The sequence below is a fragment of the Colossoma macropomum genome, unplaced genomic scaffold (assembly GCF_904425465.1).
Source record: "Colossoma macropomum unplaced genomic scaffold, Colossoma_macropomum, whole genome shotgun sequence".
Classification (NCBI taxonomy): Eukaryota; Metazoa; Chordata; class Actinopteri; order Characiformes; family Serrasalmidae; genus Colossoma; species Colossoma macropomum.
In genome coordinates this window covers 30,600,928-30,729,082 of record NW_023494792.1, presented here as the reverse complement: position 1 = coordinate 30,729,082, position 128,155 = coordinate 30,600,928, and the positions used below count along the sequence as shown (strand labels likewise).

Here is a 128,155-nt window from a genome sequence, read left to right as displayed (position 1 = left end):
TATTCTTTGCATCATTAAAGAGATCTTCAGATTGATGGAGAATGTGCTGTAGATGGTTCTTTTGCTACAATGTCAAACCTGTAAAAGAACCCCTTTTAGGGTTTTTTTATCATATGAAACACATTCATCATCAGTCTGAAGAACGCTTTCACAATGCAAAGAATTAAATTTAAATTAAATTAAATTTAAATTTAAATTTAATTAATTTTTTTTTAATTTCCATAATTAAAGAACCCTTTAATTATGGAAAAGGGTTCTTTGAGAGTTCATGGTTCTATGTAGAACCATTTTCTTTACTAAAGAACCCTTGAAGAACCATTGAACCCTTGAAGGTCAGCTCTGTTTATCACTGGTTTGGCTTCGCCCACCCTCACGGTCCTGCCCCCTTCCAGCATAGAGCTGCAACAGTGGAAGGCCACACTGGTGTGCTTGGCCAACAAGGGCTTCCCCTCAGACTGGAGGATGAGCTGGAAGGTGGACGGGAGCAGCTGGAGCTCAGGGGTTAGCCAGAGTCCTGGGCTTCTGCAGAAGGACGAGCACTCTGTGTGCTGCTCCTCTACAGATGGAGCAGCACTCTGACCCTCCAGGAGCAGCAGTGGCTAAAGAACCTAGTGACCTGTGGGGCCACCAAGGACTTCCAGTGTACCATCAGCAGGACACTGAGGAGAGAGCAGTGCACCAAGCAGTGAGAACCACACAGGAGTTTGGGCTGATAGAGCTTCTCTAGTTCTCAAATGTGCTCAAACAGGTTTAATGTGAAACAGCTGTTTTGGTTTGTCAAAAGAAAAAAGAATCTCAATCAAAAATATTGTAGTTTTCTTTTCATTAGACAAACGATAAATATCATCAGAATTGCATGCTGTTGAGACCATTTTTAAAACTATGTTTAAGGATGTCCAATGAAGTACAGCGTAGTCTGTGTGTGTGTGTGTGAGAGTTTGGACAACATGGACAGGCTGCTGACTGGCTACAGCTGCTAAAGGAGAACCCTACGCTGGACACGTGTGATATTTTAAGTATCTGGTGCTCTTATTAGCAGCGGATTTTGCAGCAATACTGCAACAAAAATACAGTACAATACAGTTGTCCTCAGATGTGTTTGCTCATTACAAGATCACATTTGGTCAAACAAGACTACAATAGTCTAAGCATAAACTAACTTAAATATTTTTTTAAATCTGGATAAAAAACACTTATTGAGCTTGCATTCCTGATATTCTTTGGTGCTTCTCAAGCCTTTAGGAGCTACATATAAAAAGGATCTTCACATGACGTAAGCACAACATTATAGTCAATGTGACACTTAATAGGAAGCCACCGTAAACTGAATAAGATGTGCAAGGGAGAAAATGCATACATGAGTGCCTGAAATCTCTGTAAAAAAGGCAAATCTACTCTACTTTAAAACAATAATCACATTAAAATAAAAATGTAAACTGACTGTTTTAATATTTCAGGTTCACTGAGTGTAACAGTGATGTAAGGAAATGTGCAGAGGACTTTAAGAATGGCATTATTGAAGAATCATCAATGGGTTTTTTTCCATTCTTTTTTTGGCTTTCTGTTACAGTGGTTTCTTCTTTTGTTTTTTTGTTTTTATATGGTTTAGTTCATTACACCCAGTCAGCAATGTTCAATCTTTATGTTAATTAAAAAGTAACTGTGCATTTTACAGGTTAATTAATAAAATATTGGTTGATGATCTGCCAGAATATACAGTTCTACAGTGAACTGCTCTGAGCCCCAGATCTTTACATGCCTAGCCAGCATATCTTCCCATTAGTACTACTACAGAGTGAAGAAGGAAAAGTGTTTCTCTGCTTGTAAATTTCCACCAGGTGCATGATGGGAAATGATCTCAAATATCTAGTTGCAGTTTTGAAAATAATGACCCAGCAATTCTAGTCTTTACAAAATCATAGTCTGTGAAAAAAAACTCTTTAGATGTGAGAGTGTCAGACTTTAGTCTTTCAAAAATCTTTTCACCCCCACCTCCAAACCCAAAATCAATGCAGTGCCCCTCCCATTTTTGAGCATTTTTCAAAGAGGAGCTAGAGGTGTAGTTACTCTATAAGGTAAGTCCTCTGTCATTTAAGTTAGAACAGTAAAAGTGAATGAGAATCTGGCGAATACGAAGCTAACTTCTGCCTTGTGAAACTAAAACTAAAATGCAACAAGGAGCCAGATAATATCCAACTTCTCCTTTTCAAATTGAAATTGATTTTTTTTATGGAAATACATGACCTTATACATTACCTGCTCTAAATTGGCTGGCATGGAATGACCCAACTACAGAACTGCCGTGATTCAGGAAAAAAATACATTTGTGGAATTATACATAATGATTTGAGTTATTTAAGTGAGAATTTCTGTCGCTACAATTGCTGCTGTGAAGTTAACCAGTAGCGGTCACAAACATTGGCAAACAAGACAAAAAAAACTGACCTGTTGGTTCTGTGAAACAGGAAAAAATAATGTTGCCCAGAAAGAGAGCAAACTCCTCATCTGTTTTCATACCTTTCAACTCTCTTGATGAGGCTGAAATCAGCTTCTTGTCCTAATTTTCCCATTCCACCTTGAATGGTGCAGCAGTCACATTTAGGTGCAGACGGTGGAACAGGAAAATGTCAATAGAAAGCCAACTACAGCCTCGTCAACTTCGAGGAAGATTCGGTGGAGGAATATTTGGAAGCTCGCTTTCACCTAAAAGTTTCCTACTGCACTGTGTATGTGCTATGTCGGTCATCACTGCCTTTGACTCTTGGGGAGGGCAAAACAAAACATGGGGAGGGCCAACGGTTTCGCAGGATGGGACTAACATGCGCATGAGGCCGGACCGGCTATGAAAACCAAAAACTAGCTAGAAGAAGCTAGAATTACAGCACACACAGAGCCAGAATGACTTCATGTTCTGCTTAGGATGCTATTATTCCACTAAAACTTTACATAGAAAATGGTTGTTTGCTGCTATAGTAATATTTACTATGCCATATGCAGAACCTTTAAACGAGTTTAAACCCTTTAATGTCAGTGTTCACTGAACAAAATCCATTGAAGCTGAAGCAGCTGCACAGATACAGCAGTTAGATATTATGTACTGAACTGACTGGGGAAGGTGGCTCATCTGAATGGCTACACATGCAGAGCATCTTCTCAAATAAGGGGTTAAAACATATGATGATGGAAACTCGACAATAAAGATGAGCAATCACTGAAAAAGAGCTTTTCTTTTATTGGGGTGTCTGCTAGTCAGTAGCTTCTTGCTAAACTTCTCTGTATCAGGGCATCATCACACACTAGAACTTAAGATTTGAATAAACAACTTTTAAATAAATTATTCAAGCAATAACACCTAGCACATAATTTACGTTAATGAACCAGACAGCAGATGCAGCATAAAAGATCTGTTTTATTGAAACAATAAAACTCCCAGAAACCTTTTCTACAAACTCTTTAAAGTGACAATCAACTGCAGTAGCAAGTTGACATAGAAAAAACTTAAAAAAAAAAAAAATCATAAACAGTGCTAATTTACAATGTCCGCTCCAAAACAAATACATGTATCAATGTCCAAATTAATTTGCAATGATTTCAGTATGATGTAACTGTATTGAATGAGCATATCTCACATCCTGAATTCGTCATTCAGAAAGAATTCAAGTTGACAGGAACATTTCTTCCTTTGGCACTGTTTTATATGTTCACATGGTTTTCTGGAGCATTGTACCATCTCAGAATTTTCCAAAAAACAAGAACTGAAAGAAAGGCACTTCACAAGTTTCAGTTCTTAAGGCAGAAAATCAGAGAGCTGGAAACTTTCACAGGCATTTCAAATACTGGGGAAACTGTATCAGTGCACCTCTTGTTCACTGAAAAACATACTGACATACTAGAAACATTTAACAGATTTTCTGCACGACTGTCATGTGATATTTTAATTAAAAGCCCTATGACACATAGGAGTAAAATTACATGCTCAGAGTGCCAGGAATCATAAATATGATTCATCACTTCTGAGGTTTAAACACTGTATAGACCTGCAGTGTTCAAAAATGTAGAAACCACTGTCTATTCAGCACAACCAAGTCAGTGTTTCAGGGTTTCCAACAATAATTAGAACATCTGATTTCTTCCTTTATCCTCTGCAAATGGTCTGCAGAGGTTACAGAGCTTTGAAGGTAAAGTTTAATTCCACAAGGTCTCAGTAATTTTAGTCTTGTGTAAATAGGGTTACTGAATACCACAGTTTTTAGGTTTCCAAGTCACTTCACTGGCAATAAAGTTAATTTGTATAAATACTTATATAAATACTAACATACATACATACATACATACATACATATTATTGCACAGTAAATAAGACAGAAATGCAAAAAAAAGACAAAAGGATCTTTGAATATCCAGCATTCACTTCACCTTGTCTTCATTTATATTCAGTTCAATAATTAAATACTTCTGTAGTAAAAAATAAATGTAAAAACTCCAAAGAGCACTGCATTTTTTAACGTTAATCTCTGACACATCTGTATCATACCGCCACAGACAAGAACACATACCCATGTATTTATTATTTTTAAATCCGGGCCAATATCACGTGGCCACACCAGCACCCCTCCTTTTTGGGGACTAAAGCTTTATTTTTCAAGCCTCATCCCTTTGGGCACAGCATATAAACAATCAAATAAATAACTAAATCTGCCTCACTCTGCTACAGAATGTTTTGGAGCCAGACAACATAAGGACTAATGTGTTATACTTTAAAGTAAAACATTGAGACAAACAGGATTACTATTTTTGCCTTCTAAAGCCGTGGACGGCATTTCGCGACAATAAAATTATCCGACTTGGCTGACAAGATCATTGTTAATTGGCTCAAGCTTAGCAGGAGCTTGTGTGAGATTTCCATGTTCACTTGGAACTCAATAGCAGTAGGCTAGCCATGTCAGAAGGTTGTTTACCACTATGCTGGTAACATGTTTCCACAAATTATTTTCCCTGAAAACCAGCCCAATCTCTGAAAGAACGCATTATAAAGACTACAGCCTAATTCACAAACTCAGCAACTGTCCAATGGCTTCCATTGCAGCTGCTTTATGTACTTATTCTAAGCAGGGGAAACACATTAAAATAGTATAAGTGGTACAATACAGATGCAGCAGAAAGACATTAGACTAAAAAACACTGCCTTGAAAGGGTAAACATTCAAATGAGCTCTCAAACAATTAGTCCTTAGATCCTAAACGAATGGTGCACGTTCCTCACTACTGGATCGCACTGGAGGAGGAGTTCTTCTTCTCTTCTTTTAAATACCTGAATGAACAAATAAAAATTAAGACAAACAATATAATATACAATGCTATTAACAACAGTTTGCATGCAGCAGAAGTCTAAAACTTCAGTGGTGCAAGTCTCAGTTTTCTTTAGACAGTAAAACATTTTCTTAATATTGAAGTCTTGTCAGTGAAATGGTCTGATATTTTGTCTGCTAGTTTTACCCATGTTCCGTCCCTGTGATTCTGAGGTGGACTGGCTGTTTTTAACAGATGGAAACTGAAACCCTGCTATTTATACAATCTGAAGAAAAAATTGTGATGCACTAGTTGTTAAGTGTTTATTTTGACACATGAAATTGTAGAATTACAATCCAGTAATCCCAACTGACCCAAACTGACCAATACTGTTACAACTATCACTCAATCCCTGGTGATGCTACAGCCATCCATGGCCGGGAGTCCAAGAAAGCACAATTGGCCTCGCTCTCTGGGTGGGTTGCGATGCAGGCGTCTGTTAGCTGACGCAACAGAACTGGGGGAGGCTCTTTCCTCCGAGTGTGTTTAACCTTCCACTGATGTTGCGTGAGCAGTAGTTCGAAAAGATGTGGTGACGCTTCACAGGACTCGGAGGAAGCCTGTGCTAGCCTTTGCCTTCCTAGCGCTGATGGTATCGTGTGACTGGGGGAGTCCTAACTAGTGGGTGGAATTGGAAAGTACTAAATTGGAAATGTGTTTTAAGAATGTAGCAGTATGTAAGAGTTACAACTGAATATCCTCTACAAAGCACGACAGAACTACTCCGATATGCTGCTCTGTGAAATGCAAGGGGACAGTTGCAGGTCCACGAAGTCCGAATAACTGTGTAAAAGTGTTTTTTAAAAGCTGCCCACAAATTTCTGACATAACGAAGGTGGGCTAGCCATTCACTCTTCATTTCTTAACATAAGAGAGTGACTTAATGCCTACATCTTTCAACAGTACCAACTCCAATCTTTCATTCTTCAAAAACATTGCACAGCTGACTTTGGACTAAATAACCCCTTATCAAAAAGTGTGGAGAGTGAAGAGTGTGGTCACTGACAGCATTTGTGCTGCAGAGCGATACAGCAATCAAGTTCCAGGGATCATTCACAATGCTCAATTAAAAAAAGCATGGTGCATTTGTTAACCTATAACAACTCCAAACATCTTGAGTTTGCATTTGGATTTCTGTTTATTTTCTTTTTAATTTAATTGCCTATTTCACTGTGTTTTTGCGTGTGGTGTGCAGTAATTAAAATTTACATACATACATACACACACACACACAGATATATATATATATATATATATATATATATATATATATATATATATATATATATATATATATAGACTCCTTGCCCCTATCCTCTAAATACCTCACAGTGTCTGGGCTGCTCTGCCCATGCAGCCTGTGTGAAAGCTCCGACCTGTTAACTTGTATGGGAGGCAAATCCAGCCAAAAAAGAAATTAAAATTAAAACAAAATGTAAATGCAAACCTCTTTTTGCCATTTCTTTCTCCAAACATCTGTGCAAATATCCTGCCAAAATTGAAAATAAAATGCAATTCCTACATCCTAGTGACAGATCCTCAGATCTCAGAGTCAGAACGGCATCATTCCTCAAGCTAAACGACCTTGAGTCTCGAGAAGAACCATCGTCATGTCTCAGATATGGTGCAAATCAGACCAAACGGCCTCAGAGAAGAGGTATCAGACCAAACGCAAGCCTGGTCGAGCATATACTGGTTCGTATAACTTAGAAAACTATTGTGTATCTCGATATAAATGCCAGTATAACGTTTTCACAGTTTTTTCAGAGGCCGTTTGGTCTGATGTTCAGTTTCACCAGATCTGAAACATGACTGTTTTTTCTTGAGACTCAAGGTCGTTTAGCTTGAGCAAGCTGTGAACAGAAGAGAAATCTCATCATATTTCAGTGAATATCAGATGCAGATCTGATAAATGCATCATAACCTACGTTACTTAACAGGGGGGAAAAAAACAAAAACAAACATATTTCTGACTTTATGTGCACCAATTCTGTACATTGAAATGCATAATAAGAGCACTGTAATAAAGTGTGCTGGTTTGCATGTTTTTTTAAGAAGGCAGTGTAATGATGTCAATTCAGTGTGCAATACAGCTACGTGCAGCAATTTTCATGTTAACTCTAACAACCTCATAATTCAGAGGATCCAGTGATACTAAGGTGAAGAATGTTCATAAAACAAAACTTATCAGCTTTGGAACATGTTTGATTACCACAGGATGCGACAAAGGCAATTTTCAAAAACACCATTCAGGAATGATGCTGTTCTGACTCTGAGGTCTGAAGATGTCCTAAAATGTACCCCGTAGCCCCGCCTAGTGCTAATCAACATATATTTGCATGTTGGTCAGTTTGAAAACGAAAAAGCAAAGTGGGAAATGTAAAAGTAAATCTCCAGCAGGTGGCGTCAATGTTCATTTGCATTTGCCTTTTTATTCTGACACAAAGCGCGTCCGCGGCGAAAACTGAATCACAGACTGACACTTTGCTGTTGATTTATCCAATTTTCATTTCCATTTTGTCAGATATGCAGCCGATTGCTATGAAAAAGAAATAAGAATGTGAGCATTTTGATTTGTTTTGACATTTGATTGTAGTATTCTGCATTTCATACAGAAAATCCAAAGCCAAAATGAAGCTTGGATTTTCTTTTCTCTATTAGCTTTTTCATTTTAGATTTGGCCATGAAATACCAGAAAAAGTATTAAGATGAAATGACAAATAGCTGTTTTAAATTTTATTTTTGTCACAAATGACTCGTGCTTATGTGAAAAATGAAATTGCAAATGTAGGTATTTCATTTCATTTTCAATTTTGGCAGGATATTTGCACAGATGTTTGGAAAAAGAAGGGACAAGAGGTTTGCGTTTACATTTTGTTTTAATCTTAATTTCTTTTTTGGCTGGATTTGTCTCCCGTAAACTTGAGCGCCGAAATGAAAAGCACGTTCTACGTGGCTCACACCACGCAGAGGTAGTATGTGTGAAACTGATCTGATAGTGTTGCAGTGTATTTGGTATGGCCATGTAGTTGCCTGGAAACATCAAACTTTACAAACATGATAAATACGCACCCACCTCACACCTATGATTCCAGAAATGAGGATGAGCAGCAGAAATGGTACCATTACCACACATATCCTTAAAACCAAGCCTACACAGAAAGAAGAGTTTCAGTCAGCAATGTTTTATGCATTTAGACATACAATAATAGAGAATAATAGCATCAAGACACAGAATAAATTAACCTTGAGTGCCTTTTGAAAATACAATGATAAATTTGTTGGTCTCGTTCAAACAGAATGTGTATTGTGTCACCCATGCCAGGAACATCAACTGTGACTCAAAGCCCATGAGGAAAAAACAGCCAAACAATTTAGTGTTGGTCTTTATATTTCTATGTGCTGTCCATTTGAGTATTAAAAGTAGAAAATTAAAGTTAAAATCTGAGGAGGAGACATTACCAACATGAATTTTTCCTCCTTGAAACATATTATGAATAAATACTAATTAATATTATTTTGACTGGCCTGCTGGTTCACGGTGACAAAAATGTGCCGAAAATCATAATCAGACATTGTTTAGTTTTCCAAGTACAATAGCTTCACTTCTCTGCCAAGTTGCTTTATGGTGCGCCTGTCTCTTTAGTGTTTAATTCACATAGCACTGTAATAAAGTGTGCTGGTTTCCATTTTTTTTTAAGAAGGCTGCCAGTGTAATGATGTCAATTCAGCATGCAGTAGCCATACCTTACATGCAGCTGCATGCAAATTTCATGTTAACTCTTTAACGACCCCATAATTCAGAGGATCCAGTGATACTAGAGTGAAGAATGTTCATAAAACAAAACTTATCAGCTTTGGAACATGTTTGATTACCACAGGATGCGACAAAGGCAATTTTCAAAACTCCATTTCATTTTTCTTAGAGTTCCTTATATGGGCTTAAAAGCATGGCACCAAACGACAACATGCCTTCACTGGTCTATAGGTTACTATGTAAGTGATTGGTATAGATGTCCTCTACTCATCTCATTCAGGAGCTGGAACTTTATGAAAGCTTTTGAGTACATCTACGATGTTTGTAACTCAGTTTGAGCCCCATTTTAGCTGCTTATCAACACTCTTAAAACAGAGGTGTTAAAAAATAACACTGTTTCTAACTAGACACATCAGTGTGTTCAGTCAGAGACGACACATTGTGTGTTACTTTTAACACAAAATGTGTTGAAATATTTCTATACCTTGTTATGGATAACATATTTTGGGTTATTTTAAGTACAGAACGTGTTAAATCAGAAAACAATATGACACAAAAAGTGTTAAAATGGGGAACATAAGTTAGTGTGTTATTTAACATCACTTTTTAGAGTGAAGATGCCAGCACTATCCATTTGAAAGCAGAAGGCAAACAAATCTGTCTGACATTTGTCAAAAAGACAAATAAGCGCAAATAAAATACTGATTTTTCGCCCGTTCTAAAACACATTAGGTGTGCAAGAGATCAGTTATACACTTGCTCCATTTAATTTACTGCCATCCAAAATAAAATCACTTGACTTGAGATGTCCAAGAACAGAAAACGAGCAACTTGCACTCTGTGCTGTATGTCTAGAGGTCTTTTCAAATAAGGCTTCGAAACCAAACAATTTATAGTCACTTGGAGGCTAAACAAATGTGCATCTAAACCTCCTCATCAAAGGCAGACTTCCTTTAGCAACTTTCATTGTTTTCAGTCCGAAACCCAGCAATTGACAGCTACAAATCTTCAACTAACTCATTTGGCAAGTGATTTTTTTTGTGTTTGTGTTGCAGTATATTATAAAAATCAAGCAGAAGTGAAAGGCTACATTTAGTGATATTATATTTGTTTGCACTTCAAATTATCTGGTCAGTAAAATCTTTTGGACCACAGAAGCTTCTGTGATTGGTTTTGTGGTCCACTGTGTGAGTCAGAAAACATTAGGAACCTCTGCTCTAGAACAATGTGCCACCTTGATACTGCTGCATACACAGCACACAATATTTAATATTTTCTAATGAATACCGTGGGGTCTAATAAAATCTGACATTAGTGATATAATTACTTTTTTTTTTTTAAAAATAGCATCCTTAAAAAGCCAAATACAAATCAGTATAGGTTTTAGAATAAGGAACTGTTTTGAAAAGATACAGGTCAATTATCATTAGTTATTGCTGTGAAAAAAGTAAACTAATATTGAGAAGATGTAAAAAGTTTTGAACTGCATACAAGACATTTATGCGGGGTAAACGAATTACAGGCCTAGAGCTGGGCGATATGGCCAAAATGTTATCACGATAAACAAATATTAATGTATCGATATCGAACAAATCATGATAAATGTCAAATCATAATTTCTTTCAAGTTTGAAGGCTGATTTTTGCTCCTGGGTGGTTAATTGCTGTTTTAAACTATCCTTTGTGGTCAGAACACGACAAATACTCAAACAGTGGAACATTTCACAAATCTGTCATGGGAGAGTGGGAGAAAGTTTCTGGTGAGCTGTTTTCATCAGCTGGAAAAGCACGGCCGCAGTTTTTGTAATAGTCAATTTAAGAAAGAACAGATTATTTTAGCTGTCTGGTGACAAGCGCTCAGCTATCCCATTATAAATGATAAACAAGTGGCCAACAACAGTCCTAAACTGTTTAGTTTCTCAACAACGTCAACTTAGTGCGAACAGCAAACATTAGCTGGTTCGGTAAGTCAGTGATGGATCACACCGCCTTACTGCCATCACTCCTACCACATCACAGTATTCAAACACCAGCTAGCAGATGACTGGATTTCTCGATAGTAATTTGAGGGGTAAACCGCAATCTCTCTCACACCAGGCAAATGGAGTCCTCCTTTTAGGTACGTTTAAACTGAAAGCGGTGCTTTCACGTTACAGACGTTACTAAAGACTCAGTTCACTCGTCGCTCACTCTGTAATCATGCCGCAAAACTCAGAAGTGCACCCTCTCCTGTCGACAGCAGAGTAGTGTCACTTTCCTTGCAATAGAAAACGCCACCAGGGCTTTCAATAGAATGTGGAAGTGTGAGAACGGTGTATTATACCGAACATTTATCAAACCTTTATCGCTCTATCGAGGAAAAGTTATATTGTGATAATAATCATTGTCGTTTTATCGCCCAGCCCTATACAGACCCCGCAAATATTGCCTGTATATATTGTATGTGTATTATGTATGTAGTGTGAGGGGTTAGCAATGTTTTTTCTGCATACACCCAATTCAGAACCTGCACTTAACCACTTAGCCCATATTTAACCACCTGCAGCATCTCTCAAACACCCCATGAAGAGCCTGTGCATTTTTACATAGTGTGCTAATAAAGCTGTAGGCTGAACAGTGGAAAGATCTTTTAAATGCAGTTAACAATCACATGGATGGTGGAGGTGTGTGAGACACTGGTTCACTTTCTGAAATGTTTTGAAAATCTGTGTACATTCAAGTGAATTGTTATGAACAAGTCATCTTATTTGTCGCAATGTTCAGTCTGTGGCAGGAGTAACGCCTTAAATTTTTAATTTTTAATGCTCATTTTATATAGTTTACACTTGTCTCAATTTCTTTTTTAGAATTTCCAGCTCCAACTTTATTTGCAGCTCTTTTCAGCAGACACATCTATTTAAAATCATGTGAACCCCTGCTTCCTCTTGCTGGTCCTGGAAGCTCCATTCTCAGAGGACAGTTAGAACTGCTGAATATTACAGGGTCTCTGGGGAACCCTGTCACAATCATATACCTTTTTTTGTAATTACAGCAAAGATAAATCGATGTAGAGACAGTTTGGGATTACCTCTACCTGGCTTTTCTTCTTTTCTTTGTTGTTCTTTACTAGAACCTGCATCTGTGCTTTGAGGCTCTAAAAACAATAAAACAAAGAGCAAAATTAGCAAATGCGTCTTTTTGAGCCAAAACTCATCATGCTTGCAAAGGACCATCAATAACAGTCCGGAAGAGCACAATTAAAATTGACATGCATATACACCGATGAGGCATAACATTCTGACCACCTCCTTGTTTCTATGCTCATTGTCCATTTTATCAGCTCCACTTACTATATAGGTGCACTTTGTAGTTCTACAGTTACAGACTGTAGTCCATCTGTTTCTCTACATACTTTGTTAGCCCCCTTTTACCCTGTTCTTCAGTGGTCAGGACCCCCATGGACCCTCACAGAGCAGGTACTATTTGTGTGGTGGATCATTCTCAGCCCTGCAGTAACACTGACGTGGTGGTGGTGGTGTGTTAGTGTGTGTTGTGCTGGTACGAGTGGATCAGTCACAGCCATGCTGCTGGAGTTTTTAAACACTGTGTCCACTCACTGTCCACTCAGACACTCCTACCTTGTCAGACCTCCTTGTAGATGTAAAGTCAGAGCCGATAGCTCATCTGCTGCTGCACAGTTTGTGTTGGTCATCCTCTAGTCCTTCATCAGTGGTCACAGGACGCGGCCCACAGGACGCTGTTGGCTGGTGGACTATTCTCAGTCCAGCAGTGACATTGAGGTGTTTAAAAACTCCAGCAGCACTGCTGTGTCTGATCCACTCAGACCAGCACAACACAATACATATGTATGTACGTCAATTTATACTGACTGCACGCTCCCGCATTATTGAAGAGTCCCTTGCCCTTTACCTTCTGAATGATTAAAGGTAAGCACGTGAAATTTATACCTTTAGGTAGGACGGACAGATATACTGTCTTGGTCAAAAGTTTATCCTTAACTTCTGCTCCATGCCAAAAGCTGAAGTTGTATCTGCCCGAATCGCTCAGTCTCACATCATCCACAATCAGTGAGAACTGTTCTGTTGTAAGGTTCAAATGTACACGATTCTTGTAGCTTTTGCCCAACGTCTCATTCTTCATTTCACCGGTACTTGACACCGCCATATAACTTCCATCGGGAAAGCTGATGTTCACATACACTTGATCACGAACGTTTTCAAGAGGTTCAGTGAAGTTGGAAGGGGACCCCTCTGCCACAGAAATGTTTTCTGAGCAGCCTAGATAAGAGTAGAACCACAAATACAATCATACCAGTGATAACATATGGATCATTATAAAATGCTAGTAAATGAACTTCCTACTCACCAAAAGGAACGATGAGCAAAAGCCAAAGTTTATGTAACCAGAGGACAAACCTGAGAAAAAGGTAGAAAATCAAAGGGGTATGAAAATTATAGAAGCAACACACCTACAGCAAAATAAACGCCATATCCGAGTCAAAAAGGTCAGGTTTTCACTACTGAGTACTGAAACATATTTCATTATTCTTTTCTTTCAAATTCCTTTTAATAAATTGGACTCCTACAGGCAGACAAATCCCCATGTACACGATCCCCTACAGAAATATTCAGCATGCATTTAAATCTTTACTGAAAAGGTCAGGTTAAATGTTACTGAAACATTACTGAAATGTTACTAAAAGGTTAAAATGAATATCTACTCATCAAATAAATGTCTAGTCATCACCTGTCTGTTTTAGCCACAGCAGCCATGATCTGCTCAGGATCTGGCTCTAAAAGCACTAACAAATTAGTGTTATACTAGCAGTGTTAACTGAAAGAAGAAAGACTCAGTTTCATTAAACACTGCTGTGTGTGACTGACATGATTTTACTTCCAACTCTATGTGAACAAAATGAAGGCCTTCATAAAATAATGAACATCCTATCCAAAAAACAGTAACCTCATTGCTGCGTCTCCGTATCACACCTAGTTGAGTTGTCAGTGTCCCAACGTTCCCGCTATTTCACTACATGGATGAGAGCAAGCATAAGTCAGTTCCCTGGCAAAAACAAACTGGTCAGAGCGCCAAACTGGAAAGACTAGTGGCACTATGCCCAAAAGCTACTGCACTGCATGTTGCTCATCCAACAATAAAGAAAAGGGGGGGGGGTTATCCTTCACTTTACTGCCCCAAGGAGCGAAGGACAGCAAGAGGAGAGATCCGTGGCTTCAAGCCATCCAAAGAAAGGATGAAAAAGGTATATTATAGGACCTGGCCTGTCAATACATCTACATCTGTGTCTTCTAGGGGAAAAAGATTAATCAATTTATATTGAAATCGCAATTTAAGAATGCTGCAGTTTGGAAATTGCACTATTTTTTAAATTATAGCTTATATTATTAAAAAATGTTGTCTTAGGTTTTAAGAGGGGAAATTTAACCTAATAAACACAGTTGTACGCTGCCTGTAGAGTTAGACCAATCAGATGAAGACAACCCTCCATGTGTTGTGACATCAAAACCACAAATTACTGGATTTATGGCACATTACATTCAGGGGTCATGCCTCAAGCCAGAAAAAAAGTGGATATTCTGGTCTTCTTCAAACACACAAACAAACAAACAAAACAGGTCTGAACCTCAATTTATAGAAAATAGTCGCAATTTAAATCACAGTCACAATATCAGCCAGAAAAATCACAATCAGATATCCCCCCCCCGATCGTTCAGCCCTAGTCTGTGGCAAACACAACATTACAGATAAATTTAATAATATTAAAGTCAATAGTTATAATGTTAAGTGTCAAAGAAGTGAACACTGATGCACTGAAAAGGCAGTACGTACTGTACGTAGAACATGGTGAAAAGCCAAAGAGATCCCAATTTAATGTTAGGCTGTACCAAAATGGATTCTGAAGGGTTAGCTTAACTAAGAGCAGACTCACTAGCACCGGCTGCAGCCAGCTGGCTTTTCCCCTGGTTTGTTGAAACATTGGCAGCAAGTGAAACAGCTTCACCTGCCTGTTCCCTGAAGTGATTGTCATGATTATCGTCATAAACCAAACTCAAAGTGTGTCTAAATGCTGCATTAATGACAAAACTACAGGGAATCGACATTAGAAATTGACACTAGAATTAGAGCCCAGTTTTGATTACTATATGTGAGAGTAAAGTCCCGTTTCTGCCTCCAAAAATAAATTTTGTGGAACTGGAAGTGTTCCTTTAAATAATTTATTTATTTATTTTTTTACACATTGCTGAAATAAAATTAAATGAAGTTAAAGTACCGCTACACTCATGACTTTTCATATGACTGTAAAGTCTCCTCTGGTGTTAGTGTGTTCATTATGAATGTATAGCAGATAATTATTTGTCTGAATAATTTGCACTTTGCAAATTTAAACTATACAGGTCTGTGTTTCTGAACGCAATATATATATATATATATATATATATATATATATATATATATATATATATATATATTCATAAAGTCTCTAATGATGTTCAAGGGTGTTCACTGTGAATCATGTCTTCCTCTGAATAGTTAGGATTTTCACGAATGAAATCCGATTGTAGCTTTGAGTGCTGTATTTGTTGTCTCCTTAGACGTCGAAGTATACACATCACGTCTTTCTCTTTGTTCAGACTTCATCCCAGGTTGGTCCCAATTTCTGTTTCCACCATAAAATGTCGTGAGACTGTAAGCATTCAAGTTAGATTTTTCCAAGCTCTGTGTGAAGAAATTAAATTAAAGCCCAGCTTTGTTCATCAGTGCTTCATAGGATGGTAAAGCTGGTTGGCTGAGCTAATTAACCACAAAGACATTTTTCATTACCTTGTTTTCCCCCCCATTTTCTCCCCCCAAGAGTGGCAGTAATAATGAAGCTGACTCTAGGTGTCAGGTTCGTGGATAGGGATTAGGCCTAGTCATCAACTAAACAGCATTCGGGTGGAAATTCCCCCTTGCAAGCTAATATCAGCTTACAATGTTACTTCAGGTAGAGCCAGTTTATGAGGAGCCTGGCCACTTCCTATCTCCCCCGTTATATCAAAAACAGGACCGCTGAACAGCAGAGGGCGCCCGCGAGCGAGTCCTCAATGAATGGGAGTGAATGGAGCTCAACGGCTACGAACGAACAGTTAAAATAGTTTTTAATCACTCGCCCAGAACTTTCCTTTAATTTTAGAAAGTAGAAGGATGGATTTCACTAAAAAGCAAAGAAAACTGACCAATACGTTTCCTTTTTCTACAGCAAACGGGTTCGGGGCAGCAGAAGGCGGGCATCACTGCTACAGCGTGATGACATCATGGATACCGAGTACTGGGCTTACAATTTTGCGCCTATCTAGCGTTAGCTGACTTAGCACACTCTGAGCTGATCTGTCACGTGCTAAGGCTAACGTTAGCTAGCTAACGCTACGTAGTTCACGCGATAATTTGGGGTTAGGAAAAGTAAAAACTTCAGTTACGGTGCTGGACACTGGTTAGCACAGTTCCGCGGTTTATCAAACCCTGATAAAATGGATGAAGTTGAGCTTGGTAAATGAACCCGGGTTCAAGCTATGTTAGGTAGCTAACGTTGGCTAACAGTTTGCCGGTTTACCCAAACAGTTCTAACGATATCTACGGAGTTACAGCGAACAAAATAAATATACAGGTGAACAGTTTTCGGACTGTGTACAGAGATCACTTTTGCCAACAAAAAGACAATCATTATTTCTCCTCTTACTCCGGGTTGTTTCTAAAGAGACGATGGCCTTCTCAGCTACCTCCGTTTTCACGTGTGTCGGTTCCCGAGTCTAAAGCGGAGCTGGCCCGAGTCAAGGTGAAACTGAAAACTTACATGTTCGTCGTTGCCGCAGATCTTCGCGTATGTCCGTCTCGCTGTTCTTCTTCCTAAATAAATAAATAAAAACTACGATTACCTAGTTAACTGCCGCACGTGCTACCACTAACGTTACTGCTGGTTTGCCGTCTAGTCGCACACCCTGAGCTGATCTGTCACTCATACTTGTACACAATCCGGTAGAGGGGGGGGGGAGCCTCCAGAGGAAAAGGTAGGCAGCCTATGACGCTACCTGCCTGACGTCTTGTGAACAGGTATGTTCGTATGAGTCCACTGTAACGGCCTACATGATCACGAGAACGAGGCAGCTCTGCAGGTGGCTACCTTTACTCACCTGTGGAGGGCTCTTCTTCACTGGCAGTCACTGTCAGCGGATGGTGCATCAACGCCTCCTAGGGGCAAGGATATATAGATATATATAGAGATATATATATATATATATATATATATATATATATATATATATGTGTGTGTGTGTGTGTGTGTGTGTGTGTGTGTGTGTATACATATATAAATAGATAGATAGATAGATAGATAGATAGATAGATAGATAGATACTGATCCCGAAGGAAATTTAGCAGCCAGTAGCAGTCACACAACACAGGACAGTTATAATAATAAGGGCGGTACAATGTAAAATAAGGGGAATATATACAAAAAATATCTATCTACAGGCATATATACAAATAGAAATCTACAAAAATATGCAATGAGATCTATCCTGAGATAAGAAAGGATGAATGTACAAGGAGGCGCAGGTAACAGCAAATAATGACAATACTGAATAAATATGTGTGTATATTTGCACTGTAGTACTTAAATATACTATATATATATATATATATATATATATATATAATATATATATATATACACACACACACATTAAACACACATTAATATACACCAGGGGAAATTTCCACGGATTCGATTCAAACTGTCTCCATCATTCACCCTTGAGATGTGAACATTCATTCAGAGCAGATGTGAAATTGTTTGCACTCTTCAAATGTCTGGTTCCCTGGTTCCTATCACAACCACTGTAACCAGTTCTGACTCTGTAAAGTTCTTTGGGACGGAGCATTTCACACCAAGCCACTCTGAATGACTATGTTCATGTAACCACATACTGAAATTTTTAAAAGTCAGTGGAATTCCCCTTACATAAAAATGAAGTGTAAGGGAGGTAACATGGATTTATTTAAAAAGAGCATATAGATGTTTTCACAACGAAGACCAACATGGTGTAATTCTGATCTGATTGATGCTCAAATGTGACCTCTAGCTGGGCAATATGATGATATTTATTATTATCTTCACAGTGTGCTTTTCTGAGTATATAGTGGATATCACTAGCACTTAAATAAAAGTGAACAGCATGTTTCATTACAATGAAAGCATTGTTAGTCCTGGTTCACTGGATTTAGTGTAGTGTAGGGTGTGAAATGTTAAGTACAAATCTTTGTAATCATAGTTTTTGGTACTTTTTTTTTAAATGTGGCACTATTGGTTCCTTTTTGTCTCTTCCAACTTATCAGATTTCTTGAAATATCATGATATTTAATTTTTAGGATATTGCCCACCTGTACTGGCTATTGAGAAAGTGTAGTTTATGGCACACTGTGAACTGCACATTTTGAAATTCTTGTATTTGTAGAAAGTGCTCTTTCTTAGTAAATCTGAATGCCTTTTTTGTCCTTTCATAACATGAGTCAGATCTGTCTGGATTTTTGATTCTGCATAGTCACACCTGCATCAGACAGATCCTATTGAAGAACTTTAAGTCAATTTACAGTGTTGGAGACACAAGAATTACCTCATTGCCAGGTCCTTCTTGAGTTGAAGTGTCTGTTAGAGCAAGGACAAACACTAAAAAGAACAGGGGCAGGCCTGCAGGACCAGAGTGGAGAACACGGTCATAAAGATTTCTAAATATGTATTCAGAAAACTGCATCTATAAGTCCATAATTAAAGCAGACTTCATAGCCTGCTGTATAATTAAAATCACATATTTTTGACTGCGAACACAGAAATCAAATGATCTTCTGAAAAAAAAAGGTTCCTTGGAACTGGAGATGACACTGAAGAGTTGGCGTTGAACTTGGCATTAGGGGGTAATTTATTGGGGCAATGGTATAAATGTACTATATGTGTTATGAGTGTGAGTATCTATGAGGGTGAAAAATAGTTTGTCACACATTTCTGCAGAATGGCCCTAACTAAAATATTGGTCCTGATTATGGCCCTGCACTCCAACCATGTCAAGTTACTAAGTAATCTCAAATAGACTTGCTGATGTTGTTTCTGTATAGTGCCATCATGTCATAATGAAGCCTCTTGTATTTGAAATGATAACTACATTACAAATAGAGGTGGAGGTCTTAATGTCAGTAAAGGAAACTTGAGATCTGGTCATTTCCAGTGTTAGAAATTTAATACCTGGTCATTTCCAGTGTTAGAAACTTAATACCTGGTCATTTCTAGTGTTAGAAATTTGAGACCTGGTCATTTCCAGTGTTAGCAATTTGAGACCTGGTCATTTCCAGTGTTAGAAACTTAATACCTGGTCATTTCGAGTGTTAGCAATTTAATACCTGGTCATTTCTAGTGTTAGCAATTTAATATCTGGTCATTTCCAGTGTTAGACATTTAATACCTGGTCATTTCCATTGTTAGAAATTTGAGACCTGGTCATTTCCAGTGTTAGCAATTTAATACCTGGTCATTTCCAGTGTTAGAAATTTGATATCTGGTCATTTCCAGTGTTAGCAATTTGATACCTGGTCATTTCTAGTGTTAGAAATTTAATACCTGGTCATTTCCAGTGTTAGCAATTTGAGACCTGGTCATTTCCCATGTTAGCAATTTAATATCTCATTATTTCCAGTGTTAGAAATTTGAGACCTGGTCATTTCCATTGTTAGAAATTTGATGTGTTATTTCCAGTGTTAGAAATTTGAGACCTGGTCATTTCCATTGTTAGAAATTTGATGTGTTATTTCCATTGTTAGAAATTTGAGACCTGGTCATTTCCAGTGTTAGCAATTTGATACCTGGTCATTTCCAGTGTTAGCAATTTAATACCTGGTCATTTCTAGTGTTAGCAATTTAATACCTGGTCATTTCCAGTGTTAGAAATGTAATACCTGGTCATTTCCAGTGTTAGAAATTTGATGTGTTATTTCCAGTGCCTGGAAATTTGAGACCTGGTCATTTCCAGTGTTAGCAATTTGATACCTGGTCATTTCCAGTGTTAGCAATTTAATACCTGGTCATTTCTAGTGTTAGCAATTTAATACCTGGTCATTTCCAGTGTTAGAAATGTAATACCTGGTCATTTCCAGTGTTAGCAATTTAATACCTGGTCATTTCTAGTGTTAGCAATTTGAGACCTGGTCGTTTCCAGTGTTAGACATTTAATACCTGGTCATTTCCAGTGTTAGCAATTTGAGACCTGGTCATTTCCAGTGTTAGACATTTGATACCTCATCATTTCCAGTGTTAGAAATTTGAGACCTGGTCATTTTCAGTGTTAGCATTTTAATACCTGGTCATTTCCAGTGTTAGCAATTTGATACCTGATCATTTCCAGTGTTAGCAATTTGAGACCTGGTCATTTCCAGTGTTAGCAATTTGAGACCTGGTCATTTCCATTGTTAGCAATTTAAATGCCTTTTCATTTCCAGTGTTAGACGTTTGATACATCATCATTTCCAGTGTTAGCAATTTGAGACCTGGTCATTTCCAGTGTTAGAAATTTGAGACCTGGTCCTTTCCAGTGTTAGAAATTGAGTACCTTGTCATTTCCTGCGTTAAACATCTGATACCCTGGTCATTTCCAGTGTCAGCAATTTAATAGCTGGTCATTTCCAGTGATTCCTGTGTTAACATGCTTGAAATGTATAGTTGAGTTATCCTCTTCAGGGATCTTGCGTAGGTGTTGGTGTTCTGAAACAATGGAGCACATGTGGTAAAGTGACAGACAGAAAGACAAACAGATACATACTTCATACGTATCCTGTAGCAGCGACTAATTAGCCAAAAGTTTGGACGTCAGGTTGGAGCCATGGGTCAGTCTACACACATTTTCATTTGGAAATCCCATTTTACGAATCATTACTTAAATGTGAATTGTGACGTACCACCATTTTAAGATTAAATCCGTGTGTACGAGTCATTTATAAATGAGGCCTGAGCTGCATTTTATTAGGTGACAGGCTGGGCTAATATATTCAGGCAAGTAAGATCTCGTCTACAGTTTACATTTCTCTACAAATTTAAGTTTTAAAATTTAAGGGAAGTTTGTCCCTCCTGAATAATCAGCCTCCTGTAACTCAACAGTGAGTTTTCATTTTCATACTATGGGAGGCAAATCTGGCCAAAAAAGAAATTAAAATTAAAACAATAAAATGTAAATGCAAACCTCTTTTTGCCATTTCTTTTTCCAGACGTCTGCACTAATATCCTGCCAAATTGAAAATGAAATGAAATGAAATTTCATTTTTCACCTAAGCACGAGTAATTCGTGAAAAAATAAAAATACATTTAAAACAGCTATTTGTCATTTCATTTTAATCATTATTCTGGTATTTCATGGTCATATTTCTTTTTCATAGCAATAGGCTGCATATCTGACAAAATGAAAATACAAAATGGATAAATCAGCCGCAAAATGACACTTTTCGTGGACACGCTTTGGTGATTTACTTTTCATTTCCTATTTCGCTTTTTCATTTTCAAGTTAACCAACATGCCGGTCTGACTCTGAGGTCTGAGGATGTCCTAAAATGTACCCTGTAACCCAGAGCCTGGCCCCACCTAGTGTTAATTAACATATATTTGCATGTTGGTCAACTTGAAAACAATAAAGCAAAGTGGCAAATGAAAACTGAACCTCCAGCAAGTGGCACTTGTGTTCGTTTGCATTTGCCTTTTCATTCTGAAACTTAAAGCGTGTCCACACTGAAAACTGAATCACAAACTGTCACTTTGCTGTGGGTTTATCCATTTTGCATTTTCATTTCGTCAGATATGCAGTCAATTGCTGTGAAAAAGAAATAACAATGTAAACATTGCATTTTGATTTTAGTTTTGACACATACAGTGGTGTGAAAAAGTGTTTGCCCCTTCCTGATTTCTTATTCTTTTGCATGTTTGTCACTATATTAAATGTTTCAGATCACCAAACAAATTTAAATATTAGACAAAGATAACACAAGTAAACATTAAATAAAATTAAGACTTTGCAGTGGCCACGTCAAAGTCCTGACCTGAATCCGATTGAGATGCTGTGGCATGACCTTAAAATGGCGGTTCATGCTCGGAAACCCTCCAATGTGGCTGAATTACAATTCTGCAAAGATGAGTGGGCCAAAGTTCCTCCACAGCGCTGTAAAAGACTTGTTGCCAGTTATCACAAACGCTTGATTGTAGTTGTTGCTGCTAAGGGTGGCCCAGCCTGTTATTAGGTTTAGGGGCAATCACTTTTTCACACAGGGCCCTGTAGGCTTTTTCCCTTAATAATAAAGATCTTCATTTATAAACTGCGTTTTGTGTTTACTTGTGTTATCTTTGTCTAATATTTAAATTTGTTTGGTGATCTGAAACATTTAATAGTGACAAACATGCAAAAGAATAAGAAATCAGGAAGGGGCAAACACTTTTTCACACCACTGTATTCTGCATTTCATGAAGAAAAGCCAAAGTGAAGCTTGGATTTTCTTCCCTCTATTAGCTTTTTAGATATAACCATGAAATACCAGAATAAGTACTAAGATGAAATGACAAATAGCTGTTTTATTTTATTTTTTTTGTCACAAATGACTCATTCTTATGTGAAAATTTAAATTGCAAATGTAGGTATTTCATTTCATTTTCAATTTTGGCAGGATATTTGCACAGATGTTCGGAAAAAGAAATGACAAAAAGAGGTTTGCATCTACGTTTTATTGTTTTAGTTTTAATTTCTTTTTTGGCCAGATTTGCCTTCATATCATAGACAAGTAAAGGAAAGCGCAGAAGACCACTTTTTATGCTGCTGCTGTTAATGCTTCCTTCCTGAATAGTCTATGCTGTACCACATCTACAACCCACATATGAGCTCAAATCTATGCAGATGTTAAGCATTAGCACAATGTTTTATTCACCACACATTTCCTTTTAAATAAACACACGCTAATCATTTTCTAAGTCCAGTTAGTTCAGATCTCTTTGAAATGTATCAAATATCATAGTTAAATACATTTTTCTCTGTTCATCTCTGTCACTTGGCTTGCAGTAGATGTGTTCTTTGAAAAGCAGCTGTGGGACAGGAGGGACTTTCTGTTGTGGTCTGTTCCTCTGTATGAGGTACATGTTGTGTCTATTTGTGCTAAGCAGGATGTCTCATTTCTGTCTGTGTCTGCTGTTTTGTATGATTTTGCAAATAATTCATAGCGGTAAGTGTTTCCTTTTTTCTCCTACAGTGTAAAACCTGATGAGTAAAGTAAACTGAAATGGTTTCAAGGAACCAAATTGCCTTAAAGCATTTATGTTTAAACAGCTATAATTGTATAAGACATTTGTACTGTTTGAAAACAATAACAATATTTCCAGAGACTACACTGAGATACACTCTTAAAAAAGATGATTCTCCAAGGGTTCTTTATTAAAGACAACAGAAAACCAATAAGACCACAATCAAGAACCATGAACACGCGAAGAACCATTTTCAGGCTTAAAGAGTTTTTTGCATAGTGAAATCTTTCTTCAGATTGATGGAGAACGTGTTGTATATGGTTCTATATATTTTTATGATATTTTATATTTCTTATAGACCCCTTTTATATTTCTTAAAGACCCCTATATTGTATTTTTTTAAAGGGTTCTATAGTGCACCAAAAGGGGTTCTTCTACTGTTAAGCTTGACATTGCAACAATAGCAGAACCCTTTTTGGTACTATATAGAACTCTTTTCAAAAAGAAAATATAATAAAGGGTTCTTTATATGACATATAAAATATAATTTATTTAAGAAGCCTTTAAACATGTGAATGGTTCTTTGAGTGTTCATGGTTCTATATACAACTGTTGCCTTTATTAAATACTTAATAATTAAGTCTTTCTGATACAAGTGTAATGTCCACAGCTACAGTGGAGCTTACAGTTCGACCAGAAGAAAACATTACATTGTCCTTCTGCAACATATCTACCAGCAGTGAAGTGGCATGGTACCGACAAAGCTCAGATAAGACCACACTTCTGATTCGTGCTGTGAGAGCTGAAATTGGGAAAAGCCTTTTGATGCAACATAATGAAGATAAGAATCGCTTCAAACTAACAGCAGACAGAGAGATCACCATGACCAACCTAACCATAATTGGGGTCAGAGAGGGCTGATTTGGGACTCTATTTTTGTGAGACCACAGCTGCTGGTCACAAATGCAGAGAGCCACCAGACTGCAATTTCAAAGTTAGTACCTCTTTTAGCATTTTGTTTTCTCTTGCTTTTCTATATCAAACTATACCATTATTTTAATAGTGTTAATAGAAAGGATTAAAAATTTGTCTCATGCATTGTGCATATTTACAGGTGAAAAGGGAAAAGATTACTTGGAAGAAGCATCGCAAAAAGAAGAAGAGAAGCACACTGGTAAATAATATATATATATATATATATATATATACACACACACATATATATATATATATATATATACACACACACATATATATATATATATATATACACCACACATATATATATATAATATATATATATATATAGATATATATATATATATATATATATATAATACATATATATGTATGTATATAAATATATGCACACACACAAACTCCAAATTTCTGGATATATTCATGCTAATAACCTGTAGTAAACTGAAAATGGTATAAAAGCACAATAGTTTTTTACCTTATGAAACTGATCCAGTTTTAAAAACTGAATTTTTTACATTCTTCTCTTATACAAGTAAAACATAGGGGCCTTGGTTTTCAATGTGAGATAGTTGTGGACTCTAGGCAGGCCAGTTTAGCACCTACCTCTCTGATTATGCGGCCATGCTGTTGTAACATGTGCAGAATGTTTCTTGTAGTTGTCATGTTGAAATAAGTGTCCCTGAATAAGATCATCAGCATCATAAAGGTATCATATGTTGCTCCAAATAGTGTTCAGCGTTATAGGCTCTTTCCCAGATGTGCAAGTTACCTGATAACATCCCCCCATATCACGACAGACGCTGGTAACAATCTGGATGGTCATTTTCTTCTTTGGCCCAGAGAACACAATGTCCATTATTTTCATAAACATCTGAATGGTAAAAGGTGGACTCATCAGACCACAATATGTATATGTTTCCACTGTGCATCAGTCCATTACAGATAAACTTGATCTCGCTTACTGAAGAACATTATTTTTTTTAACTGTTGGATTTTTTACTAATGCGGTTTTGGTAAAGTGGTACCAAAAATGCCGTGACTCATCCTTGCTCATGAAGGACTCGGCCATTCCTGGATGCTCTTTTTATACCCAAGCATTATTGAGTCACCTGTTCAAGATTTTTTTTTAACATTTCACACTGTTCCTAGTCTTAAATTATCCCTGTTCCGATTTTTTTGGAACTTGCTGCGAGTGTCAATTTCAGAATACATGTATATTTACAAAAAACAATGACATTTTAAAGGTAACACATGAAATATCTTGTCTTTGTACTGAATGCTTTTGCTTAAGTACAGGTCAAAGTATATTTATAAATCTCTACTTTCTGTTTTTATTTACTTTTTACTGACTGTCCCAAGTTTTTCGTTATAGGATTTACATATTTATATTGTCCAAAAAAGAACAATCTCCAAAACAGTAACTTTACAGGTGAAGGCAAAAACGTTCTTACCTTATAATGCAAGTTAATGTAAAACAATTTAATTCCAAGTAATTCTGAAGCATTTCTATTAGTTGAAGTTGAATTTGTCATCTCTTATTATACACAGTTACAGTACACAGTGAACATTAAATATATACTAACATGTCAGTGTTTAGTGCAGTTTAAGAAGTGCAAGACAAGTACAATTTATGAGACATGAGACATTTATGAGACAAGGCAGTGCAGGATAAACACATAATTACCATAATGTGCACACATTAACTGTGGGAATGTGAATCTCTTTATTGCATTAATTTGCTTTTTTTCAATCATATGAACCCAATATTGTTGCTGATACATATAATATAGTATAAAATAATCATAATTTGTAGGAAGCTGTAAAAATAAATGACGAATGTTTAAAGGGAAGGTGGAAGTATGGTATATAGTATTTTTTAAAACTATACCAAATGAGTAGGATAATACATTAAATAGCATCAAATACACCAATTAAGAAAGAGAGCCAATTGCTAGGACATTCATTCATAAATAAAGCAAGAAAACCACTACTTAAACACTACCAACCACCCAAAATAGCCAACAATTTATAAAAGTATAGATTCAATTGGTCCAGTAACTTGACGGAAGGCAGAAGCTGTTACAAAGGATTTATTTCTTTACTCTTTCACTAAGATCATTTAAAAGAATGAAAAACTAGAGAGAAAGTAGAAGAAAGAAGTAATAAACAACCATTAAAAATGTATATATTTGAGAAAAAAAGGAGACTTGAGAATCCCAGAGAGCAGTCCAGATTACACAGGGGGTGTTTGCGATCTTTCCATCCTCGGATCACTGCACGTGGGCATACACCTGTCCATGAGACAAGAAAAAGGCTATATATAAAAGACTAGTATATAATTCTTCAGCCTTTGAATTAACTCCAGCCAACAGTTTTGAAGCAGAAGCCAAAAGAATAAGATATCCCATTGGCTTAAATGTAGTTCTCATTCTAGTAACGGTAGCCTAAATGATGGTTCTTCAAGGGTTCTTTAGTAAAGAAAATGGTTCTATATAGCACCAAAAAGGTTTCCTTTATTGTTACGATGTCAGGCTTGTTATAATAAAAGAAGCTTTTTTGGTGCTGTAGAACCATTTTCAACAAGGATCGATACTGAAACATCTACAGCACATTCTCCATCAATCTGCAGAACCTTTTCATGATTCACGGAACCCTTCAAACATGGAAAAGGTTCTTTGAATGCTCAGGGTTCTATATAGAACTGTTTTCTTTACTAAAGCACCCTTGAAGAACCATCATTTTTAAGTGCGTAGCTTAACAGAGAGGGACCCAACATCTTCTACTCCACTGGTATTACACACCACCACGCGCAAAGAATCAAAGCCAGCTGCGTGTACTCAAGCCTGTCCAAGTAGTGATTGTAAACGGCACTCTGAGACTGTAGCAACTTGCCAGTGGTGTGTATCCTGGTCCTCGTTCCACTTTTCACTCAAATGACGCCATCTTTTGTACAAAAAAGATTATTATTTTGCATTATGTCTTCATGGCGGCACGGTGGTGCAGTGGGTAGCGCTGTCGCCTCACAGCAAAAATGGCCTAGGTTCGATTCCCAGCCGGGCGACCAGGGTCCTTTCTGTGTGGAGTTTGCATGTTCTCCCCGTGTCTGCGTGGGGGACTCCGGTTTCCTCCCACAGTCATGCTGTGGTTTTGACATGCTGAATTGCCCCTAGGTGTGAGAGTATCTGTCTGTCTGCCCTGCGATTGTCCAGGGTGTATCCTGCCTTCTGCCCAATGACAGCTGGGTTAGGCTCCAGCACCCCACCGTGACCCAGAAGGATAAGCGGTTTAGATGATGTATGTATATAGGTATTATGTCTTCATTCGTTTTAGTAAACCATAGATACTTTGAATAGACATACATGGTGTAGCACCACACAGGTAATGTAGGTTAACGAAGACACGTCATCCGTGCCTCTGATCGGAACTGACCACCATAAAAATAATATTTTTTACAGTTTGGAAAGATGTTCACATTTCAAGCAAGGCTCAGTATATTATTATTACAGAACAATGCGTTTAAGCTATTAATGAAAAAAGGGAGTAGTTAAGGATGATGAATGATGGAGCCAGGCCAAGCCACCAGATCCTTAAAGCCAGCTTCTTCCTGCTTCCTCCTGGAACCTTTTCTTTTTTAAATATTTTTCAGGAGATTACAAAGAACTCACTATTGGGAAAAGCATACAGTATATCACACATACAAAAACAAATGTCAGAAGCACTGGAGATTCTAGGATTTTTTTTTTAGGTGGGGTCATAATGGGGCCCGATTCCTGTTCAGGGGCCAGATAAATGCTTTCAAATTCTAAGAGCCCTATAACTCTAAGAGCTCCTTTGTGCTTGGACCCCCAGTGATTGCCACTTGCGATGTAATTTACAGACAATCGCTTAGCTCTAATAGAGAGAACATCCCACAGAAATCAACGTGTTATGCATCAATTTTAGATAAAAACGAAGTGATACCTGACTGTCTTGGTTGCAAACATTGGGCTTCATTCACCAATATCTTGCTAAGTTTTTTTTTAAAAACTGTGTAAATCTGTTTTAGGGTAAATTTCTTCTTAGTCCATCATGAATGCAAAGTCTGATGTTATTGGCAGCACATTTTCAATAAAGTTAGACAGTCACACACAAATAAACACCAAATAATGAGCCAAAATCACAAATGAAAAACACTTTTCCACAGCAAATCCACCACAAAATAACAGCACATTAATACAATCAATACCAAATCCACACGCATTTTTTTGAACACCAATGTATAGGAATAGCACTCTGTCTCTGACTCTCACTGTCTCTCTCTCTCTCTCTCTCTCTCTCTCTCTCTCTCTCTCTCTCTCCAGGCGGAGTGAGTGTGGTAGAGAGAGCGCTGATGTTTGGTGGGGTTGGTCTGGCTGCTCTGGTCTTTCTCCTGGCTACAGTGGCTGCATTTAGAGTGGTCTACAATCGAGCCTGGCAGTCAGGCTGGACAGCAGGGAGAGACTCAGCTCACCACTGATTAAAGGAGACGCTCCCTCTGCGCATATAAAACAGGGCTGAAGAAAAGATAATGCTTTGCTCCATATGTAATTGCTAAAATAGGTTAATTGTGTGTCTAGTGTCGTGTTAACAGAAATGTTTGCTCCATGTTGAATCTCTCTCTGTCTTAGTATGTCTGCTCCCATAGAAATACCACTTTGCTATCAAATTATCTGATGTTTTTTCCTACAGAATTGTATAACTTTTCACTTTGTTTATCTGCATCTTCATCTTTCACAACTGTTGTAATCTTGCTTGGTCTGACATTAATACAGTGTTTGTTATTGATGCTCACCTGTGTCATCAGCCTGATTTTCTCTCAGTGATGTGACAACGTTTGATCTAGGCATTCTTTGAATATTTCCAAAACTGATTTATTTCATTTGACATATTCTTTGTCTTAGCCTCTAACTGATCAACTGACCTTCTTTTGTCTTTATTATGTCACGTAACAATACCAACATCCAACAGCAAATTACAGCCTTGTGCACGCAATGCGACTATGAATATAAAACCTGTCTAATTTGTGTAAACATCTTTTTTGCTGACTCAATATACAGTTTGAAGAACTTCATATCCCCTAACTTGTAGGAAATGTTGAACCTAAATTTTATCCCCTGTGGAATCACAATCAGGCTTTGTAGGGAAGTATGTTTGCAAATACAAGGAATTTGTAGTGGGCTAATCAGTAGCAGACAACTAGAGCTGGGTGATGTGACAAAAATGTAATGTCATGATACTTCAAGTATTTCTCACGATACATGATATGTCACAATATTTTTCTCTGATATCTGATAAGTTGGAACAGACAGTGGTGCCACATTTAAAAAACACAATCAGAACTATGAACTCAATTATTTGTATTTCACATACTGTACTGCAGTAAAGCCAGTTAAATTGTACTCTTTTTGTAATTAAAGATGCAGTGTTTCTAAGTGCCGATGAAATCCACAATAAGAAAATAGATTTGTGACATAATTTATCATAATAACTATAAATGTTTTCAAATTGCCCAGCCTTACTGATAAAAGATTTTCCACACTTGTGCAGTCACATAGATAGCCATACCATCATTTAATTTAGTACATATTTAATGGAAATGTTCATGTGTTGTCACGTAAGTCTACTTCTGTATAGAAATAGATATATCCTCTCTCTAGCTGGCGCTTGGCATTGGACTCGTTTGGCTGCTCCAGAGCTTCCCGTTCTATTGTTCAGTGTTTTTCTGTGGAGATTATACAAGCTGTGTGTGCACAACTGAACACCTGGGTCAGCAATGGGTGACCTTAAAGGAGCTGAATTCACTAACTGGAAGAGCTGTCTGGATATTTGGACATGGTATAGTGTACCTTACATAGACAGAAGGCTGTTCACATTATGTAAACAATGGCCCATATTTATCAAGCATTTCAAAGTAAGAACACTGATCTAAAATCAAGTTTCAACAGTTAATATAATTCTATTCGGTGTCATATAAAAGCTGTAAGATGACCCCAGGTCAGCTTTGCAGGTCCATATTTTGTAAATCCAAGGACTTGAAAAGGAGTAGTAGTGTCCTTTCTGAAACAGCAGATGGAGCTATTCATCAAGAAATGCTGCCATGTCTGATGACCTAAAACTAAACTGGCAAAACTGACCTGTGCTCCAAGCTGTTGATGTTGTGTGTATAAGTGATGTGGATATTATAAGCCAGCCTCCAGAAGAAGATGTAGACCTGTTGTTCTGTTGCAGAGATGAATTTGTGCTGTTTCAAAACAGGTCATTTTTCCACTTATAAACATACACTGGTGAGCCAAAACGTTATGACCACCCACCTAATATGCTGCCAAAACAGCTCAGACCTGCCAAGGCATGGACTTCACAAGACCTCTTAAGGTATGTGGTACCAAGACATTAACAGCAGATCCTTTAAGTCCTGTAAGTCATGAGGTGGAGCCACTGTGGATCAGACTAGCTGTTCCAGCACATCCCACAGATGCTCAGTGGGATTGAGATCCGGGGAATTTGGATACCAGGACAACATCTTCAACTTATTGTCATCTTCCTCAAGACATTCTTGAACAATGTGTGCAGTGTGGCAGGGTGCATTACCCTGCTGAAAGAGGCCTCTGCCATCTGGGAAGGGGTGTACCCCACAACAATGTTTATGTAGGCTGCATGTGTCCAACTGATGTCCTCATAAATGCCTGGACCCAGGGTTTCCCAGCTGAACATTGCTCAGTTCTGGCAGAACATTGCACCAGTTTGTGGTTTGTCCCTCCTCTGACCACTTTTGGTAGGTATTTGCCACTGCTGGCTGGGAGGTCCCTACAAGCCTTGCCATTTCGGAGATGCTCCGACCCAGTCGTCTGGCCATTATGATTTGGCTCTGGTAAAAGTTACGCAAGTACTCACACCTGCCCATTTCTCCCACATCCAACATCTACCATCTAATATATACCAGACCCTAGCATGAACCCCTGTTACCAGATAATCAAGGTTGTCCACTTAATCTGTGAGTGGTCATGATGTTTTGCTCATCTGTGTATAGTTTTACACCCTCCTAGCCTCAGTGATCTAACAGGTCAGTTACTGATGTTTTCATCCTAAGGTATATTCTAATGTTCATTATTATGCTGATGTAATCCATATTGATCTCTAATTCTGCCTGCTGCCTGTTACAGTGACTGTTTAAATGACATAGGCCTCTTTGCATCCTTGTGTCCACTACCTGCCAGTTTTGGAGAAGCATGCTGTCTACAGTGAAGTAATAAAGCATAAAATAAAAGTTATAGTTACCCCTTATGGGTAAACTGCTTTGTGGTCCTCTCAGTAACTCTTACCCTGCTTATACTCAAATATTAATACAGGTTTTATCATAGTAAAAACATTAGGTCACTTAGTTAGAAACATGTAGGACTACTCTAGACTAACAAAACTATCCTTTCTCTTACTTTTTAACACTGCTTACACATTTTACAGCAAATCTTATTCAAACCACCAAAGTAATATTTGGGTTTTGGTGTCTTCTAATTAATAAATTAAGCTACTTTGAAGTGCACCTGTTGGTAATATAGGCTTTCAATGATGCACACACAACTTGCATAATCTCCTTAGAAAAGCACTGACCAATAGAATGAGACAAGCTGGATCAGACACACATTGTCACCATGCCCAGTGGCAAGCATCACCTAGAGGGGAATAAAGTCCCCAGTACTGGGCTGTGGAGCAGTGCAACTGTGTTCTCTGCAGTGATGAAAGCTCCATCCAATATCTTTGGGATGAGTTGAAGTGATCCAGAACTGATCATCCAACATCAGTACCTGACCTCACTAATGCTCGATCAAATCCTCACAGCAGTGTTCCAACATCTAGTGTAAAGTATGCCCAGAAGAGTAGAGGTTGTTACTGCAGCAAAGGAGGATAAACTCCCTATTAATAGCCTTGATTTCAGGAGAAACATGGGATGAGCAGGTGTCTACACACTTTTGGACATGTAATGTATTACTTTTAATACCACAACCATAGAAAATGACCTCAAAGACTGGCTATGAAATCTTCAAAAGGTCCAGTTTTATAAGAAGACAATTCAACCAGCCTTAAGCCACACAGCTGTCTATCTCCTCTTCCTTTAGGGGATGATCATCTGGACAAATAGTCCTTAATCAGGGATAATTATGGGCTTGAGGTTCAGATGTTAGTGACTCAACGTTAATAGGCTGTTGACTGAGCAAAGATCAGGGCTTATGTTCTCAAAGTGTCTCAGCCCAAAGACCATTGCAGGATCATGAAATATCACACCACGAATGATTTCTTTCAATTAAAGCGAAAGGCTATCCATATTATTCATGCTCATAATGAAGCTTTGAGGGACTTGATTTATAGACAGAGCTTCTGGTGTAGCGTGAGCAGACAAATCATTCGTTTACACTGTGAGCTAAGAGCAGAGTGTATGCCATTACAATGCAATGTTAAATGCATGAATTCGCTTAAGCTTAGCGATGTAATAGCTATGATAATGCACATTTCTGACAGTGACCCTGGTATTTTCACCACAGAGCACTATATGGCCAAAAGTTTGTGGACATCAGACCATAACATCTATGTGAATTAGATTAACACCAATGTCCAAAACTAACGGCATTAATATGGAGATTCTGCAGCTGTAACAGCCTCCGCTCTTCTGGGAAGCCTTTCCACAGGATTTTGGAGAGTGCCAGTATGAATTTTTGTACATTCAAACTAGCACTTAACCAGTTAACGTTAACACTGGCTCTGTTAAAATGCTATGTTGTTCATGTAATACAGTATTCTGTAGTGCAGCACTGCACACTTCAACCCCATTGGTTTGACAGATTCGCCATTTTTTGCAATTTTGTGTTAACATTTATAGATATTGTCCCACTACAATACCCAGCATGCATTGCACAAATGCATTAAACATCCATTGAGAATCTCTACACTCTTCAACAAGTCCTGACTGATAGCCTCTGACCTAGAGGCTAATAATCAGTGTTGCTCACTAGCATTAGTGGTGTAGCATTAACCTCAATGGTCGACAAACTTTTTCTTTGTTAACCTCTTAAAATCCCAGGCTTATTTCATACTAAGGCTTATTATTCAGTAACTACAGGGACTTCAGTGCAAACTGGTTGAGCTATTTCTAGGTTATTGAAGTGTGTAATAAAACTTGGGCCCACTGGTGGCCATTTAAGGGGTTAAGAGAACAATTCAGTTAAAGAATTGGCCAGCTGAAGAAAAAAAATCATGCAGCCCACCCCACCCTCCACCCTAAAGCACTTCAAAATTCATAACTTCAAGACACATCATCAAAGGGGGCATTTCCTAGACTTGAAAACAGGAGATCTCGGATGAAGACTACGGTGGAACTGCTGTAAGAGGCACGTTTACAACGGATTTAGCAGTGGTTAAACTTTTAATGTTTCCCATTTGAGTGTCCCTTCAACATGTATGACGTGTGTGTGAGCTTAAACAGAAAGTGTGCTGAATCCGTGCACTGTGTTAAAGTGTATTAAAAAGTCACCTCTTAAAAATCAAACTTTTGGTAACATTTGAACAGTGAAACATTTGAACAACGATTATTTCAATGTTTAAAAAGACAGCTGACGTTTTCAATTTCATCATGAATGGACCGATAGAAATGCTGATGAAATCCAAAAATGCTGATAAATCTTGTTAAATTGACTTCAATTCAAAGTTAAGAATGTTTGTTTTTTCCCTGTAAGGTTTTGGAGATATAAGGTTTTTCTGTCAGGGATGATATTTAAAAAAAGAAAAGCTCAAAGTGGACATGCGATACCTAAATCAGTATAGCAACTTTATGTTCCATATTTTTATCATAAAACACAGACTGACACTGGTAGTCATTTGAGAGATGAGGGTTATCTTTTGTGTAATTCCTAACTTTGTGTGTGACATTGTTAGACACCTTGTACCTCCCAGTCTCTGAATTGTTCCAGCTTTTAATTTTGACCTCTTAGTATCTCTGTAATATACTGCAGCAATTCAGTGGTGAACTATAACTATTACAGGTAGGTTTGGTTCTGTTCGGACCATGAATGTCAAAACGAGGACAAAACCCTGTTATGATAATGCTAATTTCTGCAAACTCTCTGTGGGATTCTAGTAGTATGTTAGCACAAAGCTAACAGCAAGTCACATGAACATTTCAAGCTTTTCTACATCAAACATGAACATCTGAATCTTCTTACAGACATATTGACCTATATTTTACCTGGTAGCAGCTTTGTTGACCCCTTCAGTCATCCTGACATAGAGCAGCTGCCACTGTTTTCCATTTCTAACAAACTCAGTCAGTGACTTATCTAGAACTTTCAGAAGGTCTAGAGTGATCTTCTAGATTTTCTCTAGTCCTTCCACTTATTGTAAATCAAAATGTGATTGGTTCATTCCACTGTCACGTTCCTACTTATATTAATGGTTAATCTGACATGTTAGGCCTTCAGTTCAGCTCCTGAAGTCCTAACCAATGGGAGAGCTCGCTGGGCTTTATCATCCTAATTGGATTATTTTCCATCACTCATTCAAGAATTTAACCCTTTTGGTGCCAAAATTGAACAGTGAAATGAGAATATTACTACAATACTTGGGGAGTTTAAATATAACTAACATGATGATTCTAATAATGTTAAAGGCCTAGGCTCATCGGCAAGCCCAAAGTTTTATTACACACTTCTATGATCTGAGAATAGCTCAGGCAGTTTGCACTGAAGTCCCTGTAGTTACTGAATGATAAGCCTTAGCATGTAATAAGTCTGAGATTAAAAATTACATTTTTTTTTTATTTCACAGGAATCATTAGGCCTACTCTGAAGGTCTAGAAGGCCCTGGGGGTTCCTCACTGCAGAAATCATCAAATACAATATGACAAATGAGAAATGGAAGAAAAGCACATGACCAGACTCGTCTTCCTACTTTCATTCAGCCTAATTGAGATGTCCAGTCTAATATGATCAAGTTAATTATTTGATTGGATTTCACTTCATCTCAAACTGCCATTTTGGCTAGAATGATCTGAGCGCTTATTTTAGGCCTATGTTTCCAAAATGATCCGCAGGGAAGGTGTACAGAAAGAGCGTTTTGGTTCTCATTGATTATTCACTGCAATCAAAGCGATCTGCAGGCTTTGCCTCTCTGTATTGACATAGTGTCAGCTTCTGGGTGAAAAACTGAATGAACACTGTGCTTCCTTTGTCTTCTATCATTACCTCTCCCCACTGAATGAGTGATGAAATAGATGGAAGATAGAGGCAATGTTTGTCCACTGTTCTCATGCTGAGCATATTGCCCATAGCTTCCTCTATATTTCAGACTATCAGCTAGTCAATGAATGTGGATTAATTCATCCAAAGACATCTTCATAAGAAGATTAGCCTCTGGAGTCATCACTAGTCATCAAGTCTCAATCATTAAAAAAAACAGAGGAAATGCAGAGATGGTGCTTGAATGAATTGTGTTATTACTCCCGTCATTCATCAACTATAATCAAAACCAAACATACTACATTTACAGTTATGCAGTTTGCACATTTGAATGCAGCTTTTGCTCATCAAATTGCTGAGAAATAACCATAACCCAATATTCAGTGGCCTTTTCTGCTTTGTTCAATAAAAGAGCATTTTCCTTGAGCAAAATATGACACCCCCTGGTTCTTCTTCTGTGTGGACATGAATGTTGCTCAAATACTTTAAAATAACTTTGGCAAAGAACAAAAATGTTATGTTGTATTCCGTTCTCCCCTGGCTGTATGGACGCAGCCCAAAAAGGAGATCTTACCAATATATTTCTGTTTTTATACAGAAAACAGGTTTTGGGCAGCAGGACGGTACAGTTTCTGTTATGAGTGCTGATTGGCTGGTGAGCTGATTACTCACTGGCTAAGTGAAGGTCTGTTCACATTACCACAGCAAAAGGTTTTGAATGTCTTGGGCAATTCTAGCACAGCGGGCAGGACATTACTAACCATTACTAGTACAGAGAGCAGGACATTACTAGTCAATCATAGTGCAGAGGGCAGGACATTAGTAACCAATACTAGTACAGAGGGCAGGACATTACTAGCCAATACTAGTACAGAGGGCAGGACATTACTAGTCAATCATAGTACAGAGGGCAGGACATCACTAACCAATACTAGTACGGAGGGCAGGACATTACTAGCCAATACTCGTACAGAGGGCAGGACATTACTAGCCAATACTAGTACAGAGGGCAGGACATTACTAGTCAATCACAGTGCAGAGGGGAGGACATCACTAACCAATACTAGTACGGAGGGCAGGACATTACTAACCAATACTAGTACAGAGGGCAGGACATTACTAGCCAATACAAGTACAGAGGGCAGGACATTACTAGCCAATACTAGTACGGAGGGCAGGACATTACTAACCAATACTAGTACAGAGGGCAGGACATTACTAGCCTAGTACAGAGGGCAGGACATTACTAGCCTAGTACGGAGGGCAGGACATTACTAACCAATACTAGCACAGAAGGCAGGACATTACTAGTCAATCATAGTGCGGAGGGCAGGACATTACTAACCAATACTAGTACAGAGGGCAGGACATTGCTAACCACTACTAGTACAGAGGGCAGGACATTACTAGCCAATTCTAGTGTAAAAGGGAGGATCTTACTTGCCAATTCTATTGAAGAGGGCAGGACATTATTAGCCAATCTCAGCGCAGGAGGAAAGGTAAGACACTACTGGCCAATCCAAGCGCAGTTGCCCTGAGACGGCCTGCCAATCTCAGCAAAGCAAACAGCTCAGCACTGGCCAATCATGCCACAAGAGGCGGGGTTTGTCGGAATACGGGTGGGAAATAAAATGAGGCGGATCCTGACGGTGGTGCTCTGAGACGGTCGGTCGCCATTGGCTGAGCGCCCTGAGAGCAAAAGGCCCAGCACAGCTTCCACTGCCACAGTCCCTTTAACCCAGCACTGAATCTGCACAGCAGCTCAGCCATACGGGGCACGAGAGGCGTCTGAAAAAGGTGAGCAAACTGGCTTTTCATCAGGGCTGCAGACTGAAATCCAGAATAAATCCGCATGTGAGTGAAGGAGGGAGGGAGGCGGACATTCAGACGGGGCGCCTTAAAGGACAGGCTGAGTGTTAATGTGATGGATGTGAATAATTTCTTGGGTGAATTAAACAAAACGCTTCATTCCGTTGCTGAATTCGTTCCAGTCGTGCCCTGCATCCCTGTGGATGCAGCCAGTGGGCGCTCCAGTAAGGGCACCATACTGAATGTGAAAATGAACGTTTTTGGGCACAATTAAGAAAGCAAGCGTGTCGTGACAGAGGAAACGTGTTTCAGATGTGCCTCAGATCTCATTCCCCTGTCTCTTTTCATCCCCTCATCAAAATGCAGGGATGTGTGACCGTGAGGCAGCATCAGCTTGTGCTTTAGATGGAGGTGTACAGGATTTTCTCCTTCCCCTTCACCCGGAGTGATACTGCGTTCAGTAATAATTAATGAGCAGGTGCACGTTAACCGTTTCAGGGACACGATGTTCCTCTAAAGGCTGTCAGTGAGGAGAAAATGAATCTTGGTTTAATGGGGGGCTGAGTGGGGGGGCTCACTGTGCGCGCGGGGGAAATAACTGAGCTTGATAAGATTTCCTTTTGATTGCATCTTTGTCCACCGTGGCTCTCTGGTGGCGATGGGTTGCCATTAACACGTCGTTGATGTAATGCAGTCCAGTGCAATGCAATGCAATGCAAGGCAGCGCATCAGCGCTAACAGCTGCTCTGTTCCAACCCAGAGGGGGCCAGGATGGACGTGTTCATGAAGGGGCTTTCCAAGGCGAAAGAAGGCATGGCGGTGGCCGCGGAGAAAACCAAGGAAGGCGTCGCGGTGGCAGCCGAGAAGACTAAGGAAGGCGTGATGTTCGTGGGTAAGGAGAAGGGGGGAGGTGGGGGGTGGGGGGAGATAAAGCTATAGGCTGCTCTAGAAGAGCGTGAGGATGAGGTGGGGGGGGGTGTCTATATGGGTTAAGACACGATTGTGTAATTACTCCATTGGCTGGCGGATGGGTGGGGCTCTCTCTCCTCCTGTCACGTTTTACAACCACCCACGACGTCATATTATATATCATGCACACATCAGAAAGCTGGTTCTTCAGGTGTGGATTGTTCTGTTTAGAACCATGAGTTCTATATAGAAGCGTTTCATTTCGCTTAAATGGTTTTCCGGATTAATGGAGAATGTGCTGTATATGGTTCTATACAGAACCTTTATGATATGGTTCTATATAGAGACAAAAAGGGCTCTTCTGTTGTTACAAGCTCGACATCTTAACAATAGCAGAACCCTTTTTGGTGCTGTGTAGAACCATTTTTCAAAAGGTTCTATGTAGAGCCGTATGCAACACATTCTCCACCAATCTGAAGAACCGTTTCACCATGCAGAGAACCATTTAAGAATTCATTTAAGCATTTACTAGTGAACCTTTGAAGAACCATCTTTTTTAAGAGGGTATATGAGCATGTTGGAAAGAACCAAGCATGAAGAGATACATCCAAAGAACCATTTTAGCATCAAATGGTTCTATGTAGAATTCATGGCTCTAAATAGAACCTTTGCCTTTACTGAAGAACCCTATAAGAAACATATGTTTCAAGCGTGTGTACATTTCAGGATACCATGCACTATGGTACATCATACATTATACCAGGATGATATATATATATATATATATCATGCAGGTATATTTGTAGAAAAGGGAGTGTACATTTCTTTAAGGCAACCGTTGATCAGTAACCAGTACACTGGAATGAAAATCTGTATCTGCAATCAGTCTCTCATCCATTAAGGTATTAAGCAAATGCGAGGCTTTTCCAAATGCATCAGTATATGTAGAAGTGGCATAAACCATGAGATAGCAATCATAATCTCTAAGCAATGAGCAGTCACAACATAATGTGCTCTGACATATATTGAATATTTCATATGAATGTAATGGAAGACTACAGTATATCAGTATGAGCAGTGAGCTGAGAAGGTGATTTAAAAAAAAAATCTGCATAACTCTGTCCTTGATATGCAAACAGAGTCATTCATTGGTGTGAAAATGATTCATAATAGAGAAACTTACCAAGTCAGAACCGTTCACAGTGGTGGTGATAGGAACCAGACGTCTGAAGAGTTTATTGCTCTAAAAGCTCCCTCATGGCAAGTTATTTAACAGAATGGTTGTCAGCATTTAACATGTTTTAAAAATGTTTTTTAAAGGTTGTGACCTATATATATATATATATATATATATATATATATAGGTCACAACCTTTAAAAAAACATTTTTAAAACATTTTAAATGCTCACAGCCATATATATAGTACGTAAAATGGCTATATTTGTGTTGTAGACATCACAACCTCTGGTTCCGATCACCACCACTGTAAAGAATGTCAGTAGGTTTATGTATAATGAACCATTTCAACCACTTTGAGCTTTGAATGACTTCACACTTGGACAATAGAAATATACAAAACATACAGGAATGATGAAAAATCTGTGAAATTCCCCTTTAAGTCACATACTTGATATCATGTCAGTGTATGCACACAGCACGCAGCATATACTTGTTTAAGATAAACAAGCCATAATACAAGCGTATAAGATAAGCTGTACTGTCGCAGTATATCTGTTTCTCCCGTTGTGCTGGAGTGAGAAGCATGAAAAGTGTCATTTGGACCTGCTCCAGCTTCTCTGTGATCTCCTGCCCAGGTTGGACAGGAGCCTCGCCGGCCACATGTCACACTATTCCATGAGCTCACAGAGTATCACTCTGTGCTTTCAGTACAGGCTCCTCCTTTAACTCAGCAGGGGCACGACAGCATGTATGCGCACTGAGAATCGACACTGTATCATGTATTTTATCCAGGACAGTATGTGGCTTTTTTGGCTGAATACAGTAGATGTGTAGTTATGGAAACATAGAAGGGGACCTGTCCCATATACTGTGTGTTTATGTGTGTGTGTGTGTGTGTGAAGCCATGTGTTTGCATGGTACAGTGACACATTGCTCAGCATGCGGAGCAGAGTGCAAATTAGTGTAAGTTGGCTTGGTTCTTGGTCCTGTTTCAACACAGTTGAGACCTGTTTGGATTTATATCTCTGAAAATGCAAGTAGAGCTATTTCATCATTCTTCTTGCCTCTATACTGTAGGCGTTCATAATATGAGACCTGATATTATTATTATTAAATGCCATAAAGTTGAAGCTCATTGTGACCATATCAGTGCTTCTCAGGACATCATCTTGCCCCTGTAGTGCAGAGGTACATAATATGAGACCTAGGAGCCAACAACCTGACCTTGAAGTGTAGGGGTACATAATATGAGACCTAGGAGCCAACAAACGGCCCTGTGGTGTAGGGGTACATAATATGAGACCTAGGAGCCAACAAACTGACCCTGTAGTGTAGGGGTACATAATATGAGACCTAGGAGCCAACAAACTGACCCTGTAGTGTAGGGGTACATAATATGAGACCTAAGGGCCAACAAACTGACCCTGTAGTGTAGGGGTACATAATATGAGACCTAAGGGCCAACAAACTGGCCCTGTAGTGTAGGGGTACATAATATGAGACCTAAGGGCCAACAAACTGGCCCTGTAGTGTAGGGGTACATAATATGAGGCCTAGCGTCCGACAACTTCATCCTGTAATGCAGGGGTACATCATATGAGGCCTAGGGGCCGACAACTTCATCCTGTAATGCAGGGGTACATCATATGAGGCCTAGGGGCCGACAACTTCATCCTGTAATGCAGGGGTACATCATATGAGGCCTAGAGTCCGACAACTTCATCCTGTAATGCAGGGGTACATCATATGAGGCCTAGGGTCCAACAACTTGCCCCAGTAGTGCAGGGGTACATAAAATAAAGCCTAGGGCCCAACAACCTGGCTCTGTACTGCAAGGGTACATAAAAGGAGGCCTAGAGGCCAACAACTTGGCCCTGTAGCGCAGGGGTACATAATACAAGTCAGATATGGTCCTTCAGTAACCTCCTTCTGGCCCATGAGTACAATAGTTTTTATAACAAGGCTCAAACTGAGGTAACACTGCTGCAAAAATGTCAAAGATTTAGAGTACAAAGGATTTGTGTGCTGTGTGGCTATTCGTCTTTATGGTTTTGGTGATGTGCATTGTGTATTTTGGACCTTCTGTGCAGGTGGTCTTTGTGGAGCTCTGAATTTGATTAGTTTATTTAATTAGTTTACTTAGAAACGATTCCCTTTGCTGAACAAAAAAGGTTTCTGTTGAAGACTCAACCATTCAGCCCTCTGAGTACAGAATGAAGCTTAAAGGACCACCTACAGTAGAGGAAAGAGCTCAGTGTGGCTGTACATCAAAAGACCAACCACAAATCAGCAGCATTTGGGCGTCAATGGTGGGCAGCGCAGTCAAAGCTCCTTATGCCTTTGGGTTTTATTGTCGTGTAGTGATATCAGCTGTGAATCAGTTGTGGAGGTTTGAATATGAATCATGTAGAACCACCTCCTACCATCTACGATACTACCTTACAGTCAGGATATGTCAAATATAGCATTGAGCACGGTAACATAGGCCTATATATAAAAGTGCATTAGATGGCATTAGCTCTTACACAACATATGTAGTGAAGGTGTAAAGAACACTGTATAGCATGCATTGCAGCCAGTTTAAGTACACAGTAGCTATGTTTCCATGAAGATTTTATGAAAAACTGTTTAATGCTTCACAGCATAGGAGGTCTTCAACACCCGTCCTGAAGGGCTGGTGTCCAGCACCGTTTGGTAATTGTTCCACTCATAAAACCCTGGTAATGAACAGATGAGTTGAATCAGTTGTTTTGAGCAAGAAAATCACCAAACTGTGGTGGATACCGATCCTCCAGGACCAGGGTTGAAGACCCCTGATGAAGGCTATGAAACCGTTAACATAACATATGGTATGTACAGGGGTCCAGCATAACCACATAAAGTTTAATCAAACAGCCCTACTTTCGAAGGAAACGTAAAGTTTGAACACTCTTGATGAAAATACATGTCTTGTTGATCCTTTAAGTGAAAATACCTTAATACAGAGAATACTTTAACACAGAGAACACGCTTAACTATGGCCTTTTCTGCTAAATTTAAATACACAACTTCTATTTATTTGCTAAGTTTAACATATTGGAAAAAAAAATAAAACAAACTTTTGCACAGGTCACATTTTATGTTTTATTCTCCCCCCAATATGTTAATTTATTTATTTATTGCAAGTTATTGTGCATTAAAATGTGCAGAAGTGTGTTCTCTGTAGAGGATGTATTCACTTAACTTCACTTGAAAAATCAACATATATAAGCACAGGTTATAGGTCATGTATTTGTGACTTTTGAAACAATTTCATATTCTTGGTAGACTCAAATATATTAGAACTAAATTCAGATATATCAGAGCTTGTAATGTAACAGACCATGCTATTTAAAACAGTGATGATATCATTATCCTTACAGCAGCAGCTCAGAGTATGAAGACAAATTCAGTTTGTATTACAGACTCAGATGCTTGAAATTCAGGTCCATTATCTACCAACCAAAAGTGCCTGTAGTGGCATAAACACCCATACATGAAAAATCAGGTGTCTGTCTTGGTCCAGAATTTCAATATCAGTCCATCCCTAATATTACATTGGTGCTTCTTGCTGTGTAGCACAAAAGGTGCAGAATCAGTATAATATTGTTTCATTAATTTGTGAGAATAGAGTCTTGGGTTTCTGTTTGACACAAATTGGATGTTGTTGTGTTCAAAAACACAGTGACAGTACAGTAGAAGGGCAGGGATATAAGCGCCAGCAGCCTTTTAGTGCTTTCTGAGTGCTGTCTGCTGCACTGTAGGGGGGATATGAGGCAGCAATGCTGCTATCAGTTTGAGGTTTTCTTCATATACTCGTGTACATTTGAGATATGCTGTATTGTTCTAGGTTCATATTTAGTTCTTTAGCATAGCTCTGCAGGGGAATCCATAATGGTTTCATAATAGAGCCCTGCGTGGCGTCTGGTATAACCGTTTTATAGTGCTGCTATATAGAATGGCTTTGTGTGGTTGTACTAAACGTTTTCTCTATATCTCAGCCCTAAAAGGAGAACCGATGTTCTCGTCACAAATTGGAGACTGTCTTATATAAGATCGCGACCACAGAGTACAGGGAAAAGACAAGGGTACAACATCCTCTATCCCTGTGACATTTTCTTTGGGGTTACAGGTCATATCAGAGCTGTCAGAATCCCTTTCTTTAAATTCAGTCCTACACTGTTGAATTGCTTTTATTTTACAGTTGTATCGACCCTTTAGACCAAAGAAGCACTGAGGAAAATGTTTTTGTTTGCCTGGTTTTACTACAGATAGACTCTTTACCTTTTTTGCTATTTGAATATCCACAATTTTAAAGTGAATATTACACAGTGGGGAACACTCAGGGTCTTCTAGGCCTTCAGCGGCCTAATGATTTCTGTGAAAGGAATAATTGCAAAGAAACATAATTAAAAGAATAATGAAATAATTAAAAGAATTAATAATTAATAATAAACAACAATAATATATTTTTTGTTAATAAATAACAATGTTGTTGTTATAAATAAAAAGAATAAAATCATTTTATTTCATTTTTATATAACAGAATCATCTTGCTTGTATTTAAACTCTGAAAGTAGAGTAGTAATACTCTTATTTTGGGGTTAATTTTTGAGTGGAAACTCTGTTGTATCTAGGTAGATACAGTCAAGCAAGCTTTTCCATTGGTTAGGACTTCAGGAGCTGAACTGAAGGCCTAAGGTGTCCGATTAGCCACTATCCTAATTAGGAACTGACACTGGATTCAACTGACAGTGTATTGATTTACAATAAATCGGACCAATGTTGTAAGAAAAAGCGTCACTCTAGGCCTTCTGGAAGTTTTACTTATGTCACTGACTGTGAATGTAAGCCATAACCAGGTCTCACTTAGTTGTTGGACTCTACTGAAAGTCACTGTAAAACTTCTATGTACAAAGTAAATATGTGTTAATATGTCTCTTACAAGCTTCAAATAAAAGATAAAATGTCTTTTGCATGCTTCAGATGTGGGTGTTTAGTCTACAACAGCCAATAAATGTTCACGTGAATTGCTGTTAGCTTAGCACTAACATACTACTAGAGTCCCATAGCGGTGCTAGCAGAAATGAGCATTATTGGAGAGGACGTTATTGACATTTGTGGCCCAAACTGAAGGCCTAACTCTTATAGTTATGGTTTGCCACTGATATTACTTGGATATTGATCGAATAATGATATTACTTGACTTACACTGTATGAATTTGCCATCTTATTGTTTTATTTCCATCTACAGCTCCAGTTATAACCCCACATATCTCTTAGGAACTTTTTGGCTGACCTTACCATAATATAGCTTTCATGAAGTTCCACAGTCTAGATCTAAAAAAAAATTTGGCTTGGATGTGTGGTTCTAGATTGGAATAGAACCTCTACATTATGATTCTCTTTGATCTTTGAAAAGGTTCTTCACACTCACACATCTCTTTCACAAAGATGGTTCTTTAAAGAGCCATTCAAAGGTTCTAAAGCGGTTCAGAGAGCTATATTTTTAAGGATATTGAAGGCTCAGATATTCCGTGTACTCAGTTTGAGAATACTCACTTTGATCAGAAATCAATGAGGAATATTTTAAAGAGCAGCACAGCAGAAGGTGCTGCTGATTGGCTGCCTCGTCCTTGCTGTGGGACAAGAAATTGATCTTAATTATTGACCCGCTTTCATTGAGCAACTGGACGCTCTAATGGTCATACTGGAGTCTTTATTTAGTACAACCATTTAAGTCTTGTAAATCATATAATCGTATACAAAATCTGATGCTCATTGATATTCTGTGTGGCTGCAAAAACTGCTGAATTAAACAGATATGTGCATACAAACACGCAGCCGGCTTCCCAGAGAGAGCCAATTACCCCAGATATCTTAAGCCGGTCTCCTGGTGGTTTGCAAACACAGGCGAGAGCAGATCTGCTTGTTTGTGTTGTGAGCTTGTAGGCTACGAGGCAGTGACGGCAGGTTATAATACTAGACGGGTCTACAAAATCGCAGTTATCAATTAGGGCTGGCCTGCATAGCATTTTATAGGCTTTGGATATTTGTTGGATACTCGTTCTCAATACTACGCTCAAAAAGGAACATTCACATTTCATTATTGACCATAGTTTTAGTATATTTGTTCATTTTGTGGTCAAAATATTCCAGTTTATGATTTGTAAAAAAAAAAGTTTTACACATTTACGCCTCCCTCTTTTCGATGTATGTCCCAAAGATGCAGACAGACAGATAAGCTGTTACAATATGTCAAATAAGATGACATATTGAGAGATGAGTCTTGTAGAAGTAAGTTCAAGACCTAAGTCTTTTAGAATTGGTCCAACTTCAGCACCATTGCACATGAGACTTCAATGGATGGAACATAAATATTGTTTAGGATTGACCCCTCTAAGGTATTATAATGTTTTATGCTTAATTCGTATAGGTTTATGCCCATTCATATCTTTTAAGAATCAGCTAAACCAATTAACTATCCTGCTATCTGTCTCTTAGTTCCATGGCTAAACGAGTGACTGAAGATGCTTAGCTTCTTTAAATAAGTATCATTCAACATTCAAACTGTAGCTAAACAAACGAGTGTGCACTTTGTTTTATTTACTCCCTGCTGGTTTATGCTGGTCTGGTGCTGGTTTAGCTGGTCACCCTGTATGGTCATGCTGGTTGACCAGCATACCAGCATCCAGAATGCAACAAATACTAGTTTTGCTGGTGACCAGCTATTCTGATCTATGCTCTTTTAGTGTCTTTTATCTTTTGCTAATCTATTTTGCTTCAGTCTTTTAAAGAAAAGGGCCTGTGGTCAGACTTTAGCTAACATTACTTGGATATGACATGATTTTTATAGCTTAATGACAAATCTGTTGTGTAGTAAAGCTATTTCTCCTGGTTTTGTAATAAAATCGTCTGTTTATAACAAGCTGCTAACTCTGAATTGAGGGTGGTCTAGAAATCCGGTGAGGGGCTAAAACACTAACAAAAGAAGATGCTTCCAAAGACTATATTAATTATTCAGGCCAGCTAAACTGCTCATACACTTCTCAGAGCCCCTCCCCAGCTACAGCAATAGATCAATGAAACATGCCGTCTAGCTAGCTACCCCATATGGAAATCTGATATATGTCAATATATGGATTTCAAATATATGATGTATATTAGCATATATGGATTTTCCTTTTATCCAACTTGTTATGAATGGAGATGTATGTGGCCTCAGTGCCAACTTGTTTAAAATTGGCTGTTTTCAAATATGGGGCATATATTTCAGCCATACATCAACATATACAAACATGTATGTTTAACACATATGTTTAAGAATGTATGATAGAAAACATTATTCATGTAGGGATGATACTCATATATGCTAGTTTCATGTTATATTCCTAATGAAATGAATATTAGTATAATAGCTACATAAAACGTAAAATAACATAAAAATATTGTTCCCTGGCACATTTATATAATAATTATGTAAAAATAAACAGATAACATAGTGACAGTTATATCTGATGTGTTCACCCACCTATCAGACATACAGCTATGATCCATATATTTAGCTTATATGTCCAGTTTGAGACTTACATATATATACCTAACTTACATGCACATATATTTTGAAATATACGCCTGACCCTTTATGATGTATGTGCATGTATGGCCATATATCAGATTTCTGCATGGGACTGGTCTTGCTTTAATGTTTAAGAGTTTGTTTACCATTAGCTAATGGCTATAGAAGCTAACAGAACAGTCAGGTGTATTTTAGATGCAGTATTGCCCTTTTTATCAGCTACAAAATGACAAGATTTAAATTTATTACCGAAGGACTCTGTAAATATATATAAAGTGAAAAATGTCTTACCTGAATGTCTGTTAAAGCAGTTAGAACAGTTTCAAATATCTACAAGCTCCAAATGTCAGTGTGCAGCTGCTACAGCACCACTGTTAGCATGGTGTTAGCATAACACTGCAGGTGCTAATGGAAATTAGTGTCAAAAACAGGTAAAGATAGGATTCTTATGAAGTAAATTAAAACATTTCTGCATTAAACATTGCCATGCAACGACATGCTCGCAATTTAACTACATCTGACTGTCTGTAAGCAAAATAAAAAGATTCAAGCTTGTTTCCCCTGCTAGAAAAACCAGCATAGACTACCGTGTATGATCAGTGATCACCAGCCAAATGACCGTATGTTGTGTTTCGGATGCCAGTATGCTGGTCAGGTAGCATAACTATGCTGGGTGACCAGCTAAACCAGCACTAGACTAGCATAACTTAGCTCAGCCTAGCATGGACTGCATGCTAATCTGTGCTGTTTTTTCCAGCAGGGCCAGCTAATCAGATTTTAGAACTGGACCCGTCTGCGTGAGTGCAGACTGCTTGGAAGGTGGAACTGGACATTGTGGGATTAAAAACCTACAGCGCATTTGACACAGAATCACAGATCAGGCTTTGGGCTAGACATAAATAAGCCCCATCTCTTTCATATTTTTCTTACGATCCTTTGATGGTGCCCAGAATAATTTTCTAGCATCTATAGTCAATTATTAACACCAATGAAAAATGGTGTATACCATAAATCAAACCTTATTTTGCTGCCTTTTTCCTCTGAAAGAGAGGGAGGGCTTAGCTCTGCTGGCCCATTTATACCAGCCGCCCCTGGTCTGAGGTGTTCCTGAACACTCAGGCAGCATCACTTGGACCTCACATGCTGTAAGAATGGTGCCCTAGAAAGCTACGCTTGAGCTGCCTGATGTGCCGAGAGGAAAAAAGGGGGAGAGAATGAGGGGGGAGGAGGTGAGAGGAAGAGAGAGAGGCAGAGAGACAGAGAAAAGAGAGTGGGAGAGGAGGGGTGAATAGAGGAAGGGAGGCCGAGAGCGAGAGAGGAGTGAAAATGATACAGAGCGAGATTTTGATCTTCAGAGGCCAGATGAAATGTGCTTGTGTGGAGGAGGGGTGTGAGGGAGCTGATTTTCACTCCACCTTGGACAGCAGCTGCACTTGCACAGCTGGGAGGAGATGAGAGGAATGCATACGTCCGTTGGCCTCCCTCCTGTTAGCACGTATCATCTCCCTCCTCGCAGCATCCCTGCTCCACCATCTCTTTTCCCCTCTCCTCCCTCTCTCAGGCATCAGTCCACTGGGATTCCTGCAGGGGACTCCTTTCGCTGCGTGAATCTCATCCCCTGCATGTTTCACAGATCTAGGCTAAAAGAACACTTCACCCAAATAAGCTTACAGGCTAATGATGAATGGAAGCTACCAGCACTGAGCAAATTAGATCACGCTAATTGTTTCCTTCTGCGCGGATCCCATCTCTGGCTTTTTGTTTTTTTTATTGCAGATCTAAGCTAACAGAACACTTCACCCAAATAACGTGCTATTAATGAATGAAAGCTTGTTAGCAGAGATCAAATGAGACCATGCTAACACTTGCCCTCTGGATTGATCTCGCCATTTATAGATCTATCCCATAATAAGTTAACATGCTAGAGATGAAGCCTCCAGTTAGCACTGAGCAAATCCCAGTTAGCAAAAATTGTCTGGGCCAGTTTTGGGCCACATCCTTGGGTTTGTTCTGGCCCAGAATAAGGCAGGCCCACACACTGTAAAGTGAGTAGAACTAACAAGTGTGGCCCAAATCTGTCCCAACTACATCACTGGTCCACAACATTAGCGCCAGAATTGGCCCACGGATATAAACACAAGGCAAAACCATACAAAGCTGTACAACATCTGGCTCTGTTCTGGCCCGCATGTGTAACATCTATCTGCCTGGCATTTAACCAAAACTCATGTATGAAAGCCAGAATTGGCCCAGAACTGTCTGCTATCTGTGAATGAGATCAAATGAGACTATGCTAGTGGTTACTCTCTGGATGGATCCAGTCCCTGGATGAATGGAAGCTATCAGTTAGCTCTCAGCAAATGAGATAAAATGGTGCTGTGCTAACAATTGCCCCCTGGATGGATCCGATCCCTGCCTCGTGTTATAAATCTAGGTTAAAATAGATTAAAATGCTAAAGATGAACAGAAGCTATCAGTTAGCATTGAGCAAACTGAATGAGATCATGCTAACTCAGGCATTCATTCTTCACTGACACCATTTGCAAGGGAGATTCCTTCCCATATAGCAAGAGGATAGCAGGCCGCTGTTGGCCCACTGACAGGAGAGCTGGCGGCCCACTGGCTTTTTGCTCAGCGTTTTCCAGGCAGCCCACTGGCTGGATTTCAAAGGTTTCACAAATGATATGCGCATTTATGACATTTCAGCAGAAAAAATGCAAATTATGTCAAATTTCCATCCACTACAGTTATGAGAAGAAACTTCAGATGACATGACATAGGCTGTCATGATTAGGGGCTGCATCGAAACAAGCAAGATGGAGTGATTTAAGTTGTCATTTTTCATTTTTCAAACGAGTTTTGGATCAGGTATTTCAAAATGTTGGAAGCAACCTTCGAAAAGCGGTGAGCCACGATTGGACCCTCTGTAGGAATCATGGAATCATATGACTTATGGCTTGATGCGTCATTCTTTATTCGATGAAAACCCTTTTCCGTCACTCTGTTTCACGTTTTGACTTTAGTGTTATTCTAACTGCTCCAGCTCGTCCTAGCCTAAAACTCTTTTTGCAATATTTTGTTGTTTTTTTCAAATTTCGGGCTTTTTCCATTCAGGTTTTTTTTTTGCACATTTCCAAATTCCCACTACTGGTGGTTAAGCCACTTTTTCATCACTAATTTTCCACTCTCAGACCAATTTACTTGTTTTTCCTTCATTTCCTTCCTTCGTTATCCTTCGAAAATTAGTTTTACCAGCAGTGTCATAAATAAAGCTGGATATATATCTGTAACCAATCTAGCACAGTGTCAGCAACAGCATTTTAAATAAAATACTTTTATATTGGGCCTAGTCATCAATTTGTCGTAGTTTATTTTCCAAAATAAAAGACCCTAAGTGCATTTAATATATATTTGTGGAGATCAGTTAGACCTGTGCAGAACAGTAACCTGGGTGGTCCGAGGGTGGACCAACAGTAGCAAACAGTCATGGGGAGCTTAACTTATCAAACCGGCGGGACAGATATATTCTGTCTGGTTTCCTCTGCATGGTGTATTTCCCGCTCTTTTAAAAGAATACTTCAGCTGAAAACACTAACATACCAATAAATGAACAGATGCTAGCAGGGAGCACTGAGAAAATGAGATGTTGCTTCTAATGAATTCCTTCTAGCTTTCATTCTCACTTCTTCACTGACACCATTAGCTCAGGGGACTCCTTCCTCTGCGTAGATCGCTTCTGAGGCTCATTTTCCAGAAAGAATAAGACCCCAATAAGCTACCATGCTAATGATGAATGGGAGCTACCAGTTAGCCTGAAGAAATGAGATAAAATGAGTTCAGTTTCTTATTAGCTTTCCTTCTTCACTGACACCATTAGCCTATCGGTATGAGGCATTCTCTTCACTCTTTGTCCTGAGATCATTCAGAGGCTGATACACATTCTCTCTTTGTCACTTAGTCATCACATCAGCTGTGCTGAAGACAGAACTGTGAATGGGAGAAAAGTCGGAATCAATTTCAACCACAATTACGTGTCTGTGGGATTCGTCGCAGTTGTAGCCTCTGTATACATGCAAAGGTTTGGGCACCACTGGTCAAATTTTTGTTGATTTAACCCAGATAGCAAGAGGATAGTGGGCCACTGTTGGCCTGCTGATGGCAAAGCTGGCGGCCCAGCATTTTACAAGCGTTTTCTAGGTGGCCCACTGGTGTTTAAGCTCATTTTGCACTCACAGCTCAATTTACTTACTTTTCCTTAATCTCTTTCATTATCTTTGTAAATTACTTCAGTAAATAATTTTAATTCAGCACAGTGTCAGCAACATTTAAAAAAATAATAATTTTATATCAGGCCTAGTCATTCATTTTTTTCCCTCTCAGTTGTTTGTACTATTTGTCTTAGTTTATTTTCCAAAATAAAAGTCTACACACGTTTAAAATTGATATATGCTTTCTGGGAAGTAAAAATAGGTTAACACACCCTTTACAGAGAACACATTACTGCACATTTTAGTACACGGTTACTGTTTATTTGCTATATTTTTCATAAAATATACTTTTCATATTTTTTTCCTATTTTTTCATATAAATTACAGAAGAATGTCATATTTAACTCTGTTCTATGTAGAACATGTGCTAACATATTTCCACTTAAAATCAATAAAACATGCATATGCATATGTAGCGGCAGTAGATAGATAACCAAATGTGTATATTATGGTAGAACATACATAGAACAGTTCTGATAAATTCCAGTGAACATACAGCAGCTTGTGTGAATGTAAAGCCGTCTTTTTTGGTGTAGAGTGTTTCTGGATCGTTCTGTCCAGGCCTGCTGGCCGCGTCTGTGACCACACGGCAGTACATAGAATTTCATTAGGTTTAATGGCTTAAAGGTTATATGGATGAACAACCCCAGAGGGGACATCTGCCCTCTGAAGATCAATAGTTCTTCCTCTGTCCTGCTGTGGGAGAGTTTCTTCTAAAGAGAGCATTCTGTCTGTTTTGTGAGAGTCCAGGCTTGTACTCACTGTTTTATGGCGAGACAGTTGTAGGTGCTTGTTCAGGGATGCTGTAAAAGGCATATGGGTTTTGCTCAGAAGGCAATCACAGTCTCTACAGGCACAGTGCCAGTCAACCGTTAAGCACATCAACTTATAGAAGGGTATTTTTTTACTACTTGTACCACTGTGATGAGGGGACCAATAGAAATGCTCTAAAAAAATCCAGATGCCGCTTTGCACGTTCTCTCCAGCAGCTTCTTGAGAAGCCACCTGGGATTTTTTTCCAAAAGACAAGAATGTATATATATACATTAAATAAAATGGTTCTTCAAGAGTTCTTTAGTAAAGGCAGTGGTTCTATATAGAACCAATAGCACTAAAATAATCATTTGAATGCATAACTGATTATTTATGAATGATCATGGTCAAACAGTTCTTCTCTGTTATGTGTGATTCATCATTCTGTGTAGCACCAAAATGGGTTCCACTGTTGTTACGGGTCTGCCTGCATAAATATGAATGTGTTCACACTTTACTTGAACATTCAAGTAAACTGAACATTTCCATTCAAAACATTTTGCAAAATATAAGCAAATTTCCGAAGTCGGTGAAAGCAAATGCGAAATAATCAGTCTTCATGCTCAAATTCCTGAAGATGACGTCTCGATTTACCTGCGTCAGGTCGCTGTTGTCACTAGAAGCTGTTGTAACTGCCCCTTTAGGATGTATCATGAATGGTGGATTCAGAAAGTGCATTTCAGTTTTATCATTCTTTGCCATGATTTCCTTTGTGGCGTTTGTTATAAATCGATGCAACTTCTCTGGCTTAGGCGGAGCTTACAGGCGGCAGAACGGCATATGCTGGATCATAATGTAGTTATGTTATAACTGAAGTTTGGGGGGAGGAATATGGCTGAAATCCCTCCTTCTTCCAATCTAACACCCTATAAATTCACATCTTTACCTTCTGTTCCCATGACGAAGTGTCCGCAATCCCGACCACCACCGTTCCTCAGTCCTAAATCAGTCCTACTACAGATATGAGGGGGTCTGGCCTTCTTGCTACAGGCAGAAGCTGCCCAGACCTCCAGCCCAAGGTCTCAGAGTTCTCCCGCCTCCCTCAATCAGTCTTCCCTCATACTACCACCACCATGTTGAAGACATGGTCTGAACTCACAAATGCTGCTTATACATGGGATGGAAACCACAGCCACATGGCACAACCAGCACATGTGCCAGGTGGATATGTGAGCGCACCCAAGAGCCTCGCTCACCGTATGTGCCGAATACAATGGAAAGATTTGATCTTTTATTAGCTCTGGGTAGAGCAGTGTTGACAGCCCTCTGTCATCTATAGACGCTCTAACAGTTCAGAGACTCTGAGTGAAGCTGGTTGTGGCCCATTTAATGAAGGCTGCTCTCCCACCTCACCATCACCCACCAAACCCTTGCCAGCAGTTCTGATAGGACGTAATTTTTTCTATTTGAAAAAATCTTCTTTAAAAACACCTATCCAAAAAATTTTTTCCATCAGCATATTTCGCTGTTCTCCTTTATCAGTAAACCAACTTTTCCACCTCATCCAAACCACATTTAGGCATTTTTTTAATTTCTGGCTTCTGTTTTGGATGGAGCAGTGGATGGAAAGTCTGCCATAAACGTAACAGATGCCATGTAGTTTGATGTAATGATGGCTAACTAGAGCACACATCACTTGGTATGTGACATTATTAAGGACAGCATATAACATCTGCCATGACGTTCACAACATGGTTATGTCAGTCTTACGTAGCAGATTCAAATAAAGTATTAGTAAATGTAAATATGATCAGGCACATGAACTAACAAGCTAAAAAATATTATTTCAGCTTGACAATTAATTGAAACTTTAGACTTGTACTGTTCCAGCCCTGCACAACACCACCTGTTTTTACTAATTAGCCTCCTTTCTTTGTGAAGGAGGAGACTTCATTAGTGAAAACTGGTGATGTTGGAAGGGGATGGAGTGAATAGTGCTCTGCTCTGATAACCTCTCTCTGAGCTGCACTGTACTACACAGTCGTGACTCTCTGCCGAAGCTGATTCAGCACGTTTCCTCTCTTTTCTTTCACAGTTAATGACAAGGTGTTGATACAGACATGATTTCAAAGAAACACAAAACTCATCTTATGTCTCCTTTTTTCCCTTTTGCAGGCAGCAAGACCAAAGACAGCGTTGCGACGGGTGAGCCAGTTCTCTCAACCTTGTAAATAATGAATGGCTTTTATTTAATGTTCAGCTAGAATGCCTTGGCTTCCAGCCACTCCGCAGTACGGAGACAGCGACAGGTGTAAAACTGTAAATTTGGTGGGCTGTCCCTGTAGGATTAAATTACATACTCTGCTGCACTTACTCTCACACCGAGACTGAGCCGGTTCCCTCACAGTGCTTATTCAGCAAAGCCTAATATAGCTTTATATATTTATTTAACCTTTATTGAGTTTTTCACCTCTCTTCCCAGTGAGCTGGGAACATTTAACTGTAGGCAGCTCAATAAAAGGAAATGATACGAATCCAATTCCAAAAACATTGGGACAGTAGGTGCAATGCAAATACAGACAGAAAGCAGCAATCTGCAATACCAGATATTTAATGTTTTCATTAATTAACTTTACTGTTTTTGTATATATGCATATTCTTAATTGGATGCCTGTAATATGTTACCAAAAAGTTGGGACAAGAGCAAGTTTACTACTGTGTTACGTCACCTTTCCTTTTAACAACGTTCAGTTGTTGTTGCAGGGATGTCCCTGAAAAAGACGTTGTCTAGATGGCAACATATGTTGCTACAAAATGCATATGAACCCCTCAGCATTACTGGTGCCTTCCCAGATATGCAAGTAACCCACTAACACACCTCTATTTCATGACATGCTGGCTTTTGAACTTTATGCTGGTAACAATCAGGATGGTTCTTTTTGCTCTTTGGCCCAGAGAACACAACGTTCATAATTTCCAAAAATGATCTGAAAAGTTGACTCGTTTCCACTTATCATTAGTCCATCTCAGAAGAGCTTTAGCCCAAATATGGATGTTGTTGATATGTGGCTTTCGCTTTGTAAAATGTTCAATATCTTCTTTTTTTCCTGTACAACACTCTGCTTTCTGCACTGTCCCATCTTTTAGAATAGAGTTTGTTTGTCTCTTATTCTATTATGCACTATTCTTACAATTATGGCTCGTAAAAGATGAACATAAGAGATCGAACAGGCATTTAAGAGAAGAGTTAATAGCCTCTGACTAAAGTGTCTCCTCTGAATTAGAATAGAATAGAATAGAATAGAATACATTTATTGTCATTGTACAAGTATAAAGAAATGCAGATCGTGGCACTGGTTGCACCAGCTGTATGTAAGTTTAAATGCAATCTAGTTAGTTCAGGTTTACAAATTACTAAATTAAAACATGTTTACTGACAGTAGATGAAGAAAGATAAACTGAATATTTTGCATTTTTCAATGGAGAAGCAACAGAAAATTCTGTCAATGACAAAACAGCGAAACATGAAGAATTAGATTTCCCAGTGGAATAAACTGGATGTTGATTTTGGCACACTATTTCTTTCAAATCCAGCATGTAAATACAGCATTACCCTAAAAATATTCAAGATGCTTGTCTATATATACATAGAATATGTTATTGGGCAAGGGTGCACAGAGTTGCCATGGTCAAGTGAAGTTGAGTTGCCAAGGTTGAGTAGCTCCCAAACAGCTCAGCCACACAACAGACCCATCAGCCCCACAATAACACCAAATCCAAAATATAACACAAGAATACTCTATACCACTTAAAACTCCTTACAAATACATACCGTGCATTAGACTTGTAAGGTCACTTATTGAAGATGACTGACTTCTGTTGGTACAAATGAATTAGCACTAGTCTTCTACATCTAGACTCAGTTATTTATGTGCTGAAGCTGTTTTTTCTCTCACAGTGGCTGAGAAGACGAAGGAGCAGGCGTCTCAGCTCGGCGGGGTCGTGCTGTCTGGTGCCGGAAACATCGCCGCAGCCACCGGCCTCGTGAAGAAAGACGAGTTCCCCAGTGACATGAACGTATGTTTACAACTCTTTATTACCTTTTCTGTTCTTTAGTGCATTGAAGGATTTGGCAAAAAATCAAATACATACTCACCCCCTTACCGTTAATGTAGTCGGTCAGTGGAGACGTGTTTGGTGTCTGAAGTTGGCTTCTTTAGTTTTGTACTGGAGCTACGAGGCAAATGTAGCTAATAAGTAATGGAAGCTTATAATGGAAGCTTATACCCCACTAATTAGCACTGCGCACACTACACACCTTAATTATCACACACTCACCTCAAACCTTGTCGAGTTGTTAATTAATCACAAATAGACTTGCTGATGTGGTTTCTGACACTGTATAACACACTGTTATGTATAAACATGGACAAATGTACATCACTTAGCTAAAAACAGGAATACCAGCCATTTTAAAACTGGATTTCTTTCTTTTTTTTACAGATAATTATGTATTAGAACTGTTCCTTTAACCCCTTGCTCCAGGCCTTTTAGCAGCCAATCTACTGACAGAACAAAAATTTGCTTTTTGGATATTTTTCTGAATAAAATAAAATAGTTTTGTTCAAAATAGAATTAAAATTAAATTAAAATGTTTTAACAAATTCTAATGTAAAAAGAGTTAAATTCAAGGCTGAGCTGAGGGACCTCCAAAACAGCCTTCGATAGCACTTTGTGGCTGCTGGGAAAAGGGGTTAATTAGTGCATGTTAACATCAGAGGTGAGATATTGTCAGTGTGGTGTATTAACACATGATGATCAGTAAACGCCTCTGTACATTCTCAGGAATAAAGGTACGAAACTGTCACTGGGGCAGTTCCCCTCTTGTCACTCAAGGGTACATCTCAGTACCTTTAGAACACAACTGTACCATAATCCATAAGTTGTACTGACTCCATACACCCCGCCTCGTCTCCAGGCTATTTATTTTATTGTTCTGTTTTAAACATCAAATTATGAAAAGGTACAAATTCGTACTTTCACAATTAGACCTTAAAACCACTGTTGTACCTTTGAGGGAACATTTACACTGTTTGTATCTTGATGAACGAAAAATATACCTGCACAGAACCTTTATTTCTAACAGCGTAAACTTTCAGCAAAGAGAAGCTCGCAATCCAAAACCACCTTCTTGAGCTTACAAGCTTACGAGCTGACAACTCCCTGCAGTTTTGTTTTAGATGTTGTGTATGAGCCTCTTGTGCACCAACCAATCACAGGCTTTGTTGCAGAGTGTGCTCATCATAGAGTTCGCCCGGGTTTGTGTTACTGACTACCTTAAACAGACGTATACCTTTTATTGTTACTGTGACATTCTCTAATAAGCATTTCCATATCGATGTGAGTTGCATGGAGCTTCTTTTATACAGTGATAATTTCAGACATGGTAGCACACAGAAAGCTCCAGTTCCACATGCTGATCCAACATGTGACCAACGTGGACTTGCTTTTATTGAGTTAAAGTGGACAAAGACATATGCCCTGTCCGAAATGGTCCCCTAATCACATTCAAAAACATGGATCACCAAATAAAACACTATTATAGGGAAGAGAATTTGAAGCTTTAGCATAAATGTAGCTATAACTATAGCTGAGTCTGACTGCACGTGTGTGAAGGGCTTACTTACATCTGTACAGAGGCTAATGAGACCTCTGTGGAGATGTTGCCGTTGTAGATGGGGTCAGTAACCCTCCTCAGAAAACTAACCAAACAACACGGTGCACTGAGAGATATCCGCTAGGGTAGATTGATTGTGTACTACTTATTGTGCTGCATTGTGGGATTGTTTGAGTGCACTGGATCTTATGCACTGCTTTCGGACACCACTATGAAATGGTAGGACCCCAAAATAGTGCACTGTATAGTGAACTGGGCACAGTTTTGGACGCAGTGAAAGAGTCTAAATGGGTCACAGAAGGTATTTTTGGTAAGATAGGGTTAATGTGCCATAATATGAGAAATCTGACAGGTTACAGATGCAGCTGAGGCCTTGATACTGCAGCGTCCTGCCACCACAGTGATGATTGAATAGTGTGAAGTGCGTTAATGGTGATTATGTGACAGAAAGGGCAGAATAAACAGCATTTCTGATAATCGTGTTTATGCAGCTCTGCCTCAGTGCACAGGTGACAGAGCGAGAGGCCCATAATCTCACTGGGAATATCATCTCTCTCTCCCTCTCTCTGTCTTTCTCTCATTTTGACCTTGCTCAAGGTCAGGTAGCAGTTTAGAACCACACTGAGGGGAAACAGGCTTATTTACAATGTACTCAGGTCTTCTCTGAGTGAGACAGCAGTTTATCAGGGTGTCCAAAGGTCCTTAAAAAGTATTTTATTAGTCTGGAATCACATTTTATGAATAAAAGGTCTTAAGTTTTAACCCCTTTAATGGCCACGAGCTGTCGGCAGATCCCGGCTTCTGTTCCTCACTCTGTTCTTCATGTAGTTACTGATTAATAAGTCTTAAGGCTTTAATAAGGCTGGCATTTAAAGGAGTTAAAGGAATAGTTTGGTGAAAAATCAGATGTACTCAATTTTTCTCTTAGCAAGGTGTAACTGATCAGCTGAGAGATTTTTGGTGTCCAAATTTTCTTCTCTTTAGTTTAGAACCAGAACTACAAGGCTAATGTTGCTAACAATCAGTAGAAGTCTATAGTCACCCAGATCTTTGCCATGAATCCCCATCTCACATCCCACGTCCCCAGAACTCTAAATCCACTCAAACCACATCCAGGTGTTGATTAAGATCGGGCAGAACGCCACAGACTACGTTCATAATTTCTGTTGCTTCTTTTTGTTAATAACTGTTAATCTCAAACATTTATTAATATATATATATATATATATATATACATATATATATATATATATATATTTACCATTTTACAAGTCTAAAAGGTCTTAATGAAGACTTGCATGCGGTATAAGCAATTTGAAAGAATTTGTGGGGTTTTGGGGATGTATTTAGGGACAAGATTTGGGTGACTATTGACTCTAGGGTTTGTTAGCAACATTAGCCTCGTAGCTCCAGTTCTTAACTGATAAAACAAAATTTAGATCCCAAAGATGTCTCGGCTAATCAACTACATCTGGAACAGGTGGACAATTGTGTAAATTTCATATCTCGCTGATCTGTTCCTTTAAATATGAATGGATGTAGTATTACAGTATAGGATTGTTTATTTTTATTTTTTAGAAACATTAGAACATTTGACATTATATCACACAAACACATTAAATAAAACAGCTTTGTCGATCACACGATGCAGGTGTGTGCATTAAACTGATGTTAAACTAATGTACTGATTGAAGGGAAGGCCAGAGTCTGCAAGGTATAAGCAGATTTGCTCGGGATTTTCCTTAAGACGGCACTGTAGGCCATACTGTGGTCAGATCCTTTTGTCAACTCAGTAATCTCATAAATCTCTTAGAGAGGAAACCAACGTAAGAAGCTTTCACGTGCACTGCTGCACTGTTTACTGTCAGCTGCTTTGATTGTGCAGTAGCCTGTTTACTGTTAAGTGTACAGTGCTCTGACACTGTTAGCTGTGCAGGGCCATGTCTACAGCTGTCTGTGTTTGCTTGTTAAATAATTAAGAATGAAGTTTCTACATCTTAATGATACAGTGTTGAGTTCACAACACTGCATGTACAGCTGCCCTTATTAACAGTGCAGCACTACGTTATGTATGTAATAATGTTAATAAGAGTGCAGTGGTATGACTATCAGCACTTTATTACCAGTAAAATATTGTGTTTACCGCTGACATGGTTTACTGTTATGTACTAAGTAAATTCTACAGTACCTTGTTTACAGCCGCCAGTATGTATCATGTCTACAACTGTTGGTGTTTACTGTATAACTACTGTTAGGACCAGTAATCGAATTGTAAAAAACTTTGAAATGAGCTGGTGGGTTCAAACAGTGGGGGTAGAAGCTGGGCTGCTCCAAACAGACCCAAGCAAACTAAGAATAATTATATTCATTTTCTCTTATTCAACAATGATAGGTTGTCTCACATTAGCTATTTTTATATTTCAGTGTTCATTATGTAATGTAATTTATGTAATGCCTTTCTCAAGCACTACAGCTTTTTTTACAGCTTTACAGGAAATACGTAACAAAACAATAAACAAAACAACCCACAACCCACAAACACACTTACAAGAGGGAAACTCGCCAGACTACAGTGCAGAGTTTCTTATCTATCTAGACAGCCTCGTAGGTGTGATGTTGCATCACTCAGGTGGCTGGTCCAGGCTGCTGTGTTGCATCACTCAGGTGGCCGGTCCAGGCGGCCTTGTAGCTGAGACGCGTCACTCAGGTGGCTGGTCCAGGCTGCAGTGTTGTATCACTCAGGTGGCCGGTCCAGGCTGCTGTATTGCATCACTCAGGTGGCCGGTCCAGGCAGCCTCGTAGCTGTGATGTTGCGTTACTTAGGTGGCCAGTCTAGGCAGCCACCTAGCTGAAATGTTGCGTCGCTCAAGTAGCCATTCCAGGCAGCTGTGATGTTGCACTGCTCAAGTGGCTGGCCCGATCTATCCGCACCCAGAATGTTTCAGTCACTCTGTTTCTATGACTGTATATAAGATGCGTAAGGCTTTTTTTATTGCTGGATAGACTGTGAATGTTCCTGCCTGAGCTCATTCAGAGTGCAATTCAGTGAGTAAAAGCTTATTATTGTTTTGTTTATTCAGAATATTGATAAAATGCACCTCAACTGTGACATATTTCAGTTCATGTGTTCGATGTTTGTGAAAAGGTAGTTTGTAAGACAAAATGAAGATATGCAGAGTTTTTGCTTTGTTAGATCATTTTTTTTACGTATTAAATAAATATAAGAAAACATTGAGATATGATGTCATTATTGGATAATAATAGATAAAACTGCAGGAATAGCCTTCTTGTGTCTGCCTTAAAGCCTTACAAAAGAAGTACATCTGAAGGTGAAGTTGTCCTCACCTTCAGATGTATAGGTTACAGCATGAGCTGCACGGTTACAAGCCTCCCAGAACGTTCAGAGCAGCTCTTGTAACAATCCTATTGTGTTAGAGAGGTACAGGGTGTGTATAATGGAGTTGTACGGTTGGTTGGATGTGCTGTATTGGGATGTAGGGATTACAGGCTGCTGAAACATGGCCTAATTGGCTAAGATTAGCACAGTTTAAAAATAACCCCATGGCCCAGTGCAGAACAGCAACAACTCCTATTTACTATTACAATTCCCAATTATTTCCTAGACATGTGATGATCAGCAAGGAGGAAAACACATCAATTGAGCAGTACCCATTTTATTTAAACATTAAAATAATAGAAACCTATTCCTATTAACTGTTGTAGTACTTTAAAGCAGTGGTAATACATATAGCATCTCCCACATGGCTAACACAATAACAATTGCACTCGGATCTTCCACATAATGAGTTGTGTCATGACCTCTATATTCCATCCAGTCTTCCCTTCATATCAGTAAAAAATAAGTAATTTTAAGGTGAAATTCCACCTTTTTTGCAACTTCATATTCTGCTGTATTCTGTTCTAAATTGAAAGTTTAGTTTTTCCTCCTGATTTATTGTAATGGTATTTATCCAGTGATGCATCTGCGTGTGTGTGTGTGTCTCCACAGCCTGAGGAGTTTGGTCAGGAGGCCACTGAGGAGCAGATGGGGGAGGCAATGATGGACCCAGAGGGAGAAGCATACGACGAGAATCAGCAGGTACAGCAAACACCACATGCTCTGAGATTCGTAGCACTGAGCAGTGCTTTTAGTCAGAGTTACAGGGCGCTTAGCAAACACCACATGGACGATGTTGTAGTTTGCAGGGTTGTAAACAGGCTCTTAATGTGAACATTAACCGCTCATAGAGGGTTGTAGGTAATGCAGCGACTTTGATTCTTGCCTCAGTACCAGGGTTGTGAATCTTAGAGCTGACCACAAATCGATTTAGTTCACAATTGAAACAAAGATTCGAAAGGTTCCTTTTTTTGTAAATTAAGAAAGATTTGGTCGATTAGATGCACTAAACAGCTTACTAACTTCTTATGGTTTTTACTAGTGTTGCACTGTTGCCTTACCAGCATCAGTGCCAGTACCAGCACTTCAGTATCAACAACAGGGACACCAAAAGCTGTGACCAGGACCACGACCCATTCGCGGCAGTAGACAGAACTTAACAACACATTGCCGGTGTGGTTTGACAAGCAGCAGTAAAAATGCTCATAGCACAATCTGGAATGCCATCATTTCGTGGGAAGGCATTAGTAGTGAATAATTTACCAGTCGGAATTCTTTCTATGGTATTCGTTTAACCGGTATTCCAAACATAAGCCAGATAACACAGCATACACACAGTGTAAAACACGGTAGCTGTTTACATGAACGGCAGGCCACTTTGAGTGATCACTCCTCTCACGCTGTGTAGTCAGTTACAGTCTAAATTAGTGTTAGTCCAGGATGTTATAGAGGGAGTGAATGTTAGAGAAATATATGGAAGGAACCGCAGGACTCGCGGTAATAACAGATTTTAGCCTTGGTTTAGCCTTTTGCATAGCAGCCCGCTAGCCAACTTAGTTTGTCAGCTATATCACGCAGCGATATGATCTGTTGCTTCAACTAAGCCGAGAAATCTGCTGAAAGATACTGCTACTGACAGTGTGGATGACCATAATATCTACTGAACTACAGTCTGATGCTCAGAGATGTAAGTGTGAGTCTTCTGGTCACTTCAGATTTGTCTGTATATGGTTCACTTCTCTTTTTAACAGTTTTGCACAACTTGCTTAATTTACTTGTTTTGTAATGTATTTTACATTAACTTACTGTTAAATCAGATTCTTATTACTAATTATTACTAATATAAGAATAATGCTCATTATAAATAGTAAATAAATAAATAACAGGTTTTTTAAGCATCTAATCCAACAAATAAATGCCATTCACTCAAGCTTAGTATGCTTTATTTGTGACACAGAACATAGATTTTGCCAAAATAAAATATTTAAAGAAGTGTAATTGTAGTCTGATCAGGACTTATAGGTTAGTTAGGTAAGATAGAGTTATTATCAGTACTCCGTATTGGCCAATACTTAAGGATCAGGTGTTGGTATTGGAAGGGACAAAGTGGTATCAGTCCATGCCTTATTTTTACTAGTCTTTTACTCAGCTATAATGACATTTAGTTTTGTACCTCAATGTATTTCCATGGTAAATTATAGTTGAATGAATGAACAGAATAGAATAGAATAGAATAGAATAGAATAGAATGAAAAGGCGGGTTAACGCATTTGATTGGCGAGTTGGTACTCATGAGACAGTGATCTGAGAGAATGCAAATATCTGAGATGAGCAATAAATATTTCTTAACTGACAAGTACGATAAATGAATCTTTTGTCGCCCTTAGATTGTGTTTAAAAAGGCTAGCAATGCCACTGTGACTGATAGAGTCAGCCAGTGCAGCATTGTGGTATCTGCTGTGCTGAGAATGGTCCACCACCCAAACAATTTCTGGTCAGCGGTGGTCCTGTGGTGTGTACCTTTCTATAGATGTACAGGGCAGATGGGGGTTGCTAAACTGTGCAGGAGCAGATGGGCTACAGTCTGTAATCAGAGGCCTACAGAGTGCACCTATATGGTAGATGTATTTCATAAAATAGCCAATTAGTATGAGTATTTTAACCGGTGTCTCTGTTTTTCTGTTCATATACATTATATTATATGCCATAAATCAAAACTGGATATCTATAATATCCCTAAGAAATGTATTCTCTCCCCTTCCTCTCTCTCTCCCTCTCTCTCTCTCTCTCTCTCTCTCTCTCTCTCTCTCTCTCTCTCTGTCCTTGCCCCCTGCCCACTCATCTCATTCTCTCTCTTCATCACTACCTCACTGTCACGTCGAGTCTGGCTACACGGGTGTGGCAGTGACGTCACAAGCCATGATGCACTGTGGGTAATTGCAGACCCCAACCCACCATGCCCCTCCTCCCTGAGTGAAGAAATGGATTCTCCCTGTATCTCATGACCATGTGACCACTGTCATGGAGGCTACAGTCACGTGACACTGTCTTCTCCTCCTCTGTTCCTTAATGTCACCATGAGAGCGCAGAAATGGTGCTCAGGCTGTATCTCTGCGCGTTGGCTGCCCCCTGCTGGATATTTGCGTATTTCAGTTTCATTCATTAAATAAACACACCATTTCTTATTTCTGCATAATTAAATACTTACAGTGTAAATAAAGTCGTTCAGAGTCGTGGTTTGGTGTTAAATGCTCTGTTCTAGAGCAACATACAGAGTCAGGATTGTTCACAGTGGTGGTGATAGGAACCAGACGTCTGAAGTGTTCAATGTCTCTAAAAGCTCCCTCACTGAAAGTTATTACACAGAATGGTTATGAATACTCAGCCTGAGACCTTGTTTCGAGATAGTTTTGAGAAAAAAATTTGGCCTAAAGCTTATTTTTTATATATATTCATGACTGACAGGTGCACGTTGGGTGTTGTACAGCAAAATAGCCGCAAAGAAAATGTATTTTTTTAGATTTTCCACCATTTTACCATCATCATCATTAAATACAAAAACTCAGAAGACTCATGTAGGTTTACTGGTGGTTTGGGTAGTAAATAAAATGTCTATAGTGTTAGTGTTGTAGACATTGTGACGTCTGGTTCCTATCAGCACCACTGTAAAGAATTTAGAGTCTGTAAGTTTCTCTACAATGAATCATTTCACACCAAACCACTCTGAATGACCTTGTTTATGTTTCAGTGATTGAAGTAAGCAGAAATGTTCAAAATTAGTGGAATTCCCCTTTAACCCCTTAAATGTCCATGGCCCACTGGCAGGCCTAAACTTTTATTACACACTTCCATAACCTAAGAATAGTAAATCTGGTTTGCATTAAAGTTCCTGTAGTTACTGAATGATCAGCCTTAGTATGTAATAAGGGGTTAAATGGCATTTTAGGGCAGTAACGACCTCTTAATAAGAAAGACTTGGTTAAATCAGAAGTATTGGAGCAGAGAAAACGATTTAAAGTGCAGGACACAGACACAACACCTTTAATGTGATAGCTGTAGGATTGGATCAGTTTAAGCCTCTGAAACTGGTTTTGCCAGGCTAGCTGCACTGCTCTGCTCATTGATTTATCCATAGGTCTCCCGCAGTGTGTTCTGCTGAAGGTGGTGAAGGTATCACTTTAAAATCTATTTAAAAGATACAATACAGCGCACTGCAGCTGGATTTCAGCCTGCACTACATTGGATGAAGCATCAAATTAGGAAAAATAACAATTTAGCACATTGTTAAAACCTTATCAACATGTTATTAACATGTTAAATTCGTCAGGCCAAATTTTAATGGAAAAGTTCATTTTAATAGTATTTGAACTTGCAACACTGGGGCTAAACAATCTACTGAATTGATGATGTCAAGTTGGTTTATATAGAAATAGATTAAGCCTAACTGTAGGCTTTTTGCTCTTTAGCTCATGAAGTAACCAGACATCAAGATAATAATACAACACATAACAAAAGTAATTAAATCCATTCTTCCAAGTAACAGTGGACTGTGTTTTATTAGGTTTGATGTGTTGGAATAGATTAAAAAACAAACAAAAAAAACAAAAAAACGGTAGTGCTTTGTTCAAAAAAATATAAAAAACCCAAGAGAGTTATGGAAGCCCTTAAGGGCCATAGCTTTTCTGTTCCCCTTTTTTTTTATTATGCACTAAAATTTGCAGAAAAATATTATTTAAGTATTTAAGTTTGTTCTCCTAAGAGGATGTGTTAACTTGTTTCCTTAGAAAATTAAAGAACATGTCATTTGACCACAGGTGTTCAAATTTTTGCCTATGTCATAACACCTCATGACAGCAAATAACACCTGCCATGACACATATATAGTATGCTTATGTCAATGTTATGTAACAGGGTTCAAGTATAGTGTTACCAAAATTACTATAAATATGTAGTTACAGTTTATTATTTAATAACATTTACTATTTGCTTTACCATGTGATAACTACTCGTTGTTCACTTTAAACTGTGAGTAAACCATCAGTTTATGTTTTGGTGTGTAGTTTATTACACTGCAGTCTACACTGTGTGAATTATTATTAAATTATTGATTCTAAACTTCTGAACAGTAGTCTGTATACCACATGGCTGAAGTATGCAGACACCCCTCCTAATTATTGAGTTCAGGTGTTTCAGCCACACCAATTGCTAACAGGTGTATAAAATCAAGCACATAGCCCTGCAATCTCATAGACAAACACTGGCAGTAGAGTGGTTTGTAAAATTTAGGTTCTGCTTGATCTGCCCCTGTCAACTGTAAGTGCTATCACTGTGAAATTGAAGCATCTAGGAGCAACAACAGCTCAGCAATGAAGCAATAGACCACACAAACTCACACTTTGAGTCTCCGTGGCCGAGCAGCTGCACACAAGCCTGAGATCACTATGCACAATGCCAAGTGTTGGCTGGAGTGGTGCAAAAAAACCACTGGACTTTAAAGTGTTCTATGCGGTGATGAATCACAGCCCGTCTGATGGATGAATCAGGGGTTGGTGGATGCCAGGAGAATGCTATCTACCGAAACCTATAGTGCTAACAGTAAGGTTTGGTGGGAGAACGTCCGGTTCTGGTGCTGTTTTTCAGGGTTTGGGCCCCTTAGTGAAGGGTGATGTTAATGCTACATCATAATTATATGCATCCAGCTTTGTGGCAAGAGTTTGGGAAAGACCCTTTTCTATTGCATGACTGAGCCCCTGTGCACAAAGCGAGGCCCATAAAAACATGGTTTAAATTTGGTGTGGAGGAACTCCAGTGGTCTGCACAGAGCCCTGACCTCAACCCCTCTGAACACATTTGGGATGATTTGTGATCTAGGCCCTCTCATCCAACATCAGTGTCTGACCTCACAAATGCTCTGTTGACTGAATGGGCACAAATTCCCACAGACACACCCCAAAATCTTAGGCCTGCACAGAAAAGTGGAGACTATCATAGACACGAAAGAGAAGCATCTCTAAATTAATGCTCATGGTTTTGGAATGAAATTCCAAAAAGAACATGTCGGTGTGATGGTCAGGTGTCCACATACTTTTGGCCATGTATTTGAATGGTTTCTTGGCTGTTTAAACTTTTAGAGCCAAGGCATAAATAAATGACTTGGTTCTCGTTTTTGTATTTCAACCAAAGTAATTCTTTACTCTCCCTCTTTTTCTCTTCCTCTAGGAGCAGACCCAAGATTACGAGCCCGAAGCGTAAAGTATCCATTCCAAAACAATGTCCAACCAGCAGCACAATAATGTTTCTAACAATAATAAGGACAGACGCTGAACTCATCACAATAACCCCTGTTGCAAAAAACAGCAAAAAAACGAAAAAAAAATGCAGTTATTCCTGCCGAAAAAAAGTTCTTCCTATCAGATATATATATAAATATAAATATACTTTTAATATGATCTATTGTAAATGTCCTGTTCTGGCTGTAATGTGGTGGGTGTAGTTCTCTTTATTGACTGCAGGGGGCAGCTCCGTCTCGTTTCCTTGATTCCCTCCCAATGAAACGAGACTCGTTCCCCCTCCGTGGCTCTTTGTGCCTGTGTACATGTGTTTCTATTTGTGTAATAGATGTTTCTGATCTTCCAATGTCATATTGGGGGTGAACAAAAACAACAACAAAAAAAAAATTCTAATAAACACGAGGAGAACGATGATATTATATAGAGCTGTGTACGATGCCTGTTCGTGGGACTTTATTTACTTCCTTTATTTTTCATTTATTATTGAAGCAAAGTTGTTTATTTAATGTTTTTCAAGTAAGAGTTTTATACATTGTAACTTTATAGTTGCTTGTGATATCATTCCAGTGAACTCTCTGTTAGAAATGGGCAGTTTGTATCCGTTTGCGTGTTTGTGTGCGTGCGTTTGTGTACTGAAGATTTTAAAAGTCAGTGTAAATGTGTCTTGAGATGTTTATGGGTATCAGATTAGTGCTTTACAATGCTGGAAATGTCAATATACAGGTTTCTGTGTCACGCAAGACAAGCAAATCCTCTGTAAATAAAGAAATAAAAACAACAAAAAAACATGTTTAGCATGGTCCCGCGATTCCTTTTCTAGAGTTTGGACGCCAAAAACTTCTTCAGCTCCAGGTTAATATGGTCTAACAATACTTCATCAGATTCAGAATCTGTATTTGCTGTATTAAGATGTGCAAAAGTATGCAAAAGTGTGAGCACCCCTGGCCAAATGACATGTTTTGTTGATTTTCTAAGTGTAAATAAGTAACACGTCCTCAACACTGAACACACTTCTGCACACTGTAATGGACAGTTACTGTTTATTTGCTGAATTTAACAGACTGGGTGTAAATTAATTTGCCTGTGCAAATGTTATAGTACGTTTCATATTTTATGTATTTTTTCCAGTATGTTAAACTTGGCAAATAAAAGAAGTGGTGTGTTAAAATTTACATACAAATGCTGTATTTAAGTGTGTTCTTTATAGAGGATTTTTAACTTATTTCCACTGAAAAAGTCAACAATACATATAATTTGACCTGAGGTGTTCGAACTTCGACATACGACTATATTGTCTTGATTCTGCTCACAAAACACAACAGTAAGGCTCAATATTTAGGCATATGGACCCTGACTTCACCTCTTCACCCACTGAGAGAACAAATATTTTCATACTGTATAAAATATACACACATTACCATTCTATAAATAAAGAAAATGCATGTACTGTGACTGGTATGTACAGTTACAATGTACACATAGCCACTGAGAGGAATGTGCATGTACATTATAAATGACAGTGAGATATGTAAATTTGAATATATGTGGTTGAAGATGTGCGGCAGTTGTTGCAGGGGAATTTTTTACAGTGGTGGTGATAGGAACCAGGGGCTGCTGATGTAAATATAGCCATTTTGTTTGTTTTTATAATGACCAGTGTCTTCTGAATTGTTTACGTAATGCTGATGATGGTAAAATAGGGAGAAATCTGGAAAAAAAACATTTTTTGACTTTTATGTCATACAGTGCTTTGCATGTATCCCTACACTGTGAATAGGTTTTAAAAAATATGCTTTGAGCCAAAGAAAGATCTCTAAGATTAAAACAATATCTCTGATATCAGGCAGCTTATTTGTAAGCATGTTGTGTAATAATATTGTGAGTGAGTATTTAGAGGCATTAAACTCTCCATCAGTTGAAACAGTTAAACAGTTCTGAAGATTCTCTATGAATTCTCTATGATTTGAAGGAAAAAGGGTGGCATTTCCCATTTAACTTTATAAGCATTAATACTAATGTGTGTTATCAGTGTCACTGCTGAGCTGAGAATGGACCACCAACTAAATATCTGGACAACAAATGACCCTTGATAAATGGTTTAGAGTAGTAGTGGGTGATATACCGGTTTATTCAGTATCCTGACTAAAATTCTTCTGAAGGTATTAACTTTGTCATGACCAGTCTGCAAATAAATGTAGAAAATATGGCATACAAGCAGTGCAAAACACGCTGATTCCCTCACCTCTCATGTAGTGAGCTGCAGCCTGAGGTAAGTTAGTCCAGTTAATTGTCAGAGGAGCGACATCAGCCTGTAATGAGTTAAGGGGGGGGACGGTGAGTGGAAGGAAAAGCCAGTCTCTTGGGGTTGGCCATTAGCCCTTAGCCTGGCATGGAGACTAGTCGGCTTTCTGTGTGCACTGCCGATGGCGCTCCTCTCTCAGCCAGCTGCTTCAGTCTTGGCCTGCAAGCCGAGAGGCTCCACAGCTTCTCAGCTAAAACTGATGGTGTGAACAGCCTGTAATATTTGCTAAATTCCCACAGTGTCTGACAGTCATTGATTAAACCCTGAGTGGACGTAAAACAACATTCAGCACGACGTTTGCCGCGCTCAGAGAAACATCTGGGGGCTTTACATACACTCAACGACAGATGAGCTTTCATCTCTGACTTTACACCAAGGTGGACTAACAATGTAGGAGTGTCTAATACGGTGGTCAGTGAGTGGACACAGTGTTTAAAAACACTGCTGTGTCTGATCCACTTGTACCAGCACAACACACACTAACACACCACCACCACGTCAGTGCTGAGAATGATCCACCACCCAAATACTAATACCTGCTCTGTGAGGGTCCATGGGGGTCCTGACCACTGAAGAACAGGCTAAAAGGGGGCTAACAAAGTATGCAGAGGAACAGACGGACTACAGCCTGTAATAGTAGAACTACAAAGTGCACCTATATAGTAAGTGGAGCTGATAAAATGGACAATGCGTGTAGATAAAAGGAGGCATCCCTACTTAAGTGCTCAGTGAGTGTATATTATAATTTTAGATTACATCATATCAGAATTATGGGTAAAGTGACAAAGAATGTTATATTACTGAAGGTGTCCCACTTCAGCAATATTCACCATATTTTACTAACAATGTTCAATGTGTAATGTTTAGTCCAGCCACAAACACCATAAACTGGATCCCCAATACAAAACGTTTAGGCAGGCCTGGTGTGGACCCTCTAGAGGCCCACTGTCCCACATTTTTTTTTAGTGTTTTCCCTGCTGCCAAAGTGCCTGATCCAACTAATCGGCTCATTAGCCCATTATTGAGTTAAAGTGGCTGCGTTACAGCAGGAAAAGCATTAAAATGTGCAGGACAGTGGGCCTCCAGGGCCAGGGTTGAGAAACACTGCTGTAGAGTCTATTATGTACATGAACAGAGTGCCTAGTGCAACAGTTGAGTTTCTCCTCTCTTCACTTGTTTATCTACCTCTGTTCCTCCTCTCTTCACCCCCCACCCCCCTGTCTCATAAACAGGATGTCTGGCTGAAGCTGTAAAGAGCTGCTGAGTGAAGCAAATGTCTCTCTGTCATGGGCAACACAGCAGCGTAAGCCTGCTCTCATTGACGGCTCAGCGTGTGTAATCGGTGGGGAATGTGAGGGTGTGATCACCCTGCTTCAGGCCAGCGTATTAAAGGGGCAACCCTGCCCACCGCACCGCACTCCTGCCCCCTCATACAGGCCGTGTGGGTCCCTGAGCGCCACCACAAAGTAACATGGCCACCTTTAAGAAATCTCTAGAAGGGCTGAAGAGCACCACGCAGTCAGCCACCAAAGGCGTCGCTGACACTGCAGGTACATTATTCAGTAATTACTATGAATTATTCAATATTTGCTTTAAATCATTCAGTATCTACTATAGATCATTCAGTAGCTTATATGAATTATTCAGTAACTATGAGTTATTTGATACCTACAATAAAAATATTCACTAACTACTATAAATTATTCAGCATACACTGTAAATTATTCAGTAACTATTTTTTAATTAATCAGTAACTACAATTAATTATTCAGGAACTACAGTAAATTATTCTGTAACTACAACAAATCACAAAAAAAGACTACACATGATTCATTAGCCACTATACATTATTCAGTAAATACAACAAATATTTCAGTAACTACTATAAATTACTATAAAAAACTGCTATAGGTCATTCAGTATCTAATATAAATTATTCCGTAACTACTATGAATTACTCTGTATCGTCAGTGGAGAATGTCAGGAATGTTGCTTAAAAATAGTTACTGTAGGTAAGAGTTCTCATGTAATAATAGAGCATCTGTTTTTAATCTGTTTTCATATCAACATCTCAGAACCAGTGATAGAAAACTATTACTTACAGTCAATGTTTATTATGCATATGCACATGCTGGCTAATTCAGACAACATTTGAATCATGAACCGTTTTTTCAGCATATTCGTTTTTATTTTGTATTGTTTTAATATATCCATGCAAAATAGGCTAATATCTCAGGCTTGCTATGGTGATGATGATGACTGCATGTGTGTTGGGGTCACGCAGACCAGCACCTTTCCTAATGTGATTTCAGTGCAAGCAGCGCAAGATGCCGTTCACCAGGTGGCAGAGTCCTCCAAAGAAACCACCAACGTGGGTAAGAAAGAGAGAGAGAGAGAGAGAGAGAGAGAGAGAGAGAGGGAGAGAGAGAGAGAGAGAGAGACAGAGATACATAGAAGTAGAAATAGAGAGACACAGAGAGAGAAAGAGAGAGAGAGAAAGAAATAGAGAGAGGTATATAAATACTTACATACATGTCACTATTGTCGGAACAAAACCTTGTATCTCCAAAATGGAGAATACAGGAGAAGGAAAAAGCCTACTTTACTTTTAACGTGAGTCAATGGAACCAGACTTTTTTCCAAGTAATTTTGGGCCGTTTCTTTTGGTCCATTCATCATGAAATTTAGACATAATGTAAAGGGCAACAGGCATTTTCAAATTATGCCAGAAAATGACAAATATGGAGATATAAGGTTTTGTTCTGACTGCAGCAATATAGATATATATATATATAGATATACATATATATATAATATAGATATATAGATATATATAGATATAGATATAGATATGCATGTATCTATAAAAGATAGAGAGAGAGAGCAAGATTATTGTGTTATTATTGTCCTGCATGTCCAGGTTCTATGTTTATATACACATTGTCATTATCAGAGTAACTCATTATTACTTTTTAACATGTCTCTTCTCCAGTTAAGAACCACACACTTAGCACTGAGTTTAAATATTAAATATAAATATGTGTTCTCATTTGCATCAGAGCTGCACTGTATGTCTGAAGTCTGTAGATACCTGCTCCTCCAGTGTTTCCTCTGTTATCACGGCTACTAATAGGGAGTTTATTCCTCCGTTTCTGCAGTAACAGCCTCTACTCTTCTGGGAGCTGAAGGCTTAATGTGTCAAACTAACTGCTACCCTAATTAGCATCAGTGAAATCAACAGATCATGTTTTGATGTCCAATGAGTGGGACCAATGAGTGAGAAAAACATTACTCTAGGCCTTCTGGAAGTTCTAGATATGTCTGTGAGTGGAGGCCTGACCAGTGTGCTTTAATTAGCTGTTATAAATGGAAAAGAGCTGTAGCTCTTAGTCAGGACTCTTTTTACAGGCCTCTAAAAGAGACACTGTGAAACTGAGGTAAAATATGTAGCATTAATGTAATAGTAATGTTAGTATGTCTGTTACAAACTTCAAATAAAACTTGTCTTTTCCAATCTTCAAATGTCCATGTTTAGTCTAGAATGGCCAAAAATGTTCATGTGAATTGCTGTTAGCTTAGCGCTAGCATACTAGAATCCCACCGGGGCACTAGCAGAAATTGGCATTACCGTAGAGGTGGTCTCCTTCCTTGCAAAAGTTTGGGTGCATTTTTTAACTTGAGTGAAAATAAGTTCTTCACATCTTCTACAAAAAACACACTTTTTAATGCACAATTACTGTTTATTTGCTGAGTTCAACACACTGGGGAGAAAAATGTCCAATATATGAAACAATTTTAAATTGTGTGCTAAAAAAAAACAGAAAAATACCATATTTAACTGTGTTCCCTGTAGCGCAGGGGTGTCAAACTCAACCACTAAAAGGGCCATATCAAAAAATCTCAACAAATCCCTGGACCAGCTGTGTTTTTCTTTTAGTTTTACTGAACATTTGCCATGAGCCCAACTGGCAAAAATAGGCACTGAATACTTAAACGATTCAAAAATGAATATTTTAAATGAAAACAGATAGTTTTATATAAAACAATACACTACATTAGCTGCAGATAATTGTTTGAATGTCTTTAAATGTCCCCGATGTACAGCAGGTTTTTTAAAAACTGCCCATTACCTTGAACTGGACACCTGGCATCTTTTTTTTTGTTTTGTTTTTGCGGCACTGTCCCATAGATAGTTGTTGGGGGTGGGAGCACACATTATATTGCAGTGTATGCTGGGAAATGTACTGCAGTTCATGGTGAAATGAGCTCAAATTAATAGAAAATTAAAATAATTTTGCCGTGCCACGGGCCTGACTTGACCCATGGGCCCATGGGCTGTAGAGGGTGTTTTAACTTCAACAATTCAACAAAACCTGTCATTTGACCAGGGGTCATGTGACTCTATGGGCAGAACCGAAGGCCAAGCTGTAATATTCCTGGTTCGCCACTGCAGTACAAAGTACACAGTGTACTATTTCGAACACAGCCTGTTTGGCCTTGTCTTAAACTGTACAGTTTACAGACTACGTTCATATTCATGTTCATCATGTTCATGTGTCTGTATTGTGTGTAGCTGCTGAGGAGGCGTCCAGACAAACGCAGTCTGCTATCAGCACAGCAGCAGACAAAGCCTCAGACACCATAAAGGAATTTGGACACAAACTGGGGACCAAGTAACCACAGCACTGCTGCAACCTGCCCTTCATTTAAATCAGGACCACCACAAAGCAAACCAGATCATTCTCTTGTAGTATCACACTGCAAACCCCGAGCCTTTTCTAATGCAGGTTTCACATTCCACTCAGCTGAAAACCATTTTCTGGATCTCTGCCTTCGGAAGTGTTGCATTCATATTGCTAACTGTAATGTTGGGACAATAAAAGATGTGATTTTCGTGTGTCTATGTCATTAATCAGTCCATAAAGCATACAAATGAGAGCCATTGAATATTCAGGGAGCATAATTGCTCGGGCGAGGCGCGCCTGACGGGACTGCCTGGTGATAAAATTGTATGAGTGAATATGAGTTATGAATATCAATTTAGAGAATATTAACAACGTCTCAGAGTTGTGAGAGGTGTGTGCTTCTACCACATAAACAAGGCCAACCTCTGGCACAAGGGTTCAAAGCCAAGTCCCATGTTTCGTATGTTGTCCGCCCTGTATGCTTAGTCATCTCCTCCCAGTGGTGTACGCCGTTTTTTATTATTATTTTATTTGTCTTTTGCACGATCAATGAAAGAGCGCTATATGGATAGGCTTTAGAGAAGTGATGCTGTGTCGCTATGGCAACGTAATACAGACATAGCTATGAGCTTTCATTCAGATGGCCTCAGGCAGGAACTGTTTCCCCTGTTTTACTTAACTGTTTCACTGGTGAGAGCTTTAAAAAGTCAGTTGTTATTGTTGGCAGATTATATGGCATTTTAGTCAGCTGTACAAAAGCTTCTGTGAGGATTTACAGACTGCTGTGTCCCAACTTTGCAGCTCAGTCTACACTAGACGACCTGGGCACATTAACATTGTTTTAAAGCCGTCAGCTTTGTGGCGTATTTACATTTGTTGTGCCTCAGTGGCTCCGAACTAGTTAAACACATTGTTATGCAGAGGTTCGCCTCAAGTGCCACAGTGGTGCAGACGTTGTCAAGGGCAGAGGCTGAGGTGTTTTAGAAGGACATTTGTAGGGGCACTTCATTTCTTAAGAAAATGAAAATACTGTTATTCTAATATTGTAATATTCTGTATGAAGGTCTGATTTTAATTATACACTGATAATCATTTTTAGCTCATCTAAAGAATGTATTATTGTTATTATTATTATTATTATTATTATTATTATTATTATGTATTCTCACATTGTTAGTGTACTTCTGACAGCCATCTTTTAAAATATTAAGTATTATAAAAAAAATTAAAATATATAAAAATATCTCATATTTGACTTTTAACCCATTAAATGGCCAGAGCCCACCGGGGGGCCCAAAGTTGTACTAGACACTTCTATAGCTTAAGAATAGCTCAGCCAGTTTGCATTAAGGTCCCTGTAGTTACTGAGTAATAAGACTTAGTATGAAACGCCTGAGATTTGAAAGGGGTTAATTAACCAAAATCAGATTTTAAAAAATTTAAAAATCACTGTGAGAAGGCGAAAGCCTCTTCTTTGCCAGCTTCTTCAGTTCCACCTTAATTGGCTCAGCAGTTACATCATAGTGCCTGTTTATACTGCTGCACCATTTAAGGTGGAACTGAAAATCTGACTGAGAAGCTGGCAAATAGGAAGCCAACTTGCACTATTATTAATGTCATTCTACACTTTTTCTATAATGTGAACATTTCATTATCACATATTTATTGCCAAATAAGAGCAACATACCTCCCAGTACCTCACACAGTGCAGTCAGGCTGCTGCATATAAACAATATAATAGATTTATGGATGCAACCAAACTGTGCCTGGCCTGCAGGGACAGTTTTAAGTTTTACACAGGTTTTGCACAGCGATACATTGGGCATTTAGAGCTAATTTAAGAAACTACACTATTAATTTTGAGACAAAAGGGGCAGGGGATCGAGATTAAAATGGATTATATTCTGCAACAGGTCATATTAGTCATAAAATATAAGTTTTACCTGGACATCTTTATGTTAAATGTCTTCCCACTGCCTGTAATCTGTGTATTGCTGATGCCCTATCTCCATTGTTTGGGAATATGTAGACAAGAACTCATTTTACAGTGCAGAGAATGACTACAAATATGGCGGCCTAGTGGCTTCACTTCATTATGTATATTGTGTTGTCATCAGCACTCTTAGTTCTCTATCTATATATCTATGGGATCAATAGGGAGTTTGTCCCACTTTGCAGTAAAAAACACATCACTGTATCTCATCTTTTTTCTTGATGTATGCTAAATTAGAAGAACTACATACGCCATATGTCCAAATCTTGTAGACATCTGCTCAACCAATTAAGGGTATTAATTGCTGGGCATTGCTGTTAGGATTTGATTGCATTCAGCCACAAGAGCATTAGTGAGGTCAGGGATGATCAGTTCTGGATCACTCCAATTCATGATAAAGGTACTGGATGGAGCTCTTCACTCCAGATAACACATTTCCACTGCTCTACAGCCCAATGCTGGGGTCTCCATACCCCTCTAGCTGACGCTTGGCACTAGGCATGGTGGCCTTAGGCTTGTGGCTCAGCAGCTTTATGGATAGATATCCAATTTCTGTAGTTTGTAAACTTGGATATTAACTCTGGCATAGGCAGAGATGTATTGGAGAACGGAGCACTGCACATTTTGGGTTTTACTTAAGAATCTAAAAAATATGTAAGCAAGATTGATACTTCCTTGTGCTGGCAACTGGCACATCTCTGCTACAAATGAAAACATAAACTTTGTTTCCAGCACCTACTGTTTATGAACAATTCATCTGAAAGCAGAGAGAGTGCAAACTTATCCCATAGGTGGGGTTAACTGTAACAGATGGAGGGGCTAATTGTAACAGTCTGGCAAATCGCTGCAAAACACAATTAATTCAATGCAGTTCTATGCAATTTGGACCAGACCTAAATGAAGATAAAAATGTATCCATCAAAATGAATACGATTAGTGAAAAGAGACTGTGCTTAAATTTACTGTTGACCACAAAGTAGAAAAACAAACGTCAGAACGATAAAACATAAAATCTCAGGTTTTGAATAATGCATAAAAACCTTCAAAAAAGGTTCTACTACTGTTACAATGTCAAGCTTGTAACAATAGAGGAACCCTTTTTGGTGCTACACAGAACCATTTTCAAAAAGGTTCTATACAGAATCATATACAGCACATTCTCCATAAGTCTGAAGAATAATTTCACCATGCAGATAACGATTTATGGTTCTTTAGGTATTCAGGGTTCTATATAGAACCACTGTCTTTACCAGAAAAGCCTAGAAGAACCATTTCTGTTAAAGATTGTACTTTAAGGTACAGCTCTGGCTTACACAGGTGTTCAGATGTCCACACAGCCATAGCAAAGCATTGACCTGAGCACATGAGCCTAAGGTCACCATGCTCAAAGGCAAGCATTGGCTAGAAAGGAATAAAGCTCCCCAGTACTGGGCTGTGGAGCAGTGGTGCTGTGCTCTCTGGAGTGATGGAGCTCCACCCAGTACCTTTGGGATTAGTTTATTATCCAGAACTGATCATTCAACATCAGTACCTGACCTCACTAGTGCTCAATCAAATCCTCATAGCAATGTTCCAAAATCTAGTGTAAAGCCTTCCCAGAGTAGAGTAGAGTAGAGTAGAGTAGAGGCCCTTACTGCTGTAAAGGAGGATAAATCCCTATTAATACCCTTGATTAGTTGAGCAGATGTCTAGAAGCTTTTGAACATATGGAGTTTGTTGTTCTTCTTTTTTATCGTACGTCACAAAAGAGATGTGATACAGTGATGTGCTGTATTTCTGCCCAATGTAAATAAAATGAGAGAGATTAAGGCCTTAAAGTGCTCCTAGTAGCTGGTTTGGAGGACACATATGCCATGCAAAAAATAGAATAACCGAGCACAGTAGGGAAGTTGAGAACACATGATATCTCCTCAGTGGTCGCATCTCGGCACTGGAGTTCTCGCTGGCTCATTATTCAGGCTTCTTCACCTCCTCCTCACGCTATCTAACTCTCTCTCCCTCTCTCTCTCTCTCTCTCTCTCTCTCTCTCTCCCCCCCCCCTCCCTTTCCTTCTCTTCCCTCCTACACACCCTCTGCCTCCGCACCCCTCTCTTTTTTTACATCCCTGTCCTCCTCTTTATCCTGCTGTTGATCCCTGGCGAGAGTCCGTAGCCGGTTCTTCAGCCGCGCATGACGTGTTTTTTGTTTCTCAAACCCCCGCAAACATACGCCCACACCGCCATCTCCCACTCACCTCCATCACCATCACCACCCTCCAGCCTGGCTCCAGCACCACCAACACGCTCCATCCACACAGCCCGTTGCTAGGCAACAGAATTTTGTGGGAACGTGTGATTGGCAAAAGCAGAGGAATTGCTGGTGAGACGAGAGCTCTCAGGAACACTCGCTCTGTGGCCAGGCTTAAAAGTTCTACATAAAACAATATATATATATATATATATATATATATATATATATATATATATATATATATATATGAATGATTTTTTTGGCTGCTGCAGTAAATTTGTTTATCATTATTATTATTATTATTATTATTATTATTATTATTGTTGTTGTTGTTGTTGTTGTTGTTGTTGCTATTATAGCAACAACAATAAGAATTGGTTCTTTGGGTGTTCATGCTTCTATATAGCATCAATAGTTTTACTAAAGAACCCTAGAAGAACCATCTTTTTTAAGAGTGTACTTTAAGATAAACCTCTGGCTGACACTAGTGTCTAGATGTCCACACAGCCAATGAAAAGCATTGACCTGGGCACATGAGCCTAAGGTCACCGTGCCCAATGGCAAGTGCTGGCTAGAGGGGCACAAAGCCCCCCAGCACTGAGCTGTGGAGCAGTGGAGCTGTGTTCTCTGGAGTGATGGAGCTCCAATACCTTTGAGATGAGTTGAAGTGATCAGAACTGATCATCCAACATCAGTACCTGACCTTCACTAATCAGCGTTAGTGAGCCCATCACTAATCAACGTTTTTTATTACCATATATATTTAAGTTTCTATTAAAAAGATATGGTAATGAAAAACATTTGCTTATAAATAATAGACGTTATTTTCATAGGGTGTTGCATTAAAGTGTTAAACAGGGGGTCCTGCCCAATCTGGCAACCCTGAACACAGCAGTTGCTGGCTCTGTTTGAACCGCAGTGAGTGGGGTAGGTAAGTAGAGCCTACAGCATTGTAAAAATGAAAACTTTTAGCAAAGTCTTGTCAGTAAAGAAGGAATGTTGAAGGTTTTTCAGCCGCTCCAAACTGCTTTAAACAGGATCACACACAAACTCCGGCATTTGGGATTTAACAGCCAGTGCTGTTTGTATCATTTTCTTGCAGCTCTGGACAGCTAGCTAGTCTTCATACCCTCATTCATTCTCAGTAATGAATGCAACTGAGAACATGCCAGCTAACTAGCAAACTGGAGCTGTAGGAAACTTCTTTGGACTCCATCTGGAGTTAAAACTATTAAAACCCTCTCCTGGAACTGCAAGAGTCTCACAAGCTGTGCCAAAACTCCATCATCAGCGAGTGCAGTGTGGAGAGCTGGCAGCTGCATACTACTCGTTATACACAAATGTTTAGCTTGATAAACAACAAATTTCCCCCTGGATGTGCACAGGTTCATGTGAGTCACGTGTGTCAGGCTCCAGTCCTCGCAGGCCATAGACTTCAACTCACTGCTTTATTAAACACACCTGATTCAGCTCATCAGCTGATTGGCAAGGCCTTCATGAACTTCATGAGTTCAGAGCTTCAGATGAGGGTAAACGTTAATCTCCGCAGCACTTTGACCCAGTAGGTCCCCAGTTTGACATGCCTGATATAAGTAATGAATGTTTTAAAATATTTTAATTATCAAATTAATCAAATATTATTGAACATTTGTTGCAGGCCTAGTGATGTTATACTCTGCTACTCTGGCACACGAGTACCTGAACATTAGCGCATTAGCAAGGACACTTTTAAGGACATTGTTAAGTATGTGAATGAGCAGGTAGTCCTTAACACATTGATCACTAACTAGTCTAGCTGATGTTTTTCTGTGACAAATAACATGTTGGTACATCGTCCACTGAGCTCTGTTAGCTCATTAGCTCATCCGAAGAGGCAGCCTCCTCTACTCATCCAACGCAAAAACCTACGTTTTTCAATAATTAAAGATGTTTTCAGGTGTATTCCTCTGTGTGCTGCTATATTTGTGTCATGTTAAAAGATAAGCCTTCAGTTCTACATTATTATCAGCCAAAGTCTGTTATTTTTTTTCCCTGCGGTTAACCAGACACCCGTTCATCTGTTCAACTCTTACAGATACTCCAATACCAAAATGAGTCAAAATGCGCATTGTAAAGTCGTCATTTACAGTTTAAAACTTAAAGCAAAGCCAAAATAGATGTTTATTACCTCCTCACCCCACAGAGGAATAAAAAGGGATGTTTTGAGATGGTGTTTGCATTGTGGTTGACCGGGAACCATCTTGCCATTTGACGCTCAATAAAGCGAAGGCCTTTTCCTTCCTTCAACAAGAACTCAGCGGCTGAGGTCTTTTTCATTCCTTTTTATCCATTTTCATTTCTGTTGATATTCTTTGATTATTTTAATTATTTTTGAAGATAATAGATTACAGACAGTTATCAGGGCAATAGTATAGACAATATTATACTTATACGTACTTATAAATGTCCAGACCCTGGGCAAAAAGAGATAGCTCTTGGCAGCGACAGTCCACTGGTGGGCCCAAAGTGTTAATACATTCTTCTGTAATGTAAGAATAGCTCGACCAGTTTGATTTGAAGTCCCTGTTACTGAATAATAAACCTTAGTATGTAATAAGCCTGGCACTTTAAATGTTTAATGTTAAATGGTTATCAATAGTCCTTCTTTTTTCTTCTTAATTATCATAATATTTTTCATTATTGGGGAATAAAATATTTATTGCAACATGCAAATCATGCATAGAATTTACAATAATCTCTGTACTGAATAATAAATGTAGTTGTAGGCCTACTTCGCTTACATTTGAATGGCTGAGGCTTTAGCTTCCTGATGTTGGTCCCCCCTACTTGTCAGACCAAATTTGCACCCCTGATTTCCTCACCTGTTTGTTTCATTTCTCAGTCACGCTTTAATTCACTTGTTTGTTTTCTGTGTATAGTATGTAAAAGGCCTTTAGTCATCTCTATTCTTTAGTTTTATTCCAAGAGTAACTCAGACAGCCTACTCAGTGCAGCTCCAACGTAAGCCTGACTAACCGATTAATCACGGCTCTTTTTCAAGCCTTTCTCAAACAAAGATGTTGGAACTTCACTGCTCGCTTATGCCAGACAGTGAAGATCCCTAACCCTCACCTTTGGCAGCTCATCCAAGCACCATGCATAACAAAGAGCCATGTTTAATCCATACCTGTCAACCTAATCCTAACAGAAACAGGGAGGTGGGTGATGGAACACCCGAAGAATTTGGTAAAAAAAAAAAACTTATTTAAACATTTTCCTAGTTTTCTTTCTTTTCTGTTATTGTTGCCTGCAAAAATAGGGACGACAGCTTTCTGCACATTCAGCAGACACAAACATAGATCACTGAACTCAAGAACAATCTCAAAACCAGCAGAAATGCACTTGTCCCGAGTGCTGTGCTGTGTTGTGCGAGAGTGCAGCTTTTCCACTCTAGAGCATTTTAATGTTTCTTAAAGAGGAATCCTATCAATTTAAATTAAGATAAAATTAGAAGTAAGCAATCTAATTTAGAAGTTGGTGTGAAAGACTCCGTTCTTACCGAGTCAGAATTGTTCACAGTGGTGCTGATAGGAACCAGACATCAGAAGAGTTTAATGCATCTAAAAGCTCCCTCACAGAAAGCTAAGAGGACATAACAAAAGATGGGAGGATATAGTTACATCAATGCATTTACTTTTATCCAGAGTGACTTTTATTGCTTAATCATGTAATTATATTACAGAGGTAGCCAAATGTAGCATTAAAAGGCTTAACCAATGATTATCATTGGTATAGCATGGTGTGCTTTTCTGAGAGGGTAAATCGAACCCCCGGCTGCTGCATGGGGGGCCGCAGTACACCCCACCATACTTCTCTAGACCTCACCACACTATACTACACTACACTCCACCAACAGTTGATAGACACTAAGCAGAAGCAAACAGATGTGTTGTTCAGAAATGGACTATACATCATGCTACATGGTGCTAGTAGTTCATGCAATACATAAATTAGCCTGAATCACTGGCATCATTCTAAAACGATGGATGGCCTTTAATGCTATTATTTTCATTGGGGTAAAACGTATGTTGGAGGTGTACTAGAATCAGAATCACAATGGTTTATAGGGTTGAATGCGTAGTAATGCTGCTGAGTGACCTGTAATATGAAACGAAGGCTACTTTCAAGTTAGAAGCAGTAATTTGGCTATCAGAACTCATTGCTAATGTAAGCTAAAGTTAGTCAATATGGTAACCAGCTAACCAAATTATCAATTTAATCATGTTACTGTAGCGTTAGCCGAAGGATTCTTATTGGTATAGAGTGGTGTGCTTGCCCAAGTGAGAACCTGAACTCCAGCCTGCTGCATGGAGAGCAGCAGTATTATCACTACAGTACCCCAACTCAGAAGCAGGTAATTAGCTAGCATTGTTCGCTGCTATTGTTAGCTCAAATTATCCTAGTAGACAGCTAGCTTAATTATCATCTCTACAAAACACAGATCTACTTGAAGCTAAGTTGAAAGTTTATGAATATGATTTTCTTATATGGTAATCTATAGAGATGAGTTTGCTAAGAAATAAAATGCTAATCAGTGCAAATTTGCCAGGAGTTAATTAACGGTATCCAAGCAGCAGATGTTTTCACATGGTTAGCCCTACTCTAATCATCCACCACTGACAGCAGGTACAGTAGCAAAGTGAAGGATAATGAGCTACTGTTTTTGCCACAACTTGTAATGCGTCAGAGACCAACTGGATGGAAACACCATTCAGCACACTGCAAGTCAGAGTGAATGCACCCCATTTTGTATGGTATTACAAAGCAGGCTGGTCTCGCTGTGAAAGCTGGGTATTAATCACCACCATTTGCTGCTGATTAAAGAGCTGGAGAGACTTTGTCATTGCGTTACCACTCACTGCCAGGTTGAGCATGGTTTCCAGGGAAACAGAAAATCAGAAGCTCTCAATACTCAGAGCGCTCGCTGAAATCCAAGGACCTCCATCTACAGAAGAGTCTTCTGTAAAACAAACACAGCCCTTCGCAGTCTGCCTCTCTCAGCACCCACAGCTTGGAAGGGAGAGTAATATGCCTTGAAACCTTTTGGGGTGAAATACAAACAGCACTGCTAGTCGGTTTTGAGGCTGAGGTACGTATTCTTTGCTTTATGTCTGTATTTCTTCCACAGCACACTTATGTGCGCATGTACCATCGTGGCTGGGCTGTTGCTAGGTGTCTTCATGCATGAGCATAAATTAAATTGAATCAGACAGGTGGTATACAGAGCATTCCGTTGCACACGGCAGTGAAGCAGGGTAAGTAAATACAGGGCTACTGTATGTTTTCTCGAGAAATGGAGCGATAGAGTTCTTGAAAGTCATTGTGCATCTTCTTTTTTCCTCCTACATAGTGCTTGTAACATGAGACATTGTGTCTTTGCGTGGCTTTTTATCTAGAACAATACCGTGCATTTGTAACTTGTATTAACAGAAAGAAGCATTGAGTAATTGTCCTTTTTCCTCTCTATGATGATAATTTGCTGCATTAGCCTGGAAAAGCAACCAAAAACATTTGCCATTGCATGCTATTCTCTATATATCACTAATTTTTCCTGGCAATCAAGAGATTTATGTCAAGGCTAAAATAAAATAGGCAAAATTCTGCCTTTTTTGATAATTTTTTATGTCCACGAAACAACACGTATATGCTACTTCAGTGCTGTTCAGATCTGTCTGTATGGAGATGTTCTTAAAAGCTTGGCTTTATTTTTTATTTTCAGCAAATTCATTTACATACTATGAACCATGGGACAACACAAAAAGTCAGAGGATACCTCCACCTCCATTTGAATGGAAGGTCCTATTCTCACCCAGAGTGAAGTCTGGAAATTCGACTCTGGGATTTGTGCTGATTTCAACAATACCCACAAAAGCGATGCCTGTGTGACCCTCGTGAACAACATCATGGTGGATAACAAGCCGACTGAAGCCTGTAAACACACAGAAACAGGCACTCAGGAAGATGTCCCCACCATCTCCCAGACAGAGACAACCAAAGTGGATCAGCTTCACACAGCCGTCCCGCAGGGCCCAGCATCGGAGGAAGATTTAGGCACTCGTCCAGGACTGGTTCAGGACAGTGCTCACCAGCATGAATTGATCAGTGGTGGTGGACCCACACGTAGAGAGCGATTTACATCAGACCGACAACAGGCCAGCCAAGAAATCACCATACTGGTAACCAACCATGAGGCACCAGAGATGGAGATTGAAGAATCTGAAAAAATTGAAATTCCCACCTTTCTTGAGCCAAACACCTCAGCTGAGTGTGCAACACCAACTGAAGATGACAGTCTGGACGCTTCCAAGGTTGTGGCAGACCTAATCGAGCTCAGCCAGCTACAGGAGACTAGAATGATCAGCAATAGTTCAGCAGTGCAAAGTGTCAGCACAGTTGAGCGTGACTTACCACAGACCGATAGATACAGGGAAGTTCATATTGCACAAACTCAACAAACCAAGGTTTCTGATGACTCTGCTAATGCAGAGTTTGTTGTTTCTTCTGACCTGAAGGATCCCAAGATCAAAGTGGCATTTAAGCAAACCAAACCTTTGGAACACAGAGATGCAGAGGACCTCTGTAGAGTGAGACAGGACCTGACATCTGGGCAACAGCAGCATGTGCAGACCCAGGTTAGTCTGGAGGCCATGTACCAGTCTGTGGCCACCAGCCCTATGACCCCTCCTCAGGGTTCTGCTGCCTTCTTCTTCCCATATTCTCTCAGCAAGCTGGGTACCAGTGGAGAAAGTGAAGCGATTGCATCAGTCAAGATGAAGGATGCTGAACTCCAGGTGGGTGTACAGGTGGAGTATCGATCAGTTGCCACTGCTCCCATGACACCTGTAGTCACGAACGCACCTGAGCTACAGATAGAGACTCGGTCAGTTGCAACTGCTCCCATGACACCTGTAGTTACAAATGCACCTGACTTACAGGTTGAGACTCGGTCAGTTGCTACAGCTCCCATGACACCTGTAGTTACAAATGCACCTGACTTACAGGTTGAGACTCGGTCAGTTGCTACAGCTCCTATGACCCCCATTGCAACAACTGCCCCTGAACTGCAAGTGGAGACTCGTTCGGTCGCTACGGCTCCAATGACTCCCATTGCAACAGCTGCACCTGAACTACATGTGGAGACTCGCTCAGTTGCCACTGCTCCTATGACCCCTATTGCAACAGCTGCACCTGAATTGCAGGTAGAGACTCGTTCGGTTGCCACTGCTCCAATGACCCCCATTGCAACAGCCGCACCTGCATTGCATGTAGAGACTCGTTCAATTGCCACAGCTCCTATGACCCCCATTGTAACAGCCGCACCTGAATTGCATGTGGAGACTCGTTCGATTGCCACAGCTCCTATGACCCCCATTGCAACAGCTGCACCTGAATTGCTGGTAGAGACTCGTTCAATTGCCACCGCTCCCATGACCCCCATTGCAACAACTGCACCTGCGTTGCATGTAGAGACTCGTTCAATTGCCACAGCTCCTATGACCCCCATTGCAACAGCCGCACCTGCGTTGCATGTGGAGACTCATTCAGTTGCCACAGCTCCTATGACCCCCATTGCAACAACTGCACCTGCATTACATGTGGAGACTCGTTCAATTGCCACCGCTCCTATGACCCCCTTTGCAACAGCTGCACCTGCGTTGCATGTGGAGACTCATTCAGTTGCCACAGCTCCTATGACCCCCATTGCAACAGCCGCACCTGAGCTGCATACAGATACTCATTCAATAGCCACGGCTCCAATGACCCCTATTGCAACAAATGCCCCTCGACTTCATGTGGAGACTCACTCAATTGCTACAGCTCCCATGACTCCCCTAGAGACAAAACCACCTCAACTGCAGGTAGAGACCCGGTCGGTTGCTACAGCTCCCATGACTCCCATTGCTACAAGACCACCTCAACTACATGTGGAGACTCGCTCTATTGCCACGGCTCCCATGACCCCCATTGCGACAAGACCACCTCAACTACATGTTGAGACCCGCTCTATTGCCACGGCTCCCATGACTCCCATTGCGACAAGACCACCTCAACTGCATGTGGAGACTCGCTCAATTGCTACGGGTCCCATGACTCCCATTGCAAGAAAAGCACCTGAGCTACAAGTACACTCAATTGCCACAAGTCCTATGAGCCCTATAGTCCTGAGCTCTCCTGAGCTGATTCCAGTGCCTGAGCCAAGAGCAGCACCAGGGCCAGAGGATCCGCCGGAGCCTGTACAAGATGTGAGTTGGGACGAAAAAGGCATGACATGGGAAGTCTATGGCGCTGTGGTGGAGGTAGCTGTTCTGGGTACCGCCATCCAGAAACACCTGGAGAAACAGGTGAAGAAGCAACAGAAGCCACCTGTGGGTACACCTGCTCTGGCCCCATCTTCAAGCATCACAGACACAGCCTCTCCTCTCCCTTCCAGCCCACCGGCGACATCAGCATCTAGTCGGTGCAGTTCAGCAAAAGGAAGCAGGAAAAAGGAGGAAGGGAGAGGGACGAGGGGCAGACGGAGACAAAACCCTTTACGATTGTTCTTCAGGAATGTGCGGAGGCCAAGCTGCTGCTCTCGAGCGCACTCTGAGGAGAGACACTGAAGAAACGCTTTGAAATGTTGGGCCTGATGGCAGTCCAGCTATACTTTAGGTCCTGACTGTTGACAGGATTGGCCTGATAACAAAGCACATGTGTCTTCGCTAGTTGTAGCCATAGATCCAGTCACAGGATCTGTCCAATGATGGGTTCCCTTTAATGGCAAGCTCTCCCAGTGGCCGGGTATGTTTTTAACCTCTTTTGGGTAACTGTGTTTCTTTTATCAAGCTTTTCTGTGCTGGAAATCAAATGAGCACAATACTGCGCTCCCAAGGAACTAAACAAGCTATGGGTTGAACAAAAAGTACACTACGTGCCCTACGATTCTTTGGCGAGACATCCACAAGAGAACATTTTGCCATTGGCTAAATCAGTGAGACATTACTGAGTATGTAGTGTTCTCCTCCAAGCGTAGTTCGGCTCTGATAGCCCCCACCTTCTCATGCGAGTACAGTAAAAGTGGAAGTTGATTACGTTTCCTCAGTTAGATGTATTTGAGTAAAATTTTGACAGATTTGTTCTTGTCTGAGTAGTTTTAAATGACAATACTTTAACTTTTACCCAAATATATTTTTACTTGGTTTCACTTTAGCCATTCACATTGAGTTTCTAATTCCCTCTTTGGGTCATTCTTGTCCATTGGTTCAGTTCCTGAAATACTTTTCTGTTGCTATCTCTCATTTCTAAACTCAGTTGAGATCTGCTTCTATGCTTATTAAAGCAGGATGTGCTAGTTCCATAGCAGTCCTGTAGAGACCCCTGCACTTGGGGCCTGATGTTTTTTTCCTCAAGCTATTTTGTGCTAAGATTTCACTGAGTAACAATACTTTTGCTTCATGTTAGGCGACCTGCAGGGATGAATACTGGCTAATGACTGACACTGGAATAACATTAGCAGGAAAAAATGAGCCCAAAGTCCATAGATAGATGTATAATTTGATATATTAGCTTAGTTTTACATTAATAGTCATAGCATAGACAATCCTAGTTATTTCTCTTGTTTACTGACCTTTATTTTCGGTGTATTCAAGCCTCTGTCAGAGCTATAGTTTTTGAATGTTTTAGTGGTCACAGATGGTAATTTTCACAAGATTAAGTGTCCTTTATATGTGTGTATTTAAAATTTTTCTTCTTTACTTCTTTAAGAAATATCTTATCCAAACTTTGAAACGATGACCTGTATTATGAAGTGAACATAAAAAATATGTATGTTGTAAGTTATAATTTTTGAAAATGTTTGAAATAGTAGATAGAATGGTCAAGAGGGACTTGATCTGGACCTATTCTAAAGCTATTAGAGCAATGTTTGGCATACTTTGTCAGTTGTATTAAAAAGTACTCTTTTCTATCAGCTTTTGTACAATCACACCACATTTCAGTGGATTCATCCTGTATTTGTGGTCACAGTCAGCCGCAGGCCTTATGTTAAGTATGTTCCGTGACAGTTGTGGCTATTGTAAAAGTGAAATAGCAATGTTTTTAAATTTAGTAATGTCATGGCAGTAGAAATACTGTACTGTTATTTACACATGGTCAAAATGCAGCCTTGTACCTGACCATTTTTATGACTACTTTTATAAAATGGTTGATAGTATAGGCATGAAGTGGACACTACAAGGTGTGTAGACACATCGGTCAGCATTCTGCCTTTTTAAGGACTGCTTAATTTAATTACAACTGATTACGTTCTTTCTTTTTTTGATGATGATATTCTTTCGTTGATTTATGATGCCCGTTTGTCCATAAACATTCTACATGAAGCTCCACTACTGGTGTAATACTGTCATTCACACGCGGTCATTCTGAAAATGGGTCATTTTTTCAAGTGCTTTAATGAACAGGAGTCAAAAGTAAACATCACACATTGCCATTAATGGATATAAGAGGTTATTTAAAACCAGTCAGCATTAAATATGTTTGATTCCATTTGCCTATTTCACAGTGAAAAAGAAACCCTACAAGAGCATATAAATAAAATTTGTATAGCAAGTTTAAAAAATATATACTTTAAAATTTTTTATTTGCCTTTTAAATTTGAAATTGCTTTAAAGGCTTTTCAATGCATAGTACTTTATCGGATTGGTTGATAAGTAACTACAAGTGCACACAAACTCTGACAATAGTGAATCACTATTCTTATCATAAAAACGATTAAACTGTGCCAACTCAAGGGATCAGATATTGGGAAAACTGTCAGATATGGTTTCTGTGGTTAACCCCTTTAAATCCCAGCCTTATTATCTTCTAAGCCATGTTGTATTCAGTAACTACAATAACTGCAATGCAAACTGGCTCAGTTATTCTTAAGGTACAGAAGTGTGTAATGAACATTTGGACTGTCAGCAGGTCCTGTCCATTCAATGGATTAAAATAGTTAGATTTTATGGGAATTTGCTGCTCATTTGCTGTTTTATTTTTATACCTCTTGCATGTTTTCCTGCCATGAAAGATATTGTTTCATTACTTTCATTTGTGAGTTTCCAAGGGGACGTCAGGTTATGCCCAGCAGTTGATGCCTACATCGACGGGAAAACAGCAAGACTGTTTTTTGTCAAGAAGCAACATTGTCACAAGCCATTACAGCATGCGTCAGACAACGAAAGCACTGCCTCTAGGAGGAGGAACAGGAAAGATAAGGTCTCTGAGGGGAACACGCTGATATTTAACAGGACAGGTTCATCAATAAATAAACAGTTAAATTAATACTGAACAACCACTTCCTGCTAAATAATGACTTAGAGGACAGACTAAACAGAGACTAAGTAGACAAAACAGACTGCAGACTGTAAACACACTTCCTTCACTCACTTTCACCTAGAATGTTCCCCCCATTTACACTGTTCTAGAATGTCCACCCCATTCACTGTTCTACAGTGTTCGCTTTTAATCACATTGTTTTGTTCTACAGTGTTCGCTTTTAATCACATTGTTCTAGAATGTCCACCCCATTCACTGTTCTATAATGTTAGCTCTCATTCACATCATTCTAGAATGTTTACCCCATTCACTGTTCTATAATGTTAGCTCTCATTCACATCATTCTAGAATGTTTACCCCATTCACTGTTCTATAATGTCAGCTCTCATTCACATCATTCTAGAATGTTTACCCCATTCATTGTTCTATAATGTTTTCTTTCATTCACATTGTTCTAGAGTGTCCACCTCATTCACTGTTCTACAGTGTTCGCTCTCTTTCACGTTATTCTAGAATGTCCACCCCATTTATTGTTCTATAATGTTAGCTCTCATTCACATCATTCTAGAATGTCCTCTCCATTCACTGGTCTACAATGTTTTCTCTCATTCACATTGTTCTAGAATGCCTACTCCATGTACTGTTCTAGGAATGTTCTCTCTAATTCACATTTTTCTAGAATGTCCACCCCATTCACTGTTCTACAGTGTTTCCTCTCATTTACCCTGTTCAAGAATGTCTACCCCATTCACTGTTCTACAGTGTTCTCTCTCATTCACCCCATTTACTGTTCTAGATTGTTCTTTCCCATTCACTTTGTTCTAGAGTATTCTTCCCATTTACACTGGTTTATTACATTCCACCATTCATGCCGTTCTAAAATGTTTTCTCTTCACACCATTTTAGACCCTCATTCACTCTGTTCTAGGATGTTGATCCCATTTACTGTACTAGAATGTTCTCTCTCATTCACACTGTTCAAAAATGTTCCCCATTCATGCTGTTCAAGAATGTTATGCTGTTCTAAATGTTCTCTCATCACACCATTCTAGACATTCTGGAATGTTCCCCAGTCACACTGTTTAAGAATGTTCTCCTTTTTCACACTGCTCTGGAATGTTTTTTCCCCGATTCCCAATTACTGTTCTAGAATGTTCTCCCTATTCACATAGTTCTAGAATGTTACCCTCAATTAACAGTTATAGCTTGTTGTCTCTTGTGCACACTATCCTAAATTGTTCTCCCCATTTACACTCTTCTAGACTGTTCACTCCTATTCACATTGTTCTGCTCTATACTACTCCATTTGCTCTAAAATGTTCTCCTCCCATTCACACTGTTCTAGAATGTTCTCCCCTATTCATTGTGTTTCATTTGGCTTGTCAGATCTTTTTCTGAACATTCTAGAGACAGCTACGCTCTCCGAGTATTGGTGATTGTTTCAGAATGTTTGGTTAAAGTGTTCTGGCCTTAATGCTGCAAAAGCAGAATTAACTTTTGACCAAAAAAGTGCATTAAAACACAAACCCTGATGATGTATCAGTGGGACAGATGAGTAGGCGTTAAATGGATGTTTGTGGGAGGGAGCTGTGTGGTGAATGGGATTTTTTTATGCAATTTGGAAAAGGCCAAAGCCGTACATTACCACACTAGCCAAACACTACACTTCAGAGACTGTAACCATTCCTGCACTTAACAAATCAGTCAAGGATATTATTATACACTGGAAAACATAGACCCACACTTACACCGTAAATGTGAGAACAAATAAACGATGGACACCAACATTACCAGTTACATCCAAAATGTAGTTTACTGTACAGTTTACTGACAGTTTTCATGGTTGCCTAGGACTTACACACAGTACTGTACACCTGCACAAATGTGTATACTGATTATAGGCGGTACATTTTTATTTCTATATTATGTAGAAAAGGCACTCACAGTTTTGTACTGTGAGAACACGGTAGGTTGCAATTTTTGAACGAGCGCCACTTGTCATCAGACCCTGGGCTGCACAGAGTACTGCAGTACACAATGGAGTGCTTTCACTGCTCATCAGCTACTTATCAAACCCTCCATGAGGGTGAACCAGGCCAGTTAGAGAGAGGGAAATGCAGAACTGTGCCGCAGCAGCAGTACTATAAATTTTACATAATTTTTCTTATTATAATACACACGCACTGACCTGAGAATGAACCACCACCCAAATAATACCTGCTCAGATATATAATATATATATATATATATATATATATATATATATATATATATTGCTGTTGTCAGAAGAAAACCTTGTATCTCCATTTTCTATATATGTTGTGTGTAAATTTCATGATAAATGGACCAACAGAAATTACCCAGAATTACTTGGAAAAAAGTCTGGTTCCATTGACTTACATTAAAAGTAAAGTAGGTTTTTCCTTTCCTGTAAAGGTATCATTTTGGATATATATATATATATATATATATATATATATATATATATATATATATATATATCTTTGTATCTCACACTGATGTGAAAATATTTTCATTATTATGAGATCTTAAGTCAAAATTATGACAAAGTCTTAATTATGAGAAACATACTATGACATACTATATGGCCTTTTTTTCTCAAGTGATGGAAATGGGCTTCCATATGCGGGGGTCCTGACCATTGATAAATAGGGTTAAAGAGGGGCTAACGAATCATGCAGAGAAACAGATGGATTACAACCTGTTATTACTGAACTACAAAGTACAGTGAAAAAGTATTTGCCCTTTTCCTGATTTTCACTATTATTTACTACAATTTAAATATTTTTCACAGTGAATGCTCTTAGATCTTTAGACAAAATGTTGTATTAGAAAATAACCTTCTCAAACATAAAACTATTTTTCAATCATTATTTAATCTGTTTTATCTATTTTAATCTGAACAACTTGTTATTATTGAAGAGACCATAAATTCTGCTCTGATCTGTGTCAGAGAATTCTTAAGGAGAGCTAAAGCTGAAACATAATCAGGTTGTCCAGCAACACAACGATCTAAAGCAGAAAAGCAAATCCAAATCTGAAAGTCTGAAAAGAAACAAAATGAATGTTTTGTAATGGCCTTGTCAAAGTCCTGACTTGACACCAGTAGAGATGCTGGTGGGGCCTCAGTCAAGCAGTTCATGCTTGAAAATCTACCAACATGTCTGAGCAGTTCTGCAAAGAATTCATCCACCACAGTATGAAGCTTGAAGAAACATTTAGCTTTGAAGCTTGAAGAAACATTTTTTTTTGAAGCTTAACATGTATTTCACCTTGTAGTTCTACAGCGACTCTTTCAGAGTCCTGACATAGAGCTGCTGCTGTTTTCTTTTCCTAATCACTAACCAAAACCTGGTTTGACTAAAGGCTGATTTCAAATTATAGGAAATGTTGGCTGCTAATGTCACGAAACAAGCTATTTATTTTAAGGAGGAAATTACTTTTTCACATGAGTGAATTATATGTTGGTTCCTAAAATAAATGCAAAGAAAAAATGTGTTTTTTTGTGTCAGAAAATGGTTCTCTCTGTCTTATATTACATTTTATTTGATGATCAAAAAGTATTCACTGTGACAAATGCAGTAATAGAAATAGGGGGCAAATAAGGGGGCAAAAGCTTCAGCTTTGGAAGTCACAGCAAAGCACACTTGAGTGTTTTTTTTGCTCTAACAGACCTGGTCCTGTTAAGTGTCATCATAATTAGCTGATATATTGATTCAGATAAAACACTACCACCACCATGTTTCAATTTTGACTGAACTGTTTATACCCAGTAGACAATGGCATACAACTCATAAAATCTGTCCATTTGACTAAAAGCTCATTTATGCTCAACGTTAAATGCAGATACGGATACAAACGAAGCCTCCTGTCCCATTCTTCGCATTCATTTCGTCTGTATTTGTACACATTCTGTGTAAGCTTACTGATATGGACAATGCCAACTTCTGTATAAAAGTGAAAAAAATTCTCTGCCCACATGTCACAAAGCCTCACAGACCACCGCAGTCACACTACACTGGTGCCTCTTTCACCTCTTTCATAGTTGGTACATTATGACCTCCACCACCATCATGTTTGTTGTTAGAAACTTTTGACTCTGGACTGCCCTCTAGAGGATGTACTGCTTAACATGCCAATGTAAAGGACGCATGGAAGTATGGGGGCAGTGATGGTTACATCTTTTGAAACAGACATTTTGTATGTAAAAGGAGAATAAATGAGGCTTTAAACTCTGATCAACTACTGTTCTAGAAAAAACAACTTTTTTCCTTCATGTCCTCCATAATACCAAATCTCCAATACACACATTTCCCAGTGGTGAACGATAAACAACTGTTAAATATTAAAACTTGGTCAATTTTACCTTGTAGTTTTGCAGTGACTCTTTCAGTAAAGACTCCTGACAGAGAGCTGCTGCTGTTTTCTGTTCCTATCCGCTAATTAAAACCTGTTTCAACTACAACTCTTACTCAGTCAGTGACATATCTAGAACTTCCAGAAGACCTACACACTTAAAAAAGATGGTTGGGTACTATATAAAATCCTTTTTGAAAAGGTGCTATATAGAACCACCTACAGCACATTCTCCATCAATCTGAGGAACCCTATCATGATGCAAAGAACCCCTTGATCATGCAAGGATTCTCTGAGTGTTCATAGTTCTATATAGAACCGTTTTCTTTAGTAAAGGACCTTTGAAGAACCATTTTTTAAGAGTGTAGAGTGATGTTTTTCCTCACAAAAAATGTTCGACGTATTGTATTGAGCTGCTTGGCTCTATAGAGAAAAAATCCTGGGATATTTCTTTTGGGCATTTAAAGAGTTTAATCCTTTTGTTTCCAAATAAACACTGATAATGAAATAAGAGTATCACTACAGTACTTGAATTTAAATACAACAAGCTTGATAATTATATTACATTAAAATGAACTAAACATTACAGACATGTTTTCCTTTTTTATTTCACAGTGATCATTAGGCCTTCTCTGAAGAACTACAAGACACACTGACACTTCCCTCTCCCAAAATCACAGCATCTGCAAGTGTGAAATCTGACTCACATCATCTCTGAGCCTCTGAGAGTTTAACTAAACTCTGAGCTAAAAGTAACACATCTAAAACGGGATATTTAGCGCAATTCCCAAAAGTAGCGATTGGTTGATGTGGCCGTTTGTGTAAACTAAACCATGTGCACTCAAATCCTGCCACTAGATGTCATTATTAACACTGTATTCACACATTGTTAGTTGTAAAACACGTTCTTCATGGGATTTGTAGACAGGAGACTGGTTGACAGTGTTTGTTTGTATCTTTGTTTGTTTATGGCAATTCCTTTTTTAGACCCAAAGACATGATAATCGTTATATTCATCTCAGTGTTCCGGATAGCAACTTTTTCATGAGGTATTAAATTTTGTTCTCCTTTTCTCTTTTCATTATATCGTCTGCCAACATGTTTCTTCTACAAGAAGTGAGAAAAACTCCTGCACTTTTGGAGTTTTCTACTTTTTCACATAATTTTAAAATTGAGCACCATTTACACGGTGTTAAAATTTCATAATAGTTGGACCAGCAAAAATAGTCCAAAATTACTTGGAAAAGTCTTATTACTTCAACTTCCATTACAAGTTAAGAATGTTATTCCTTCTTCTTCTACTACACTCTTAAAAAGATGGCTCATCAAGAGTTCTTTAGTCAAGAAAATGGTTCTATATAGAACCATAAACACTCAAAGAACCCTTTGCTTGATTGAGTGGTTCTTTGCCTGGTGAAAGAGTTCTTCAGATGAAGAATATGCTGTAGGTGGTTCTGTATAGCACCTTTTGGAAAAGAGTTCTATTGGTGCAAGTTTGACATTGTAACTACAGCAGAACCCTTTTTGGTGCTATATAGAACCCTTTTCAAAATGGTACTATATACATAGAACCACCTACAGCATATTCTCTGTCAAAATTGTTATTTTAAGCATCTTTTAAAGCCCTGCGACCTTTGTGACATGGTTTCTCATCCAAATGGATATTGACCCAGATATGTTTATTTATTTGTAGAGCATTAATAGAGCAGCAGTAAAATTAATAGTGGACCATTGGATTCAGCCTTATATAATATATACAGTTATACTAGGAACAATAAATACTCAATTTAGTTTTAATTAATTAATTAACTAAAAATAATTTAAAAGGCTATAGTCATCATATTTCTTCCCTTTTTTCTGTTCCACTTTTAATGTTTGTTATTTTGTTTACCAACAACAGACAGAATACATTTTTATATGACCATTTTCCAACCTGGTATTAGACAGACTATTACTGGGTCTGATTACACTGATATGTGTAAATAATCTCTGTTCTGATTGGCTGCCCTGTATTGTGCCTCATTGCAGCCAGGTTGCAGTCCAGACTGAAACACTCCTTATAACCTAAGTGAGAATGGGCGGAGGTAAGCTGCTGTAAGCTGAATAAGCGGAAATAGGTGAATGTAACACCACAAAAACAATGACAGTGTGACAGTGCTTTACTGGGGGTCTATGAGGTTAACGCAAGTGCGTTTTACATATGAAAATCATCTCAATGTTTACTGGCCTGCAGGCTTTTAATAAATGTACTTTTTGTCCCACCTGAAAATCTGTCATCTTAATAAAACTCACAAGCTTTTATTGTCTTTTTCAATTGCTGCCTGGGAAATATTGCAAATAAATAGTAAATATGGAGTTCTGTTATTTTGTAAGTTAAATGTTCTGAGTAAAACATTTGGTAACTTTTCTCAGTCAATAGTCACAGCATCTCTGGTTGAATTTAGCAGCCTTATTATACAGGATTAGCTAAAAAAAAAATCAATGTTTTCAATAAATTAAAACCCACTTGGTTGCAGGTAGATGTATAAAATGATTCTAATCATATATTATATAATATATATAATCTTTAGAATATTTTAAATATATAACATATAATATTTTCTGAAAAATAGAAGAAAGCCAGTGGCTCGAAAGATGAACAAAACTGTAGACTGATAAATCTCTATAACATCAAAAATGAAGGTATAATAAATTAATATCCAGAATGCCTTGTGTGTCAAAAGCGGTGGTCAAATCTCCAGGCAGAAAACATCAGAAAACAATTCTAAATAGATAATTACACTAAATTCTTTATCATTTTAGAATTTATTATTGCTTCCTAAAAATACTTGAAAAACTATTGAGTAAAACATCCATTAATAACTTTTGGTGTGTAGTTAATGTAGATAATTTTTTAACCTACATTTTATAAGATATTACTGAATATGAAACGATATTGACTTATTATGGCTCTGACACTCTTCAATGGTAGGTTATAATTTTTTTTTCCCATTAGATTCTCACCCCCATGTCAGAAATCACCAGCCACCACTGACGTGAATGCATTTTTGCAAATTTTGCAAATTTCATCACTGACGTCCAGTCAGAGCAACAGAAGCTGCACTTCCTCAGCTCCTTTATAATTATAGACTCTCACTCTCATACTGCTACGTTATGCCTTGTTTTAAGGGGAATTGATATCTGCTGCTTTTTTAATTAGCTACTCATTGACTTTTTCCATAGTTTTCCCATGAGCACAGTCCAGTGTAGCCTGCTGAAGGCATCCTCCAGTACTAACAGATAACTGTTACTGATATTACTGATTTTCCTGGAATTAGTACTGCATTTTGTTTGCAAATGACTTCAGACTTCACATACTTCAGTGATAAACAAATTCACCATTGCAGTAGCTGGAAATAACTGATATCAAGAGAGCCTCCAATGGAATTTACTGTATAAAAGCTGTATTGAATGAAAGGGCCACAGTGTTGGTGCAATAGTCACAGCGTGCTGCAGCTGGGCTTCAGCCTGGAAGTTCAGATGGCTTGAAGGGTCAAACTAGAAAAAAGTGTTAATGATTATTGAGACATTAGTGGCATTAATAATTTATTCTGTTAACAAGTTAATTTCTGTAATCACAGCATACATTTTCATGGTGAACATCCAAAGATTTAAAAAAAAAACTAGAACAGGACAGATGACCCAGAAAGTATAACCTATGAAGATATTTTATGACATTTCTTTGTACGCATCACCACAAGTGGGTCAGAGTTGTAGTATGAAATCTGTACTGAGGCTGTAATGGTAGAAACGTGAGAAGCATGACTGACTAATAACTGACTACATGCAAATAAGGACCCAAAGGCAACAAGGAGATGATTATAGAGAAAGAATCCATCACAGTAGCTTGTCACACCTTCATCTTCTCATAATCCATCTTAAAATAACAGTTATTTTAGGCCACAGTCCAACAAATGCTTTCAATTCCGTCACAGACGATAAATGACATGAGGTTCCACAATGACTGAGTGATGTATTTATTAGTACTCATTTGTGCCAGTTCAACCAAAGTTTCAGTGATGTGCAAATAAAATAATGTTTGATATCTTCTAGAAAAAGAACAAAATGTTCCATTGTGCTGAAGCCCAGTGATGCACTGTTGCTTAAATCTCCTGAAATGATAACTGGATGTTTGTTTGCATTTCTGGGGAAAATCCGGTCAGAAAAACCCCATTGTAAATTCTAACCTAACAGTGCATTCATAATAGACGCCAGCTACAAGGGGCAATGGGTCATTCGCAACACCCCCCCAATACTAGCACAAGGCTTGAGAAAAGCCACAGTAGTGAAAACCCATAGTCTGAAAACAGCTGCTATAGTTGAAGTGTGTTTGACAGTGGGGATTTTAAACTGCAGGGTCACTACAGCAGGCATGTCCAACTGGGGACCTTCTGGGCCAAAGTGCTACAGAGATTAGCGTTTACCTTCATCTAACGCTCTGAATTCAGTTCATGAAGGCCTTGCTGGTTAGCTGATGAGCTGAATCAGGTGTGCTGAAGTCTGTAGTGTTTTGGCCCACGACGACTGGAGCCTGACACAGGTGCACTACGGCAACCAGAAACACTGTGCTGTTTTCCACATGCATGTGTCTCACTCGCAAGTTCTTTTCCCCATCACTCAGGGCTGCCCTGAACATTGTGATCCTGTAAGGGGGCTAACATACACATAATATCACAAAAGGAGATTTAAACATTGGTGATTTAAACATTAGGGGGCAAATTTTGGAATTTTGATAGTTATGAATCAAAGAAATTTCATTTTTAAAGGTTTTTTTTTTAATTTTCAGTTGAATTTTCATTGATTCTTATGGCTTATTTCACTGTTTGTTTCACTTTTGCTGTATTTTTCTAGTCTATTCTCTACACACTGTGCTGTTTCTGTGCCACGGCTGGTGTAACAGTCGTTACACTGTGTGTGTAACATCTCTGACCTGTTAACAGGACCGTTGAAATTAAAAGTAGTCTGACATTAATAATATAAAAAGTAAACATGAATCTGTTTTATACAAATTCAGAAGTGAAAATATTGTTTTATATTAAAAAAAGGTTCCTGAAATGTTGAAAATTGCTTTGGTGATGAGCTGTTCTACATATGTAGAGCGACTATGAAACAGGACAAAAAAGGAAAAATCAGAGAATCATTAGGGAACAGTGTTTTTTAATCTTAGGTCAACTGTGTAAATGTATTTGCTGACTTTTGGAGCTGTGCCTGATATTTTAAGCATCTTTTAAAGCCCTGCGACCTTTGTGACATGGTTTCCCATCCAAATGGATATTGACCCAGATATGTTTATTTATTTGTAGAGCATTAATAGAGCAGCATTAAATTTAATAGTGGACCATTGGATTCAGCCTTATATAATATATACAGTTATACTAGGAACAATAAATACTCAATTTAGTTTTAATTAATTAATTAAGTAAAAAATTATTTATTTAAAAGGCTATAGTCATCATATTTCTTCCCTTTTTTCTGTTCCACTTTTAATGTTTGGTATTTTGTTTACCAACAACAGACAGAATACATTTTTATATGACCATTTTCCAACCTGGTATTAGACAGACTATTACTGGGTCTGATTACACTGATATGTGTAAATAATCTCTGTTCTGATTGGCTGCCCTGTATTGTGCCTCATTGCAGCCAGGTTGCAGTCCAGACTGAAACACTCCTTATAACCTAAGTGAGAATGGGCGGAGGTAAGCTGCTGTAAGCTGAATAAGCGGAAATAGGTGAATGTAACACCACAAAAACAATGACAGTGTGACAGTGCTTTACTGGGGGTCTATGAGGTTAACGCAAGTGCGTTTTACATATGAAAATCATCTCAATGTTTACTGGCCTGCAGGCTTTTAATAAATGTACTTTTTGTCCCACCTGAAAATCTGTCAGCTTAATAAAACTCACGAGCTTTTATTGTCTTTTTCAATTGCTGCCTGGGAAATATTGCAAATAAATGGTAAATATGGAGTTCTGTTATTTTGTAAGTTAAATGTTCTGAGTAAAACATTTGGTAACTTTTCTAAGTCAATAATCACAGCATCTCTGGTTGAATTTAGCAGCCTTATTATACAGGATTAGCTAAAAAAAAATCAATGTTTTCAATAAATTAAAACCCACTTGGTTGCAGGTAGATGTATAAAATGATTCTAATAATTTTATCCATCCATCCATCCATCATCTAAACCGCTTATCCTTCCGGGTCGTGGTGGGGTGCTGGAGCCTATCCCAGCTGTCATCGGGCGGAAGGCAGGATACACCCTGGACAGGTCGCCAGCCCATCGCAGGTCTAATAATTTTATATAATATATAAAATCTTTAGAATTTTAAATATATAACATAATATTTTTTGAAAAAAAAAGAAGAAAGCCAGTGTTAGATTTGGCTTGAATGATGAACAAAACTGTAGACTGATAAATCTCTATAACATCAAAAATGAAGGTATAATAAATTAATATCCAGAATGCCTTGTGTGTCAAAAGTGGTGGTCAAATTTCCAGGCAGAAAACATCAGAAAACAATTCTAAATAGATAATTACACTAAATTCTTTATCATTTTAGAATTTATTACTGTTTCCTAAAAAAACACTTGAAAAACTATTGAGTAAAACATCCATTAATAATTTTTGGTGTGTAGTTAATGTAGGTAATATTTAAACCTACATTTTATAAGATATTACAGAATATAAAATAATATTGGCTTATTATGGTTTTGACACTATTCAATGGTAGGTTATAATTTTTTTCCCATTTGATTCTCACCATGCTCTTTCCCCCCACGTCAGAAAGCTGTATTGAATGAAAGGGCCACAGTGTTGGTGCAATAGTCACAGCGTGCTGCAGCTGGGCTTCAGCCTGGAAGTTCAGATGGCTTGAAGGATCAAATTAGACAAAAGTGTTAATGATTATTAAGAAATTAGTGGCATTAATAATTTATTCTGTTAACAAGTTAATTTCTGTAACCACAGCATACATTTTCATGGTGAACATCCAAAGATTTAAAAAAAAAACTAGAGCAGGACAGATGACCCAGAAAGTATAACCTATGAAGATGTTTTATGACATTTCTTTGTACGCATCACCACAAGTGGGTCAGAGTTGTAGTATGAAATCTGTACTGAGGCTGTAATGGTAGAAACGTGAGAAGCATGACTGACTAATAACTGACTACATGCAAATAAGGACCCAAAGGCAACAAGGAGATGTTTATAGAGAAAGAATCCATCACAGTAGCTTGTCACACCTTCATCTTCTCATAATCCATCTCAAAATAACAGTTATTTTAGGCCACAGTCCAACAAATGCTTTCAATTCCGTCACAGATGATAAATGACATGAGGTTCCACAATGACTGAGTGATGTATTTATTAGTACTCATTTGTGCCAGTTCAACCAAAGTTTCAGTGATGTGCAAATAAAATAATGTTTGATATCTTCTAGAAAAAGAACAAAATGTTCCATTGTGCTGAAGCCCAGTGATGCACTGTTGCTTAAATCTCCTGAAATGATAACTGGATGTTTGTTTGCATTTCTGGGGAAAATCCAGTCAGAAAAACCCCATTGTAAATTCTAACCTAACAGTGCATTCATAATAGACGCCAGCTACAAGGGGCAATGGGTCATTCGCAACACCCCCCCAATACTAGCACAAGGCTTGAGAAAAGCCACAGTAGTGAAAACCCATAGTCTGAAAACAGCTGCTATAGTTGAAGTGTGTTTGACAGTGGGGATTTTAAACTGCAGGGTCACTACGGCAGGCATGTCCAACTGGGGACCTTCTGGGCCAAAGTGCTACAGAGATTAGCGTTTACCTTCATCTAACACTCTGAATTCAGTTCATGAAGGCCTTGCTAGTTAGCTGATGAGCTGAATCAGGTGTGCTGAAGTCTGTAGTGTTTTGGCCCACGACGACTGGAGCCTGACACAGGTGCACTACGGCAACCAGAAACACTGTGCTGTTTTCCACATGCATGTGTCTCACTCGCAAGTTCTTTTCCCCATCACTCAGGGCTGCCCTGAACATTGTGATCCTGTAAGGGGGCTAACATACACATAATATCACAAAAAGAGATAATTAAATATATGGGTTAAACATTAAGGGACACATTTTGGAATTTTGTTAGTTATGAATCAAAGAAATTTCATTTTTAAAAGTTTTGTTTAAATTTCAGTTGAATTTTCATTGATTCTTATGGCTTATTTCACTGTTTGTTTCACTTTTGCTGTATTTTCCTAGTCTATTCTCTACACACTGTGCTGTTTCTGTGCCACGGCTCTCACTGTGTGTGTAACATCTCTGACCTGTTAACAGGACCGTTGAAATTAAAAGCAAGACGTTCTGCAGAGGTAGTGTTTCAAATGAAAAACATGTTCACTTAATAATGAAAGAAACTAACATGAGCAGGTCAAAAACTATTTTCCCAGTATGAGATCTGCTTAGGATATAGCGAGACAACAGCGGGAATCACATTGTCTACTTTTTTTACACAAAAGTGTATGATAATAAAACAAAATAAATAGTTTTACATGTATTGACCCATAATTCTTGCTCTTGCTTCAACACCCCCCCCCCCAAATTAAACATATGTCAACAGATTAGGATGTAAATGAATTTTTTTTGCCCCCCCAATGTTTAACCCAAGTTGGCCCCCATGGCAGTGTTCATAAATACTGCAGATCTGTTCAGCAGCCTTCAGTATTTCAGGCCAGGCTTGAATGGGAACTACCGTTCTCACTTGATACAACAAGTAGCCATAACATATGCAAATATCCCTGTGATTAAGTCATCCCCATCCCTGACCACAGACGATGAGTAACAGCATGCTAATGTGACCCGCTGATGAAAGCTGACATCGCCCTGGAAATCCCCCCAGAAGAAAACATAAATGCTTAGTATGACATTCTAAATGTGTATTATTAATTCAATATATACTAATTCAATATTATTAATATTAATTAATGAATTAGTTCAAAAACAACATTAGTGCAAAATGTTCACTTGGCAGATGAAATTTAAAGGTTTTTTACAGAGATGCAGGCCAGAATCACAGAAGTATGCACAAGTTTGAGCACCCCTGGCCAAATTACATATTGTTGATGTCCAAAGAAAACCGTGTATCCAAAATAGTAGAAAACTACAGAAGAAAGAATAAACGTCCTCCTTAGTTATTTTTTTCAATGTATGTCGACGTAAAGAGGTTTTATTCCAAGTGATTTTGGAGCGTGTCTATCGGTCCACATATCATGAAATTTTTATGCAATGTAAAGGACAGACACTGTGTTCAAATAATGTTTTTTTTGTGGGGGGCAGTGACGATATTTTGTTGATCTTTTAAATAAAAAAGAAGTAAACACAGCCTCTGCAGCAAACTAACAATCTCCTATAAACGTTAATGCACTATTACTTTATATTTAAATATCTTAAAAAACAGAAAATTATAAAATAGTAATATTGGCATGTGCAAAAGTTTGGACACCCTTCCCATTGTTAGGCCTTAATAGACGCATTAGGCATTGTCAGCTGATGATAATTCCACAGCGTGATAAAATCTCTGACTCTAAACCTTGTGCTAATGCTCATCAACCGGGGGCTCCTCTAAGCAGCTGGTTGAGGGTCTGAAAATGAAGCTATAGTGTTTCTAGTTTGCAGTTTTTAAGAAATGGCAGTAAAAGAACTGTGTAACTGTGAAGGCAAGACCTGGAAGACCAAGAAAACTCTCAGATAGAACTGCTTGTACACCAGACAGAAAGGCAAAGCAAAACTGTCATGTGGGGGACATGACAGCAAAGCATCTGCAGGAAGGTTTAGCTGACACAGGAGTGGTGGTGCAAAGTTCTACTCTGCAGCAATGCTTGTATGAACATGATCTACATACAGGAGTCATCAGAAGTGCAACACACTTGACAATTAGCTCCTTCAAGTGTGTTAAGCTGTCCAATGACATTGCATTAGCTGTAGTTTAAAAAGACGCTGTGGTGTTTCATATGTCTCGGAGGAAGCACATGCTAGACTTAACCCTCCCACCTTGGTAGTATCGTGTGATAGGAGGAGATCCAGCAAGTGAGTGGAATTGGCAATGGCTAAAATTCGGTAAAAATCAAACAAACAAAAAAGAAGTACATGCGAAAACATACCTCACCACAAAAATGTATTCTTTTCTAAATACTTTGTTGCAGAAGGTGTGTTTACTTCTTTTCACTTTCACAAATGCACCAATTATGTCACTTGGCAAGCAAAGGGTGCCATTTTACTGCTTGTACTGTCAACACAACGCAGGTCTTTTAGAGTTATTGACTCATTATATTTTGAGGAAAACCACAGTGTATTTTTTGAAACGTTTATGATGTGTTGACTTAAGGTTGAATTATACTTCTGCACCTCCGTATATGTGAACATGTGCAGGCATCAAGCACAGACGCATAGGAGTCTGCCAACATTCCTGCACAGAAAAGCAATAAGATCTAATAAGTCTTGTGTTTCTCCAAGAAAGAATACTCGCTTCATTGTTTCCGCAATAATTTGAACTTGGGTCGTATATTAATGTTTATAAAGTCTCTTTTCTTCTGCCAACCAATCCTCAAACTGCTCACCTACCAACTAGGAGCATAGCTACGGGACAGCCTGGCAGGGCCTAGGCTTCCTCATTTGGAACTGTAGAAATGTAATGACTCCTTTGTTTCATTCCGTGTAATGCTAAATCAACAGAATCAATCCCATTCATTTCAGGCCTGAAAACAAATAACAGCCCTTTTTAAAGTGGCCATAAAATGCAATTTCTGCTTGTATATATATAAACAATCGATGTTTTTTATATTTTGAAAAATCTAAAACAAAGAAATCAGAATCAAACTGGATTTTCATCTTCCTAGGTGAGTAAGCAAATCAACATTTGTAAACTTTTTCTTTTTTTATTTAAGTGATTTTTTGTGACAGTGGTGAATGAATTTGGGACTAATTTAAAGGCAGCATCATTTGTATCCTCAAGCTGTAAGGCAATGCTACAACACAATGTGAAAAAAAATGTTGTTTATTAAGAATTATAGTTACCAAGACTGGCAAAATCTTACAATTATACTTATTTATTTATTTATTTATTTTGGTCATACAGCAATCTACAATTACAATTTTATTCATGTTGATGGCCAATTTACGGTTTTTGATACTGTGGTTATTCATAGATTAGCATGCTAGCTCTCGCAATTGTTTAATATGTCAAGCTAGCTTGTTGTAACACGTTAGCTTAGCTAGCTAGTGTAATGTTTTTAATGTGGTGTCTAACCTCATTAACAAGCTAACATTGGCTAGATAATAAGTTATAGCAGTCTTGGAGCAGTTTCGCAGAATTAGCTAGAACTATGAGGACGGTTACCTGTAGCTAGCTAGATATTTAGCTCTCACTATTCACTTGTTAAACATGGTGGATTAGTCAGCCCATGCCTACTTCTGCCTCACATTCATTGAGCCAAAACCTTTCAGTGCCGCAATGAATCAATGAATTAATTAATGCATCACTCACAACTTCTGCAGGATGACAAGCAGATTCATGAAATGAAGACTAACATCCTGCAGAGAGTAACCACAGTGTGCTACGCTTGTTCATGGCATATTGTGATTTATGGATGTCTTTAGTTTCAGATGTTCACAAACTCTGATGCATTTAAATCTAACTGACAATAAAAATGAACATGTGTGACCTGGCCTGGCTTTCTGCAAAGACACATTCCTCACATCTGCCTGTTGCACAGCCTGTCCCAGCCTGCATTTCAGCTGTGTGTTTGCACAAGGCAAAACTCACATTATGTAACTGTCATAAATGTGAGTGACATCTCAGACAGGGTGGAGAATTGGAACATGATATACTGAGGTTTCGGGTGTTACCTTAATTACCTGGCAAGGTAACAAGTAACAGGCAAACCACACTCTGTAGCCAAATCAGGGTTGCTAGATTGCCTCTGTCTTTCCCAGACAAAAAATTGTTCAAACCACATCAAAATGCATGAGAAATCGCCAGTAGGTACACATCAAAAACAGCCTAGGGTAATGTTAACCTGAAATAATGCTGCATTTATCCAATATGACGTCAGTAATAAGCTCATGGGTATGTTACCCGCTTTGCAGATAAATATTTACATTGTGGCTGGATGGCACTGTCAGTCTTTTAAACAAATGTGTTTATTTTGTTTTATCGCTGCTACGAATCTATCATTTGTAGTATCACTGTCAAACATCCAAGAAACGTATGAAAAAAGAGACTATAAATAATTTCAATACAATAATTGAATGATTTGTATGTGAATCTTATTTCCATGACTATCTCATATGAGCTTGTACAAGCTCATCAGTGTTTTCAGAGCTTTTACTTTTTTTAATGTTGTATATGAGAAATAACTAGCGATAATATTGCAATTATAACTGTTCCTCATACACATTTTAAAAGTTGCTGATCTTAGTGCTAAGCAGATAATGGTCTATTCCAGTTTCTACTACTGCAGAACTCTGTACAATCAGTAATATCATGTGACCTGAAGAACTCAGTGACCTTAAACATGGGCCTGTCATAGGACGTCACCTTTCCACTAGTCAGTTCATGAAATTTCTTCCTTGCTGGATCTGCCCCAGTCAACTCTAAGAGCTATTATTGTGAAATGGAAGCACCTCGGAGCAGCAACTGCTCAGCCACAAAGCAGTAGACCACACAAACTCACAGAGCGAGACTGCTGTGTAGCACGTAAAATCGCTAATCCTCTGCTGAATCACTCATAACAAAGTTCCAAACTGCCTCTGGAAGCAACATCAACACAAGAACTGCATGTCAGGAGCTTCATGAAATGAGTTTCTATAGTCAAGCAGCTGCACACGAGCCTAAGATCACTACGTGCAATGCCTAGCATTGGCTGGAGTGGTGTAAAGCACACCGTCACTGGATTCTGGAGCAGTGTAAACATGTTCTCTGGGGCGATGAATCATGCTTTACTATCTAGCACTCTGGTGGACAAATCTGTTCTGGGTGGATGCCAGGAGAATGCTCAGTACTGGAATGTATAGTGCCAGCTGTAAAGTTTGGTAGAGGAGGGATAATGGGCTGGGCCTGTTTTTCAGGGTTTGGGCCCCTTAATTCCAGTGAAGGATGATGTCAGTGCTACAGCATATAAAGATATTTTTGACAATTATCTGCTTCCAACTGTGTGGCTGCAGTCTGGGGAAGGCCCTTTCCTGTTCCAGCATGACTGTGCTCCTGTGCACAAAGTGAGTTCCATAAAGACATGGTGTGATGAGTTTGGAGTGGAAGAACTCCGGTGGCCCACACAGAGCCCTCAATCCCACTGAACACCTTTGGAATGAAATGGAACCTTAATCATGAGCCAGGCCTTCTTGTCCAACATCAGTGTCTGACCTCACAAATGCTCTTTTGACTGAATGGACACAAATTCCCACAGACACACTCTGTAGATGTAATGGTCAGGTCAATATACTTTTGACCATATAGTGTATGTCAATTAAAGTTTTGACAACTGATTGGATGTTGGGAGAAGTTAGGCTTGTTCAAATTTCAGCTGCATTATTAAGTAATGCAGTTTATTCATTTTAAATACTTTTTAAAATCATGAAAACAAAACAAAATGTTACCTACCCACTAAAATACTTATTTTTACCACCAAATTTGGCAGAAAACCACCAATCTGGCTACACAGAGCCAAATTTATGTCCATGTCCATATCAGTTTGAAATATAAGAATATATAAACTATAAATATATTGCAGCTGAAGAAAATCTTACATCTCCAAAATGGTAACTTTACAAGAAGAGGAAAAACATTCACAACGTTTTGGTTTTGGACCATTTCTATTGGTCTATTTATCATGAAATGTTCACACAATGTAAAAGCCAGCTGGCAGTTTCAAATTTGGTCAAAATAAATAGTAATACAAGGATGCAAGGTTTTGTTCCAACAGTGGCAATATGCAAAAAATGACCCTATTCTATTCTATTCTGAAGATTTATCTAAGCCCTTAGAGCTTTTGCCTAAAATTACAGTATCTTTGACCACTTTTAGATGGCTGGCTCTCTGAGATCTCTATGTTTTTATTATTTTTGTCTATGTTGTTTGTGTATCTAAGAACATTTAGTTTGCACATTTACAGATAAGAAAAACAACAACATTGAGTGTCTTAGTAAAGCGTTGGGCCACCACAAGCCACCAGAACACCTTCAATGCACCTTACCATAGATTCTGCAAGTTTCTGGAACTGCACTGGAGGGATAGAATATCTTTCTTCCAAAAGATATTCCCTCAGTTGATGTTTTGATGGTGGCGGTGAAGAGTGCTAAGACGTCCACCCAAAATGTCCCATAGGTGTTAACCTGGGACCTGTTGATTTAGAAGGCCATCTGATTTACATCAATTTTATATTTGTCCAACCATTCAGTGAGTCTTCCTGACCTGTGGATGGGGACGTTGTCATTCTGAAAGAGACCAGTCCAATCAGGATAGAAATGTTTAATCATGGCAAAAAGGTAATCAAGGGGAATAGCTTTGTATTGATTTGCAGGGCCCCTTCGCTCAAAGGGGACAAGTGGACCCAAACCATGCTAGCATAGCATGACAGAGCCACTGGACTGCACTGTAGGGGTCTGGCATTCAGGCCTGCACAGTTCTCTTGGTGTATGCTGTACATGCACTCATCCACTCATGACTCACCTGACTAGATCACTTTATTCCACATCTCTGTAGACCAGAGCCTACTAAACTTCAAATGCTCACTTGTCCTCGTAATGTGAAGTTTACACACTCTGTGTAGTTGTGGACGGACTGTTCTTGCTAACCACATCCTGCTTTGACATGCTTAGTCACAGCTGCTCTTCTGTTTCCCTACATGTTGCACTAATTCACAAGCTTAGCGGTCAGTGAATGTGAGCTTTCAACTACAATTTCCAACCCTGTTTACCAATGTCTGTACTACAGATCTAAATGTAGATGTCATTGGTCACTGTTCCTATTGAAACCCTAGCCAGTTTCTTTGTGACTGAGGCTCCTGCCATCTATGCCCCAGTAAAGAACCAAAATGCCATGTAGATCTTTTCCTCTTGCCATCTTGATCCAAACTCAAGGTCAACTGGGCCTGTTCAGCATTTTTAAAAGTCACAGAGCATGATAGGTCTAGTGTCTAGTCCATCGCATCTGAAGTTGTCCGCATTGTTTTCAAGCAGTGGGAATAAAGGAATGGCTGGTCATTTGCGTTTAGCCTTAGCACATCTGTTTCCTCTAGTACAGCCTGAGAAGCCACCTGACTATATGTGCCACAATGTAACTACTGCTCCATTTAAAGTGGAACTTAAAAATTAGAACAAAAACTTGCAAATAAGAAGGCTTGTAGAAATGAGGCCGTAAAATAACATTTTGCACCGTGCTTTGTCGGGCCTGCAGGGCTCGTGTTGGAAAGCAATACTGTATACACAAAGGTTTATCTATATAGTCTTCAGTTTTATTGTTACTATTTTGCACCATAAAAATATTTCAGATTTGCTGTGGTTGTTAAAATGCTTCTTATTAAAACATAAAATGACATCCCAGCATAATAAGCCACTGTTAATGAACAAAAATAGATTTTGAGCATCTAAAATGTTTGTATTTTTTAAAAAATTATACTGTTATATATACTGAAACCTTTAGAAAATCTAATTATATTGTGATATACATTTTTGGCCATACTGCCCACCACTACTGGAAGCATCTGTACTTGTTATTTCTCCATTTTTCTTATATTTAATCAGGTATTTCCTTTAATTTGTCACTTTTTTCCATTTATTTCCATGTTGTGAATCTTTTTATATACAACTGTTTATATGGGCCCTACTGTCTAAGAGGATTTGTTTTTTAAATAAAAAAGGTGCGTAACACCTTCTCCACTGATAACGAGGTGAGAGGTGCTTTCTGGCCATGTGTTTCCCACAACAACCACACCGGAGGAAAGAGTATGTTGTCTTTTCTGAGAAAATGTCTTGATTAGGATCTAGGACTCAAGCAAGAGGAAGCTGCTGTTTTATAGGGCAATGTATGTGCGTGCATATGTGTATGTATGTGTGTGTGTGTGTGTGTGTGTGTGTGTATGTGTGTGTGAGAGAGAGAAAGAGAAAGAGAGAGAGAGATGAGATGTGATAAGAGTTTCCCGTCTGTTCCATTGCAAAGCACAGTGGACATTTAAAACAGCCAAAAAATAAAGGTACCAAATAGGCTTCAGTGGGACAATGCCATAGACGAACCACTTGGGTCTCTAAAGCAATGTTTCTCAACCCTGGTCCAGAGGCCCACTGCACTGCTCTCTTTAGGGTTTTCTCTGCTCCCAACACACCTGATCCAACTAATCAGCTCATTAGCAGCCCATTATGAGTTAAAGTGGCTGGAAATGCACTAAAATGTGCAGGACAGTGGGCCTCCAGTACCAGAGTTGAGAAACACTGCTCTATAGAACCTTTCACTGGTTCTTTAAAGGAATGGTTTGGTGAAAAATCAATAGTGCATAATCTTCCACTTACCCCAGATGTAGTCAATCAGAAAAGACATGTTTGTTCTCCAATTTTTGCTTCTTTATGTTTAGAACTGAAGCTGTGAGGCTAATGTTGCTAACAAACACTAGAAATCCAAAAATAGTCACCCAAATAGCCCAAATCATTTCCATACAAATACATCACTAAAACTTCTTTCAGACTGTATTAAAGTCTTTATTAATGTCACACAGACTTATCAGTGTGGTTTAGGACACAGTATGGCTTGCTGCGAGCTATAAAAATGAACAAAACCTCGGTGTGTCGCTGAATGCTGCTTTCAGCAAATTTAGACAGCAGGGTCTGTATTCACAAACACAAAAAGGAGTCGAAGTGCTGATCCTGAATCAGTTTTTGTGACAAAGACATTCATAAATACAGAGAAATCTGAACCAAGATCATTCAAGCTTTGTGAACACCAGCTCTGGTATTGTCTGAAATGGCTGCCCGTAGCTTTTGTCCATTTTTGTAGTTCACAGTAACTCATCCTGTGTCCTAACCCACACTAACACATATGTGAGACTTAATGAAGACCTGGATGTGCTTTGAGAGAAATTTTAGTGATGTATTTTTACAGAAACAATTTAGGCTATTTGGGTCTCCACAAAACTGGCCTATAGATGGCCCTGCTATAAAAGTTTGAGTCTAGGTTAAATAGAAAATGATGTAATTGTGTATACATTTTTGCCAAATTATTTCTTCAAGAAATTATATGAGATTTGTGAGCGTGAAGAACCTTTTAAATCCCTAGAACCCAAAGACTTACTGTTGTTATCAGTCATAAAACAGGATAATAAAAATTAAATATAAATTAAAAAGTGCAACAATCTTAAATACGACCATTATCTGTCTGTTTTGCTCAGAAGCAGAAGCCACAAGATTGTTAGAGGCGGTTACATAATCTAAGTCAGATAACCAACCATGTCAATTTCCAGCGCACTTATCATTTGTCTTACTTCTGATCTGCTGTCAGGCCTCCCACTCCAGCAAATAGGGAGTGTGTTCCAGATAAATGTGATTTTCTTCCAGTGAAAAACCACAAAGACGTGACAGTACAAACAGTGTTGAGCACCCTACTAACCTCCTTTAAACACACCTGCCTTCAGGAGAAACCTTCGATCAAGATCTTTGTATCTGAATAGCACTTACTGTAGGACTATCTGGGTGCTTAATAGCCATCCACTCTTACAGCAATAAATTCGGCACTATTTTTATGATACTATATTATGGTTAATGTATTAACAACAATCTGACCTTCATTTGAAATGGAATGATTAAAAGAAAAAAAACGATCTTATCATGAAATAAATATTTTTCTCTAATTTGGGTGTGCCACAATTCTTAGCACCCTGCATTCAATACTCTGTGCAGCAAAGACAATGGCTCTAAGTCTTCCATAATGCTTAATGAGACTGGAGAACACGTCAAAGGAACTGACACCATTCCCCTATACGGAACCTCTCTAGATCCTTCAGATTCTGAGGTCCACACTTGTGGACTCGTCTCTTCAGTGCATCCCACAGGTTTTTCTATGACAAACCTTCCACTCTAGTCACATTGGATGTTTTAAACTAAGTTCACTGATGGAAATTTTCAACAAAAAACACATTAATCATCAAAAATATCAGATACATCATCCAAGTGAATGCCATCAACGTTTGACATTCTAACATTTTGATATGCATCTATTGACACATATTACCATTTCTTCATGCAGAACCCCTCCAGATCCTTCAGATTCCAAGGTCCACACTTGTGGACTCTTCTTTTCAGCTTATCCCACAGGTTTTCTATGGGGTTTAGGTCAGGGGACTGTGGTCAGTGAACCATTTTTGTGTTGATTTTCAGGTGTGCTTTGGATCATTGTCCTGCTGGAGGATATATTCATGGCCCAGTTCTAGCTTCCTGGCTGAGGCAGTCAGATTCTGATTTAATATCTGATGGTACTTGATACCACATATCTGAACCAGTTGTCCAGGAAGAAAAACTCACATCTGGTGCCAAAAAGTTCCATTTTGGTCTCAACAGACCATATAACATGGTTCCTCTGAAGGTTCCAGTAACATCCCAAACTGTAGGTGCTTGAGTTTGTTGGTTCTTGACTGCAGAGGCTGTTTTCTGGCAACCCCCTCAAACAACTTGTGGTTATATAGGTGGTGTCCGATTGTAGTTTGGGAGATGTTTCAACCCCAAGACCTGACTAATGTCCGCAACTCCCTATCTGTGAACCTTGGAGATTCTTTGTCCACTCAAACCATCCTCCTCACTACGTGTGGGGTCAGCATAGATATACGGCCTCTTTCTGGCAGATTCTTAACATCTCCAGTTGTTTTGAGCTTCTTAATTATTGCCCTGACAGTGAAAATTAGTATTTTCAACTGTTTAGTTATTTCTTTGTCGCCATTTCCTAAATTTGTGCAGCTCAATAACCATTTGTCACACATCACTTCTGTTTTCTTTGGTCTTATCCATCATAGTGATGGATGACTGAAGGAATTTGGCCTGTGTGTCACCTCATATTTAAACCCCAGTGAAACAAGAACTCATGGCTGACCATTTAAGCATTCCAATTCACTCAGGTGAACTTTAAAATATGAAATGTGAATGGAAATATGCTTCAGTTAGATTTCACTCATAAGAATACAATATCAGCTTATCAGCAGTGCTTTCTGAATTCAAAAGCGCAAACAGTGCTTTTCTGAATGCAAGCTGAATTCGGCTTGTTTTACGAAATTGTTCATCCAATCTGAAATAAGATCCACATGAGTATGAAAAGGCATTATACATGTGTCATCCTTCTCTGGTAGGCAGATTTGTCCTGTGATGCATATCATTATAGGGTATTTCGAAGAGTTACCCCACCTACACTGGATTCGGTAGTGGGCAATAGTGGTGCATGAAACCGCTAGTATATAGGTTATTAAGGCAAAACAAGGCAAACAAACATTAAAAACCACAGAAATAACCAGTGCATGTTCTAAGGTTAGCTGCACACAGGCCTCACATGGCAGTTTGCTTCTGTGGTAATTTCCTGAGGATAAAGCACTGAACTTTAAGGCTTCTAAAGAAAATTTATTTATTCCTTTAAGTCGATTCTCTGCAGCCAAATAGGGTTTTTTTTTCTAACCATATCATAATTAATATTTGTCAGTTGCTTATTGATGTTCGTACGAGTACTTTTTGTATTGGAAGTTTCATCAAGAAATTTAGATATGCAAATTAGCAGGGGTGGGAATGGCCAGGCTTTACTGGGGTTTTTGTTTGTTTGTTTGGATTTTTTCAGAATGTGTTCTTAAATGCCTGTTTGAAATGCAAAAATACAATAAAAATAACATTTTCACCAACATTTATAATCAACCAATAAATACTTTACTCTTTACTCCTGTAAAACTGAAAGCTTGATTGTTTTTTTCTTAGACGCTGGGTTTTTTTTTCTTAAAAGCTTAACAATCCTACTTTACATCAGATCTGACCTTTTCTGTTAAAGCTGAGATAGCAAAAACACTCCAATTCTACAAGTTGCCAACAACACTAATTGTTGCAAATAAATCTAGGTCTCTATCCAGCCTAGGCATTTTCATTACAGGCCTTATAATCATAAATACCTTGATTAAGCACAGGAACACACACACACACACACACACACACAAAACAGTTTAATTGCAACTTAAACCTTAGTCCTTAAAACCTAATCTATTTTCTTAATACAGATGTCAATGAATTGGTTCAAAATATAAGTGATGTAGACATTTTTGTAAATAAAACCAACAGCACCACATGAAAAACGTTGGAACTACCATTAATTAGCAATATAACATGCAGGAATCCAGACAAGCTTTTCAGAAAGGCAGAGGTTACAAAGAGCCAGCAAATCATCAAATGCTTATCAAAACAACCACTAATACAGCTGTAATATTAATCACGATAGACTGATAGACTGCACTGTGAAAAACATCCAGTGTCCAGTTACTTTGGCAGGAGATAAGTTGATACCATAGAGTGATTATATTTAGATATGTAATGAATGGCTGGCATACCTTTGACAGTAGTCACACTGGATGTTTTAAACTGAGCTTACTGACAGAAATTTTCAACAAAAAACACATAAATTGCCAAAAATATCAGTTACGTCAAGTAGACTGGATATCCTAGTAAATGCCATTAACGTTTGAAGTAATTAGAAAACAGGTTTACTAAGAGGTTTGGGTCAGGGGACTGGGGTCACCATGGCAAAACCTTAAGTCTGTGGTCAGTGAACCATCTTTGTGTTGATTTTGAGGTGTGTTTTGGATCATTGTCCTGCTGAAAGATCCATCCACGGCCCAGGTTCAGCTTTCTGGCTGAGGCAGTCAGGTTTTGACTTAATATCTGCTGGTACCTGATTGAGTCCATGACATCATGTATCTGAAGAAGTTGTCTAGGGCCTTCAGAAGAAAAACACACATCTGGTTTTGCTGCCAACAAGTTCCTTTTTTCCAATTATAGAACACAATCCTGCTGAAAGTTTAAGAAATGTCTGGTAAATTGAATACGAGGTTGGTACTCGACATCTGAGGCTTTCAGATAATCCAAACATTTCATGGTTATGTAATTTGGGAAACATTCTAATGTCTGCAGTTCTCCAGCTGTGGTCATTGGAAATTTAATGATTATCAATATTTAAAAAAATATATATGAACCACTTATGGAAAAGTTTAGGCATCACAGTGGAACTATTTTATATTTTTGGAAAATAGCTAGATGAGAGTGGACGTGACTATACATTTTTAAGAGTATAGTTTAAAAAAAAAGGATATAATTTATAGATACAATTTTTTCAAAAATCTGAAAAACTGACAGACCAATGTCATAATTTCTGCCTGAGAGCATTAAAGAGCATTACATTTTTTAAAAAGAATGGTCTTGGGTTTTTTTTATTAGTCCTCAACTGGGCATGGTTTTCCCTGGACTTTCCCTCAAATTAAATGCCTAGTCAGAGCTATTTCCACACACACACACAATCACGCAATCTCGCTGCTTCACACCCACACACACATACCCACATGTAGAAAACCAGACCTAATGTTCATGTGAAAACAGATAAGACACACTTATCTTTGAGTACCAACGGCTGTAGAGGTGTCTACAGCGACCCAAAATAAATCTGCATTAATGCCATAACCACAGAAACCAAAGTCAGTTAAGTGAAAGAGATATTTACATGTCACTTCAGCCAAATTTGAGTCGAGCCTGAGTCACTGGGGTGGGAGTCTAAAACAAGTTTCTAGTCTCTGGACTGCATATACAAGTTGATTCTTGAGTCTCTGAGGTGTGAGTCTGAGTTGATTCTCGGGTCTCTGTGGTGCGAGTCTGAGTTGAGTCTCGAGTCTCTGTTATGTGAGTCTGAGTCAAGTCTCAAATCTCTGAGGTGTGAGTCAGAGTAGAGTCTTGAGTCTCTGAGGTCTGAGTCCAAGTTGAGTCTCAAGTCTCTGTGGTGCGAGTCTGGATTGATTCTCGAGTCTCTGAGGTGCGAGTCCGAGTTGATTCTCAAGTCTCTGTGGTGCGAGTCTGAGTCGAGTCCCGAGTCTCTGGGGTGTGAGTCCGAGTTGATTTTTAAGTTTCTGTGGTGTGAGTCCAAGTTGAGTCTCGAGTCTCTGAGGTGCGAGTCCAAGTTGAGTCTCAAGTCTCTGTAGTGCGAGTCTGGGTGGTTTCTCCAGTCTCTGAGGTGCGACATTGTGGTGCAAATCTAAGTCCTGTGTCTCTTTGGTACGAGTCCAAGTTGAGTCTTGAGTGTTGGGGGTGAGAGTCTGACTTGAGGCATGAGTGTCCTGGAGTTTGAGTAGAGTCAAGTCAAAATTCATTTAAAGAGGACTTTTTACAACAGATGTTGTCACAAAACAGCCAAAGGTACCAGTGGGAAGGAAAAACCTTACAATAAATAGATGGTAACAAATTGTACTAACCAAAAAAATTACATGTTAGTTTTGTAGTTGTTACTAAATAATAAGTTAGGAATTGTTATATAACAAGTTGGTAATAAAAGGAAAATAAGGGTAACAAGTTATACTAACCTGAAAAACACATAATAATTTTGTAGTTGTTTTTAAATAATGAGTTAGTAACTGTAGTGGTAACTAATTTGTTATAAAATGGAAAGGTAATGGTAACATTTGTGTTACATTTATAGAGATGAGGTGTAAAAACACTAAACTTAACTTGTTTCTACTTTGTTGTAGGTGCAGTATGATTTATAGATTACTGGCCATAATTACAGTAAAATTAAACTGTATTGGAGCTGAAAATTACAAACCTCTTTTCATCTTGCATTTCAGTTACTGCATCTCACATCAGGTGGAAACATCAGTTTTTCAGTAATGTGGTAAATAACTGCTACATGTAGGCCCCCCTACAAGGGTTGTTACCAAGGAACAGATAAGGCAAATATACCGAGATTAGACAGAATTGGGGCTGGAAACACAACATCATATGTTTTTTTGTATTCACTGTTAACCATATTACCCTGTTTAAAAGGACAGATCAGAAAAAAGGCTCTAAAATTAGTTCTTTCTACAACCTATTTATCTTCTTTGATCTTATCTCAGCCTATTATTTATAAACCATTTCATTACCAACTTGCTAGTATTGTAATTACTACCTTATTATTTACTAACAACCTAAAATTATCATATATTTTGTATGTACAACTTGTTACCATGATATTAACATACTACTACCCACTTATTACCAATCTGCAAAGTGCTACCTAAAACTCTCTAAGAGCAAAGGAAGAAACCTTTAGAAGAACAAAGACTCAAGTGGGAAACCCATCCTCATCGGGTCGACACAGGAGAGCAAAATAAAAACACAACAAGAGCAATACAATATTGAATACAGAGAAAAGGAAAAAAGAAACCAGCCTTTCATTGGACAGAAGAATTAAGATTATCCGGTGATACCTGGTGACTACTGCTAGAGGCCTATCAGAGTAACAGTGAGAAACAGATCTGTGAAAATCAGTCACTGTTAGCAGTGAAAGCCTGTTAGGAGCTTAACACAGTGAAAACAAGCGTTAGATCCATGAACATCAGTGACTGTGAGAAGCTCATTGTGATGTTCTGTTAGTGTGAATGTGAGAGGAGCTCAGTATTTTGTTAGGCAGGTGGGACAATGCCTGTGATTAAATAGTTTGAGTCTGTGCAGGTAGCAGGAGAGTGAGTGACATACAGGTGAGGCTTTTTGCCCAGCATCGGACAGCAGGAAGCTCCATGGTGGTCAAACTGGTCGAGAAGGTGGGCAAGCAGTGGGCACCCGATCACAGCAGATGAAGTAACAGTATCAGACCACACAGGATGGGCAGTTGCTCAGCTCAAAGAAACACACAGACAGTTAGTTCTGTTAAGATAGACTGATTACGGTGTTAACAGAGAGCAACAGAGACTCCAGCAGGTTGAGCTATTACAGCCTCACTTAAAGGGAGAGCCAGAAGGTAACAGACATGAGGGCTCCCTGAGATGTCAGCACCCCTCCGTTCTACTGTCACTACTGAGTGAGTGCGTGAGAGCAGTGGGACGACAGCACCAACATTCTCAATCTACCATACATTCTCAGCCATACTTTCTCAGTCTACCATAATACTATATTATCATAATAATCTGTGTCAGTGAACCCCCAGGAGTGAGAGTCTGACTGGAGGCTTGAGCGTCTAGGGTGCGAGTTTGACTCATACTTGCCAAAACAGCAATGACATCCACTTGAAGATCCATGGTACTCTTTATTCATTTCTGAAGAATCAGAAGTCCTAACCCTCATTTCTCGTTCCTGCTTGTTGATTGACAACATGATGCCTTGGGTGCAATTTTTCGCAGTTTTTTCCCCAAATCAGCGAAAGCCAAATTAGTGACATTATCTACCATTTAGCTTGGAACAAAACTTTAATCTATCTTCTAACTAACAAACATTGCATTATGTTTGTTATTTTTAATTTTTTTCAGACCACATCATACGTCTTTACATATTACAGTCACAAGCAAAGACTCAAAAAGAAGGTCTGGCTTGATGTTCAGGTCTCAAATGCAAAATCAACATTATACTGATGAAGGTATGATGACAATAGTACATCATTCACTCACATCCTCAGAAAACACGTCCTTCATCGAGTTTTGACTGAGTTCTTTTCGAATTCTCTTTCAGCACGCTTGCAAGCTGCAGTTACACGTTTCCACCAGAGAGGTCTCCAAATCCCCAAATCGTACATATTGTAGCTTTAAGTGAACGTTGCATTAATGTTTGAGTGAGTACCATTATTTTCACAATTTGGAAAACACCCAAATCACAATAATACAAACCAACACGAGCAGTAACAAAAGCTGACCAGGGATTTGACTGATTCTTCAAAAATGACAAGAAGGGTGCCAGGATGAATTATTTAATTGTTTTATTTGGGGACAGTTTTGTCCTACAAACGACCTCTCTACTATGATTGGATTTTTAAAAATACATTTTAGGCCATCTTAAAACAGCAAAACAAGGCATCAGACAGTGTTTTCATAACCACTTTAATGAGATGTTTCCATAACTACATCGATATAACTTTATAAATGACTAAACCGTAGTAACTTTCTGTGAGGGAGCTTTTAAAAGCATTAAACACTTCAAACGTCTGGTTCTTATCACCACCACTGTGAACAATTCTGACACTGTAAATATCATAGAACATTGATTTTGATTTTGTTTACCTTTTGTTTATCTTTAGCAATTTCGGAAAAATGGTGGAATTCCCCGTTAGCACTAAGTAAGTTGTATATGTGGGTGTGAGTGTGTGTGTGGGGGCTGAAACAAAGAGGTTAAAAGGTCTCAGGGGTGGTCTTATGGGGAAAGTCCAGTAACCGTGCCCAAAGACTGAATCATGTGAATGACTCATTTGGTTTTATTACTCCTTCATCTCAAAGCGCTAATTGGTAATTTGGATTTTTATAAGACTCTAGCCTATAAAAGTCTTTGGTTTGTGTTAAAGGCAGTGGTGAACCGTGACTATTAGTGCTACAGCTTCCATTTCTGCCATAAATGTAAAAACACCTTTCTGATAATAATACTTTCTACGGGTGGTCCTATGTTGTTCTAGTAGTAGCTAGCGGCCATTCATGTGAACATTTTTTGTCTGTTCTCAATGAAACATATAAGACATTTAAAGCTTGTAAGAGACATTTATATATATTTTACCTTGTATGTATCAGTTTTACAGGGACTCTTTCTAACAGGACATAAAGGGTAACCGTTCCAGTGGCTTTCTCACGCAGACAAGGTTCGAAATGGAACGCTTGAAAATTGTACTCAGAACCGTTCAGTGGAATGATGCTATGATGTAGCTATTCGCTGACTGGTTCTACATTTATGTTGATATTCTACCACAGCATCCTGCTGCATTATTTCAAACCTGAAAGCAATCAAATCAATTCAGTTCACCCACATAGATGCCAAATAAATCAAAGCAGTGCACGGAACAGGGCGTTGGCCCTGTCATCAGGAGATTGCAAGTTTGATCCCTGGTGATGCTACAGCCATCTGTGGCCGGGAGTCCAAGAAAGCACAATTGGCCTCACTCTCTCTGGGTGGGTAGGATGGCCTCGCTCTCTCTGGGTGGGTAGGATGGCCCCCCCTTCTTCCCCCCATCACTCAACGCGATGCCAGTCAGTGCAGACGTCTGTTAGCTGACGTAACAGAACTGGCGGTTGGCGCTTTCCTCCGAGCGCGTTCAGCTGTCCAATGACGCAGTTTGAAAAGATGCCGTGCCGCTTCACAGGTCTCGGAGGAAGGCTGTGTTAGCCTTCGCCTTCCTAGCGTTGGTATTATCGTGTGATTGGGGGAGTCCTAACTACGACTAAATTGGGGAGAAAATCAGTGAAGAAAAAATGAATAAATAAATAAATAAATAATGTCAAATCTAACACCAATTTCTAAATGATAAATGTTAACCAGAAGAGAGTAGCTGGTTAGCATTAGCCTAGCTAGCATGCTGCCAGCTCGCCTGCTCACCACAGAACAGGTTTGATTCTGACAAATACTGACACAAATTTAGAAGATAATGACTCAAATCTGAGGAAGCGAAGTCAAGTGGCTGACGTGAGAAATTAAACCTGTTTTCTGGTGTCTGGGACCTCCTAGCTAGGCTGAATCTTGCCAGCTCTTCTCTCTTAGCTAACTTAGCTCAGTCAAAGAGATTTAAACACCCTGGTATGGGTTAATTTCAACTAACTGCTCTGCTATCGCAAGTATAGACAAAAAAAATGTATAACTGTGAGAGTAAGGTCGACTGATCAGTGTTGGAGTGACAGAAACCCAAAATCAAACCTGTTCTGTAGTGTTTTAAGCTGTAGCCTTAGCGAGTGTGCCTCCCACCGCAGTGCAGGCTTGGTTTAAGCAATTAAAAACACCTGTTTAGAGGATAAAGACTCATGTCTGAGATCGCAAATTCACATGTCTGGTGTTGAAGTGACAGAAAGATGAAATTAGAATTGTTCTGTGGTGCTTTGAGCTGCTCCCTGCTGTGTGACACTAATGCTAGTGTATTTAACCAGCTAGGCTGTTTCAGTAGCTGAGGCTCAAATAGCCGTTTAAAGGACAAAGAAGATGAGAGCATGCCAAAAGACTGAAGTTGGAGTGACAGACAGAATGGATGTAGTTATATCTATGGTTGGTGTGTGAGTATTAGCTTGTTAGCAGTTAGCCACTCATTTGTGTAGTTTTCTTCAGTATTTCCTGGTTCTGATGGAAACAGAAACCGTAACTGATCTCACGAGTCTGATGAAGCACGGAACAGCCAACTATGGCCCCGAGAACCGTTTGGTTCAACAGTAGAAAAAAGGCCACTTAGAGCTGCTGCTGTTTTCCATTCCTAACAACGGACTGAAACCTGGTCAGTCTACGGCTCATGTTCACAGTCAACGATAAATGAAGAACTTCCAGAAAGTCTAAAGTGACGTTTTTCTCACAAAATTGGTCCCACCCACTGGAAATCTAAACATGATTGGTTGATTCCACCTTTTTGAAAAAGGTTCTATATAGCACCAAAAAGGGTTCTTATATTATAACAAACTTGACATTGTAACAATAGAAGAACTCTTTTCTGTGCTATATCGAACCATTTTCAAAACGGTTCTATTAAGAACCATCTACAGCACATTCACCATCAGACTGAAGAACCTTTTCACCATGCAAAGAACCCTTAAATCATGCAAAGGGTTCTTTAAATGTTCATGGTTCTTCAACCCCATTTCCAAAAACAGACATGATTCTGTTTCGGAAATAATTGCATGGGCTCAGAAACACTTCTGAAAAAAGCACTGTCTGTGAACACAGTTCATCACTGCATCCGCAAATGCTAATTAAAACTTTGAAACACAAAGAAGAAACCAAATATAAACAGAATCCAGAAATGCTGCCACCTTCTCTGGGCCTGAGCTCATTTAAAATGGACTGAGGGGAAGTGGAGAAGTGTTCTGTGGTCTGACAAATCAACATTTTCTTGAACCCTTGAAGAACTGTAATTTTTAAGTGTGTAGTTTAAGGATGCTTAATACTTTTCAGATTATGTTTGTTCTGTATTGTAAGTTAGAAGAAGATGGGCCACATTAAGCGACAACCTAATGCAGCCCCAGCAGGCCCACAGTTTTACTACACACTTCTATAACCTAAGGATAGCTCATCCAGTTTGCTTTGAAGTCCCTGTAGTTACTAAATAATAAGCCTTAATATGTCATAAACCCGGGATTTTAAGGGGTTAATCAGTTTACATGCACTCTCAGAAGAAAAGGTACTAAACTGTCACTGGGGCAGTACCCCTCTTGTCACTGGGGTGGTTCCCTCAAGGGTTCATCTCAGTACCTTCAGTCAGGGAATATAACTGTACCATAATCCACTGAAATTATATTTTCTAAGTTGTCTCCACACACCCTGTCTCGTCTCCAGGCTTTATATTTTATTGTACTGTTTTAAAACATACAAATACATACTTTTCACCTGGTAAAAACTTATTTAAGATGCACATTTGTGCCTTAAAACCACTGTTGCGCCTTTGAGGGAACATTTACATTGTTTGTACCTTAATGAATGAAAAATGTACCTGCACAGAACCTTAATTTCTACCAGTGTACCTGTTCTTGCCGCAGTACACATAGAGTGATACTCTTCTTAGCTCAGAAATGATATGTCTGTTAGCTCTGTACTTCACATTTCAGTTGTGTACCACATCCTCTTGCTTTATCTCAGCGCTGACGACAATGACCTACTTGAGTTTATCTATCTGGAACATCTGTTTCACTCATACATCTTCAGATGTTTTCTCTGTTATAATAACAATCGTAAGCATTTGATCAAAGTAAGTAAAAAGGGGATTTTGCCACAATTTTAAATATTTTAAGGCTCAATCAGGCTTATAAAGAGTAACGATGGAAGGAAACGTTAGAGACATTTTAAATGCTGTTTGGGTGCTCAGGCTCAGAGCTGGGCCTAGGAATTTTTGGAGGGGAGCAAGGCTGAGCTCTTGAGGAAGAAACCCTTTAACCTACAGTTAGTGTCAACAATGGCTTTTTGTCTCCTTTTGGTTTGTTTATTCATCTTTTCTGATTGTTTCCTGATGCTTAACTCCAATATTAACGCATGTTTACCAGACGTTTTAATGTTTCTATGAAAGTGAATAGCTATTTTCCCATATAACCAATCTGGGTTGCCATGTTTTTTCACCTTTTATTTAGACCTTTAAGTTAGACATTATGTCAGTTAAGCAGTTAAAACCATTTGTTTTGCTGACAAGGTTCATATTGACCCCAAGTCCCTCTCATTCTAAAGGCTTCTGATGACAATTAACAGTGTCTGATAACAAAAGGTTTTATAAAGTAGCATTCTTCAGCAATCTAAGCTGCGCAAACCGGACTACAAGTTAACTATATAATTATAACTATAAAAAAGCTATTTTCAATTTGCAACTAAGATTTAATAGTCCAAAGGTTCAAACTCTAAAGGCCGGTATGTGAGTCCACACTTCAGTTCCTTACTCTCAAAACTACAGAGCTTACACATTAATTTCAGAGTAGACATAATAATCCTTAAGATTAATAATTCAGTAATTGCACAGTTTAAGGGGTTATTGTAGCTTTTAGCAACCTGGCCTTTCTGTTTGTGTGGTTTAATCAGAGGTTTGCATTTTGTGGTTGGAAGTCATGCTGGTGTATTCCTCTCTTTATAGTAGTTTTTGGCCCAACCCATTTCACCCCTCACCCCTAACACTTAGCCCTACCCCTCCATTTTGCGTGTTCACGTCTAGGGGTTGGGTGTCCTGATTTTTGTTGAGATAGAGGGGTAGGGTGAAGTGTTAGGGCTACATGGCCCTCCAAACAGGTTTTTCAGAGACACTCCAAACAGAGTGTTAAGAGAAAAAAAGAGAAATCGGCAAGATGGCTGAGCAAGAGACCAAAGAAACCCACAAATGTGAGAACTTTATCCATTAAAAAATACGATAAACATTATATTTTCTTAATTTGATGTTGTTTTAAAGTATTATGGTAATTTTCTTCATAACAAGCATAGAAACCCGCTAGCACTATGCCGTTGTCTCGTTAGCTAGCCTTCTAAATTTCCCATTTCACCTTAAAGGTGGAACAGGAAAATTCTAGGCCTAGGAATTTTTGGAGGGGAACAAGGCCGAGCTCCAGTGTCTCGTTGCTTTAGTGCTTTCATTTCGTCCCTGGAGAAAACAGAAAGTATCATAGAGGAAAAAACCCTTTAACCTACAGTTAGTGTCAACAGTGGCTATTTGTCTCCTTTTTGTTTGTTTATTCATCTTTTCTGATTGTTTCCTGATGCTTAACTCCAATATTAACTCACGTTTACCAGACATTTTAATGTTTCTATGAAAGTAAATAGCTATTAGCTATCCCATATAACCAAACTGGGTTGCCATATGTTTTCACCTTTTAGTTAGACCTTTAAGTTTATAATGTCAGTAAGGCATTAAAAAGCATTTGTTTTGCTGACAAGGTTCATATTGACCCCAAGTTCCTCTCATTCCTTCACATTTCCAGGAGTTCTTGGTTGGGCTAAAGACATCTGGTGACCTCTTGAATTGTTTGATGATAAAACGTTTTATGAAGTAGCATTCCTCAGAGATCTAAGCTGCGCGAACCAGACACTCAGCCTAAAATATATACTTGCTAACTCCTTAAAGGCATTGGCATGATGAGGCAAGACTGACATCTAATTATAGATGCAGGCATGCTTCAAGCAACAAGTGGTTGGTGGTTAGGAGTTTGCATTTTAGTACTGAGGAAAATATATAAACAAACATTTCTGCTTCTGCCTCAAACAAAGGAACACATTGAGCTTCGACGACAACACAACATCCATAAAGACAAGTGAACCAGTTCTACTGGCAGGTAAACATGCCAGCATCACTATCTGAAAAAAGAGGTGTTTTGCTTTGAAACACAAGCAGTTTCTTTTCTTTCCTCTCCTTCCTTTCCTCATTGCATCATTATGGTTCCAGTTAATCATTATCTCACCTGTCCACACGACACTGTCCTACATCTGTACATACTCTGTCAACCCTAAGAGCTATTGGTAAGTAATTACTACTGTAAATGATTCAGTTATGACTGTATATTATTCAGTTACCACTTTGTATTACTCAGTAATTACAATGAATTATTTCATTACCACGACATATTATTTAGCAATTACAATGAAGTTTCAATAACTATTGCAAATTATTTAGCAACTACTATAAATTATTACGTAACCTAATTTAACCTTTTAAGGAACTGCTATAAATTATTCAGCAATTACTAATAATTATTTAGATCCACTATAAATTACTCACTAACTACTATAATTTACTGGTAACTACTGTGATTACTCAGCACCTGCTATGAATTATTTAATAACACCTAGAAATTATTCAGTATCTTCATGAATGATCCAGTAACCACCATAAATTATCCAGAAACCACTATGAATTATTCAAGAACTATTATGAACTGTTCAGTGAGTGATATAAATCAATCAGTACCTACTATAAATTATTAAGTAACTACTATAAGTTCTTCAATAACTACTATAAAAAGCTATTTTTTATTGGAAACTAAGGTTTTACAGTTCAAAGGGTTAAACTCTTAAGGTCTGTATGTGGGTCCACACTTCAATTCCTCACTCTTATAACTACAGAGCTTATACAGTTTCAGAGTACATACAATAATCCTTAATATCGCTGTATAACCTCGTATCTCCAAAATGGTAACTTTACAGGAGAAGGAAAAAACCTACTTTACTTTTAATGTAAGTCAATGGAACCAGACATTTTTCCAAGTCATTTTGCATCATTTCTTTTAGTCCATTCATTGTGAAATTCACATACAATGTAAAGGGTAACAGGTTTTTTCAAATTATGTCAAAAAGTGAAAAATGTCAAAAACGGAGATACGAGGTTTTCTTTCATCAACAGCGATTTTATAATTCAGTAATTGCTCAGTTTAAAGGGTTATTGTAGCTTTTAGCAACCTGGCCTTTCTGTTTGTGTGGTTTAATAAGAGGTTTGCATCTTGTGGTTGGAGGTCATGCTGGTGTATTCTTCACTTTATGGTAGTTTTTGGCCCAACCCATTTCACCCCTTGCCCATACCACTTAGCCCTACCCCTCCATTCTGCACTTTCACCTCTGTGGGTAGGGTGTCCTGATTTTTGTTGAGATAGAGGGGTAGGGTGAAGTATTACGGCTACATGGCCCTCCAAACAGGAGTCACATTCCAAACAGAGTGTGAAAAAACGGCAAGATGGCTGCACAAATGTGAGAATTGTCTCTGTTAACGATAAACAACGTATTGTATTACTTTGATGTTGTTTTAAAGTATTATGGTCCTTATCTTCTTCACAAGCATAAAAAACACTAGTAGTGTGCTGATGTCTCAGTAGCTAGTTGGCTAAATTTCCCGTTTCACCTTAAACGGTGCAGCAGTTACATTCTGGCACCTCAGGCATCAGAACTGTTGCACCATTTAGGGTGGAACAGGAAAATTCGAAGAAGAAGAAGCTGGCGAATAGCTGAATTCAGCTTCATATCAACAAAAGATTAGGGGTGGGCGATAATAAATAATCGTCTCATCCCCCTCTTTGACGGCATGTGATTCCCTAAACGTTACTAAAGCCCAGCAGTGAGGTTACTCAACTTTACGCTCCTCTGCTATTCACTGCAGACTGGCAGGGTCGCCTACAGAGCAGCGCTAGTAGCTGTTAATGAAGTAATGTTGTTTTTTATTTAAAGTTTGTTCCATTTCATGGGGAACATTTCAACCACTACCCCTTGTAAGTCAGTTCCAAGGGGCAAGGTGACACTCAAAAACAAGGGTTAGGGGTAAAAATAAGAAACAGGATTGGGCCTTTGACACATCTATGCCAGCATGAACTGGTCCATTCACACGGGTCTCATCTCAAATTCTCAAATGTAAGTGTGAATGGGTGGATTAATGTTCAGCGGGTGTGAAAAGCACCTGCAAAATTTGCATGAAGAAGGTTTTGCTTGTGTACCAAAGACATGCATGCTTGCAGCAGCACAACTGCGTGTCAGCTCCAGCATTCCATAAGAGCCGGTCTTCTGTGCACACTTTCTGACGACAAGCAGGAAAGTTGACTTGCACAGACATGACACAGTCTTGAGTAATAACAACCTGTGAGCGGCTGTAAACGTCAAACATATCCTGCTGCAGAGCTCCCTTCCCACTCTAAACCATCACACATGGGCTGTTCGGTTGAATTTGGTGGGAGCTGTGGGGTTGAATTTGGTGGGAGTCTTTTGGGCATTATACATCCTTACATAGTGATATAAGAGAGTCAAGCTAAAAAAGGGAATTTTAACCAATCATCTGCATAATTAAATGTTTGAGGTGTAAATAAAGTCGTTCAGAGTAGTTTGGTGTGAAATTCTCCATTCTAGAGAAACTTACTGAGTCAGAATTGTTCACAGTGGTGGTGATAGGAACCAAACACCCACCTCTAAAAGCTCCCTCACAGAAAGTTACTACATGAAATGGTTATGAATACACTGCCTGACGACAAACATTTTTAGATGCAAAGCATCTCATGGACCTGGCTTATAACTAACTAACTAACTCACTCACTCACTC

The 128,155-nt window shown here is 38.8% G+C and overlaps 2 protein-coding genes and 1 long non-coding RNA gene across 4 annotated transcripts; all 3 read left to right on the top strand.

Moving 5' to 3' along the window:
- The first annotated feature begins 23,315 nt into the window (after window positions 1-23,315).
- Window positions 23,316-29,177, top strand: LOC118811349. The gene is made up of 4 exons (XR_005007474.1): window positions 23,316-23,393; window positions 24,083-24,406; window positions 24,527-24,586; window positions 28,734-29,177. It is a non-coding gene; the product is annotated as an uncharacterized LOC118811349 (long non-coding RNA).
- An 8,084-nt stretch (window positions 29,178-37,261) lies between these two features.
- sncb (synuclein, beta) lies at window positions 37,262-68,298 on the top strand. Of its 2 annotated transcripts, none has more exons than XM_036576853.1 (6): window positions 37,262-37,427; window positions 38,200-38,331; window positions 54,322-54,351; window positions 56,105-56,223; window positions 61,833-61,922; window positions 67,440-68,298. In XM_036576853.1, the coding sequence occupies exons 2-6, from the start codon at window positions 38,211-38,213 to the stop codon at window positions 67,470-67,472; spliced, it is 393 nt and encodes a 130-aa protein (XP_036432746.1). In that variant the 5' UTR covers window positions 37,262-37,427; window positions 38,200-38,210; the 3' UTR covers window positions 67,473-68,298. The 2 variants fall into 2 exon arrangements, with proteins under 2 accessions (XP_036432746.1, XP_036432747.1); XM_036576854.1 differs by having other exon boundaries at window positions 37,264-37,424; window positions 38,198-38,331.
- A 15,510-nt stretch (window positions 68,299-83,808) lies between these two features.
- LOC118811169 (proline-rich protein 36) lies at window positions 83,809-87,913 on the top strand. Its single transcript, XM_036575342.1, has 2 exons — window positions 83,809-83,847; window positions 84,478-87,913. Exon 2 carries the CDS (start codon window positions 84,548-84,550, stop codon window positions 87,359-87,361), a length of 2,814 nt encoding a protein of 937 aa, XP_036431235.1. The 5' UTR covers window positions 83,809-83,847; window positions 84,478-84,547; the 3' UTR covers window positions 87,362-87,913.
- Window positions 87,914-128,155: the final 40,242 nt, after the last annotated feature.

What these genes read in the sequence shown, in the direction of transcription:
- sncb (XM_036576853.1), top strand. Translation starts at nt 38,211, where the DNA reads ATGGACGTGTTCATGAAGGGGCTTTCCAAGGCGAAAGAAGGCATGGCG. An exon ending in GGAAGGCGTGATGTTCGTGG is followed by an intron (nt 38,332 to 54,321) that starts GTAAGGAGAAGG and finishes TCCCTTTTGCAG; the next exon opens with GCAGCAAGACCAAAGACAGC. An exon ending in CAAAGACAGCGTTGCGACGG is followed by an intron (nt 54,352 to 56,104) that starts GTGAGCCAGTTC and finishes TTTCTCTCACAG; the next exon opens with TGGCTGAGAAGACGAAGGAG.
- LOC118811169 (XM_036575342.1), top strand. Translation starts at nt 84,548, where the DNA reads ATGGAAGGTCCTATTCTCACCCAGAGTGAAGTCTGGAAATTCGACTCT.